Consider the following 143,011-nt stretch of genomic DNA (forward strand, 5'->3'; position numbering starts at 1 on the left):
CAAGTCCCACACATGCAAGGTTTCCGAACACCGCATTAAATGTACAGACTAGTTTGCAAAAAGCAAACTAATATTGATAATTCTAGATTGTACTTACGAGGACTGTCTTTATAATACAGCAGTGAAGACAGTGTCTAATGATTGTGGTGGTTATATAATAAAACAGAACAGTTCCAGAAAGTTCTTCCCTTTTCGCTTTTAAAAAACTACTTTAAAGTCATTATGGCAGTTAGTTTTTCATGTTTTAGGTAAAATGATGTGTGAAAATACACATTTATCACTGAAAATAAGAGTTGTAAATCCTAAAAAACACGCTCTCGATGCTCTTGGAAACATTAATTAGACTTTAACAATTGTTTACTGATGTCAGACGAGCTATTTTTACATTCTAAATCAATCTATGATTCAAAATGACTTATTATGATTGGCCTGGGTCACAACTCACCTGAACTAGATTCATGAACAAATATGAACAGTATACAAAGGTTAATGGCATTATAAAATTGATCTGTAAATGGTTCTAGATGCAGTCTAGTAAGATTTATGTCCCCAACCTAAAAGCAACCATAATGTTAACATGTTCAGATGCTGCCAGATAACGCAGTCGAGCACTACCTGTTTGAAAGCCAAACAATCTCCAACAGCCATCACGCCTAAAGCTTTTTAGCCCTGTTGAATCACTTCCTCACTTTTTCTGAGACAACAAGCAGCCTTAAGTAAGAAAAATAAAAAAACACAATAACAAACACAAAATTCCCAGTTTGCGACACACAGTTGTATCCGTGTCTGTCTGCTCGTGCGGTACTGTAACTCTGCTGGTTTGTGTGACTGATTGACTATATTCTAATCACAGCTGAGAGCTTTCACATCTGTCTGTCAATACATCTGGCAGTGAAAAGGACACTCTTCATTAGAAAGTGGTGTGTGTGTGTGTGTGTGTGTGTGTGTGTGTGTGTGTGTGTGTGTGTGTGTGTGTGTGTGTGTGAGAGTGAGAGAGAGAGAGTGTGTCTGTGCTCTGCACTAAATTAAATGTGTCACGTCCTCACTATGACTGCATGTCTGTAATGAATCACATGCGTGGAAATATTGCTAACCAGGAGCTCGTTGTCTTCTTTTTCTGAAAAAAAAGAAAAAAAGAATTGATCTCCTTAGTCCAGCAACCTCTAATCACACACACATATCAATCACATAAACTGTCCAGTGGGTTGATACTATAAAGAACAATACAATATAGCACACAGACTATTTATATACTGGTTCCGTTGTTAAATTGTAAATGAAAACTGTTCATGTTATTCAGGAAATATGTTAAATTATCTACTGAGGACTTTATGTTTTAAAGAATTGAATTGACATTTCAGAACTTGTTGTTCTGTAAAGGATATTCCTAAAAAAAACTTCAATAAAGTTTAAAGCCTGATTATTGGCTAAAAAGAGAAGAATATACAATGAAAAAGTCCAAATTTTAAGATAAAATAGGATTTTGGAACTCAAACTAAGTTCTAAATATAAAAGAAATGTCAGATTCAGGTGACTAAAATATCAGGTTAAAAATGTCTGCACACCTGAATGAACGACAAGTCTTTAGGATGAAGGAAAAAACAGAAACTGATAAATTATACACTGTAATAAAGAGTTCAGTAGAAAAAATTTTATTTTGTTTTTTTGTGGCAGTTGACAGACTTTTCCATAAATGATAAAATGGAAAATTCTGTAGATTTACAGTATACTCTCTGTACTATTTATGGACATTTCCTTCAGCTAAAAAAAACAGAAAACTAAATTTTCTGTATCACTAACTGATATTTTCCTTTAATAGAAAAATTGAAAGTTCTGTTTATATACCATTCTCAGGCACTTCTTTTCACTGTAACTCATTAAATGTACTTCTTTATATCCTATATTTCTATACAATTACAACCTAATACACCACTTGCGCAAAATTTTGTAAATTAAAACCTTTTACATTAATCTGTGCTTAGTACACAATAACATTGGTACAATTAATGTTAACTATTCTTCACTCTCCTCAACTCAAAAACTATACTAAAATATAATGACAGCACCCAACTTGTCATTAAATGACTCACAAACTTTCAAATTTGAGCATTTTTATTTCCTTGAAATCAGTTTGCCCAAATGTAAACGTGTTTATATACATTCATTCAAGTGGCTCCAAAGTGTTTTATTCAAACAGAACACCTGACAAACAAAAAATGTAATATTTAACGATATGTTTACATTTAATAATATCCAGAGTACCTTTAAGTTAGAATCACTGCTTTGTGGTTATTTTGCCTCAGCCAAACAGTTATGGTGTGGTTTTCATCCATGTCTGTCCACTCATGATATAGTATACACATGTAGTCAGTTATAGCCACTCACTTTTGATTACTGAATTGCATTTACTTCATCAACAAAGTGAATTTTTGTGAACATTTGTCCTGGATCAACTCTGTGGGGTCTTTACCTTACAATATAACAAACTTTGAGTCAAGATTTGTTGACTGTTGACGCCACACCAGAGTCTATTTAAAGAAGTTTAAAGTTTACAGTGGAACACCTATATCAATGATCGGATTTTCAAACACTATCTTTAACAAAGAGAGAGTAAATGATCAGGAAACAAATACAGATTAAAACACAATGGGAAATAAAACATCTAAGAGTAATCCTGAAAATGTCAGGAGTGAAGTCACAGCAAATGATATGAGGCTATTCCTAGACGAATTGCAGTGTTACACAGGAGCAGTGGCAGCAGTTTCTATCAGGTCACGCAGATTAAGCCACCACAGAAACGATTTGTAATTTTGTTGAGAACATCATCAATGTGCTCGCAGTCGGCAGGTGTAGAACTGACGTTTTGCCAGGACATCCCCTTCACTAAGAGAAAAAAAAAGTGGTCCCAAAAGAGACAGAGACAGCCCCAGAACTTGACTCTAGGTGCAAGAAAAAAATGCAAAAAACTATATGCATGCTTGTGCATGTTCTGCATGCAGACTCCGAACACAGATGAAAGACAGTGAGGGGCAAAGTACAATAATAAGCGCTTGTCCGGATGAAGACAAACTGTAAACAGCGGCTAAGTGAAAAAAGATCATCTGTGTCCACAAATCCTCAGCAGTGACAACACTTAAACAGCATAGTTCAAAATCCTCAATGCACACCTTTTTTTGTTTTTTGTTTGTTTTCAAATTGTCTTAGCTGTTTAACTTTAAGTAGAGGAAAAAGTACATATTTGCACAACCACTAAATGTTAGAGAAGCCTCTGAAAACGAGGTCACAGTTACTTCCCAAGCAAAAACCTCTGCTTATGTGCACAGACCCTAAACTGCAACAAATAAGACCATAATAAGACAAGTGATTACAAAGTGACACCAGAGGGTAGAGGAAGAGCAAGCACAAAGTGACACGTTGTGTGTGCACACTTTCTCTTGGTACGACTTCATATGCCAGTGTGAGAAAGTCCTGAATGCAGCCTGCATCTTAGTCCATCAAGTTCCATCTGAGCTTTAAATAAAATACACAAATAAGCTTTTTCTTAGATTTTCTGAGTTGTTCAGTTCATACAGGAACTTATTCAGAGGAAAAAAAGAGAAACAAAAAGACATTTTAAAAAGTTGTTTTTTGTTGCTGTTGTTTATGTTTAAGCTAAAAAATGAATAAAAATACAAAGGATTATAATACACGTAGAGTTGCATACAAATAACATGCTGTTGCAACATAAGCAGTTTATAAATAAATTAAGATACATACCTTGAAAAACTAAACAACCACAACATTAAACTCACCTTGTATTTGTAGAGAAGGTGATCAGGCTTTTTCTTCATTTCCTGAGACCAGCTCGATCATCACCAGATTTTCTTGGCCATTTCTCTGACCTGGAAAACCAAAGTGTGTGTTCACAGACTAAATAAGGAACATTTTTCCACTGCAGGTTTTAGAGTGGTTCAATTAGTGATAGGTGTTGATCCACTTCTCAAATAATCTCTAAGGACTTGAATTTTTAAGAAAGACACATATATCTCTGCATATATTAGCCTAAAAGCTTGATACAGACATTACAGTTTATAATATGACAGCATCCCCCACAAGGCATATAACACCCCTGCACACCAGCACTGTGCTTATATTATACTTCAATCAAGATATAGTTATTATTTATTTATTTAGTTATAATTATTATTATTTAATCATATTAGCACAATCACATTAGCACAAGTACAAAAATATTCAACATACTTGAAATGCTGCTCAGCGTTACATAAATTACATTTTCAACAAATCTTGGAGTAAAGATACAGTTACAAGGAAAATGTGTCTATTTGCAAATATTAATTAAACATTTCTATGTGCTACAGAATGGACATAATGATAAATGTGCTGAGGTGAAAATAAACTTTCAATAATATTACCACTCTAGTCTGTTAATCGCCAAATTAATCTATGCTGGTCAGCTAGCTAAAAGCCTTTACTTTAGCAGCCCAAATAAGAGGCTAACATTAGCTTTTGTTAGCGTCAACCAGGAAGGTCTGAGGCTTAAACTAGGGTTAGTATAAGTTTTCCTGAAACCATTTAAAGTTTAAAGTAGAGGCAACCATAAAGCATATGTATTATTATAGTATTTGTTAGAGTCCTAAAATAATTTCTTCCTCTCTATACATTAGTAGAACCATGAAGTTTTCACTTTTCCTAGTTATCTACATAGACCCCGAGATACTTGAACTCCTCCACTTGGGGCAGGAACTCATCCCCGACTCGGAGTGGGCACTCCACCCTTTTCCGGCTGAGAACCATGGCCTCAGATTTGGAGGTGCTAATCCTCATTCCCGCTGCTTCACACTCAGCTGCAAACCGTTCCAGTGCGAGCTGGAGGCCTTCACCCGATGAAGCCAACAGAACCACATCATCCGTGAAAAGCAGAGACGAGATTCTGAGGCCACCGAAGTGAAAGCCCTCCGCCACTTGGCTGCGCCTAGAAATCCTGTCCATAAAAATTATGAACAGAATCGGTGACAAAGGGCAGCCCTGGCGGAGCCCATCACCCACCGGGAACGAGTCAGACTTATTGCCGGTGTCGTGGCAAACTAGGTATCCCCGACAGAATTTGTTTCCCCTTGCGTCGTGAGCATACGCTGGACTGTCCAAATCACGGACAAACAGTATCCCACATTGTTGATTTTTAGTTTACAAACACTTCTTATAATGACTAACTACTCCTGACATTTTTGAGATGTTAGCTCTTTATACAACAAAGTTATAGTGGGATACAAATAATATCAGGCTGATCCTGCCACAATTTGTTCCCCCTGTGTAAATCACGGACAAACAGTATCCCACATTGCTGATTTTTCGTTCACAAACACTTCTTATTATGACGCATTACTCCTGAAACTTTGGAGGATTTAGCTCTTTATATAGTAAAGTTACAGGAGAATAAAAATAGTTATTAGCCAAAATGTTTATGGTTTATTAAAATAATCCCATCTGATACCTCCTGGGGAATAAATATATAATTTTCTGTTGTAACCCTCTAACTGAATGGTAATGTAATGATACTAATTTTTCACTTTTTCACAAAATGAAAACATCAGTACTTCCTGCGTGCTCCCAGCACAGGGGAAACAAATTCTACCTACTTTGGCACGACAAAAGTCTCCGTTTCCCCTTCTGTCTGTCTGTGGGCGTGGCTCCTTCAGCTCGTTTTAGGCTCTGAACTGCACACCTGTCCCCATTCGAGTACTCATCAGCTGCAGTGTATATATACAGCAATCCTGTCATTCACTGATTACTCTGTCACACAATGCAGTTAAAAGTCAAGGCCAATAGTTTTAGCGTTTGTTCTCAAGTTCAGTTTACTCGAGCTACTAACGCAGCTTTCCAGTGCCTCAGATTTTCCATGTGTGCCAAGTAAAACCTCTTATTCCATGTCAAGAAGCCTTCCTTTCCTCTCTCCATCTGTTCCTCGAATGACTTCTGACGCTCACTTTTTCCATGAGATCGTTTTCAATAAGCTCTTTAGGTGAGCCTCCGGTCATGTTCTTGTCTCAGAATTTGAAGAATGCCAGTTGTTAAAGGTGCGGATATCTTTACTTTGAATGTTTTTGAAAAGAAATCTAAGTAGTGGTGGGCGTGAAACAGTATCAAAGTGATGCAACAGTGCGCTTTCATGTCCTCTTACCCAATTAAATACGTTTTTTATCAGGTTTCATTAAATCTTATCTTATCTTAAACTGTGAATCAAATAAACAAGACTGATTTAAATATATTTTGGACTACAATATTTATGTATACATTGTGTTAAATGTAAATAAAGCTGCTTTTAAGTGAAACTGGATGTGTACAAGTAGCAGCTGCAGCTTTTTTTGACGTTTTTAAAGGAATTTCAACATTTCTATCACAGGAGGTAATAAAATGGAGCTCATCTGGACAAATCCAGCATTGACATCATTGAACAAACCCTGAACATTTGCAGCTAATTGAAAAGACCGCATTTAGACCATATTTAGAGGAGTATTTGTGTCGTTCTAAAATTTAGTTGTAAAACTTAAGATATTTTAACAGCCAAACATAAATTTTAACTACTAATGTTTAAGCATCAGTTGGTTTTTCCTTCATTTGATTATGTACGCTGTTAATTTCTTTTTGACCCAGGATGATCAACACTACAGGATTTATTTAAATTAGCGCATTTATGAACAGTCATCTGTGAAGCAGTGAAAAAAGGTGATCCTTCTATGATCCCTCTGAATCAACTATGGGCCTAGAAATGAACTCTGAGCAACACCATATGCAAGAACTGTGACGGGGTTTGGGTTTTTAAAAGGTTGACAGGTTTAAATCAGACCAGAGATTCTAAGATTCAGAGATGACTGAATATCACACTCACACTTTAGTGCAGAGCTATGTAGGCTGTAAACTAAATTCAATCTGATACAGCAGAACAAACCTGTTAGCAACTAATTTAGCAGTGAGATTGACAATATAATAACATTAGTTCTAGACTTTCTGGGAACTCTAAGTAGGTCTTTGTATTAAACCAGTGGTATTATTCCACATTTTGATTTTGGATGCATGTCATCCCCTTTAGTCCTTCATCTATGATAATTTGTCAAATGAACCAAAAACAAACTCTTTACTCATAAAGCATCCCAAGAAGAATGAATAACCAGTTTTCATGTTTCTGGGTTTGTCAGCACATACCAACAAAAGTTAAGTGTTCAAGAGAAAACTTTAACCTCACGAAGTAGTAGTTATCAAACATAACTCTGGTTCTATGCTTACATTTCAACATGTTTTGTTGTTATTTGCTGTATTTAGACTTTATTATTATTATTATTTGTTATGTTATATTAGCTTTGCAACATTTAATTTAAAGATCGGAAAATAAAAGATACTGCTCTAAAACAGTATCAGTGAGTAATAGCTTACGTTTTGTGGATCCAAGCCTTAATGTGGCACTGTGCTTACATGGAACCACAGTTATGTATGATTTGCTGGTGGATCGTGTGCCCCATGTCATTCATAGAGTACATCACCTAATGTCCTGCATCATCCTGTATCCACAGTTTCAGACACAGTACACTATGTTTTCTCCTGAAGGATGAAAGAGGAGCCTTTACGGGGTGAGGCCAAGGGTCGAGGCAGGAGCAGCCCCCGAGTCCTTTTTCATTACAGCTGGCAGAGGATTTTACTGCCTTGAAGTACACCGGAATGTCCATGGCTTGGTTTCCTGAAGGACATAATATTTTATTGCACCACGGACGCCATTTTTCCCATTCCTTCTTTGGCAGCTATGCCATGTGGCAACAAGTGGTTGTGTTGCTTTGGTGGGGCGTGGAATAGTGGCCCAAGGAAGCTAAAGAAGAGGACGATAAGTTGCTTGAACAGACCTGCAAGAGCCCAAAAAGCAGATAGAAGAGAAGCAGAAGACTCCACAGCTTCAATTCCAAATACAGGTAAGCAGATAGATCACTATCACTAAACACTGCAAAATCTGTTGTAACCAGTTAACTGTTTTGCAAATTGTTACAAATGTTGCTTTTTAAAGTAGTTTATTATTGACTTCAAACAATAATGTATGGTTCTTATTATATGATATATATTATTATATTTTATTTCGATTTGATTTTTTTTCTTAAATTGTTACTTCTATAGCTAAATGAGTTTGTACAGTCGAGGAATTTTTCTTATTGCTTCAGTGACAAACATCCAATGGGGGCGTGGGGTGAAAAAAAAAAGCAAAAATTTTTTAAAATACCAACTTTTAAAATATAAAAATAATCTATAAAAGATTTTCTGTTTATAAACTGATGGAGATATGCAGTAGGCTGCAATGCAAGTAAAAAATATGAACCGTGCACCAAATGTTTAAAATGAAAATTATAAGAACTATGTCCACTACTGTGAAAAGGATAAATGCACAGAAAAAAAAACATCAATATAACTTACAGAGTTGGATGCAGTGGTTTTATTTTTAACTTGGAATAAGTGAAGCAGTACATTGGTACTTAGCACCCAGGTAAGATGTGGTTCTTCACAGTTACACTGGAATTTGAACTTGTTTACATGTAGTTATTCCTGAACTCTGCTGAAGTAACTCGGCATGAGTTGCAGTTAATAATAATCCTTTTGTATCTTATACTGGGCATTGGAATGGTTTATCCTTTTACCCCCTTTAAGATAAGCCAGCTTCATTCTGATTGGATGCTCTTTGTAAACAACAGATTTGAAGGGGGGGTGGGTTTCCTGTGCTTACAGAGCCAATAATGATAATAATAATAATGATAATGATAATAATAATCAGTCTGGAAGGAGCATTTAGAGCCAATGTAAGTCTGAGCTTTTTTCATTATTTGAAGCTTAGTTCACATTTAATATAAACATCCAGCATTTTAGCAATACTCTATATGACGCACAATAATAAGCTAACCAGCCAACCAGAATTTTTATTTATTTTTTTCATAGCCATGGTGTTGTGACATTTCACTTTGCTGCTTTATTTAACCTGTGGTGTGAAAAGACAGAATCTCATTCTGTCCTGCAGTATTCTTAGTGTGTCGCATGCATGGACTGTACACAGCAGCAGTGTGTTAGCAGACACAGTGCTGATTGTTGGAGCTCTGTGGTCTGGACAGCTTTCAGAGCACAGTTAGAGCTGTTGTTAGATTTCATCTAAGTGTATTTTCAGCTGTATCAGATGACCTGTTAAACTACAACTGAACTGAACTAAATAATCCCCTCCAATTAAAGCAGTCACTCACCTATCTCAACCATCCAGATTGAAATTTATCCTATTACGTAATATAGAAAAAGGGTACAAAGGAATAGAACTTAAAGGAACACAGTAAAAGTCAACTTTAGCAACTTTGGCTGTTTCAGCAGTTGTCCAGAGAGCATTTTATGGTAATTTTCAAATGACAAAGACTCTTGAGGTTATGAAATTGTTATTAGAAGTAAAGAAGAAAGCAGGCTGATGTCACAAAGCAGCCCTCTGCAGAGATCTTAAATCTTCAGACTGCTGACTGCCTCCTGATTTATATCCAGTCAACAGCTGTTTCTTTTAATCATTCCTGAAGGAAGTAGCTTCCCTTTTACTTACAGTAACAAGGTACCATAACTCTGACCTGATTTTAATCCAAACAGCATTTCCTTTCCCCAGTTTGTATTTGCACAAGAACACTTCAAGATAATAACTCAAAAACAAAAAAGCTTTTAAAAAAATATTTTGCCATTGTGTTTTGTTAGGAAGTTATTGTGTTTCAAGAAGTGTTATTTGCACCTCATAACCCAACGGTGTTGTCAGTCTGAGGCCTCCATGGTTGACCTCCTAACATCAGTCCGGTGTTAACCATATTCGGTCAGGGTTAAGTTATTGTCCAAATTTTTTAACATCAAAATGTGCGCAATATAATTTGAAATCCTTTCCTAGCTTGTAAAAATGTGGCATATGGCTAAAACAAGACCCACACTGTCAGCACATCCGATCAGGAACACCTTGTACTTTGTTCTAGATTTAAAATTTAGGCAGTGAATTTTGTTTGGAGCAGTAAGAGAAGATCTTCTAAGAAGAAGATTTTGTTTTTCATGTCCAAAAATAGAGTTAAATTAGTTTTGTTAGAGAAAATAAGCAATTGGGTAATAATAAAATCACTGCCTAGCCAAAAATAATCAATCCCTATACAGATGACTACAGGCACAAATGACTGGCATTGCCTTTATGTAAACCAGCATGTTTTAAATAGATCATGTCTTGGTGGCTGCACTTTTACTGGGCCCTATCCTTCAGCTGTATTGGTTTCTTATTCTGCCTATCAGTAATTAGGAGTGGCGTACTCTGTGCTCCTGGCAGTGGCTGGTGAGTGAGTGTTGGATATTCTTAAGTGAGTGACAACGGTCCTACATGTTGTCAGTGAGAGTGAGCCATCCTTACTGCTGATTTACAGTCGATCAGAGACAGCCGACCCAGACGGGCACAGAGAGACAGATCTATGTCTCAGGAGGGAGGAAGAGAACCCTGCAAAGGAACACCTAAAAGCCCCTCAAGAGCAAAACTCCTCAACGTCTCATATGCGAAACCAAAATGCAGTTATTTCATGACGCAGTTCAAAAACACACTGCAGTAGTTTTGACTATTAGAAGTTTCACTTATTCTGAGTGACTGAATAAGCTTGGGGCTTCTACTACTCTTAGTTGACTAAGAAACTGCATATTTTGACAAGCATGAAGGATTTGTCTTTCAGTTTATATGTTTAAACAGCTGGTCACAATCTCCCATGGACCATTATGCTATCATGCTACCTACACATCCCTAACTTCACCTTCTGCACAGAACATCCTAATATAGGGTTTTCTAAAAGGTCAGTGATAAAGAACCAAAACCCTTGAGACTGTGTGCTATACCTCATGTTCTTAAAGTTAAGAATATGAGGTATAGCACGGAGAGCAACTATATTATTCCAAAAAACAGAGAAGAGTTTCTCCACTTCACTCTTAAGAGTGAAATTTCTCATTCAGGTGCAGCAACAGTAAATTATAATGCTCCTGACTATTTTTAGAAGCACTTTATGTTTACCAGCACAGAAAAGCATGTTGTCTGTGTTATATTCTACTCATGGAAAGCATTTTTAATGTTGTTCGCTACTTTGGTGATATAAATGTTAATCTATATTCACGAACAAAGTAGTCTATTCAAAGTACCAGAGATTTTTGGTTTTTTAATAAAAGCTACATCACTCAAGTTTCCACTGCTGCCGTTAACCATTTTACATAAATAAAAACAGTTCATAAAATCATGAATATAGATATGCATAAATAACATATATATTACATGAGTGCAAGATTACATTCCCACTGCCTCGTGGGAATTTGTACTGGCCTCATGTAAGAGTAAAAGATCCTAAGCTTAAAATGCTGATAATGTGCCAGTAAAGAATTTCTATATTTGTATCGATAATGTTTGTACCGGTTTGTTTGGCACCTGTCATTCCTAAATTCTAGTACGATAACGCTGCCTCACACGTGTGTGTAAAGTTTAATGCTAAAGTGTGCGATTCACTCCTTAGTCTGTGAAGCTAAATGCGAAATGTCCTTTTTGCTTTTTAAAGCTTTCACAAAGCCTTTTTTGAAAATAAGTTCTCCTTACATTTGCAGACACTACCAGAGTGTGGAGAAGAGGCCTGAGTCAGGTAGAGTGTTGATAACACTGCAATGGGCAGAAAGGATGACAACTCCGAGTACTGGAGAGGTAACGCTATTTCCTCTTAGGTTTTGGCCTTTAATAATATCTGTTACTGTGATCCTCATACAGGTTAATTATTGTCTGTGTTTCCTGGAACTGTTTTGAAGTCTTTCTCTCTCTGTCCTTTGGTAGATGGCGATGACTCCAAACCTGATCTACAAACGGATACAAAGACTGGAAGTTTCAACCAGTGCATCCACCGCACCACCTCAGAAACTCATAACTTGGTTGGATAATCTTCTTTCTGCTCAGTCCCCCTAAGTTTGCCTGAGGCTTTTTTTCCTTATTGTTAAGTACATTAACATTAGTTAATTAATTACATTATATACAGTGCATTACATTATATTATTTGTTGCTAATTCAGATGAAAAATAACAGGTGTGAATGAGTAACCCATCAAAACTAGGAGCATCATCTAATATAGCAACAGCAGGGTCTTGTGTAATATGATTACCCCAAATAATCCACTGTGATTCAGTCGATGAAATAGGATCTGTATATAAAATATATTTTTGTAGTTGAACTTTCGTCTTATTTTGAATGGGAACACATCCCAGAACATCGGCAATTAAATTGCTGTTTGGAAAACTTTAGCTTGCTAGACATTTCTTATATAATCTAATGGCTTCTCAACACTTCTATGATTTTATCTTAATATATAAAAAAGGACAGAACTGAGTTTTTTATGATTTCAAACTATCCCATTATTGGAATTAAATTCTATGAAAAAATGGACATTTTTCAAATTGACACTCTGTTTTTCTCTTTTGCTTCTTATCCATATATCTGACTGAAACACAACCAACGCTCAGGCTGATGACAACGCTGGCAGCGCCAATGATGATGAAGTGGAGGAGGGTCAGAGGGGAAAGAGCTGTGAGGATGATGAAGAGGGCCACCTGGCCTATCACATCGGCCTCGTGATGAAAGAAAGATGTACTTATCACATTCCCCCCCCCCCCCTTTCCCCTTATGCTTTTTTTCTTCTAAAAGGGCAACTGACACCAGAATAGCAACTCTAGAAATAGTTTCCTGTTACCGTGATCACCTGACTACTTTCACTGGTACAGAGGAACTGGCTTATTATTTAATTCAATTCCTCTTTTGTACAATAAATGTACTCTCAGGCACTTAGTCCAGGATGCTAAACCTTTCACTTTTTAATTTGCTGGAATGCATTACTGAAAATTAACCAAATGGTTTGTGATTAAACTTGAACTGAACCTTATGCCATAATTTGGAAGCATCACACAATCGTCTGGCTGTGGAAGAAGAATGAAAGGAAAGCGACTAGTTGACTTTTCAAATGTGTTTGTGACAAGTCAGAAGCTGCAGGAAGTGTGTTTTAGAGTGTTTTAAAAGTGCTCTGCTCTGGACTGCACTGGTGATCCAAATAAATATCTGTCTGTCCTTTCCAGATGAAGTTGTCTCTGCACTTGGAGAAGGAGCATTTGGAAAAGTAGTGAAGTGTATAGACAGAGAGAAGTAAGCACGCATGCTGAAAAATCCTTGGAATTGATGGGTATTTCTAGTGCTTCGAGATTATATGTTTTTTTTGTTTTCAACATTCAGAGGTCCATATCAGCTTTAAACCTCATATACACCTCTGCATGTCGTGTGTCTGTTCAACAGAGATGAGCACGTAGCTGTGAAGATAGTGAGGAACATTGAGTGTTTCTGTGAAGTAGCGAGGTCTGAGATCGCTGTGCTGGAGGAAATCAACCGCCTGGATGATGATAACAGATTGTAAGTGTAGCTTACATGAAATCCAGGGGGTTACATTTTTCCTTGACAGCATTCAGTTAAATCTTTTTTCTTCTTGTTTAACTGATGGGCTGCAGGAAAGAATAGCTGTGTTATTGCTGTTTGCATTCATTTCTCATTCTAATCTCCAGCGATTGCGTTATTAAAGTGATTTATCGTGTCTTCTGACAGCGCCTGCGTGAGGATGCTGGACTGGTTCGAGCATGAAGGCCACGTCTGCATCGTGTTCGAGCTGCTCGGCCTCAGTATCTTTGAGTTTCTCCGACAGAATGAGTTCCTGCCGTTCAGCGTGGAGCAGATTAGACGCATGGCCTTCCAGATCTTCAAAGCTGTGTGCTGTGAGTCGGGTGTTTACTTCTGTGAGACTGGGCGTTGTAGGTGACTGTTTACGTTGGCAATCTTGGGACTGAAACATCTCTTAGTTTCTAAAGACTTTTTTATTGTTTGTGGGTTTTTACATCATTTTAGGAGAGAAATCAAAACTAATGTAGTGTAACAAAGCGTAACCCTGTTAGCTTGTCTGCCACTATTTTGATCAACAGTAGCTGACAAACAGGCAAAATTACTGATTCATTTAAAAAAAAGGGTTTTTTTGCCTTCTACAGGGACAGTCGAACACTGTGTTGCTCAGTTTAAAAAATTGTTGATTTCATGCACAATTGTATTGTGTATTTTTGTGTGTTTTGCAGTTCTGCACCGTAACAAACTGACCCACACAGACCTGAAGCCAGAGAACATCCTGTTTGTGTGCTCTGACTATGACCTGGAGTATAATGAGGACTTGGTAAGAGTGCAATATCACGTCATGGTTTTATTTTAAGGTTTGCTATGTGATGAAGGATGTTTACTAGAGAGTGTGTGTGTGTGTTCCTGTTTGTGTGTATGCGTCCATTTTTATGTCAGGAGTGTAAGGAGAAGAGGCTGAGGAGTCTTGATGTGAAGGTTGTGGACTTTGGCAATGCCACATTTGACCACGAACCCCATGAATCCCTGGTTTCAACGCGTTACTACCGAGCTCCAGAAGTCATACTTGGTACACAAACAACTGACACATGCACACACACTCCTACATGAACACTCAGAGAATTAAGCTCAGTTATCTACATTTCAGGTCTGGGCTGGAACCAGTCATGTGACGTTTGGAGTCTGGGCTGTGTCATGATGGAGTTTTACCTAGGACGCGCACTCTTCCTGGTACACACACACACACAGACACACACACGTGCACGCACACAGACACACACACGTGCACGCACACACAGTAGTATAACTGCTGGTTTTGTTTCAGACCCATGACAGTAAAGAACATCTGGCCATGATGGAGAAAGTCCTCGGACCGGTCCCTCCACATCTGCTCAAACAGACCAGGTAGCTACACAAATAGCTACACACACACACACACACACACACACACACACACACACACACACACACACACACACACACACACACACACACACACACACGTGTGAATCAATTGTTCTTGTATTTTGATGTCAAAGACAAATGAAATCAAGAAGCTGGAGGACTGTGGTTGTTGAAAAGTCATACTTACAACTTACAAGAGAAAACACAGAACTAATAATAGGAGAGCGAATAAAGAAGAGCAACAAATGATAACTAAGGACATTTGAGAACATGGCATGAAACCATGACTAGACAAAAGGGCTCATAGAGCAGTCTAATTATGCATTGCCCCTACGAAGATCCTTCCCAAAGGGTTTTCTGCACCATTCTCAGGGTCTCATAGGTCGTTCGTACCCATGGAGGCTGCATAAAAGCATCCCTAATTGAGTCCCAGTTAAGTGCAGGAGTGCCTTAACTGGCACTCCTGCACTCAGCCTGCACTGCATACTGAAAGAGCACTTCATTACATACATCTGAACACTGAGGTGAATACTCTGAATGTAACTTTTCATATAGCACAAAGTTCAGCTGAATTTCCCCATAGTCTGCAAATGAATGCATATTTGCACCCACAGATGCAGATGATGACAGAGACACTTTCAGTGAAATCCAAAAGAAATCATATTAAACATGGCAGAAATGCTGCATTTCATTTGTGCAAACAGACACTGTGCATGTGCCAATAAACAACTCTTATATGCAGCATTTTTCTAAAGAACTGTCCGAGGAACTGTGCACAAAGAACAAAAAATATATAAAATAACACTTTGATTAAAAAGATTGTGCATCTGCAGGAAAATGAAATTTAGCAGCAAGGGTCTCCAAATGGTGATATAGAGCTTATCCATGATCTCTTTTGTGAATATGCTCTCCTCAGCTCCAGGTGTAATTTGAAGTAGTGTGTTGTGTGTGTTGACAGAGTGTTTTTGTCTGCAACTGAATATAAACACTGTGCATGTAATCTGTGTAGGAAGAAGCATTATGTGCACAGCGAGTGTCTGAACTGGGACGATGAATACATCAGGAAACACTGTCGACCTCTCAAGGTACCCGGCACTCACATCAACCAGTCAGCTTCAGCTGTGAGCTGGGACTGGTAGCTGTAGGAAATCTGATTATTTCTGTCTCTCAGCTGTACATGCAGACGCAGAACGAGGAGGAGAGGCAGTTGTTCGATCTGCTCAGCTGCATGTTGGAATATGATGTGTCCAGACGGATCACCCTGGAGGAGGCACTGTGGCACCCGTTCTTCAGCCCACTGAGGACGTAGAGGCAGCAGCAGTGCAGCTAGCTAATGCATGCATACACACACACGCACATACACACACATGCACACATGTTTTCATATGTTAGTGAGGACCAGTGTCACGTCAGTGGGAGGATCCGGGGGTTTCTCTGTGAATTTCACGTTCCCGTGGCAGCGTGCTCGGTGCTTGCTCAGATTTGAAGTTCAAGTTTTTGCTGTGGAAAGTAGCTTTCTTCCCACACAGACTGTACAGCAGACGCTAATGTTTTTGTCACTTTTTACGGAATAAAACTTAAAGTAATGTAAGTACGTCCATGCTTTAAATGCTGCATGGTCAAACTCTCTCCTGCACTCCATATTATCCATTGTTGATCTACACACGTCTGTTGCTGCCACGGATGTCGCTCGTAAATCATTGTCATGTGACACTCTAACAAACAAAATCACGACAGTTTAGTAATGCAGTAATGCAGCGTGCTTACGGGAAAGTAACAGTAATCTCATTACTTTTTTGCAATAGTAATCCCTTACTTTACCCGTTACTTTAAAAAAGTAATCGGATTACTTTGGAGGACTTTAGAGGTCCTCACTCTCATTGGCATAATGCTTTCCCTAGCCTTACCATCAAAAATGAATACCATACTATAACCCGTAGCCTAAACCTAACCATGACCTAATAGTAACCCTGACACTTTAACCACACTTTGAGCCTCAAAAATACCTTCAAACCTGTGTGAACAGGCATTTTGTCTCCATAAGTGACTGTTCGTCCTCACAAGTACAGTGGCATGCCAATTTTCTGTCCTCACAAAGATCTTTTAACATGTACACACACACACACACACACACACACACACACACACACAAAGAGGCACTAAACATCTACCTCAGGCTCTAACTAAAGAGTGCAGATTATTTGATTGCTTGGTTTTTAATTCTGAATTGAATTTTCAGCTGTATTTATAGATTCAAAGAGCATTCCTGTTTGAAATAATCCCACCATGATGTTATAATCCACACAGTATTTAATTCCATGTTTTTGATTTATTTTTTTTGTCAGTTGTTTGTAATAAAGATTTCAGATTTGATGTGTCCGAAATTTATTCTGTCCCTGATTGCTGATCCCATTCAGGGTTGCAGGAATGGGCGGAGAATATCTGTGTAAACCCCGGAGAGGTCCCCAGTATAGAATTGCTGTTTTATATGATTAATTAATATTCTTTTTGTAAAAGTACTTTCTGCTCATGTGAAATCATGTTAATGTCTAAAGAAAAAAACAACACAAAATGTTGTTTTTTCAGAGTTTTTCAGATGCAAACTTGCATACTAGTGTGTATACACACTGAAAGGATTGCATTTTTTTGCAGCAACTTCATCCTCAAAAGACAAAAAATAAAGTCATCGAGCTATATTAATATAAATAATATAATAATAATATAGAAAGAGTATTTTTACTCAGTTGTATATAGAATTTGTATTCTATTTTTATCCTATTGTATATTCTATTCTATTTTATTCTACTGTATATAGTATTTTATTTTATTCCATTCTATTCTGTACAGTTGTGTACAGTATATTATTTGTATTGTATTCTAATTTTTGCTATATAACTTTTGCACTGTCCACTTTCTGCTGTGTCAAAACAAATTTCCCACGTGTGGGACTAATAAAGGTTATCTTATCTTATCTTATCTTATAAGTTGGTCATAATGTCTAAACAAAAAAAGGAAGAATGTGGAGATTCCTATTTCATCAAGAAGTTCATGTTTGGGTGTGTAAGTACGTAACACGATAAATTCGCATTTGAAAAACACACTCGGTATGTAAAGAACAAAAACTTAAAAAAGTGGGAATTTTATGTGTTTTGAACAGAAGGAGGGTGAACTAAAGTTTGTGGTAGTTGAGATTTGGGCCTTAGAGCTACTAAAAAAGGACGTTGACAGAGTCTCTCAGAGTCAGCCACCAATGACCATTTTTAACATTCACTGTAACTATAATGAGTGATGTCTACGGCAAAAGTAATCTGAGTGACCATGCTGGCACAGAGCAGCATGATGTAATGACAAATATTTGTTCCGATTTTTAGCTGAGCTTATTATGCTTAATGTAGATGCTGCAGCCTATCAGTCTAAAGTAAATGTCAGCTATCTAAGCTCATGCTGAAATCTCTGACATTTGCTGGTGTAACTGCCTTGTTGATACAGACTGCTGACATGTAAAGTGGACGGTAATTTCAAGATTTAAGTAGACGAGGAAGTCTCCATGACTGAACAGTTATCCAGGTATGAAATGTTACATGTGCAATAGCTGCTACTCCGAAAAACAGCCGGCTCATCGGCTATCTGAGAGTCATCAGCTGAAATTACATGGATGTAATAAAAGAGGATGAAAACAAAATGTGTCCGAGAGAATTGATAACGTTATCAGTTCCGCCTGTTTCCAGACATGCAGCTGCATGTTGTTTATGATCCGTATGACTTCAGTTTACTTTTCACCAAAGAGACGCTGCATATCTAAAGCCATAGGCTGTAATTTTAAATGCAAGATAAGGTTGTCAATTTTGTTTTTTCCTGTGATAAATCTGGAAATTTCCATCTTTATCCAGTTGAAGATTTTGTCAGTAAAATTATCAAAATGATGGTTAAAAGGATTTTATAGCAACTAAGAGTATTTAGGTCCTAAAAAGATGAGAATTCTTCAGACTCTTGTGAATGTTGCCAGTTTAATAATCACTTAAGAGCTAACTGCACTACTTGTGTAATAACAGTGGCAGCACTTCAGCTCATTAACTGACTGTGTGGTCACTGTAACTGAAGACTGCTACATGTTCTGGTTGTAAATGGACCTGTTCTTATATAGCGCTTTTGTGCTGTACATTCAACTTGTACATTCACCCAAGAACTTTTTTCTACGCTGTTTCTAAGTGCTTCCTATCTAACATTCACACATATTCATACTCCGATGGATGCATCGGAGAGCAACGTGTGGTTAGTATCTTGCCCGAGACATACAGACTGGGATCGATCACCTGAGCCCCACTACACAACACTGTTGTGTTATCCCAAGTTCTGTAGTGAAGTTTTGATGTAAAAAGCTAATGTCCTTTTGGTACAGCTGCTTTGTGTGAAAGGTAAAGTGTAAACACTGTATCACTGGTCGACCTCTTGACCTTGGTTGTATCACAGGGCCAACTAACAGAGACATACAACCATTCATAATCACATTTACATCAAGGGCCAGTTGATGGAAGGAAGCCTGAGTACACCACAAGAACCCACACCGATATAGGGAGAACAGGACCTTCTTGCTGTGAGGTGGTAGTGCTAGCTACTGCACACATGTCCCTCCTGCCAGGACCTACCTGTGGGACAACTGTTTGTGTAATACTAAGGTCTGCTCTGTAGTTTTCTGTGCTGCAGTTTCATCCATCCACCTTCTTTTGCCCATCCAATTCAAGAAGCTTATTAAGGCACAGGAAAGCATGCAAACTCGAAACAGAAGGGCCCCAGCTACATGGTGGATTTGAACCCAGGACCTAACCAGACCACTGTGATGTGCTCCAGAGTTTGTGAGTGAAATTCCAGTATTTTATCAGCATTTTGACAAATTATCAGTTAGTCTGATAACTTAGCACTCCACCCCGTCATCTAAATATGAACACTTCTGGCTAAAGAAACTGACATGGATGTTGGCAGAAATTATCAAAGTAAAAACATGGCTCCACAAACCACGGTGTGACATCAAAGTCATTTATAGAGAGCCAGGAGATTCCAGAGACTTCTATACTGACTTTCTAACAGGCTTCTCATCCCACGTCCTTGTGGGATTTCTCCAGGCTGTACACAGACAATGTCCTCTGTGAGTCTCTGTGGAATATCAGGCTTGCAGTAAGTGGGCATAAAGGGCGTAAATATTTGGTAATTATAGTCATTCTAATCTTGGGACTGGTCTGAACCCCTCCAGACTTATCAGGAGTGCACGTCAAAGTCTGTGAACTGAAGCACTGAACTTCCTGCCCCCTGCTATCACTGACCTCTGACCCCTCGTTTCACATGGAGCAACGGAATAAATATCCAAGTTATACATAAATGTTGTTGTGCTCACATTTCTCCCTCCTACAGTCATTCAGCACAGGGAGTACCAAAGAGAAGTACTGGCCTCACTCCTAAATATTTCAGGAATTACCCTGGTTTTCCATAATTTATCATAACTAATAAATATATGGTTAAAACCGATGACATAATAAACCTGATTTCCCCTTTACTGTCAGATGATATTTGTGATTTTTTTCCCTGCCAAAATATTATACAGATTAAGCAGATCAAATATGCATCAGAACTATAGCATAATTCAAATAATTAAATTAGACAAACAAAGAAAGCAAAAGTTTTGACTTGAACTTTATTAGCTCCGTGGCCTGTTCGTAGTCAGGCTTGAAGGAATTGGGTGAAATCACATTGAAGCCTGAGGTGCAAATATGGTACTTAAAAAAAGCATCATATTTAGTGATAATAATAATAATAATAATAATGTACTTCAGGGGTTACAAAGCCTATTAATCAATGCTTTATCCCTCAGAGAATCATTCACATGTGTTTTTGTAGCATATCTCGAGTTTCCCAGTTTATTTCACAGACTTGTTGTGGCCGTTTGTGGTCCTGCATGAGCTTCATCATTGGTGATTGGTTGCAAGAGTGCAGGGTTTAGTGTGTCTCTTCTAGAAGCAGAGGCTTGAGTCTGCACATTTGGTTGTGGGTCGCCTCTCTCTGTGACAGTTGCTCTGGCTGCCAATGAGCTGCCTGTAATGCAGGAAAACATGGCTACCAACTGCAGCCGCACTTCCCTTTGCCAAATGGCATACACTATAGGGTTGATTAGTGAGTTGGAGAGTCCCAGCAGCCATATATGATTCTCAATCACAGCTTTGAGAGCACAGCTTTTACAAAGAATGTGCACTATGGACACCACAAAGAAGGGGCACCAGAGGACTAAGAAGCAGCCCACGAGCACCGCCACCGTCCTCAGGGCCTTGACGTGACTCCAGTAACTGATCCTCAGATATGAATGGTGAGGCTGATGCTGGCTATGTTGCCTGTGGTGGTCACCGTTCCAGGAGCTTGCTTGCCTGACACGGCAGATCTGCTTCTGGTGGTTGCTGGCGATCTTCAGGATATCCAGGTAGATGTAGATGAAGATGGCGAGCACTGGGAAAAAGACGACGCTGAGGAAAATGACGATGGCCACATTGTGAATCACAGAGAAGAAGGCACAGAAGCCATCATAGCTTGATTCCACCTGCAGCTGCCGCACCATAACTGAGGACAAGAGGACATGAGGTGTTTTTTTAATATATTCTTTATATATTGATATGCTCAGATTACAAATCAAACAATGCAAAAACTTCATACATTTTAGAAATAACAAGGTGACTGTAATAACTCATTTCCTTTCTTTTTATAGTATTGCAGCGTATCTTGACCCTGGAGACAACACTACACTGGCTCCAAGAAAATAGTGACTGTTTTGAAGGGAAAAATATATGTGCAGTACAATGAGTCTGCACTTTTTCTATGAAAAAGTATCCTCTATAAAAATACTTCAACCCTGCATTGCCTACATTTGTTGAGTCTTTTTTTTTCTCCCTTTAACAGCACATAATTGCATTTCTTGGTGCATTACCTCCAAACGTAGGCCGGCTGAATGTAATGCAATAGAATGTAAAAGCCTTTGGCAGGGTTTTGCATCACATTAACTTTGTGTATTTGCATCAGGTTGATTGATCTGGCCAGTACAAACCCTTACATGCAGGTCCGCACCAGCCAGGGCCTTAATTAGGCATTCATCTAATTGGTATTCCTTAAGCTATCTGTTCAAAACAACACTAGCAGTGTTAAAAGATGGGTAGAAAAACAGTATTTAAGGGCTCATACTAAAAAATTAGGTACTTAGCACCGCACCAGGAGTACAAACAACCAGGTCACAAGCCAGTGTAATCCCAGTGCCGATCCCATGCCAGGGTAAATGTGGAGGGTTGTGTCAGGAAGAGCATCGGGCTGTTACACCCCGGCCTAGGCAACCGGGGTGCAACGTAGAAAAACAAAGATAAAGAAAATAAAACCACGAAGGCCCTCCACCAAAATCCCAAAACGAAGGTGTCTCAAACGAAAATATTAACAAACCCATTCACAACTATTTACAACAGACTATTTATTTACACCAAAACACCAAACTATTTACAACACGGGGGAGATCGCGACCATGACATACTGAAACACAAGGCTTAAATACATAGAAGGAGCAATCAGGGAATGGACCACAGGAGGGAAACACAGCTGGGGCAAATTAGAACTGACGAGACAGGGAAAATGTAAACTGAACACACTAAGATAACACAGACTTTCAAAGTAAAGCAGGAAATACATAACAGTCACGCAAAAACAAAACACTGACACACCGAAACGTAACATTTCCCCCTACCCAAAAATCAAACATGTAACCCCAAGTGAAATGTTTGATCAAAACCGGATGAAGGCTGGTGGAGGCTGGAGCGGTCCCACGGACCCTCCAGCGAAGACGGATGAAGTCTGGAGCGGTCCCACGGACCCTCCAGCGAAGGCAGACGAAGGCTGGAGCGGTGCCTCGGACCCTCCAGCGAAGACAAACGAAGACTGAAGCGGTGCCTCGGACCCTCCAGCGAAGACGGACGAAGCTGATGAAGGCTGGAGCGGTCCCACCGACCCTCCAGCAGACGACGAAGGCTGGAGCGGTCCCACGGACCCTCCAGCGAAGACAAACGAAGACTGAAGCGGTGCCTCGGACCCTCCAGCGAAGACGGACGAAGACTGAAGCGGTGCCTCGGACCCTCCAGCGAAGACAAACGAAGACTGAAGCGGTGCCTCGGACCCTCCAGCGAAGACGGACGAAGCTGATGAAGGCTGGAGCGGTCCCACCGACCCTCCAGCAGACGACGAAGGCTGGAGCGGTCCCACGGACCCTCCAGCGAAGGCGGATGAAGGCTGGAGCGGTCCCTCGGACTCTCCAGCGAAGGCAGATGAAGGCTGGAGCGGTCCCACGGACCCTCCAGCGAAGGCGGATGAAGTGTGGAGCGGTCCCACGGACTCTCCAGCGAAGGCAGATGAAGGCTGGAGCGGTCCCACGGACCCTCCAGCGAACGACGAAGGCTGGAGCGGTCCCACGGACTCTCCAGCGAAGGCAGATGAAGGCTGGAGCGGTCCCACGGACCCTCCAGCGAACGACGAAGGCTGGAGCGGTCCCACGGACCATCCAGCGAAGGCGGATGAGCAGCCCACCAGCTGCACACACGGACACGCAGCCCACCAGCTGCAGAAGGCTGGAGCGGTCCCTCGGATCCTCCAGCGAAGGCAGATGAAGGCTGGAGCGGTCCCACGGACCCTCCAGCGAAGGCGGATGAAGTGTGGAGCGGTCCCACGGACCCTCCAGCGAAGACGGATGAAGGCTGGACCGGCCCTCGGACCCTCCAGCGAAGACAGACGGCTGAAGCGGTCCCTCCCTCGGACCCTCCAGCGACGGCGGACGGCCGAAGCGGACCCCGGGCCCTCCAGCGAAGACAGACGGAGGCCGAAGCGGCCCTCGGACCCTCCAGCGATTGGACGAGCCCCCATATGTTACACCCCGGCCTAGGCAACCGGGGTGCAACGTAGAAAAACAAAGATAAAGAAAATAAAACCACGAAGGCCCTCCACCAAAATCCCAAAACGAAGGTGTCTCAAACGAAAATATTAACAAACCCATTCACAACTATTTACAACAGACTATTTATTTACACCAAAACACCAAACTATTTACAACACAGGGGAGATCGCGACCATGACATACTGAAACACAAGGCTTAAATACATAGAAGGAGCAATCAGGGAATGGACCACAGGAGGGAAACACAGCTGGGGCAAATTAGAACTGACGAGACAGGGAAAATGTAAACTGAACACACTAAGATAACACAGACTTTCAAAGTAAAGCAGGAAATACATAACAGTCACGCAAAAACAAAACACTGACACACCGAAACGTAACAGGGCATAAGATCTTGGTCAAATCAAGCATGCAAATCATTCAGAATGAGATTTCCACAAATCGGTCAGGACTTGGATTAATAACTGCCTGTTGTGTGTGCAGGAGACCAGGTGAATTAGAAGCAAAGAGAGTGGTGGAAAAAAGAAAGTAAAAGGCTTAAATGAGTTGAGACTTGACCTCAAGGAAGGAAAAAAATGGCTTCCATTGATTCTCTGGAGAGATTCATCAAGCTGCAAAGGACGTGTAACAGGTTAGTGTGGTTAAGAATAGAGATAAACTTGCTAACAAGTAAAGAGAGTGTGTTGAGAAAATAGAAGGCTCGTTTCTGATGAATGAAAGAGTGGATGATGGATGGAGGAGTTAATGAATCAGGAAGTGCGAAGGACTGCTAAGGAGAAATTCTGGGAAGAGAAGGTGGTAAGGAAAGGTCAGTGGTGCAGGAGGAAAGGAGGAGGAGGCTTCAGAGGAGGCTCATGGATGTAGTGATGGAGGACATTCAGAGAGATGATCCACTGTGGCGACCATAAAGGCCCCAAGAAGAAGAAGACACGAGGAGAACATGCAGAAACAAAAGCTTGGACTGAGAGTTTCATATTAAGCAGTGACATCAGTTTTTGTTGCTTTTGCAGTTTAGATGAATGGAACACTTGCAAGAGGCCACTTATTAGATTTGCCATTGGAGAGGAATGAAACAATGGAGTTACATGATCTGTCTCACTGGACTGCAGCTGTTCAAATTTTTACCGTGCATGCTTGTAGGCCTCTCATTACGGGAGTAAAACACCCTGAATACTCATATGATAGAAACGTATCGGTCAAAAGGAAGCCACACTCAAAAGTGTACACAGGCAATCTCAATGTGATCTGCAACATCCTGAAAAAGCCTTCCTCGAGGACTCTCGAGGTGAATACAAAGTAAATTTGTGATTTGTGTTTCTCATCCGTAAAGTCCAGTGGTATATAATTTGAACTTACAGTTTTGGAGCAGTGACTAAATCTGGGCCTTTTCTTTTCCAGGTAGAAATTTCAAAGAGGAGCATTTGAACTCTTAGGTCAAATCCAGAGTCTAAACCTTGTATAGCCCCTTCTTACATATGCCTTTAGATTACATAAAAGCACAGTCCTCTGCATATTTCAACACACTGATTGATCATTTCTGTTTCTCACCTGGCATGAATCCCATGGTGAGTGAAATGATCCACAGAACCAGCAAGGCTCCAGCTGCCGTCCCCTTCCCAGACAGCAGCGAGTATCGCAGGGGTATCTTGATGGCAGCATAGCGGTCCAGTGAGATGAGAAACATGGACATGATGGATGCTATGCAGGGTGATATCACAAATGCCATTCGCAGCAGGCAGCGGGTCTTGTCCTGGCCAGTGGAAGGCGTAGTGTTTGAGGGACGATCAGCAAGACTGACATTCCTGCTGAGGTCTTCTGTGGCCAGGCCAGTGATGGCTACGCCAACCAGACTGTCAGCGAGTGCCAAGTTGAGGACAAAGCACCAGCTCTGGCTACACTTCTTGAGGAGTAGCTTAAGTAAAGCAGCTGCCACGAGCAGGTTTGTGGAGATGATGAGGGAAGAGGCGACGCTGAGCATCATACCCATCACCCAAGGGGAGTGGTCAAAGGAGGTCACTGTGGGTTGGTTGGAGCCTATGTTGTCAGGAGTCATCCTAAAAGGCGCTAAGACGTATGCTTGTCCGGTTAAATTCACAAAGCCAGTGTATAGCTGCAATGGGCCAATATTGTTGTGATCACAATCAGAGATTTAACTCTTACAGTCATTGTACGTCAAAACACAAAACGTGAATCTAGCAAAAAAAAAAAAAAATTCGCAAAGATCCTTAAAAACAAGTTTTGAACTTTTTTTAGGCTGTTTAACGTACCAAATGAAACATCAGATATCACAGTACTCAGTCCAGTGGCTAAAAATGTGACTAAACTGAAGAAGCGTGCGTTCAATCACCGCAAGCAGAAGAATCTTCTCAACAATTCCCCATTAAATGAATCTAGCTTGCAGTAAAGAACTTTAAGAGAGTTAGCTTGTTCTGAAAAGCATCCATTGGATCTCGGCAAACTCGGCTGTATCCTTAAAATCCTTTCAACTAATGGAAGGAGGACAGAAATGCAACAATATCAGCAGGTCTCTCTTATCCCCTCCCCTCTCACACACAGTCTGCAGACACACACACACACCATCGTAGAGAGCACATATATCCCCTTCACTGCTCATCCGCTGCTGCTGTTGCCTCTTTGTGGTTGAACCTTGTCCCAGCTTTCCCCTCTTCTCTCATTCTCTCTCTTCCATGCCGGAAGATTCCTACTTTCATAATCACTTTATTGTATTTATCATCTTTAATCGAGAGGGTTGTTTTTTTTAACTAGGGCAGGTTAGCACTAAAGCTTCCTTTTAGGGAAGACATAAATCATTTACAGTGGGTGAGTAACTAATAATAGTAAACCACCAAATAAGATTTAGCTTTTTAGTTCGACTGTGAGAAACATGTAAGAAGAGGCTGTGTAATACAGTCTTTTAACTCAACTTTAAACTATATATATCACTATTTATAGCAAAAAACAACTAAAGGAAAAACACACATCCTAGTAACTGTGCTTTCCCACCTTATCGCTACTTGTGAAGCACATTTGTCAAAGCTAAGCTAAGGTTTAAAACTTCTGTACTTCTGTAAATTTGTTGGCTCGGGTATTAGTACTATTGCTCACTATTACTTGTGGTTATTGGAGGAGTGGAGCCAGACTTGGTGCCAACCTAAATAACTAATACAATGGAATTAAATTAAATGCTCAATCACTTGCCAAAAGCAGAGAGTTTCTAAGACTTGGTTTCATACAGATGTTCTCTGCCTATGACTTCCAAACATGAACAAGAGGAACACACATTACTGGTTGTTGCACATATTTTTGGCACTGCCCTCTGGTGACAGCAAACAGCTACATTTTGTAGCACACTGGAGTTACATCAAATAACTATTATTTTGCTACAGCGCTTTTTCAGAAACAAAATCTTAAAGTATGGAAACTTTTCATGGGTGGAAAAGAAAACATTTATTGGGGCATCTACCAGACAAATTTTGGGCTTAACATCTGTAAATCAGTGTAGATAATTTTGACAATATTGAGGGAAAAATGAGGTGCAAAAAACAAAAACAAGGTTGGGGTTTTTTTTGGCAGAGGAAACGAGCTTCCACCTAAAACAGACCCTTAAAAGTTCCCATAAATTTGAACAATTTAACTGTAACTATAGATATCATAGGTATGTAAAAATGCTAATATTCCTAACATATTTATAATGAAACTTTCTACCACATAAAATGGTAAATATCTTTCCTATTTTAATAAATGAATGTGTTGTTTTGCTGAGCACCTGGGGTGTTTTTCCCTTTTGGTGATAGTGTTACAGAGAGTAAAAGGATGCACATGTGGAAATTAACTGTGAGCAACATTAATAAAACAAAACAAACCACATAAAGTAGATATTTACTTTTCAGTTAAAATGTAAGCAAAACAATGGTTTGGATTATGTTGATTCATCCAGTTTGCTCCTCCATAAAAAAGCCAGCAGCATACATTATATTACATTTCAGAGTACTGTGATAGCATATTATCACCACATGTATCCAAGCAAATTTTGCCCTGTGGACTGCAGGTTTATTGTTTGAGTGTCCAGAAGTGCAATAACACGGGGACGTGTGACAGCGGAGCTGAAAAGAGACACATTTTCAGACTTTTGTGTTAAGAATTAAGCTGTTGTTTTTTTCTGTTGATCATTACCTGTGACGCGGTAACATTAAAAGCAGAAGCAGCTAATGTGCAGTGCTGAATGGGCTTAGTTGAACTCCAACCCTGCTGGCTAGCATCCTATTTTGGCTCCAGAGTCCCCAGGAGAGACATCTGGCTTGATGGGACAATTTTCCACTAGGATTCACACACAAATAGATCAGACTAATGATGCTTTCTCTCTGCACACACTTCAAACAGTACCTGGCATCACACCAGCTTCTAAAACCTGCAAATGGCAGCTATATCCAGCTGAAGAAAAATATCACTATAATGCGATCAAATCTTATCAAAATATGGTAATGATTAGCTTCATAGTCTGTTTACCTGTTACCCATGCTTAATGTGTAACAGGCTTCATGTTTTTAATAAAGTACTGCCAAAAAGGCACATTTCCTTAATGATTATTATTATTTTTAAATATATTAACGTTAGATTTTATATATTTCAGCTGTGTTTAATCAAAGTTATTGCTGCATGTTTATTGAGGGTGCAGAATCATATTTTTGAGTGTAGAAGTGTAGAAGTTATCACTTTTAAGTTTGCAGCTGAGTTCAGTGTGACTCACATATATATACATATATATATAAAAGTCTACATTTTCAGATGTGCTGATGAGAGTTTTCATTAAATAATGCTTCATTTTTCACAATGCAGTGATTTTGAAAGCAGGCACTGTACGCATTAAAAGTTCTGGAGACGAGAGGTGTAAGTGACTCAGCTGCAGACTTGCAGTTAGCGTCAGAATTTGCAGGAGCTTTTAGATATATAGAAAGACTGGATAGAAAGGTTCAGTGTACAATGATATGTCCAAATCACATTCATTAGTCATTTTGTTTATTGAAAATTTATTAGTGCAACTTAAATGTTAAGTTAGGCAAATTTATTTTCACATTCATTCAGTCCAATCTCCTCCTTATGGGGTGATCTTATGGTACTTTTGTTCCCAAGATTCAAAGAGTCATAGATTTATACATATAAACAAATAATGTTTAATGAAAAACAAGTCAGTGTCATGATGATAAACTAGCACAGCCTGTTCCATGATACGTTCAGGTTTTACTTCTTCTTCTTCTCCCCTATCTGTCTCCATAAATGCCTTACTAAGCTGCATTCACTCACTTTTGTTCATACATTGCTTGTGCTTTGCGTTTCGCTCTGTCTCAGCGAATATGCAGAACATATTATTACCTAATAGAAGAGAATAAATTTGAAAGGTTCTTGAAAAACAAAAAGAAGATGGGCATCAGTGTTTTCTTGATTGGAATGAAGTGGATAATCTATGTCGCCAATGTGCCTCTGCATCTCCGTGTGTGTCAGGGGCTCATGTGTCATTTTTGGTCATGCGTCAGGTTCATGTGTTTGTTGGTGTGATATGCTCCTGGTCCCTCGTTTCCCTGTGTAAATGTTTGTGTGTGTGTGTTGTGGTGTGTTAGTTTAGCTGCAACGCCAGGCCTGTAGAGTCTCCTGCCTTTGAGCCAGCCACACCTGGGATTAATCACTCACCTGTTGACGATCTGCCTAATCAAGGAGGCCTACTTAAGAGAACAGTGGAGTGGCAGTTGGGATTGTTATGCAGTTAGTTCTCAAACTCATATCACTGTGTTTTCATCTCCTGTTGGAATGGTTAGAGTGTTTTTTGTCAGCCGGTGGATGGGACTGTACTCACTGCGGCATCTCTTGTTTCTAGGTAGATTGCGGAAATGTGTGGTGGGAGCAGCACACTGTTGTACATAGGCACCAAGGAGGACAAAGCATCACCACGTATCAACGAGAAGAATCATGGCATCCAGATTAGGAACGCATGCACTGTGGATTATTGGCACTGTTTCATAGTTTCTTTTCATGGTAAACACGGTTTTTCCATTCAGAAAGTCATGCATTTGAGTCCTCCTTCAACCAACCCTGACAGTGCCAGAATATATGGATGGAATAAATCTTGTCTCCTTACGCAAAAAAAACAAAACAAAACAAAAAAACAATTACTGACATATTATCAGTCACCAGAAACAGCACCCCACTTGAGCTTTCACCTTACTCAACAGAGTTTTTAGAGAGGGAAAACATCAAAATAAAAAAAGTGACTCCATAGTTTATTTTTCACAACTGTGCAGTATTTGCTAGTATGCAAGTATTTGCTTCTTTGTTTGTCCACCAAGGGCCATGCATGTTTTTGGGGTGTGGGATGAAGGGGGGGTACCGTGCATGCAATGAAATATTTACATCAGCTGATCCATCCACCCCTTCGGTCTAGACTACAACAAGGTGACTGTTGGATAGATTGCAATGAAATTTTTAGTACAGAGTTTTACATTCAGCCTGTCTTGTAACACTTCAAACTATTTTTATTACTTTTTCTTGCAATTTTTTACAACTTTAGCACCAAAGACTTTTCAAGTCAGATTTTGTTTATGGTTTTTGCAAAACTAATCAAATTCCTTTTATACTGATGAGTACCCTGTGTTTTCTGCTAACAGGAAAATGTTGCTGTGACTTGGGAAAACTGGGAACTGGACAGGAGGCAACAGCCAATCAGATAAGAGGCACAAACTGAGAAGTAGGTTGATTGCCAGCAGGTGTGAAGACTGCTGCTGGGCTTCATTCTGCAGATTATTGGTTTGGTTTATTGGAGTTCTGGCTGGAAAACAAAGGACTTTGATAACTCTTAAGAAATAAGAAAGTTAAGTGTTTAATATACATTTTATTAATTATAATCAGTTAACCTACAATCTGTTGTGGCCTCTTTATTGAAGCTCCTGTTTTATCTATTGCATGTTACATTTGCATGCTGACATTCATATCCAGGAAGATGAAAATTAATGTTTGGTTAAGCTTCAGGGATAAAGGGATCTGTCCAGCTAGGGAGCATAAACCAGTATGAATCCACTTCACCTGCTTTTAATGTAAATGAAATTAATGACAGGTGTGCCACAGAAGCAACAAGAAGCCAACCCCCAAAAGGGGGAATGGTTTCACAAGCAGTGACCAAAGACCATTGCTCTTTTCTTATTCCTAGTGATTTTTTTTTCTTTCTAATTTTGCTTTTTGCTTGTGGCCTCGTCATTGTATAGCAGGCAATGAGTTTCAGACAGTTTTAATGAAAAAAAGCACGTTATTGATGACAAAAGAGAAAATAAACAAAGTCTAAGAAAAAGATGGGAATGGGGCAAGAAAGAATTAAATTGTGGGATCAAGGAAGACAGAACAAGGGCATACACAGTAAAAACAAAGAGAAAGGGGAGACTCAAACAATAAATACACAAGGCAACAAGGCTAGGCCTAGACCCATATCTGCTCTTATGTGCAAGGAAGAACATAGGCACACTGTCAGAGGCCTACAAAATGACCGGCAGTGGGCTACTCATGGGAATGTTTCTAACCAAACTGTAGGAAACTAACTGCATAAGCTTGGCTTGTGGTCCCAGCATCCTTTAGCGGGACCTTTGCATCATACTGGTCTGTGAGCAGCTTGTCTGGCATCAACCAGAGAACACCAGAACTGGCAGGTGTGCCACTGGCACCTTGTTCTCTTCACAGATGAGCGCATATTTACACTAAGTACATGTGACAGACATAAGAGCCCGTAGACACAGTTGCAAACCTCCTGCAGGATCAGAACAGAGAACCAATAGCAGTGCAGAGTTCCTAATGTGACACAATCACTGGGTCTATACTGTTTTGTTATCCTCAAAAGCCTCTGTTGATACTTCCAAGGCCGACAAATCAGTGATTCTAAAATCATCATCTTACAACTTCCATATGTCCAGTGTGAACAGTCTCCTGTTATACATGACAAATGAAGCTAACAGAGAGATCAGGACAGGAGTCCTGTAAAACTATTTATATGTACTCTGCAAAACCTGATTTGAATATGTCAGTCCAGCCTGATTGCTGTCACACCTCGTCTGTGAGCCCACACCAGCAGGACACAGGTTCAACTAGCTTAGTCCACAGCAACCTGAGGGGAAAGAATCTCTCTTTTATCACATGCAACCCTCCCTCTCAACACACTAAAATAGCTCCAACACACACACAATGTGAGAATGTTATTCACTCCTGCTAGACCTTTCAGGACCGTTCAAAAACAAAGCGTGGGTCAGCAGTAATTGTGCCCAGTGCCCAGCAGCCCTCCCGCCCAGGGAGCTCTGATTGTGTTTATACTCCTACAGTCACAGCGAGGGATTTTCTCCATCTGGGGTTTGATTTGAAGGAGTTTCAGAGTTTTTTTTGTTTTCAACCAAAGCAAGGATTTTCTAAATTTTGGAATATCAGTCTGTCAGTAAAGATTTCTTCTGAGAACAACTCTTAAGGTTAGGATGGTGTTGTGTGAGTGATGCTGTCAGGATGATGGAGGACAGGGGATTTTGGGCTAATACACAACAGTGTGACCTTCAGTAGACTTTGAATTCCTGCATTAAGCTCATGATATAACATTTGTCACATATATTTTTTCACACTCCCTCCATCATTTAATATTTATTTATTTATTTTTATTTATTTATTTATTTATTTATTTATTTATTTATTGTCATTGTCAGAGAACAATGAAATTGCATTTGGGGCTTCCGTACAACCCGTAATACGTGAATGAATTATAGAATGTAGCATTGAAGATTAGATATTTGAACAGGTTTTACAAGCTTAGAGTCTCTAAAGAAGAAACACTTTATAATGTAATAATAATAATAATGTTACTTTTTTTGTTGCAATTTTTAACCCCGTGTGTAAACAGCATATTGGAGGTGAATGCCAAGTTTTCAAGTGTTACCTGTTGCTTCTGTGTTTTGCCAGACTGAAGATGTCTTTAAAGAGGCGCCTGCTGTCCATGTTGTTGTGCTGTGTTTACTGCGTGGCCTCGCTCTTCTGCCTCCATCCAAACCGCAACAACTGCTTCTCTGCCGGAGCTCGGTAAGTCTGCGTTTTCATATAGATCAGGGGTCGGCAACCTGTGGCTCCGGAGCCGCATGCGGCTCTTTAGTCCTTTTAGTGCGGCTCTGCGTGGTTTGGGAAAATTTTTTTTTTTTTTTTAAGTAAGTAGCTGAAGTGTATTTTATTTCTGTTAGTACTTTTTTAACTTGTAGTTCTAAACTGGAAGATTATTGTGATATTGAAATATAAATATAAAATTATATTCTATTATTTTTTTTGATCGCTCAAAATAAGCGTCACACTTGCGGAAGCCGATATACCCACCGAAACGCCGTGCATTTATCGAGACTTTCAACCCCAGGTAAGACAATTCTGGATGTTCGGATCCACATTATGTCAGCAGCTGTTCTCCACCGTGAACTATGTTAAAAACAAACACCGCTCACGCCTCACAGACGACAGCTTACAGTTCTGCGTAAAGATGAAAGTGACTTCGTACAGCCCCGATTTGCAGACGCTGTGCGCAGAGGTTCAGGAGCAGAAGTCCCGTTGTAAACATATCACGGCAGACCCGACGATGTTTCCATGAACATGCTTTTCAGCATCTCTTTATTGACTACTTTTCACACACGGTTGCTGTATGTATATTCAATTCAATTCAATTCAATTTTATTTAGATAGCTCCAAATCACAACAAAAGTCGCCTCAAGGCGCTTCATAGATACAGAGAAAAACCCAACAATCATATGACCCCCGATGAGCAAGCACTTTGGCGACAGTGGGAAGGAAAAACTCCCTTTTAACAGGAAGAAACCTCCAGCAGAACCAGGCTCAGGGAGGGGCGGGGCCATCTGCTGCGACTGCTTGGGGTGAGAGAAGGAAGACAGGATAAAGACATGCTGTGGAAGAGAGACAGAGGTTAATAACAGATATGATTCAATGCAGAGAGGTCTGTTAATACATAGTGAGTGAGAAAGGTGACTGGAAAGGAAAAACTCAATGCATCATGGGAATCCCCGGCAGCCTACGTCTATTGCAGCATAACTAAGGGAGGATTCAGGGTCACCTGGTCCAGCCCTAACTATATGCTTTAGCAAAAAGGACATTTTTAAGCCTAATCTTAAAAGTAGAGATAGTGTCTGTCTCCCGAATCCAAACTGGAAGCTGGTTCCACAGAAGAGGGGCCTGAAAACTGAAGGCTCTGCCTCCCATTCTACTTTTAAATACTCTAGGAACAACAAGTAGGCCTGCAGAGCGAGAGCGAAGTGCTCTAATAGGGTGATATGGTACTACAAGGTCATTACAATAAGATGGGGCCTGATTATTTAAGACCTTGTATGTGAGGAGCAGGATTTTGAATTCAATTCTGGATTTAACAGGAAACCAGTGAAGGGAAGCCAAAACAGGAGAAATATGCTCTCTCTATACAGAGAGAGCATATTTACAGCCGGTATATATACAGCCGGTGTTAAAGCGCACAGCCCAATACATACCAACACAACAGCATAGATAACACAGACGTTAAGGCGACAAGGCGCCTTAATGTCTGTGCTAATTATTCCCAATCATTTTTTTAAAAGTCAAGTCAAGGCTCCAAAAGCCCAAAGGCGATATAAGGGTGGCGGCTCACAACAGTTTTTGTTTCCTACATGGATTATTTTAGTTCAGCTGGGTGTCTTTCCTTTTGTTATATTTCTTTAAGAGTTCAAAATGTGTTAATTACATAAATAAAATGTAATTTTCTCTGTACTTCATGGATTTAAGCAACACACCTTAATTGTTTACACAAAGCATAAAGGTAAAAAAACAATATATACAGTGTTATCTTCATTTTAGATGTCAAAAAGTATTTGCGGCTCCCAGTGTTTTCTTTTGCGTGGAAATCGCGTCCAAATGGCTCTTTGGGTGTTAAAGGTTGCTGACCCCTGATATAGATGAAAAACAGCGGAGTAACCTCATGCATATTTTTTTAAATAATGTTTTTAATCATGTTTATGGCTTTACAACAACCAGACAGTAGCTAAATGACAGGAAATGAGGGAGAGGAATGCAATTAAAAGTTCAAGCTTTACATATTAATCATTATGTCAAAGGATTTTGCTTAATCTTTGATTCACCCCTTATAGCCTGTGCTAGAAGCAGCTAAGCTGTAGGCTCAGTTTCTAATCCAGACTAATCTCTAAAGAAACACACAAAAAAGTAAATAAGTAATCTTCACTCCACTGTGGGTCTGAATAAAATAGTTGCTTAAGCTATAAACTGCCTTCATGCTGGACTGCTAAAGGAAGGGGGGGAATAAGGCAAAGGAAAGACAAAGACGCTTGGTGGTCCGCAGGATTGCATCAGTGAGTATCCATAAAACATACACTCACTGTTTACTCACTGCTCATCACTGCAAATATTTGATCGCCCAATCACATAGTAGCAGCATTCTGCGCACAGTAAAATGGAGACAAAAGGTGATTTAAGTCACTCTGAAGGTGAATGATATGGTTGCTGCTGTCAGACTATTTCAGAAACTACTGATCCACTGGGATTTTAACTCAAAACCGTGTCTAGACTTTACAGAGAATGGTCTGAAAAAGCAGGGGTAAATGCCTTGTTGATATCAGACAGAGGAAAAGGCCAGACTGCTACAAGCTGATTGGGAGGCAACAGTAACGTGACTAACTACTCATCACAACAAAGGTTTGCAAAGCATCCCGAAAGGCACAACACTTTGAATCTTGAAGCAGCAGAAGATGAAAAATGTTGCCTGGTCTGATGAGTCTAAATATCTGTGACATTCAGATGGTATCGTTAGAATTTTGTTAACAACTATGCTCAATCATCCAGGTAAGGAAATCACAAAAGGTTGATTCTGTTGATCTGGACGTAGCGGTTTCAGTAGGAAAACGTTTCGTCACTCATCCATGTGACTTCTTCAGTCTCTGCTGACTGCAGGTTTCCAACCTTATAAACTACATTTGCATAATGACTGAAACCAGCCCACTGACTAGCAATGCACTGTGAGGTCAGTGTCATGATAATTAATATGCAAATTGTAAACCGTGTTTTATACATCGAGGAAACCAAACTACCTCTGGCTAAGCGGATAGCAGAACACAGAAGAGCTACCTCGTCAGGCCAGGACTCTGCAGTCTATTTACATCTACAGGGCAGTGGACACTCTTTCAGTGGTGAGGATGTGCACATCCTGGACAGGGAGGAACGCTGGTTTGAGCGGACAGTCAAGGAGGCCATTTACGTGAAAAGGGAAAGACCATCTCTGAATCGAGGAGGGGGCCAAAGGGTACATCTTTCACCATCCTACAATGGTGTGATTGCAGCCAACTCTCTGTGAATGGTACTCGTGACTACTGATCAGTGGTCACTGGTCATGACAATTTGTATATCTATTTAAAAATCACACAGATGTTCAGATGGTAGATCTGAAAGAGCAGCACAGGTCACCAGTATGTACGACGTAGTGTTAAAGAAGTGAATCTACACTAAATTTTGGAGCGATTCTCTCTCCATCCTGGTTTTTTTTTTTCAAACTCAGTCTTTTCTCCTTTAGGAATCTGGTGTCAGTTGTCCAACAGCTTTACCAGCGAGCCATTCGGCTGCTGCGCACCACTCTGTGATTCCACACCACTTCCTGTGCCTGAACAAGTAAGGCTGGATTTCATCAAGAATGCCCTCTAGAAGAAGAAACAGAGGAAATGCATCCCTAAACTTTCGGACTGCAGAGTTTCCATTCACTCAGTTTCCCTTGAATTTGGCTCCAACTGCCCGTTTTTGTTTATTATTGATATTTTCCAACTATATTTTAAATGTAGAGGAGAAGAATACCTAGCCAATGTATATTTTTCTACTGATGAAGTTTAGCATTGTGGATATTTGCTGTTTGACATGTGAGTGATGTGGAAAGGACATCAGCAGTCCTCTTTTAAAAGCATTTAAGGGGTTTACTGCAGTTTTTTTAATTTACATAAAAGAATCTGGGTAGCCGAAAATTTGCTGATTTAAATTCCGGGAGGCTCTGTGAGTTGTAATGTTTGAAATGCAAGCGCAAACTTTCTTCCCTCTGCTAATAACTACCAAAGAGCTGTTTTTGTGTTCTGTTTCTACTGTATCCTGTGATGTAAGTGCTGTCTTCACAGGTTCAAAATGCAGGAAAATCCACAAGAAACAGAGGAGCATGATGCTCCTGAAAAGGAAAGAGAATGATAAAAACAAGACAGTAGATCATAATCAAAACCCAGTGAATGCAACCTGGACTAACTACTAAAGCTTAAACACTGCAGTAACACTTGGCTCATTCATTGCAAATATGTGCCACGGTTGTACAAGAAACATAAGCCTTAGACATGTTAGCTGAACCATGTTGCCCTTATGCCCTTTACTCCTATTACGTAAGTGAAACTGTAGATCAACATTTCATCATATGAAAAATTTCAGGTGTCATATTTTGAAAGGTAATGTCATTTGTGCACAGCATTTTTATTTGTGTCCCTAATGGAAGTATGTTTTCATGCTGTGCAGCTACCTGATGAGCAACTCTCAGGTGCTTAAAGCACCAAACAGATGCAGTTTGAGGGGGGTGGGTACTTTTTTTTAATGCTAAAGTAATGGGAGTGAATTTATTTTGTAACACTTGCAGGTAGTGAAGGTAGTTAGGTTGCATGGGTAAGTTTAAATACAACGGGTCAACCATGCAAACCAACAGCCATTAGACAATGCACAAGAGAGGTGAGGAAGAGAGCACAGGCAGAGTCGAGGAGGTGGGCGTAGATGACTGTCAGGGGTGATTTTTGGCTAAAGGATAGCAAAAAGAGTGAAAGGGAAGGTTTACAAGATGGTAGTGAGGCCTACTCTGATGTACAGTTTTGAAATGGTAGCACTGCCGGGAGGCAGAGCTGAAGATTTACATCAGGAATGAAAGGATTAGAAATGAGTAAATCAGAGTGACAGCTCAGACAAAGTTACAAAGAGAAGGCTGAGATGGTTTGGACATGTACAGAGGAGGGATAGTGCAAGTACTGGACAAAGGATGTTGAATATGGAGCTGCCAGGCAGGAGGGAAATAAGACTGCAGAGGAGGTAGTGAAGGCGGACGTGTAGAGGGTTGGCGTCAAAGACGAGGATATGGATTAGGTGAGATGGGGGCAGATGATCTGATATGTCAACCTCAAGCTGCTTCTTCTGGAGCAGCCAGAAGAAGAAGAAAACAAACACTTTAGCATTAGAGCAGTTAGGTGTGAAAGAATCCAACAGGAAATCATAATAAAATAAGAAAGAAAACTTTGCATCGTATGTAAAATCAATTTCATTAAGAAATCGGAAAAAAATAAAAACTTGGGTTGTTTCAAGTTGCCGATTTTATGTTTTATTGAGAATGGAGTCTCTCATCTGTTGCAAACACGCAAGAAAAAAAAAATGCCGAATATGTGTTGCCATACAACTGAGAGCACAAAGATAAAGGAGTAAGGGTTCATTAAAGAAATATGATGATGAAAACGCTAGGGTGTGATTAAATATATCACAGTTTGAATGCTGTGGATGGATTTTAATTTAATGTGCTACCTGAAAAGATATTAGAAAACTATGTACTTTTCTTACTTTTGTATGACTGCGTGTTTCACACTGTTCAGGGGAAGACCTGTTCCACAGTACAACTCCAATAAAACAAATTCAGCTTTCCTGAAGATCTATCAGCTGTGGTGGTTAATTATATATTTGTATAGATGAACACCCAATAAACATTTAGAAATAAGTGCAACAACAGTAAACCATCAGTAGCCTAGCTAAATCACTAGTTTAAAATTGTTTATTCCATGAAACTTTATTTTAAGATCACTGTTTTCATTTTTAGCCACCTGAAATTACATTTAGCATTACTTTGTTTATTTATGTTTTATTTGTGTAAACACTGCTTTAACCGTAACGACATAAATTACACTGCTTGATTACTTTAGTTAGACAAAAGGCGTTTTATTTTGAAAGTGTTAACGGAAATCCTGTTTTTACAAATTCTGCCACAGTTGGCGCTAGCGTAAATGGGAAGCTAACGAAAGGTGAGAAGTTTTCCGCTGGCATTTTATTAAAGTCAATGCATAGTTATTCTCTGACACATGGGAAACCAAGCTGCATAGAAGGTCGCGGACTTTATCTACAGCACAGGTACGTTCAGTTTGACAGTAACTGGTTGCCAGTTGGTAAATTTGCTAACAGACCGGCTAGTAATTTTTTAGAAGTAGCATTTAGCCTAGCAGCAGCCATCTGTTTCGAGGCGGAACGCTGGAAGCAGGTGGGCGATCATCTCTGTAAAAAAAAAGAAAAAAGAAAAAAAAAAGACCATTTTATAAAATGATTAAAACTGTATATATCATCATATGATTTAGATTTCATTAATAAAATAGCTTCTTTGTCATTCTATGACTAGTAGTAATAATAAATAACTTCATTTATTTCTCTTGGCACTGTTGCTATCGGTAACGCATTCCGTGCCCGCCTCTTGCACCCCAGCCAATCAAGACGCCGAAAATGTTATTGACTTTATTATAAGCCAATAGTAGGGTCACAACAAATATGACGGCTCTCCTCACCGCGTTCGATACTGCGGGGCGTCTCTTTCCGGCGCAGTATGCTGGGATGCTGATGCTGAGGCACTTCGTTGATCTGTAGCATCCTCTTTTACCTCAATGTTTGTCGACATGTTGTATTGTCTGAGGTGGCAGCACTGCGTTGACCTCTGTCTGGGTGGTCTTCTTCTATTTTTAGCGGGGCTGCAGCAGGTGGAAGCAGCAGCCGCCGCCACGGAGATGGCCAACTTGAACTGGAAGCCGTTTATCTACGGAGGGATGGCCTCGATTGTCGCAGAATTCGGTACGTGGTGCGCCGCAATATCCACACATTGACCATCAGGTGTATTTTTGGGGTTTTTTTGTATATATTTTTTTGGGAGTCGGGGGTATATGCTTTAATGTAACACGAGTAGAGCGCGTTGTATGCAAATGGTTAACCGCCAGTATTGTAGGAAAATGCATCACTACAGATAACACTGGCTCCAAAAAGGGAAATGGTGCATGTAGCAGAGAAAATGTCAAAGTCATTTGGTGATAATTGTGTTCCCCATTCTGCAATCGCAGGTGTGTGGCATTCACAAAGTTCAGTCCAGATTGTTGAGTGCTGACAAAAGTCTGGTGTTTAGCCTCAGTTTGTGTCTCTCACACAATCATCACATTCAAAATCATATTTAGATTTTTTGCTCCATGCAAAAGCCCATTTAAATCACTCTTCATCAGCTACTCTTTGCTATTTAATCCTATTGTCTACTATTTATATATTTTGTTCCGGTACAGTTGGTGTGGAGCACCTCCAATTTCATTGTACATGTACAGTGACAATAAAGGGCTATTCTATTTTTTTTCCCCCAGAGAACATGAGACAAAATTAAAACATTTCATCTGTTGCTCTATTTAGAGTCTTAAAGAATGAAGAAAAATACATTTCCTGTGTTTAAATACATGTTGCTTAGAATTGGGTTGTAAAACTAATAACACAATGACATTCTAAGAGCAAGTAACCAGTAGCAAGAGCCATGGAGGCATTCAAACTTAAATTTTAACAACACTTTGGCTTTCAGCCCATCATATTCTTTCACTCAAGTGTCTCCATAAAAGTTCAGATTTACTCTCTGCTCGGTTCTGGCAGGGTTAGTCCATTTTACATGGACCTGTTTGTTTATTTTTTTGCAACTGAATGAGAAGTTCTGCAACTAAAAAATACATGCTTCTTTTTAATATAAACAATAAGTAAATGTTTAATTCTGTTGAATAATCTGTGGTTTGAGTGCTGATTAAAGTAACTGTTAATAATAGTTTTGTCATAATCAATATGTAATTTTGAGGCGTTCATTTCAGACTAATCGTTTTTTGTTTGTTTGTTTTTGTTTGTTTTTTTAAACGCCAAAAATAAACTTTCTGGAAGTTATGCTTCTACCACTATCTTTCCTCTTGTAGAACTCATCTATTGACTTCAGTAGAAGATTTCTCTTTTAACATGATTGATGTTTACTGTATATGATATGAACATAGAGCTACATGATATACATTTGTTTCTGTATTCTGAGTCTTTTTAAAATAATAAAATAAATAAAATAAAATAATAAACCACATAAAATGTGTTTTTAATCCCTATTTATCATTATTTTTCATTCTCAGGCACATTTCCCATTGACCTTACTAAGACCAGACTACAGGTCCAAGGTCAGTCTCAGTACACAGAGGTGCGCTACAGAGGCATGTTCCATGCTCTGTTCAGGATCGGGAAGGAGGAGGGCATTCGGGCGCTCTACTCTGGGTATGGAATATTATCTTTTAGGCCACTCATTTGATCTGCATAACATGTCATAGTTCCACTGTAGAAAGGTTTTCCGTGATGCATCTCTCTAGTTTCCATGAATGCTATTGCTTGATCAAGATTAAAAATTCCTGTCTTTGCTTAATACGTTTTTGTTTTCTGACTCAGCTGAGCCTTTGTAGGCTGACTGTGCACATAAGCAGTGTTGGCAAAGAGCCTGTGTTGCTTTACCTAACGGATGTCTTAGCATTTCCTGTATTTTCTGGGCCATTTGATGTACAGAAAAGTCTTAATAAATTTAACTCTGTAGCAACAATGTTAAAAAATCTGGTTTATATCTCTTTGGTGGAATGCCAAAACCTCATTGATTGGCTCCATCATTTCTTATATGTAGGAAAGTCCATTTGTATTTAATATTTTCTCTAATGTTATAAATAATTCTGCTATCTCCCTGTCTACATTGCTTGTGCTGCAGAGAAGCGACTGCCCCCCTCGCCAGTGTTTTTCATTTGAGCTTTACTGAGAGCTAATACACTTTGAAATAAGACTCCGCTGTAAGTTTAAGTGGGGGTTATTTGAATAAAGATTTCCTTAGAATTTCAGTTCTACCAGCTCTTATTTCCAGGGAGTGTGCATACAGTCCCAGGTAAATTATTGTTCCTAGAAGACAGGGAGATCTCATTTTCTTTTCTCTCATTGTGCAGTCAAATAGTCTTACTTGCTACTCACTTCTGATATCATATATGGGTGACGCAGGCTGCTGCTGGCTGCTCTGTTAAAGCAGTTTAGTATTCTATTTTAGCTTCATGATATTTTGTGGAAGGGGGGTAGAAGGGAGTCGGGTCACGTATGGTTAGAGTGGTCAGCAGCTTAGGTTGGTCGGGATATGAACCTCAGTAAATATGAATGCACTCCACTGGTTAAAAATAAACTCACCACTGTCAGTGTTTCTCACATTGAAGTTTCAAAGTGTTATTGTCATATGCACAAAATATCTGCATATAACAAAATATTTCCCAACATGTTTCCCTGTACAACTAAATTTTTCCTTTGCTGTCCACAACAGATGCAAATAATGCTCATATAAAATGGAGAAATAGAATAAGTGATCATTTAAAGGAATAATAAATGTATAAAGACAGCATATGAGAAATATAGTAAAAATATATGATATGCAAAAAAATATAACTATATGAGCTGCAAGGGGTCTGTACACAGGGCTATGCAATAAATGAATTTGAATTTCAGCCTAAACAATATTTGTGCTGCTTCTACTTTGAAATAATTTTCTCTTTTGGCCTTCAACACATCTCTTTCCTTGATTTTTACCCCTTAATAAAAATCCCTGCCATGCTGCTGTATGTTTGGTTTAGTTTATTTAGCTTTTGTTAGGTAAGGTATAATAAAAGTTTAAGAAAGATGAAGATAAAATATTTTATTTGCCACTTGTACACATGCACGAGGTCCGGGTTCATAGGAAATCTAGTTAAACAACTCTTTTCTTATTCAATAAATCCCTTCCTTTTGAGTGATCGTGATGAATATCTATAGTCTTACTGACCAAAAAAACCCATAATTAAGCAACCCTGTGTTCACATTTGTGACTCCTTTCTTTGCACACATTTTCTTAAATGAGTTATTGAATAACACAGTTAATAAATTCTCCAGTGGAAATATTTGTGAAGTACTTTGTGGCCATAAATACCTGAACAATGTAGTCAGCTGTCTCTCACCCTGTGGATGAACTCCAACTCCACTATCTTGGATTGGAGCTGGTGGAAGGTCAGTAATATCATGGATTGCCAGAGTAGCTAGCTGGCGAGCTGTTAGGGAAACCACAAGGCGGGAAGAATTAATAATATACTTGGGTTGGCTGCCCAAGTAAAGCCTAAAGTCCTCTGAGTTCTCTAAATTATGCCTCCTTGTCTCTTCTGTCCTCTATCCTCCTGCCAGTGACCAGGAAATCGGTCTTTTTCCACCATACTGAAAAATGTTTGAATTCTTAAAATTCGTGTGGAGAGCATAGAGAACAGGCATACAGGGGAAGCTGCTAATCAGACTTTTTGCTCTTGTGTGTATGATTTCACATTTGGTCATGTTGCACCCTTCTCAATTTAACTAAGTCCTAAATGGTACCATGTCATGAGCGCTGTTACATCTGAGATCGTAGCATACATCAGTAGGTGGGCAGTAACAAACCAATTTATGATGAAGCTGCACCACATGCCCTCTTTAACTGAGGCGCAGAGGCAAATATGTTCTCATTCTGTTAAATTCATATTGCCTCCACTCCTCTGCTCACATTTCTCGTGGGTGGAATAAGACACAAGTTGAGGATGTTGCAGTCTGAGAAAAGCAAAAAGTGTGGGAAAGTGTGGGACTCATTCGCTTCTCATTTATCAGCCACACTCATCTTCAGCCCTTTGGTACTCACCTTCTGAAGGAGAAAAGCTGGATGGTTGTTCACCATGTGGTTTTTCTTAACTGTTTGCAATCATCAGAACAAATAGTTTAGAATGTGCCACAGCAACAACTTCATGACAAGTAAAGGCTGATTATTTGAACATGATAAGACACTGTGAATACTCTTTTACGTTTACTGATGTGGGGAGGGAAAAAAATTGAACATTAGTCTGGAGCCTTGATGTGCTCTACAATATGCAGTAATAAAGACTGAACGCAGAGCTGCTACACTTTGTGGGCGGCTGAGCTGAATTCAGCTGACAGCCCCGTGGGGAAAGTAATGCAATCCATTCTGAAAAAGATTTAAAAACAAGCTTCTCTTTGTTTTTAGAGCATTCAGGTGTTTTCAGAGCACTTTCTGTGTAACAGACAATAGCTAGAATTTCACAATCCTTAATAAGGCCGAAATGGTATTGACTTGCATTCATAGCCATGCAAGTAAGTTCTTGATATATATACTCGCTTTAGGAACTGACTTGAATCAAACTTTTTTTTTTTAATCTTCTCCTCACAGAATTTCCCCGGCTCTTTTGAGACAGGCTTCTTATGGGACAATCAAGATAGGAACCTACAATTCTCTGAAGAGGCTATTTGTCAGTCAGCCAGAAGGTTGGTACCACTATTTCTAACTCTAATATTCTTTTTTTTTTTTTTTTTTTTTTGTGTCCCTTTACTAAGTTCTCCTTAAAAGGCAAATTTTAGACTGTCTTTAATTCACAGGGTTTCATTAGTTAGTTACACAGAACCCAGCTGAAAACTTGATAGTATTCTCACATTTACTCTAATCAGCTAAACCAAACAACTGGCCAACCATGTAGGTGTTTTAATACGGCATAAAATTTAGAATAACAATTATTCTGTCCTCACAGTAAACTGATACAATGTCCTTTAACATGCATTTGATTTGTAAGATTTTAGTTTGGGCTCAGCCAAAACCAGAGATTACAGTAAGCAAATGCTTTTTAAGCTATCTTGGATCTTCCATAATAAAAACAGAACGGACAGAGAGTCATTTTCTTACATTTGCATTTTAGCTGGTTAACTGATGCTGCTATTCAGAGTCATATCTTTGACCCCTTTAACATATGAAATGGAAAAACTATGTAAAGCATTTTAGTTAATGTGTTAATATAAAGACACTGGGCTGTGCAATAAATAGAACTTTGACTTTTTGGGAGGGGAATAAAAAAGAAAACCCAAGCAGTTATGTGGCACTTTGGTCATCTCTTTACAGCACTGATAGGCAACTCCAGTCCTTGAGGGCCGGTGTCCTGCAGGTTTTAGATGTGTCCTTGATCCAACACAGCTGATTCAAATGGCTAAATTAACTCCTCACCATGTCTTGTAGTTCTCCAGAGGCCTGGTAAGAACTAATCATGTGATTCAGGTGTGTTGACCCAGGGTGATATCTAAAACCTGCAGGACACTGGCCCTCGAGGCCTGGAGTTGCCTACCCCTGCTTTACACAGAGGTGCATTTGTATTGTGACGTCTGTTGTGATTTTTTTTTTTTCTTTTTCTAAATTTCTCCAAATATCTAAACACCCTCCAAACTGTACTAATGAGAAAGTCTAAAACTACCACTGAAACAATAGAAAACTAAAACTAAACATTTTCAAATAATTAAAAGCTGAACACAGACAAGTAAACTAACTGAAAATAAAGTGAAATAAAAACAAAAAGTCTAAATCTGGGATTGTTGTGGAGGCTAAAAAGCTGAACTGGGTTCTGTTTATGGTGCAGCCCTCCCCTTCTTATGTTACCCACCCCTGCTGTAAAGGGTTTTCTTTTTTGTTGTTGTTGTTGTTTTTTTTATTTTGTTTTTTAAAGGACCATCTTCCATTCAGCATACCCAGTAATGATGACTAAATGGATATTTCGGCTGCTCCTTTTCTACAAGGATTCACCATAACAAGTAGCTCATGGTTTGATCTGGCAGAGTTTTGAGCCCGATGCCCTTTCTGACACCCCTCCAAAGGGGATTTGTGTTTCCAACTGGAATCAAATCACCGTTGGAATACTTGAAGTAATATTGCATTGCATCTTGAGGATCAGTAAGCTTACAAAATGAACTCCAAATGGTTTAAACATACTATGTTATTGGCTTATATAGTACAGGAGAGGAACGGGATCTGTCACAAAGGTAAAGGCCAAACATAGATGAGGTTGAAATAGAGATGCTCCAGAAAAACTGTTTTTAAACAGACTCCCTTTGCTTATTTTCTGCTCACGCAGGTTCTGTGCTGGACTTTATCAGCACAGTTAAAATGTAGGCAGCTCTGCATATGCACAGCAACAGGGAACCAAGTAAGGCAAAGATAATGTGTTACAACTACACTCATTAAGATGTTTGATCATTTTTTTCCCAGCAACGGCATCATTATTATTGACGATCCTTCTTTGTCGTCGTCTTCTTCGCTAGTATTCACTGTCTGACAATATCTAATTTAGTGGTGCGGGCACGGATGTAACAGAGGTTTGTGGTGTTAGCACTAGAAGCATGATGGAATTAGACAGGAGAAAGGGGAAAAGATTAATATTGCTGTTTATTTATTTATTTTTTAAATGGTAAAAACTCTGCTACACAAAGCGAGCTCTTTACAAGCCTGCCATGATCTTTAAGGCGAACTTTGAAGCTCAGTTAAACAGTCCAGAGTGAATATCAATAAATGTCCTTCTCTAACGGCTCCCTGAGACACAACAGCCATTTCTTCTTTCTTGCCAAGTGTTGAGTTGATCATTAAGATATACTGACATTGAAAAGGAATAGAGCATAACCAAAGCTGCAGTGCAGTGATTTACCTCAATTTGACTTAAAGCCAGTATTTTTTTATTTTTTTATTTTTTTTATTACTATGCAAGTCATATTTCTAGGACAGCAAACCAAACAGCAGAATATCAGAGTCATTTAACATTGTAGTGTGGAATAATTAACACAAAATTCGGCTTCTAAAATGCTCTTGGCCTTCGATAAATCTGGGGCTGGTGCAGTTTCATAACTATAAAAGTCTCCATGGCAGGTGAACCAAAAATTGATTGTGCATGACCGTGCTTCTCTTGCTTTTCATTTTTTCATGCTCATTCTTTTTCTTTGTTTGCAATCAATGCTAGTTTTGTGCATCAAACATGAAAAAACCCCTTGCAAATCTTTTCTTCCTTGTTTGGATTGCAAAATATTGGATGTTGTGTTGTCACTTGTTTGAGATTAAGTGGATGAAAAGAGGTTAATGATGTTTGTATGTTTGTTGGAAATGGTTGAAAGTAAAGCAGTTATATGATAATTTGCCCCTGGTAATGAATAAAATACATTCACCTTAGCTGAGCGGATGTCCTTTATTTGTTAAAAATCAAAATCAGCCTTGATAAACACACACTGAGGTCCCAACATTTTACCCAGGTTAAGTTGGACATTTCTTTTTTCCAACATATTTCCTCTGAATAGAGCGACAGTACAACACCTGTGTTGACCCATCTGGAAGTGAGTGAGTTAACATCCCGGCAGTAATTTGCAAGCTAAACAACAGGCAAAGTGCGTCCAGTAAGGAAGGAAGGAAGGGACAGAAAGATGAGTGGGGATGGAAAAGGCAGGAAACTATGAAAGAGGCTGTTTTGATACTGATACTCTGATAAGCTTTTATCCATTTGTCAAACATATATTTGATATTAAGTGTGCACAGCACAAAATTGCATAATTTTTTTTTTTGCCTGAAAAGGAAAGGGATGTTGTTTGAGACTGAAATTGGCTTCCTTTTTATATACTGTGGTATGCAAAAGTTTGGGCACCCCTGATAATTTTCACGTTTTTCCTTCATAAATCATTGGTTGTTTGGATCAGCAATTTCATTTAAATATATCTTATAGCAGACAAACACAATGATATTTGAGAAGTGAAATGAAGTTTATAGGATTTACAGAAAGTGTGCAATAGTTACTTAAACTAAATTAGGCAGGTGCATAAATTTGGGCACCCTTGTTGTTTTATTGATTTGAATACCTTTAGCACTAATTATTGAAACATAAAATTTGTTTGGTAAGCTCATTGACCCTTGACCTACATACACAGGTAAATCCAGTCACGAGAAAGGGTATTTAGGGTGGCCAATTGCAAGTTTTTCTCCTCTTTGCATCTTCTCTTGAGAGTGGCTACATGGGAGCCTCAAAACAACTCTCAAAGAGATTGTTCAACATCATGGTTTAGGGGAAGTATACAAAAAACTATCTCGGAGATTTCAGCTGTCAGTTTCCACTGTGAGGAACATAGTGAGGAAATGGAAGACCACAATTGTAATTGAGGCTGGAAGTGACAGGTCAAGGAAAATCTTAGATAAGCAGAGGGAAAGGATGGTGAGAACGGTCATAGTCAACCCACACACCAGCTCCAAAGACCTACAACATCATCTTCCTGCAGATGGTGTCACTGTCCATCGTTCAACTATTCAGCGCACTTTGCACAAGGAGATGCTGTATGGGAGACGAATGCAGGAGGAACAAGTACAGTGTTCTGGAATGGCCATCTCAGTCCCCAGACCTGAATATTATTGAAAATCTATGGTGTGACTTAAAGCGGGCTGTCCATGCTCTGAAACCATCAAACCCGACTGAACTGGAGATGTTTTGTAAAGACAAAAGGTCCAAAATACCTTCAACCAGAATCCAGACTCTCATTGGAAGCTATAAGAAGTGTTTGGAGGTGTTATTTCTGTAAAAGGAGGATCTACTAAATATTGATGTAATTTTTCTGTTGGGGTGTCCAAATTTATGCACCTGCCTAATTTAGTTTAAGTAACTGTCATCCAAAGACATAAGTGGGAGGGGGGGGAGGCACCATCCCAGCCACCTTGGCAATAGTTGTTGTGGTTTGATGCTAAATAACAAAAGTCAGTATAAAATATAATAAAATTGAATTTAGATGGCATTTGTCAGCACACTTGCCAGCTTGTACTTGCACTGACCTTATTTGAGACCACAAATCACAGGGAAATGTGTACATTTCTGTCCTTAATAAGCAACACTGTGATTACACTGTTGTACTGCTAATGTCAGATTTCTATTCCTTGATCCAGTGTAGACACCACATTTGGTTACTACAAATGAGATCAACCATCTGAATGTTTTTAAGGCAGTATGCACAATGTAGATTATAGAAAATATGAGAAAATTAGATAAGCCAAACAATGGTTACGCCTTTGATTTTCTCCTTCTCTCTTCTCTTAAAACTGACTGTGAAGTACTGTGTGCTTGATAAGAGCTCTGAATAGGAATCTGTAATTTCAACTTGGTGCCTTTTAGCATATTTTTAACCTTTCCACCTTCCAGAAATAGCTATCCTAATTTTGTAGCTTTTACTCAAAATTAAGAGAACTTCATTTCAGACAGGCTCTAGTTAAGAGACAGGCTAACGGCTAATGTTTCTTTTTGAGGCTAATAATGATTTCTGTGGAGTTCAAATAATTCCAGTGTATCATTTGCTACTGTTGATACACAATATTCTGTAGTATGCATTTAAAGAGAAAAATAGTCAGAGGTTGGGTAGGTTCTCACCTACTAGCAAAAGATCTTACAAGTTAGTTAGCAACTTGCCATTAAGGTGTCACTTGACTATGCATTGTCTGCTTAGCCGTGTTGCCTACTCCATTCTGCTTTATGTTGTTGTTTTCAGGCCATTTCCTTTTTTTAATTTAAATTTATTTTTGGCAACTTTGGGTTTCGTTTTTTTTTTAGCGCATGCTCAGACTTTAATGGCTAGTACTGTTGGACTGCAAGAAAACTCTCATATCTGTCTAGAAACAGCTGTAAACACTGAACTGTGATAATACCATTTATACATTTTCATGAGGATTATTTTCAGCATTATAAGAAATGTAAAAAAGTGTGAACAACAACATCAACATTTACACTAATGCTGAAATGAGAGAGACTGATATATCAGTTGAGCTCTACTCTTGATTTGTCATTTTTTAAGGATGTAAGATATTTAAAAGGGTTGATTCTTTGATATGTCGATTTTTCTCATTGTGATCAGACGTTGATGTGAGATGTTGAAAGTACAAGGTGCAAAAACAATTGAACTTTTCTTCCTCAACAGATGTTTCAAAACAGGCCCTAAAATAATGCCAATATGTGGGTTTTTTTTTTTTTTTTTGTTAATGTCACAAAAAGTCAACACTTTAAGTTAGTTTGCATTAAAGAAATTGTATTTATATTTTAAACTGTATACACTATACAGTAACTGGATCCTTGCAAAATTAACACTTTGTTCTGTAATCTACAGACATTAAGAAGAATAATAATAATTGTACTGAGTTGTCTCGGTTGCTGTTCTAAATAATTACACTGATGTTTAGACCCAGAGAAGATGCAATAATGTACCAAAACTGATACACAAAGCAAGAATTAAGTGTTCATAAAATTTACGTTATCTCTAGAAATAACCCTTTAGACATCAATTCATAGTTAATTATAGGATGATCTAGTATTTGCTAGTTTGCTGGTTGGTTTTGGCTCTGCCTTGACTCAATTTGTGTAATTTTGTGACAGATGAGACGATGGTCATCAACGTCTTCTGCGGTGTCGTGTCTGGAGTCCTGTCGTCCTCTTTGGCCAACCCTACAGATGTTCTCAAGGTGACTACTAATGTTGGCAGTAAGCCCTAGGATATTGGAATGTGTGTGCTGTCAATATCAAAGCACTGCTTTATTATTTATTAAACAGCAGTTGTGACACTGATATGCTGAGAAATACTCACTCATGAAACATAATACTAGTAACTTTATAGTTGAACCTTTTTCTGTTTTTAAACCTAATCCATGAGCCAAAAGTTTAGCAACTGTTTTGTGTTTCCATTTGTTTTAGATCAGAATGCAGGCACAGGGCAGCCTGCTCCAAGGCAGCATGATGTCCAACTTCATCAACATCTACCAGACAGAGGGCACCAGAGGGCTGTGGAGAGTGAGTGCTGCATTTCGCTGTATAGCTAGGTCAAGGTGTTTTTGACCATAAAAGTTACAGTAAGGTCTGGTCTAGCTCTTCACGTGATTTCTTTACAAATTAATCTGGTCCAATCTATCCACAGTTTAGCACAAAGCCTAAAAGCAACTTTTCTATGCCCCCAAGGAAAATAGGCACCCATCTTGTTGCACACTGTAAGTGTGTTACGGTCTGATTCATTTTCTCCATCCTTCACGTCTTCAGGGTGTCATCCCCACAGCACAGCGAGCAGCTATTGTTGTCGGAGTGGAACTTCCTGTCTATGACATAACAAAGAAGCACCTCCTTCGTTCCGGCCTCATGGGAGACACTATTTTAGCACATTTCATGTAAGTTTAAACTATTCTTAAAGTCTGTCTTTAGCTGTGCAGTGGCAACAGCTGTAGTTAATCTGCATTCTGTGTTTTTCTGCAGTTCAAGTTTTGCATGTGGCTTGGCGGGGGCACTGGCCTCCAATCCTGTAGATGTGGTCAGAACTCGAATGATGAACCAGCGAGTTTTGTCTGGAAACCCCATTTACAAAGGAACATTGGATGGACTGATGCAGACGTGGAGGAATGAAGGCTTCTTTGCTCTCTACAAGGGATTTTGGCCTAACTGGCTACGACTGGGACCTTGGAACATCATTGTATCCTTTAAAGTAAACAAAACTTGAACTTGGATCATTTCTAGTTCTTAGAAAAATAATTAATTCCATAAAAGACCTGGAATAGGATCAGAAATAGTAAATCTAGATATATAATATGGAAAAAAACTGCTAGTACTTTAAAATTTAGCATTTGGCCATCCCTATTAGACTCGGGCTATATCATGGTGTTATGGTATACCAGGGTAGTTATAAATCCCAGTGGACATGACTTCCAGTTTTTAGGCCTGCCACTTCTTATTTTGTCCATCCATCCATTTTCTTCCACTTATCCGGGGCTGGGTCGCGAGGGCAGCAGCCCAAGCAGAGAAGCCCAGACCTCCCTCTCCATAGTCACCTCCTCCAGCTTATCTGGGGGAACACCCAGGCGTTCCCAGGCCAGCCGAGAGATATAATCTCTCCAGCATGATCTGGGTCTGCCCCGGGGCCTCTTCCCAGTGGGACATGCCTGGAAAACCTCGCCCAGGAGGCATCCTTTTCAGATACCCGAACCACCTCAACTGTCTCCTTTTGATGTGGAGGAGCAGTGGCTCTACTCTGAGCCCCTCCCAAATGGCCGAACTTATCACCCTATCTCTAAGGGAGAGGCCAGCCACCCTTCGGAGGAAGCCCATTTCCGCAGCTTGTGTTCACGATCTCGTTCTTTCGGTCACTACCCACAGCTCATGACCATAGGTGAGGGGAGGGACGTGGATCGACCGGTAAATTGAGAGCTTCGCTTTTACACTCAGCTCTCTCTTCACCACAACAGACCGGTACAGCGTCCGCATCATTGCAACCGCTACACCAATCCGTCTGTCGATCTCCGGCTCCCTTCTCCCGTCACTCATGAACAAGACCCCTCCAGGTCAGGGACGAGACCCTGACCCGGAGTGGGCACTCCACCCTTTTCCGGCTGAGGATCATGGCCTCAGATTTGGAGGTGCTGATTCTCATTCCCACAACTTCACACTTGGCTGCAAACCGTTCCAAGGCGAGCTGGATGCCATCACCTGATGAAGCCAACAGAACCACATCCTCTGCAAAAAGCAGAGATGAGATCCTGAGACCACTGAAGTGAAAGCCTTCCGCCACTTGCTACACCTAGAAATTCTGTCCATAAAAATTATGAACAGAACCGGAGACAAAGGGCAGCCCTGGCGGAGCCCATCACCCACCAGGAACGAGTCAGACTTATTGCCGGCTATGCGGACCAAGCTCTTGCAACGGTCGTATAAGGACTGAATGGCCCATAGCAATGGGCCAGACACCCCATACTGCCAGAGCACCCTCCACAGGACCCCCCGAGGGACACGGTCGAATGCCTTCTCCAAGTCCACAAAACACATGTAGACCGGTTGGGCAAACTCCCATGCGCCCTCGAGTATCCTCGAGAGGATAAAGAGCTGGTCCAGTGTTCCACGACCAGGACGAAAACTGCATCGCTCCTCCTGTATTCAAGGTTCAAATGTATAGAAAGCTTATTTTATCCTCAACTTAATTAATTTCACTGCCTCCATGTCACATAAATGCCTATGAGTTCTCCTCTCCTCGACCTTTGCATTCCATTACTCCATTAAGCAGAAGGATGATGTCCATCTCAGCCACTGTTCAAAACCAGTGCCCACTCCTATGTATTTTTATTGGATTCATTTTATGCATTTATGAGAATGCATCAGTTTCTTAGAGAACATAATTACACACTAATCAGTTTATATTTATGAGTGAAGTATGTTTCTTTTTGTTTGTTTTGTATTGCTAAATAACTTTTTTTTTTTTTTTTTGTAACGGCTGGCCACTGGCTGTACTTTTAAAGAAAGTCTGGCTCCTTGAACGAAAAATATAAAGAAATTAAAGGAGGCTTGAGACTTTTGCACAGTACAAATTAAATTGACTTGTATGGCAATCAAGTAATGGACTTGGTGAGTTTGTTCAGCCTACCCCATGAACCATCGTAGTGCTGGCAATGATGCTCTCTGTCAGTGTTTTCATTGGTGCAATTTGAATACCAACTTTTTTTGCAAGGTAAATGCATTGAAGTATTTGTATCTGCCAATCCACTGTCTGTTTCCTTAACATACTTCTCAGTTCTTCATCACCTTTGAGCAGCTGAAGAAGCTCCCATTTTAACAAGAGCCGGTAGTGCGACTGTGTGGGTCGGTTGGACTGTGTCAGAGATAAGTGGGGCATGAGCATGGCACCAGGCGATTTGGCAAATCTATATTCACACTCCCTTTGAACGAAAACCAGTTTCATTTCAAGGTTGTTTTTTTTGTTTGTTTGTGGGTTTTTTTTTTTGTTTGTTTGTTTGTTTTTTATTGTTACTGATTCTGTTTTAAAGACTGCTGTGGTTAATGATTTCGCTCACCATTTCACACTCCTCAGGCAGCTAAATGCGTAGTTCTAGCAAAAGAGGGAAAGCTTAGAGGACAATGTGTTTTGTTTTGTTTTTCTCAGCTGATGAGAAATAGATTAGTGTGGATTGCATGACTGGATTTTTAAACTTGGGCTTTCCGAGGACAGAGTGAAAATTTCTAATTATTTGCTCAGGATTCTTAGACACAGCTGATGCACGTACGGAGGAAAAAGGGTGTTAGATTTTAAAAAGAATGTGTAGAAAGCTTTGTTTTAGGGGAAAGATGGTGCATGAAATTTGCTCAGAAAATCTCATTTTAACTGCTGAACAGAGGAATGGCGCGAATGAGTGGTACACGTGACAAAGTGACTGTTACTGGTAGTCACAGTAATAAGAGAGATGAAGGTACAACAGAGTTGACACTGTTACAGAGAGATGATGGCTCTTCCAGTGAGCTTTGTGTTCATCTAAAGGTTTTTGTTATTCATTTGTTCTGTTGTTTTACAGTCAGAAATCTGAACCATCTGAGCCTGTGAAGAGTAAATAGCACATCAGCTCTTATTAAGAAGTACTTGATTCAAAGCAGCAGCCAATCCTTAACAAAAAGGTTGTTTTGTTTATTTTTTTCAGTTCTGTTCACATCCATCTGAATCAGTATTAGGATGTAGTCGGTGGTGGGCAGAGAGCTTGCTGCCACACAAACAAGAGAACAATCAGTACATAGTGTAAATGTATGTACAGACACATTCACACTCAGAGGTGGATGTATTTTACCTGAGGCATGTTCCTGTACATACAAGGCCTTATCGTTCCTCTTTTAACCTCAGTTCCTGTGCCAAATTGCGTCCCGTCCCGAACTTGCACTTGGTCTTTGTAATAAGTCACTGTAGTTGATGTAGATTACTCGGTGACATGTGCACATTTGTAAATCACATTCTCTGAACTCCACCCATGTAAAACAGACCAGACATATTTACATTTATTTTTAACTGCTTGTTTAAATTTTATTTAAAATAAACATTTTTTTCTTCCTCATTTTGTGTCTGGGTGCTGGTCAAATTCAGTTTATTTATTTATTTATTTATTTTTTGCTTAATTTATCAAAATCCTTTAACAGCACTGTTATAGGCAGCCGTGCTCTTTAGGTTATATTTGACTAATATTTCATAAACCAGCACCACGTTGGTCATACTCATCCACATAGCTGTGCCATCTTTCTCTCAAATGCTAAAAAAAAAACCTGATTGGATTTTGTGAATCTGTTTCTTCTTCTAATTGCATCACCCAGTCTCCTCTAGTTTTGATTAAAAGACGCACACGGTGTCCACTGGTACTGAATCATTGCGGCTGCAGAAATGTCTGGGTTTTGTTTTTTGTTTGTTTGTTTTTTTAGGCTGCATTTGCACTACGTACAGTAGTCCTCCTTTCCTGCCCTTTAATTACATGTGCTTAATAATCTGCCCCTGAGAGCGCTTTACTTTGTCTCAGCATCTCAACTCTTCTCTATCATGCTTGCTTGTCTCTTTCAAACACCTTTGGGCAGCACTCTTCCATAGGAGCATTAGGATCATAATTTTATGCATCTTGTAGTTTAATTGGAACAATTTGTTAACTGCGTAACACAATTTTCATAAAGGCAGCTGTTTAAGTGCCCTGCTTAAGCCTGGGTCTCTGTGTACTCTAATGATGCTAATCAAACAAACGGGGCACATGGTACCCACTGAGTTCTCCTTAATTGAGCCTGACTTTAAAATCCTAAGTAAAACAGACAGTCTTCCAGTGTAAATGCTGTCGTCCTGTGCACAGTTTTTAAAGTGACTAATGGTGAATAAAGTTTTCTGAGGAGGAGTTGGTAGGTTTTACCTGTCCTCAAACTGCTGTAGCGTTTAATTTCTTTTCCAGTTTGTGCTCCAGAGTTTGTAGTGAGCCGTTTCACTTTGCGTCTTTGTACGTCTAAGTGTGACATGCTGCTTTCAGAGGTCACTTTAAAATAGGTTTTCCTGGAGTCCTGGGAGCGTTGTGCTGTTACAGCCTTACACTGTACATCAATCACCTGTTAGAGATGATATTCTGTAATTATATTCTTCCAGTCCTGTTCTGACAGCTCATCACTGCACTGAGTGTACGGAGTACTGATTTTTGCACTTCAGTTTTATTTTTTGTCTGCACACTGGTAATCTGAGTACAAGGTTTAATCCACGGAGTGGGTTAAAGACTCAGGTGGAGATGCAGCTACACAGGGATGTTTTTCATAACATGGGTACATCTGAAAACAAAGATGTGTCTTCAGTTTTGGCTTCAGTCCACACTTAAGTAACAATGCTGCAGTTCTAAGTCTGTTTAATAATTTCTTTTATTAAAAAATATCAGCAGGGAATTCTAGGCAGAAGGAAAAAGTGCAGACCTGCCTGATTTCAAACTTGGGTTTTTGTTTTGTTTGTTAAATTAAATTGTTTTGTTTCCTCCTCAATAACTTCCATTAATATACTGAAGTACTATAAACATATGCTGCAGTATATGTTTATAATGCTTTTCTTGGATGGAAACCTTTGATGTGCAAACAGCATTTTCAGATGTATCCATGTAAATGTGGATAATATTGAACATTTAGTTAATATACAATTGTCTTCGATTCATTCAACATGATACATGTAAACTAATATTTTTTTTAAAATGATGAAATTACTGGAAAACCAAATTGTCATTTGGACTGAAGAACTTTAACTTTAATTCTCTTTGGACAAACCTTTTCAAGCTGTTAACTTGGGTAAAGGATGGTACACAAAAACATAATTATTTATTAAATCTGAGTGTAACGGCTACTTTTTGCACATTGTTGTGAATGTAAATGTGATTGTGATACTCGGACAGGTAAATGATGAGGCTTTCTGTCGTGTACTTGTTCAGTTCAGCTCTGTTCATAAATAACAGTTGAAGGTCAGCTCATTTAAATTTACAGAACACGTTTTCATCTCACTCCTTCTAATGTTCTGTAAAACCAGGAGTGCTGACTGACATTCGCTCTCATATTTCATGTTTCCACAAATGTATGTCACAGTGGGGTAATTCACTTACTGCTCAACCTGTTTTTCTGCTTTCCAGTTTCCCCTGTGATATGTCTACAGTTCAGATGATGAATGCTCATAATAAACATCAGCAACATAGAAATAATCCCTGTAATTCAAAACCCCAGGCTTCAGATTGCTCTAAACAGCAAGTTTCAAGTCTTTTTTTTTTTTTTTTTTTTTTTTTTTTTTTTGGGGGGGGGGGTGTTCTCCTCAAATTTAAATGAATGATGTTAATCAGGGTGGATACCCCAAATATGGTCATCTTAGGTACAGGGCTCTGGCTGTGACCACAGAGGCCCCACCCACATGCTGCGTGTGTGTCAGGGACAGCCAATTTAGAGGGTTTGATTCAGACACAGGATGAATTGAGGGGCTGAGCAAGTGTCCAGTCTAAGATAAATGGGATCATTTGAAATTGAGAACTGTGTAAATCCACTCTAGTACAGTCCAACGGTAAAACCACGGAGCTGGAAATTCACTGTAATGTTCTGTGAACTGTTCAGCTTTTAAATGTCCAAAGGTTTCTCTTCTTTTCTGATTGTCAAATATTTAGAATCATGATTGTACAGGGTCATTTTATGTTTGAAGATGACATTTCAATTTTTTTATTTTTTTTTATTTTTTATTTTGGCTGATCTTATGTGACAATCTGTAGATTTGTCTATTTATTCGACTGTCTTCAGTTAACCTGAAGTCAAGACATGTTTATTTTATTTGTTTGGGTGATTTTATTTAGACTGTTCAGGTGCTATGTGTCAACCACATTATTTCACATTTTCGGGCCTAGTAATTTTTCCCACCGGTGTGTGCCATGTTGTTATTTATTTTTACTCTTATTAACAAAACTAAAACACTGTTACACTGACTTAACGGCCAATAATTTAGTGTTAAATTTTGAGCATTTGGCATCAATGATCTTTGTGATGCAGGGGAAATGGGTTTTTCTGGACACGTAGTGTATTGTTTTTATTGTTTAGTCATACTTCATGAAAACATGTAATTGAAGGCTGGATTTCATCTATTAAAGGCAATGTTTCTTGTCCTGATGGGTCCGGACACACTTAAATTTCATCATTTTACTGTTTAAAGTAACTTAATTATGAAACTTTGTAACTGCCAAATTTTCGTCTTCTTTTAAAGTCTGAAAGCAGAAGAAAATCTTTATTTTGTAAGTGTTCTCTTCACTCCCACTGATCATTTGCACATTTATTTGTGATTAGCTTGTATCATTGCTGTATAAAGACATCTTTCTTTCTTCTTTCCTTTCTTTCTTTTTTTTGACAGAATATAAACTCACTGTTCACTTATTATTAAAATATAAGCTGTGATTATTAATTTTGTGTGTTTGTCAGTTGATAAAATCTATTTCATGGATTTTTAAAAAACTTTATGATGAATAAAAATGTATGTAAAAGTAGATGATATAAGTAAATAACAGTAACTTTTTATTAGTATTGGTAAATATCATTTGTTCTCTTGGGGGAGAAAAGTTATGTGCTGTCACATTAATACCACATCTAAGAGTTAAAAAATTATATAGAGAGATTTTTTTAGATATTTAAAGTTTTAGGCAGGTGAGGGAAAAATGCTGTAAACAAAGAATGCTTTCAAAAATGGAAGTGTTAATCATTTATTTTCATTAATCAACAAAATGCAGTGAAGGAACAAAAGAGAAATCTACATCAAATCTATATTTGGTGTGACCACCCTTTGCATTCTTCTAGGTACACTTGCACACAGTTTTTGAAGAAACTTGTTTGGTAGATTGTTACAAACATCTTGGAGAACTAAACACAGATCTTCTGTGGATGTAGGCTTCCTTGCATCCTTCTGTCTCTTCATGTAATCCCAGACACACTCGATGATGAGATCAGGGCTCTGTGGGGGCCGTACCATCACTTCCAGTACTTCTTGTTCTTCTTTATGCTGAAGATAGTTCTTAATGGCTTTGGGTGTTAGTTTGGAGTTGTCATCCTACTGCAGAATACATTTGGGGCCAATAAACAATCATTTATATTTCTTAAAGCATTCTTTGTTCACAGCATTTTTTCACACCTTCCTAAAACTTTTGCACATATGAGAAGAGATATTTATATAGCGAGCAAGAGAGCAATATCAAAGGATCAGCAACATGGAAAAGACTAAACCCCAATGGTGATGCACACAACTGTGAAGCTTACTTAGGTCCCCAGTGATACATCTTCAAGGTTCAAGGACTGGATGAGGGATGGGGTAAGTGAAGCAGAAAAAAACTAACAAGGAGACAATCCCTGTTTTATTAGTGAGGTTAAAAGGAAAAGCAAAAATGTGTGTTTGAAGTAGATTGCATGACTATTTGTCATGTTGAAACCTGAAAAAAAACCAAACAGATTTCCTTGTTAATAGGATAGCTGACCGATTAATCAGTTTATCAAGAGAATAATTTCCAGGCCTACTTAGAGGAAGGTTTCACTTGCGTGTACAAAAAAAGGATCTGTTTGTTTCACTCATTTTCCCAAAATTGAGGCAACAACCTTGGACCTGTCTGATAAACTGTTTGGAAAACTTACATTGGTATCTCACAGCTGTGTTCCCCGCCTCTGGCTTTCTGTGCACTGTAATGGTTTTTGCCAGGCCTGTGGCACAATTGCTTCGCTCATGTATGAAAAGACATGACGTGGCAGACGTGTTAATTTATCACGTTATTCCTTTCATCTTCATCATATCACCGTATATAGTCAGGTGACAAAATAGGCTGTTCGTGAACGCCAAACAAATGAATAACAAAAATATATGTATTGTTCTTTTTCCTTGCAAGCTACATATTTATTGTATAAAAGTAAATAATCAATTACAAGCATGATTAGAGTCACATTTAAAATACAAAATAGGCTCGATGTAATCACTGACTAACAACTCCAGAGGTAAATATCTTGCTAGGATTATGATGAGCTGCTAGTCTATCATGCATATTTCTAGAATCACTCTAGAAACATGTATGTCTCTGGACTGTGGGAGGAACCACGGAGAACACGTGCAGGTATAGAACATCCAAGCTCCACAGAGAACGGCCCCAGAACCGTCTTGCACAACAGTATCACCATAAATAAGTGAAAGTGATTTTAAATGAAACTGGCTCAACAAAATAAATATAAGTTGTAAAAACAACTTTTTCAGTCTTGCACCATCATCAGAAATGCCTCTCTTCTTATGTGCTGATGAGCTGAGAAATGTAAATATTCTCTCTGCTTGGGCTTTATGGACAGATTTAATGTAGAAGTCTGTTCCTGCTGCACAGAACTGTTCACACATTTCATTGAATTTGGGGCATTTTAACATTGAAGAAGTGCAGACAGGGCGTTGTTTACATTTTAACCCTGAGAGGAGTCATTAAGTAAATCAGCATCAGCTGTGGCAGCTGGTCGCACAGCTGAACGGTGGTTTTATTAAAAACTCTTTTAGAATTTGATTTGAGTGAGGTTTCACTGCTGAGAAGGGTGCTGCTGCGTTTGCACATTTAGATGCATGTGGATATATTTGTGTTTTGGTGTCTTTGATGAAGCTGCCTTACAATTCAAGCTGAGTTCTCTGTTGAGCTTCAGCAGCAAATATGTTTGCTTGAATTGTTTGGTTTGGTTTCCAGTTTGCTCTGGATGTTTTTATTTTCTGTGGTACTAGGATCCCTACATGCGTTTTATCTGAAGAGATAATTTTTTTAAAATTACGGTTTCAGTTTGCTGTGCTCGGTAAGTGTGTCGCCATGAAGGAGGAAATTGCTGCCGCTGTGTTCTTTTTGGCTCGGCTGGTGAAGAGATACGGATGTCTGGACAATGACAGCAGAGAGCGCTTTGCTGCTTCCCTCACCTCCCTTCTGTTTGAGAACTACAAGAACCACTGGCACCCAAGTGCACCCGCCAGGGGTCAGGCCTACAGGTCAGTAATCCAAAAGCAATTTTTTTTTTTTTAAATTTATTTTTGGTTGTTTCAAAATGGCTGAAGGTCCTGCTTCCCCTTTTAAAAATGAAAAGTTAACCAAACATAATATTAAAAATTAAAACTCAATTAAATTTAAGAGGAAAAACTTTGTTTCAAAGCTTGAATGTGTATCCATTTGGCACTCTCCTTTTAAGTTGTATGGATTTACTATAAGACAAGTTGGTTGGGGACCCACAGGAAATCAGATTATTTGATCAGAAATAAATGGTTAAAAATAAAATGATTTAAGTATTTTTCAGACTGGTGGCTTATGTACATGTACTGCATCCAGAGTGTTATTGCAGGCATGTTAACTTTGAACATAAACTGCCTTGAGGTGACTGTTGTGATTTGGTGCTGTATAGATAAAAATGAAGTGGCTGAGTTGGAGCCTGAGAACCTTTTTGTAGTGAACAGCTGTTTTGTAAAGTATCTATCCTTAGGTAAAGGTCTCGCTGCTGAAATAATGTTAAATGTTTCTCAGTCAAAATTCTTAATGAATATGTTTGCTTTAGTAACTTTATGTTATTTTGTATATTTTGATACAATTACTGATTTTATTTTTAATGAATGTCACTTTAATGTTGCAGCTGCTGATTGTATTAAATGTACTTGGCTATAAAGTATCCAAATCTTTAAAATTGTAAGGTTATGAAACTCTTTCTGCCTTCAGAAATGCAACAAATATTATGAACCCACTTTGTAATTGAAAGTATTGATTCTTTACTTAAAATACCAACTGTTATACTTGAGTTATTTAACCTTGTAAATGATCAAAACACCTGGAAAAACACTTGTAATGCTCCACTCTACTGGCCTCAGTAAGAAGCAGGACTGCAGCTCTCAGGTTTATTCACAGGAATATAATGGATATCAATCTAAATGTTGGCGGGTTAATTTTAAGCTTTGCTCAGCTGCTCAGAAAAATGCTTGACTTAGAATCTGCTCACTTTATCTGAGCAACCAAAGGAGAGGTCTGAAGACTCAAAGTACAAGACTCCTTACAGTGGTGCAGGGAGTAGAAACCAGCACAATAGAAATACATTTGCATTGCAGCTGTGCTTAAGTAAAGTACTGGAGTAAATGCACAAAGTTGCGTTCCACTGCTCACTTTGAGTGGTGCTAGACCCTGTAATATTAGGTGTTGTCGTGGGAAATACCCCCCCCCCCCCTCTTTTTGTGCTCTAATTAAAATAAATGGGGCTTGCATTGCACACTACAGGCGACTCTGTAGTTCAATATTCTGCATTTTCTCATTTGATTCGGGACATAAAGAAATCGTACAATTTTAGGATTCATGAAAGAGATCTTCAGTTTGTTTTTGTACCATTTAAAGAACTAATGTGCTGATGCTATTCCTAATTGTCTGGCTTTAAGCCACCTTTAACTGGCACCAACTACTACTCTTCCATCTATATTTTAATTGGATTTTTACTGGACTTGACATCTTGGTGACATGTGAAATTGCAACACTATTTAAAAAAAAAAAAAAAAACTTTCTTTGAGCTGCCCGGTGTTTTTCAGGTGTCTGCGTATGAACAGTGTTCGGCTACAGGACCCGGTGCTGGAGCAGGTCTGCGAGCGGAGCGGGGTGAGGTACGAGGACCTGGGCCTGCCCCAGGAGCTGACAGTGTGGGTCGACCCTGGAGAGGTGTCCTGCAGGTTTGCTTTAATCATTAGTCACCTTGCATTTGTGCGACGCTGCAGGTTACATTGTTTCAAAGTCCTCAGTCCTTTTTGGTTTCACATCTAACTTACTAACCAGATGGTAATATCATTAAGACATGAATAACCATTTATTTTAATGTCAGTTTAAAAGCAGAGTTTGAAGTAAATGCTTAATTATAATCTAATTATTGATCATCCACACAGTGACAAGACTTGAGGAAAAGTGCAAATAAATTGGTCTAATCAACTTTTTTTTTTTTTTATATGGCTCAAACAGGTGGTGATATGATTAGTTAGCAGTGTCTTCATGCCAAAGCTAGAGCTAACAAGTGGTTCAGCGAGTTACAAACCTAATGTTGAATCAATAAAACGAGTGTCTTTCTATAATACACAAAATCTTTATCTCAACTTCTCCTAGACCACCAGGAGTTAACAGCCAAACTGAAGGTTCTTAGCTATATCAATATACCATTGCATTGGCTGACAACCATTTAGCACGAAGATAAAATGACCTGTTTTTTGTTAACTATTTTACCTTGTGCATCTACCACACCTATAGTTGTAATTTCATTTTTACAAATAAGCATCGGATTACTTGTAATTAAGTTTGTCATGGGCATGTACTAATATATTCATAGTTGTGTACTTGATCATTGCTGCTAAGGGAAGGAATGGATTGTGACTGAAAAGGGCTGATTTGGCTTCCTTACTGGAGCTTTTTTTGTCCTGATTTCCTGCCACTAAACTAAAGATATGTGAAGCACATGAGTCGGGCTGATGTTGTCACAGCTCTGGCAGGTTTCTAGAACATTAGGACAAGGAGTGGTGGGGGAACAAATGTTTAGAGCAGTGTTAAGGTGGAACTTCTGGCCTCATAATGGAAAAGCCCTTTATTGTCATTGTACATGTACAAAGAAATCGTGAAACCTGAATTTGCCGTCAGTTTCTAATTTTCTTTTGAATCCCTGCAGGTATGGTGAACACAGCAGTCCATTCTGCGTCTCAGTGGTGGACAACTGTCGGCGCGGTAATGGGGAATTATCCCGCCGCATCCATGAAGCTGTGGAACGGGCGAGTCTCGAGGTCCCATCAGGAAGCTCATCAGATGAGGATGAAGATGGAGGTGGAGACAACAGCATGAGCACGACTACCAGCAGCAGCAGCCTTTCAACCCTCTGCCCTCAAATCCCACCCATGAACAGTGAACCCAAAACCATTCCGACTGTTAGCAACCCCAACAGTGTTTACAGGGTGAGTTCAATATATGAAATGCAGGACAATTTAAAGCCTCCCAAGCTTGTTTTATGACGATGATGATGGTAGTGTTTTATATCTTAACATATTCTCTGTAAGCTCATTAACATGAGACTTGGAAAAAGTAGGCTTCCTGAAAGTGCAAGTTGATTGACCATCTTCAGGAGCAGGTTTTTAGCCAAAAAAAAAAAAATGTAATTCTGCTGAATAACATTTTTAAAGCTAGAGCTTTGCAAAGTATTTTTAGTAACTTCTCTAAGAGATCTCAGGTTTTCTAAATGACTTTGTTGTACCTGTCTTCAGTTCAGCGAGTTCTCTCCAGGTGCCCCTCAGAGCTGGCTGAGGGAGAAGCGGAAAGGCTTTCCAGGAGACATGTTCCCACCTCATGGCGCTCCTGCTGGAGCCCACTTCTCAAGCCAGAAAGGCTTCAGATCCTATCGAGCCACGTTCACCTTCACTGGGCCTCGTGTTGACAAGTACCACTGGGTCAGCAAATCGCGATCCTAGCCTTAAAGCTACAAACCAGAATCTGGTTCCTGCTGATGTCGGATTTAGGCCACACACTTTGTACATCTTTTAAAGGATAAGCTTATTTGTACCTGATTTAAAGTAATGCTGTTTAAGTATGTTTTTAAGATGTGAAAATTGATATTTTAAATAATTCTTCACTCTAATTGTCTTTTTTAAATTAAAGTGTGAATAAAGTAACATTGACCTGTCATTGAAAAGAAATAAATAGATTCATGCCAGCTCTACTGGCCATAACATGTCTTGTTTTGGTTTTTTTCTCCCTCTCTTAAACAGTTTTAGTTAACCTAACATTTAGGACTTTTAGATAAAACATCCAAAAGTTCTTTGAAAAACACTGAATCTATATTTACCTGTAAAGCGGGTCAGTCTGGAAGGAAATACAGCTGCGCTGGTGTGTGTGGTGGTTGTACTGGTAGTGTAGTTAGTGATTAGCGTGTAAGAACAATCAGCTAACGACACTGCCTATACAGCCACCCCAATCACACTGACCATCAGAAACTTGTAATCTTGCAGTAAATGCTTGTTGTAATAAAATGTATATTTTTGTCCCCTTTAGCTTGCCTTTTGTCAGTTTCATTTTTACTCTTCATTGAAGGCCCTTGTGCAGTGTCTGGTCCTGGTGTCACACCTGCAATATTTTTAGCAGAAGTGCAGGAGACCCTTTTCTTGCATAAACCTTGTTTCTGATACCTTACGAGATTGCCCATCTGCATCACTGAACGGCACAGGAAATCATTCCTGAATTCGGCCATCTCTCTCTGTAACCCATCCAACTAAGCAGAGCGTGCAATAGATGCACAACCTTAACATTTGCACATCCTCTACAGTGAAAATAGTTATATAGTTACAATTCCAATGTCAATCATATATATATATATATATATATATATATATATATATAAAATCTGCGTAATATTCTGAGATTTTTATAATTTTTGTTATATTTTGTAACTTTGTATTTAATTTAGTTCAGTCAGTTAAATGGAACCACATGTGATTTTCCCACTTCTTAAAAAACAAACAAAACCCCCCACTCACACCTTCCTTCAGGTAACATCAATAAAGCACATCGTGGGATGGGGCAAAGTCTCACAGTGGTTTCACCTTTAACCCCCAGTGACGGTAATGACTCGTTTTTGTTTTGTTGATTTTGTTTTTTCCCCCCCAGACCTTGGCTCATGTGATGACTCGCATGATGAATAGCAGGTCAACGAGCTGCCAATACCTGGGACTGTCTGCCTTTTATTTTTAGAACAGAAGTGTTTTGGATACAAAGGGAAATGTCTTCACAATCTCAAGCAGCCAGCTGCCCACTTTTTTCAAGCTCTTATAATAACCAATGCTTCCTCTGACAGGATTTTTTTTCTTAAATCCTCCAATGGTGTGCAGTGGTTATCCCAGAAAGCAGATTATGTTTATCTGGAAGTTGTTCTGGTGGTTAACATGTTTTACAATTAAACTGTTGCTGGTTCAATTCCGGCCAAAGACAAAAATGTCTTCATTATTCATTATGAAGCGTATCTGGCATAAAACTATTTGAATCAAACTTGCAGAGCTCCTGTAGTGAACCTTTGGGCAAAGGAGCAGCCAGAAGTAGCTTAAATATGTTGTTTAGGGCAAATGAGTACATGCAAATTACAACACAGTTTTACAATGTAATAGTGTGTGTCAAAAATAGCTTGAAGCATTAGCAAATGCCATTTTCATGTTTAGTAAATGTAAGGGTACAGGGAGCAGATTACTCAGACTGGAAAAACAGGGAATCTGTAACCCTGTTCTGACCAGAAGGTGCCGGATCTGTTTATCAAAACATCCAAAATCCACCACTTAATCCATACGCACTTTATAAATCCCGACAAGCAGAAGTGCAAAAAGCCTTTTTTTCATGTGATTAGCTCTGAGCAGTTACCAGGCAACCTTCAGACACTCCAGGAGGGAGCTCAATAAACTAGTCCTATACTTCTGTAAAAGAGTGAAGTCACCACTTTGCAAAGCCACGTCTATGCCTTCTAATGCATTTTTGCCGTGGAAAAAAAAGTTTGAATGAGTCACATGCAGTAAGAGATCATTATTAGAACAACAAAAGCAGTCACACTGTCTAAGACAACTTTTCTCACTCTTATACTTGGTCTTTGGTAACAACGTATGGGCCTTAGCACCACAACCATACTTTTTGTGTGTGCGTATGTGCAAGAAACAGGTTGTGTCATGTTTTAATCTGTTTCTATAAAGCAATGACTTCTTAAAAAGTTAATATTTGATGTAAAGACAAAGTCTAATACGTAATTTTAGTTAAAATTAAATAACAATACCCACTCCAGTTAAGGATTTTTAACTTTTTTATTTATCCACATCTACAAATCTGGAAAATCCACATTGCAGGGAAAAGGAAGACAGGGACATAAAGCTCTAATTAGATTATTATTGCTGAGTGAAGATCCAAAAAGGGTTGAGGTTTGAGCCTGATGGCCTTTCCATCCTCCATTTCCAAAACAAACTCTTCAACTGGCATGTCAGTCATGTTACACATTTAGTATAGTGCATAATCATTACTTTGACACAACTGGATGGATTAAGTAAACTTGGAAAATATTTTTACTGAAAAAAAGTAGAAAAAGAAAGAATTTAGTCATGTTTAAAATGTGCTGCGTTCTTACCTGTCGTTGCTGCAGTTCTCATTCTGTTTACAAGTGACCACTGCTGAAACACAACTGTCTCCACAGATACCCTTTACTGTGTGTGTGTATGAGTGTGTGTGTGTGTGTGCCCATGTTGTACGTGCCTCAACTTGCCCGATAAAGCAGTAAACAGTCGTCCTGACCACCAGGACTGGCACGTTTTGCCCTATTTACAAATCCCCAGCACTCTTGTGTTTTAAGTACATTTGTTTCTACCCCACATTATTTGGCTCTGGTGTAAATGAAGAATCACTCTCTGGCCTGTAACTATAGTTTAAACCTACTTTCCCTCAATTTCCTACAGATTACAACTCCTGAATGGAAAGATTTTCTTTAACACAGGGGTGGTGTTGCATGAGAACCTGGGGCTGTTGTGGAGGTTCTGCAAGAATAAGTTGACCTGAGTCCTGTTCACTATTATTTTTCTCTGTATGTGAGCTTTTTTGTGTGGGATGTGTCAAATGCTGAAAAGTGTGCTTTGTTGTATTAATGAATTATTGTGGGGGAAATTGACAGTGATACAGTAGTCATTAAAATTTGTTCAGAATTTGCTAATTTAATCAAATCAAATCACTTTTATTGTCACATCACATGTGCAGGTACACTGGTACAGGACATGCGAGTGAAATTCTTGTGTGCGAGCTTCACAAGCAACAGAGGTGTGCAAAAATACAATACCATAAGAACAAGCAAAATATAAGAATGGCTAAATCTGAGAGTTATATGAATAAATATATGTACAATATAAGAGTGTATGCATTACTGAATGTGTATACTAAATATGTTTTTCTACGTGTGTGTATATATAATAATAGTGTATACTTTATTGATCCCCGTGGGGAAATTATTTGTTTTTCTCTGCATTTGACCCAACCCCCAACCACTCTACCTACTGAGCTATCCCTGCCCTCCTCAATTGGGCACCGTTCCCGGAGGCGCCGGTGGGTCAGTGCGCTGATCTCCTCCCTGTAAGCCGTCTCATCACCGTTGGTGATAAGACCCACCACTGTAGTGTCGTCCGCAAACTTCACAATGATGTTGGAATTGTTAGTGGCCGTGCAGTCATAGGTGTAGAGTGAGTACAGGAGAGGGCTCAGTACACACCCCTGTGGAGCACCAGTATTCAGTGTGATGGGGGATGAGGTGATGCTGCCCAGTCTGACCACTTGGCGTCTGTCAGACAGGAAGTTAAGGATCCAGCTGCAGAGGGAGGTGCTCAGTCCTAGATCCTGCAGTTTCCTGTCCAGCTTCGAGGGAACGATGGTATTGAATACTGAGCTGTAATCTACAAACAGCATTCTCACATACGTGTCTAATTAATGATGATTCATCTCATAAATCATGACACACTGCTCTCCTCTACATATGCTGCCTTTATAGGGTAAAAGTATTGGCATCAGCAATATTAGACCTATATTTGTATACGGATCAATGCTAAAATTTGCATTAGTGTAACACATCAATAAGTAACAGCCATGATCCACAAATGAAAAAACCTTCCCAGGAAGTGGCTGGACAGTCCACCAAAATTATTGCAAGAGAGCATCAACGAGTCATCGAGGAGGTCACAAAAGAACCAAGAATAACCTCTAAAGAACTGAAGGCCTCACTTCCCCCAGTTAAGGTCAGGTCGTCATTCACCAATAAGAAAGAGACTGGGGGCAAAAATGCTATCCATGGCAGAGTTCCAAGATGAAACCACTGCAAAAGAACACAAAGGCTCGTCTCACATTTGCCAAAAACATCTTGATGATCCCCAAAACGTTTGGGAAAACATTCTGTGGATTGAGGAGACAGAAGATGAACTTTTTGGAAGGTTTAAGACCTGTTACATCTGGTGTAAAATTAACAGATTTCAGAAAAAGAATATCATACCAATAATCCAACATCGTGGTGGTAGTGTGATTGTTTAGGGTCACTTTGCTGCTTCAGCACCTGGAAGACTTGCCATAAAAAACCTATAGTTTGTATATATACTGCATGTACTGTCTATTTGTGTGTGTGTGTGTGTGTGTGTGTGTGTGTGTGTGTGTGTGTGTGTGTGTGTGTGTGTGTGTGTGTGTGTGTGTGTGTGCACAAACTTGGCCAAAGACAGATGATTCTGATTCTCAGCAAGTCCACCTCTAAAAGGCTAAAAAAGAAGGAGAAGAAGAAGAAGAAGGCAAAGAGTGTGTAGTCAAAGTTCAGACTTAAACCAGATTCAGGTGCTTTGGCATGACCGTAAACAGGACATTCAGGTTCAAAAACCCTCCAATCTGACTACATTAAAACAATTCTGTAAACCAGCGGTCCCCAACCTTTTTTGCGCCAAGGACCGATTTACGCCCGACAATATTTTCACGGACCGGCCTTTAAGGTGTCGCGGATAAATACAACAAAATAAAACTAGTACCGTACCGAAAAAAAGAAAATTTATTCATAACACACGTGAAAAGACCCAGGAAAACCGAGTAAACGATAAAAACGATAACAAAATAACGCTGAAAACCGATAAAAACCCTGAAAACTATACATTTCACACCTGAGCCTCAACTCTCGCGGCCCGGTACCGAACGACTCACGGACCGGTACCGGTCCAAGGCCCGGGGGTTGGGGACCGCTGCTGTAAACTGCTTGCTTTTATGTTGCTTTTATTCTACTGTGTACAGCAGGGGCGTCAAACTCAAATACACAGTGGGCCAAAATTCAAAACTGGAACAGGGCTAACGTTAATATTTATTGAAATATATTTATTCCTCCAGATATAAGAATGAATCTTTTCTTATGGACTCAAACACGTTTTGCTGAAAAACTGAATATGGAACATGCAAAGCTTAATACTAAACAATATATATATTAGCTGTATAATACCAGTAGGCAAGCTCTAATAGTAATTTGGTATGGCTTCGCGGGCCAAATGTAATTAGGTTGCGGGCCAAATTTGGCCCACGGGCCAGAGTTTGACACCTATGGTGTACGTGACCTTGAGTGTTTTTGAAAGGCGCTTTCAAATAAAATGTATTATTATTATTAATTCTACAAATAATAATTGGCAAAAAAAAACCTCCACAGCAATGTGAAAGACTTATTAGTTCTCGCTACCATGGGTTGTACAACCAGTTATTAGGTTTAGGGGGCGATTACTAATTCTCATAGGGGCATTTTTCCCATTAATAAATAAAATCACCATTTAAAAACGGTATTTTTATTTTTTCGTAGGTTATCTTTGTCTAATATTAAAATATTATTGATGATCTGAAACATGTTCGTGTGACAAATATGAACAGTACAAAATGTCTTCTTTAATCCCTGATGTCGCAGAGGATCGTAACAATGTAGCGAAGCTACAGTACAAACATCGGTTTCACTTTTAAAGCTATTTGTAGCCGACTAAAATGAAGCTACGGAAACACACATTAGTATTATTCACGCTTTTAAGCCTAGCATGTTTAAAACGTTTCTTTTGAGACGCCACTCTAAAAAGAAAGCAGAACACAGGAAGCAGGAAGGACGTTTGGCTACTGAATGTGGCTTTTGTCACAGCGGGCGAACAGTCAACCAATGATCCAACGCCTTTAACTTCAAAAGGGTCGCTTTCGTCCAATCACGCATGTCGACATTACGACGTGGTTGTTTCTTGGTCACATCCGGTCATATATATGTTGCCACGAGTTAGCGGCGAATTTGGAGCGTGTCCATTTTGAACAGCCACTCGGCGTCCCCGGTATTTTCAGTCAAAGTAAGAACACGTTTTTATTGTTATTTTGGGTAATAGCAAATATAAGAGTAGTAAATAGAAACTGTAGGAGTTCCGGTTTATATCGTGCTTATTTCCATCGTGATTCTTCTGCGGCGACCATTTTGTTCGTGTGCGGTGTTTTCTTGTTAGCCTGTAAGCATGGCTAGTTCGTTAGCTGCAGCGTGCTAATGTGCGTTAGCGCGGCTTTTGCACGCTATGAGTCTCTTGGTCTCTTGATGATTCTCATCCGTTGTGCATAATGGCAGTTTTTAAGTGCACTTTATATCATCTAAACGGTTTTTGTGTTTGGTTGGTTGCCCATCTGATAGCCGGGCCTGCTGTCTTCCCCGAGCGGTAACGGAGCAAAGCGCGGTCCGCTTAAACGTTTGGACAACATGGAAGACTCACGCTCTTTCTTTCCTTTCAACCGCGGCTGTGGGGTCACTGGTGCACGCACAACTGCGTGTAACTGTCTTATTACTGATGATGGTCGGTGGTGTGTAAATAATAAATAACCTGCCGATATATGGCGCCATTGCAATGATCGGACTAACGCTTTAACTTAAAATTAGCATTCAGTTAGCATTATGTATGCGGCTCTTTATTAGCATTCCGATTTATGCTCAATATTCTCTGAAAATAGGGACGAATAGAAATATCTTTAGGCCGTGTTTCGGCTCTCCTTATACAGTAATTTCCAAACTCTGGGAAAAAATAGTTTCTATTGCTACTTGAATTTAAATGAGTACACTCTTTGTGTGTATCTGTTTAGAGTTAATTAGTTTTTATCCCGGGTGTTTTTAAAGCCATGTGCCTATTCTGTTGTTTTGTTATGATGCTATTGGTTATGTTTAACTATTTTAACAAAGGACCTTTAAAACTATACATTTTAAAATGTAGGATCCTAAAAATCACTAGAAATTAAGATGTAAAGTAACAAATGTTTAAAATACTACACACTATTAGTTGATCACAGAAGATCAACTAATAATATAGGACTAAAACCATACATTTATTATACGCTAGTAAAAGCCATTCTGTAGTTTAAACGTCAGTATTTTCAGATGGGAAGTGCTGCCTCGTTTTTTGTTTTGGTTAAACTTTGCAGAGAGGATCCTTTTGGTAAATAAATCAACAGCATTTTAGAAGTTCTGCCTGTTGCAGAACCAATGTGAGAGCGACTTAAAGTCAGCATAAGTGTATGTAATGTACATTTAAGTATGAGTGAGTTTAAAACCAATGTGAGAGCGACTTAAAGTCAGCATAAGTGTGGCTGAATTTTAATCAGTCTTATTTGAACAAATTAGCAAGTGAGAGCAAAGATGGGATCAGGTAGTGATATGAACAAAATGTTTCTTGTCCTTGTTGAAGAGTATTTATAAAGCATCAAAAACGTAAAGAAAACAATACCGCTTCCAGTTAGTGTTGTGCGTGAATTGATAAATGTTGGTTTAATGTAGTCTGCTACCTACTTCTCCAATCTCTCAAACTTTGTCCTGTCCCATCTCAGTCATTTGAAGATCCCACCGTCAGAATGGCAGACGCTGACAACCTGCTCATGGAGACATCAGAGCAGAACGGCAACGAGGGAGAGGAGGAGCAGAATGGAGCTGAGCTGGAGCAGATGGCCGGGGACGAGGAGCAGGACAACAACACAGATGGCGGAAAGATCGACGCTAGCAAAGGAGAGGAGGATGCTGGGTGAGTGTCTGGTTGGACTGTGGTTGGCCACATGTGATGTGTGCGAGGATCTCGTGCTGGCATGATGAGCCTTGGGAAAATAAACTGTGAAACCTTGTAAATGAAGAAATGTTAGCAATGTCTACATGTAATTTTACAGGAAAATGTTCGTGGGCGGCCTCAGCTGGGATACGAGTAAAAAGGACCTGAAGGATTACTTCAGTAAGTTCGGTGAGGTGTCAGACTGCACCATCAAGATGGACTCAAACACTGGCCGATCCCGAGGCTTTGGTTTCGTTCTCTTCAAAGACTCTGCCAGCGTGGATAAGGTGACTCCCCTCGTAACTGAGCATAATTTCATCCCGAACGGGCTCCAGAAGCTTTTATGGGAGAACGGTTCTTAGTAATATAAATGAATCATATGCTAATCAGCCACACTGCCTTGTCTGCATTATTAGTCATCTCTGTGATGATGACTCTAATCTCTGTGCTGTTATTGTCTGTTAATGGTAATATATCTGTATCCACAGGTACTCGAGCAGAAGGAACACAGACTGGATGGACGCAATATCGACCCTAAGAGGGCGATGGCTATGAAGAAGGATCCTGTCAAGAAGATCTTTGTTGGGGGTTTGAACCCAGAAGCAACTGAGGAAACCATCAGGGAATACTTCGGCGCCTTTGGAGAGGTTGGTTTCAAATAAAATGTATTTTAAATATCTGCGGTTAGAATGCAGCAACCACTGCATCTCTCTTGTATGTTGAGTCTTCTTGGTTAAGTGTTTCCAGAGTTAAACTTGGGTAGATGGCAGTATCATTTTTATTCTCCTGTACAAACTCCGTGGATATGTTTGAGAGCCACTGACTTGCCCAACTTTGTACACTCATGCAATTCAACACATTATTTACAGTTTTAATCCTGTTCTTACCAGCTAAACTGGTCCAAGCCATAAATTAACCACATGTACATCACCACTGGCCAGTAAACAACAAAGTTGTAGATTAATTTGAGGAAGTCATCCTGTTAAGGATAAATAATAACTGAGATATTCTGGCACTTGTTTGTGTGTTTGAAGTTTGACTAAATGATGTGGCCGACATTTTTAAAGCAGAGATAATTTACTCCTGAGACTGTCATACTACATGCACCGTATTTGTTGTTTCTGATCAAAATCTTTTCTCCAATCCTCCCTTTTTTTCAGATCGAAACCATTGAGCTCCCAATTGACCCCAAATCAAAGAAAAGGAGGGGATTCATCTTCATCACATACAAAGAGGAAACCAGCGTAAAGAAGTGTCTGGAGAAGAAATACCACAACATCCAGGGTGGCCGGGTAAGCAGTTATTCCAGAAGTGCTGATGTACAGCTGGAAATCAGCTTAAATTCTTCTAATCAGCTACCTGGTGGACAGTGCAGCCTCACCTGTGATCTGTTTTGGTGAAGAGTGACAAAGATTAAGCCACTACAGATTAACTTGTTGCAAACTGATGTTTGACCAAGTCAGTAGTTAAACCCTGAGTTAATGCTTGAGATGTTTTTGAAATTTACAACTTTGAGTTTTCTCTGTATACACATGGGAAGTGGGTCACTCTTTAATTGCAAATGTTTTTTATAAATATCGCAAGGCGGTTTTAACGTTAGTTTTGTTTTAAAGGCCACATAAAGGAGAGAATGGATTTTTCAGTATGTATATCTCTTTTAGTGTGAGCTGAAAATTGCTCAGCCAAAGGAGGTGTACCAGCAGCAGCAGTACGGAACAGTGCGTGGAGGTGGCTATGGAGGAGGCCGAGGAGGCAGGGGCCGTGGAGGTAAATGACGATGATCACCCTCTTCCTTTCTGGATTTTCTTGTTTGTTTTGAATCTGTATGATCGGGTAAATGCTAAGAGGCTAGGTCACTGTTGACAGCACGTTTTAGTGGTAATGGGTATTAATATGTAATTTGGAACTTCTCGTGTACTTCTCGAGTTGGATGATATTGAAGTTTAGACCAAACTCATGTGCACTTTGTGTTTCAGGTCAGAGCCAGGGCTGGAACCAGGGCTATGGAAACTACTGGAACCAAGGATATGGCAACCAAGGCTATGGCTATGGTGGATATGGCAACTACAGCAACTATGACTACTCTTCTGGTTACTACGGATATGGTCCTGGATACGATTACAGTAAGTGCAAACATGCAGACGAGTTGTAACTTGGAGTAACAGTTAACACATCGAAGCCCAAACCTGAGGTGTACGCGTCAGTACTGATTGTGATTGTTTCCCCTTACCCCGCCCCCACTACAGCCACAGTACAAGAGTAAACTGCTTGATGTAGCCATGCCAGTACTTCTAGACCTTTGAGCTGTTCCACTTGCTCTGATAAACTTGCTAACATAACGTTTAAGATGTTCATTTTTCCCTCAGTTATATTCCTATAGATGCATAAAGTTGGTGCTGCATTAACCCTTTAAGACCTACCATAGAACCAAGTCCGCCAGAGCTTATATTATATTTTTACATGCAGTGGAGCCATTTTTGGGAGCATTTCAAGTTGCTATACATCAATACAACAATTATAGCCCAGATTTTAATAATATGTCTGCATTAAGTGCATAGTAATTACATAAATTGCAAAAAAGTGCAATAAACTACAAAAAAATTGAAAATCGTTTTTGCTTTTTTAACATATTTCTAGTTAGAGAAATTTAAGAGGTTTATCCCTCAAAACTGTAAATACAAAAAAGTTGCACAAAATAGTTTCCCACCACAGGAAATTTATTTTGAGTGTCTTCATAGTTTTATTTTTGAAATACACCAATTTTTATACACTGCAGGAAAAACGAAAATAAATATTATACTGCAAATTTGCAAAAAAGCAGCATATGCATCAAAATAAACTATTTCCAGCAGTGCAATTTGAGTCCTAAGCATCCCAGAAACGACACAGAAAGTCATAAAGTCAAAGATAACTTTTAAAAACAGTATAGGCCCTGTGGCCCTGATGGTAAAAAAAAAAAAACCCACGAAAATGACGTCGCTTCCGGTTTCGGGCAATGGCGGACATGCAAAAGTTCGTGCTGACGTATATTCCAACATAGGAAGTGTTATGAACAGCTGATCGGCAAAGCGTGTTTCTGGAATATTATGTTTTTGTTGCTGCAAGTGCTTTTTATGCAGTTTTTGTAAAGCTATATGTGGGAGGAAACTGTGACCGAGGACAAGATGATGGCATAAGATGTAAGTACAACTCCTCCGGTTTCATATGCAAAACAAATTATTGCGCTAGCTTAAGTGGTTGCAGAGCTACCGGGATTTAAAAATAGTTACGCAAAACAGAGCGTGCCCGCTCCGACCGGCTCTAAAGGGTTAACAACCTAAAATTTGCCAAAACACATCTGGCTCGCGTTTCCTGGTTTGACTCTTGGAGTTTGCCTCGTTCCTGCCACCCATCTTTAGTGTTTAAGACATCATTGAGTGCCATGTTTTCTTCTCAAGCCTCTAGAGTGTAGTTTGGGGAGCCGGAGAACTGGGTTCCTGTCCTGCTCTTTACTTAACACTCAAACATCATCTGTCAGATGTTGAGCTCTTGCTTTAATACTGCGTCTCCTTCACAGACCAGGGCAATGCCAGCTATGGAAAAACCCCAAGGCGGGGGGGACACCAGGCCAACTACAAGCCATACTGATGGTCACTTGGCAGTGCAAGGTATGACATTGCTACAACGCAACATGTGCGACTGTGTCCTAGTGCTACGTATTCCAGTTTAAACAGTGGATAGACTTATTAGACCCCCACTCACACCTTGCTGTTGTAATTTCAAGTTCGCATGAGTTCCCCTTTGATTTGACCTGTCATTGTCCCAAACATAGCTGTGGGGTCAGTCCTGGCTTTCACCAAATGGGAAAACATTCCTTTCCAATCGTCACCAGAAATGCCAGGCAGTTGGATTAAATATTGTGTTTTAATAATAGAACACAGGTCCCCAAAATGTTAGCTGTTAGGCAGCCACCTGCTGCTGACTGACTGCAGTTAGCATAAATATCATTGTTCAGGATTGTTTTACTGCTGGACACAGATGCCTGCAGACATAACTGATGACTAGTTGCTCTTTTGTTTTTATTTTTGGTTTCTTTTTAATGCAACTCCATTTGAACACCTGGAGGACACATTTACAGTTGGCGCTGTGTCTCAGCTGAGTATTTGATCATAGTAAACTGGCGAACATGTGGACGTCCTCCTGTAGCCTCATGCTCGTGTTAGTTCCTGCATCTGTTTGGGTCAGAATCTAACTTGAGTAAATTGGCTGCCAGGAGCATCTCTGCTGTTGAAAGTGAAATAGAGAGCACTTAGATGTTTCACTTGGCACTGAGCTACTAATAGCTGCTGTAAGTGGAGAACAGATTGAAGTTTTCAAGTTAAAATACTCATAGAAAGCTGTCTTTTTAAAAGTTTAATTTCCCTTTGAAAAGATTAGACTTTGAATGGTTTGTTCCAGCTGTGTCATTAATGTGTTTCACCCCTCAGGACTCCAGTGATCCAGTGAGACCGACGGCTGGACGGACACACACTGGGCCAGACTCGACCTCTTTTATGACAGAAGACCATTTGTACAGAAAACACCAGAAATGTAACTTTTTTCTTTTCTTTTTTTGTTTTTGTTTTTTAAACCCTATCAGTTTTAGTTTTTATTTTTCCCTCGTGTTTTTGTTTTTGTTTTGTTTCCTCGTCCCCTTCCACATTTCCACCGGAAGTGTAATTTTTACTGTACTTTTTGGTACCTGTTTTGATTCTATTGTATTGTAAGGGTTGTATTTTACATGTTTGATGGCTTTACAGGTTGAAAATCTTGGCGCTGTAAAGGAGCTTTTTTGACAAATAAATACAGTTTTCAGTAAATTTTGTTCTGATGCTTCCAGGTTTTGGGGAGGAATATGAAACATTGAGTGGGTTTAGGATTAAAGTTCAAATGTCAAGGATAATGTTGATTATGGAATTCTTTTTTCCCCCCTCCCCCCCTTTCTTTCCTCTTTGTCCCTCCTTACATGGATTCCAGTGTACCTAAGAAGGATTTTTAACTTGCCAGATTTCATCAGTTGTAAAACACAGGTTAAAAGACTGTTCCAGGCTGTTTGAACCCAACATCTGGAAGCCTGCGGGGTGTGTGGGATGTGCTGGGAGGGGAAATGTTTTGTCACTTTAGATCGTGTTCTTCATACGCCGTTGGTTTTAGAAATGACCGTTTCTGAAGTTAAATGTCTTTTTTTCTTTTTCTTCTTTTCTTGACGGACTTGAGGGCCAGTGTCGTCGTCTCAGCCAGTGTCTCTGGCATTTATTAGTAATAAACATTCTGGTTTGTAATGATCTTTGTATTTTTAATTCTTAATGTTACTGTTAATGGTCCAAGTCATTAGATAAAACTGTTTCAATAGAAACTGTCCAAAAAGGAAAAGGAAGTTTCCTACTGAACTACAATTGAGCCCCTGCGGTTTTTATTTTTCAGTCATTTGTGATTGATCCCAGTTTGACCTCAGCATGCCAATTCCAGGGAATCCCAAATCCAAACGTCTGTGTTCCCTGGATGTCACCTGGACCTCTGTCCGCACCATTATGTGCACGTAGATGCTTCATGCGTTACTTTTTTTTTTTTTAAATTAATTCATCACTATTGATGCTTGGTGCATTAGGTGGCATTCTGTGATGATGATGAAGGATGCACCTTGCGTTTCTGCAGTTGTCTCTGTAGTTTGGTGTTGGGGCTTTGAACTGAAATGTGGCTGTGCGCAAACAAAATAAATGCGTTTTTAAAAAAAAAAAAAAATCAGGCCTGTCCCAATGATCGCTCAGATGTGGCTGAAGTTGAAGGAAAAACTGCCATGTTTTGTGGACTCCAGGTAAGAAAAGTAATACCTGACGTTCTCTTTGAAGCCTGAATGAAGAGACTAGAGTGCAAGTACACTACGGTAAAATGACGTCTTCCTTGAGCTACAACTAAACAACGATGGCAAAGGCAGGGTGGTGCTTTTTGCACTTCAGCTGATAACTCCCTTCCCCCCCAAAGCTGGTATATTTTGTCTGTTTGTTTTTCCCGTGTTCATTCTTTGTTATACCTGGAAAAAAAATGAGCCATAATGAGCGTCTTGCAGGTAATAATTGTAGTTAGAATAATAACCACATTTTTATTGGAGACAGCTGGGCAACACCCAGAGCTATCGACTTTATTTTTCTCATCTTTGCTTAAATACCTAAAATGAAACAGTAAAATAAGCACAGTTTACTAAAATCAAATCCTATCCTTTTGGGAAGTGTTGTTAATGAAGTTGCTGTTTCCACTAAAAGCCACTAGATGGCGCTGCTGTTAAACTCAGCTCACACCATAGCGTGTTTCTCAGTCACAGGCGAGTTTAGACCCTTTCATCAGAGCACCCTTAAAAACAACTAATTAATAGTGTTAATAACACCGTATCTTAGTTTATTTTCTGGAATTATCTTTGTTCTCTAAATGGCGTTCAAAACATTAGCTAATGTAGCTTAAATCACCAGAGATTATTAGCTAACCTTCTGTTTCACTAGTCTGCTGGTATATCGGGAGTTGCCAGTTAGGGAGCTGATGTACTTATGAATTATTATAGTTTATTTTAAAGAAAAATCCTTTTCTGGTCGATTTTGTCTTCAGTGTTCAGATTTTGCGAGATGTATAGTCGTGTAACTTTTGCAGACACTGTCAACAGTGGAAAGTCCATTTTAGAATTACTCTGGTGTTTTAAGAGCATCTTGATTGTGGATAATTCCAGTTGAATGAAGAACAAAAACAAAGGTTTTCATCTGTAAGACTCCTGAACTGATGGCAAATGAAATTACTTATATGAAGCGAAAACAAACTCACAGGTACTTTAGCACTTTTTAATTCAAGTTTACAATCACCATTAACCCTGTACTTCATACACCTGTAGATTCAATTACAGGTCTTCTTTTAAACTTCGACTTCAGCAATGGCTGGTAGCACCGGGGCCTTGAATCTTCTGGTCTGTCTGCATGTGATGCGACAACTAGACTTCCAAACATAGACTACACCTGTCTGTCTTTCTTCTGGTCTGTTTGGTGAGGCTGCACCTTCCGATGTCTCTTTGGCTTTATCATCTTTTTCAAAGCCTGTCTTTCCATCCAGGGATGTCTCCCCACTGCTCATATCAAGAGTCCAACTTCTCATGGGGTCCTTACGGCAAATCCTAACCCTGACTAGAGTCTTATGCCCCTCTGAACTGGTGAAAATGGGTTGACGTGCTGAACCATCAGATTGTGAAAGCTGCCTGTTTGTTTTGGTCCCTTCATTGGGCCATCCTCTGCGGATGAGTCGGGCTGCCATGAGGAAGGAGTCAGCCTGGCTGTGCAGCATCTCGGAGCAGTACGACAGCGGCGGCCCGGGCACGGCCGACTTAGTGTCCCGGTCAGAAGGTGCTGGCTTACTGCTGCCTACCATCCTTCTGTTGTTACAAGTCGCCACCTCTGTTGCTGTAATACAGAAGGTATAGATGCACCAAAACATTATGAGTAGCCTCTTCCACAAAGACATAAACACTGACTCTCAGCCAAGAGTGACTTCAGCATTCTTTCAGTTTATTCGTAACTTTCTTTGAATTATGTTCACACTGCATGATAAATTATGGAGTGAACACATGGGAGACTGAAAAAGACAAAAAAAAAACCCCACATTAAACAACAAAAGTCATATTTATCACCTCTATTTACGTCCAATATAGATATGTCCAAATATTAGCAATAGTGTCAGAAATCTGACACTCCACAATTCACAAGCTATTTTATAACACTGTCATTAAGTGTCCAGTAAGGTTTTTGTAATTAACTAAAAGTAAACTAAAACTAGATGTGAAAAAACATTTCAGTAAACTTAAATAAAAATAAAAACTGGACTTGAAAAACATTAAAAACAAACTGAAGCAATTTTGTGAACTTGGAAAACTAAACTAATAAAAACTAAACTAAAGCTGTGATTAGACAAATATTTTCAAAGTGATTGGCTGAAAGAATCTTTGTTGGTGCTGAAGGAAACTGCAGATACTTTTTACTCCGTCTCACTTTAACATCACAAAAGGGATGTAGGTATTAATCTGGAGGTAAAAAAAAAGGGTGCTGGTGGTAGCACAACTTTTCTACTTGTGCAGCATTCAGATGAATCTTAGCTGAAATTTCTCTTCAATCAAAAAGAACATTTGTAGTTAGAAACATGTCAAATGCATTGTGGTGCTCGAACTTAAAAGCCATATGGTTCCCTTTCCCCCTGTTGAGCAGATATTATGTGGGGTAAAAGCTCTGGTTTGCTGCTGAACTCGGTCACCTTGGACAATACAGTTTTGTATTGCTGATAAAGAAAAGCCAGTGTTACATTGACAGTGGCTGGTCTGTAACCTGGATTGTGTCCAGGGCTTCTTCCTTCCTTGCTGTTTGCACTGATTGCACTGATATTTGGTCCCTGGTCTTTACTTTTGGAGTTCAGCAGGTTTATCTGCTGTGAACACGATTTCATGTTAGTGTCTGCTGAGCAAGCACATTTTAAAAAACGGTTCTTGTACCAAACTAGCATGGCTCAGAGCATCTCTGTCTGCCAACTCGACCCAGTTAAACATGTTTTTATCTGAACTTGTCTGGCTCTTATCTAGGGTGCATCTTATAGCTTTAATGCAGCTGCTGCTGAAGCAGTTTGTTTTCATTAATTCTCCAAGAGGTGGAGGCAGACGTCTGTAAGAGCAGCTGCAAGTGAGACCATGACAATAACAATGGCACATTGAAGCAGCCTTTCCTAGAATGTGGGGAACTTTACTTGAAGTTGTGAAGCTCACCTTACTGGAGGCTACTGAAGCTGGATGGATCTGCCCTGGAGATGCTGACAGCAGCCACACCGCCCAGGCGGAGGAGGGTACAGGGTGTGCAAGCTAAAAGATGGACCCCCAGGACCTCTGGTGGAAAAAGTCTTGGAAGAAAAAAAAACAAAATAATAGAACTTAAAGATTAACTGAAAACAAGATTTAAGGCTTGATGCCAGCAAAGAACCACTTTTTAAGCACGACTGATACAAATTCCTGTACCTTCAGTAGATATTTAATGTCATAATCAAATATAATATTAAATGATATATGGTATAATGATCAACAAGCACATGCTGTCACTTTGGGAGCATCACCACAGTTCTGTCAATATTGGCAATAATAGCTAACTCCACACTGACAGTGTCACCTCCGGACTCTCTGCTAAGCGACCTATGGACACTGGCTGGATCTGCACTGTCACTGAAAGCAGAGGTTCTCTGTACTTTGCAGTTTTTACTTTGCAGTTAATTCAGGGGTTATTTTTCTTCTGCTTTACGCTTTTTAGTCAATATAATCCTTAAAATTCATTCACAGTGGTCGCAAAGAAAAAACACTTTAAAAGTTTTGGACTCAAATGTTCCCTTCAGACCAACTAACCTGCAACATTGGTCTGTGTTTGCAATCCTGTAAGCCTCGGTATATTTGTTTATTATTCAATACATGTATGCAACTCAATCAAAGTTGAGTTGATATCAAACATTGGATAAGACATTGGAATTTTTCAGTAAGACTGAATTATGCAGCCAAAAGTAATAAATTACTTCAGAGGTTTTCAGTATTTGACTCACCGTAGACAACAAATATATTTAGGTACATTTATGTAAAGACACTTGATTTTTCCAGCCGTAAAGAAACTTAAAATAAAAACATGCTGTTAAGTAGACTGTTTCAGTCCAGACTGTGCCATTTTTTTCAGCCTCACTTTTGACGTAAACACAGTGTGAAAATCATACAGCAAGGTTATTATTAATCATGAGAAAAATATAAAATTTCAATAGAAAATCTGGGAAATTAATATTAATAATGCAAAAGTCAAATTCAACTTTAACGCTGAGTATTTTTTTTTAACCACATTAATGAAACTCAGACTACAAGAAATGCATGATGATGATCAGCTCTAGCCAGACCTGTACAAAAGCATGCTGCTTTAAAGGTGATAATTCATCTTTAAATATTTAGATTATCGACAGTTATGTAGTTATCATAGAAGCACACTAATGCAAACTATGACGTGGGTGTGGGTTCAAGTTATACCAGATTTCAGTCGAAGATCCTCATTTTTCTCTGTGCTCTTCTTCGTCTTCTCAGGACTGACTGATCCACTTCTGCGTAATCTCGATCTGAACGCTTTTTCACCTCTCTCTCTCTCTCTCTCTCTCTCTCTCTCTCTCTCGCTGACTCCCACTCGTTCTCTCCTCCTCTCTGCAGCTCAACTACCACTAACAGAATTTAAATAAGAGGAAATGTGGCACTATAAACAGTTTCGTGAGGTGTTTACATACATACATATTGACTGTGCAAAAGAACAGCCCTGAAAAAACAAAAACTAATAAACACACAGTTTGCATTCTACATTAAAACCTGAAAGTTGCAGAAAATGATCTGAAAACCAGGACTCAAGGTTACGTCGTGTCCTTGCTCAGGTGCTAAACCTGCACGTATCTGTATTTTTAGCACAGCAATGCACAAAACCACGTAGCCCTGTCACACTGCAGCTCAGTGTTGCAAATAGTAAAAGTGAAAGTAGGTCTGTTGGCAACTCGTAAAAACAAAAACAAATGCTCTTTAGGCTATGTCCCAAAAAACAGATGTCATAAGCATATAACCACTTAATAGGATGTGTAAGCACATTAAATACTTGGAGTGCTTTCTTATTTTCACCAGTCAGATTAGTCCACTCAGCACCATAACTTAGTTCAGATTATGTAAAATTAATATTTCTCACCTTATTTACATTCAATATAGCATTAGCGTCAGAATTCAAAATCCATAATTCACAAGCTGTTTGCTAAAACTTTCTGTCTGCTGGGAAGGAGGACACAGTTTGAAAAGAGCTGCCTGCTGTGACTGGAAATAAGGTTTTCAGAGTAGCACAACATGTGATTGGCAGAAAGAATCTAAAAACCTAAGATGGAGTTGAGAAAAGTGCAGATATTCTTTTACTCTGTACCACTGGAAGTGCAGACGGCTTTAGTAACTGGGAACATCTTATATGCTTTGCGGTTTTTAAACATAGAAGTTTTTATTTCTCCTCGTTGAGCAGAGGCTGTTTACACTGGTTGCCAGTGAAAGCCATAAAGAACCGTTCACAGAGAGCATCTTTAGAGGCATGTTACATTTCTTTCACAACAGATTGCCTGTTTGAAAATTATAACCAAAGATGCTTGAGGATTTGACTTCTGCTTAACTCAGCAACCTTGGAAAGACTGTTTGGCATTGCTGATTAAAAAGAAAAAGAAAAGTCAGCATTATGTGACGGTGGCTGAACTTTAATCTCAGTGTGCAGGACTTCTGTCTTCTTCTCTGTTTGCACTAATGCAACATAACAACATGCCAGAGTGAACACGGTAGCAGGACGGCTGGAAATCAGGATGTTGGTTTCTGTTGAGCAACGGCATTTTGTAAAACCCGTTCTTGCGCCAGTCTGGCTTGGCCCAGAGCATCTGTGCCCGCATGAGACATGCTTTTCGATTGCCTCTTGTCTCTTATCTTGATTTTGAGTGAGTTGTGCCAGTTTTGCTAACATCCCAGACAGCAGTGTTTCTCAGAGAGTCGGATTTGATCTCAGACATTTTTTTTTTTTTTTTGCGTTTGTTTTGAAAAAACTAAATAATACTATATGTTTTGTGACTTGAATCCATCATGTTGGACTGCAGCTGATAGTGGTCCTTGTTCTGCTCTGCTGCTTTGATGAGCTCAGCAAACTGGCAACACCTGCTGCAGGTTCAGATTAGATTAGAACTGCAGATCAAGGACAAGATAGACTGCAGAATAAAGGACTCGTGACAGTTGACTGACATCAAGAATTGACAAAATGGTAATCTGGGCAGGCTGTCACCAGGACAGCAGGAAAACCACCAGACTTTAAGGACTTGAGGAATCTGATTAGCTACAACCAAACCTTCAAAGTGAAAGCTTTGCCAAAACTACACCGACTGCATTATCAAATCTGATGATGAAAACAAAATCGTTAAATATTGTTAAGTACATGTCCATGTAAAGTCTGGTGGAAGAAGATGGACGTTTTGATGTTTCATTTGCTTTGCAGCCATCATGTAGCTTGTAGCTCTATCATGGATTGGCTGCTTAGACTAGTCTATTGTTTCTGAGTCGTACCACATAGTTTAAAGGACCAGCCTGTCTTCCAAGTCCCACCAAATCAGTTATGGCCTAACAAGTAAAACCTGTGGATGTTTTACAAGGGTGCACAAGAAATGCATTTCTGCAAAGGACAATCTGATCTACAGAGAGAATCACCGGCACTGGTCTTCCATCCATCCAGAACCTGTACTTTTCAGGGTTAGGAAACAGACATCTCTGCAGAGCCCTTACATCCCAGACATAAACTATTTAACCCTGCTGCCCTCAGGCAGGCGCTACAGAGCACTGTTTACTAAAACCAGCCATCACAGAGATGGTTTCCTCCCTCAGGGTGTCTCTCTGATGAACACTGTGAAATAACCCACTGCTCTATCATTCAGGTCATATGTACAGTGCACTTCTTAGTTTTGCACATATAGTTTCTTAAGACTTTCTGCAATTTGTCTTTTCTTAATAAAACCTTTCTTTTTTTGAACTGGAACTGAAATTAGATTTTTTGTTTGTGTGCACAAACTTGTCCAAATAAAGACAATTCTGATTATCTTTAATGTCTGGTTGCTACAGAGGCTGTATTTATTTCTTGTCACACAATAGCTGCTTTGGCAGATTTGGATTTGAACGCTTCTTTGCTTTAGCAATCTTACTCTCACTATTCCCTTACGTTGTGAACCCCATTTTAGACAGTGTTTGTAGGTTTACCACAAATTTGAAGTTGTATTGTTTCAGTCTCATCATTTAGTATGTTGTGACTGTAAGTACACATGATCAGCTGGGTAACTCTCATGTGCTAGTGTGAAGGTGGAATTCAGAAACTTGAAAGCAGCAAGGCTGACAAGTCTGTACAGTTCAGAAAAGGCTACTAAAACAAAGAAGAAACATCTTGTTTATGTTGGGCATTAAACATACAGCCCATAGCTTTTTATTCTTTTCCCTCTGCTGCATGCACTTGGCCTGTTTCCAGGTGTTGAACAAGTCGAGAACAAAGAGGGTGTTGAAACTGCTCCGAACTACTTAGTGAAGTGATTGCTGGCATCTGAAATCTGCATTTGCACACTCTGAAACCTTGTACCCCACTCATTATATTCGCAGAATCAAAGTTCAGAGTGGGATGGAAGAGACCCATGATTGAAGTCCATCAGGGTCAGTTTGCTGGGTTTGCACTGGCTCAGAGCGGCCATCAGTCTAGGCGAAAGGTAATGACAATGCTGCAAAACAGTCATTGAACAGCAAAGTAGTTGCTCTGCAGACCTTACTGTGTCTATTGTTCATCTACATCTACCTTGGTATTATCTTTGACTTTGTACAATTTTATTCAATTGTACAGAGATTTATGTCACATTCATTTTCTGCGTGTGGGGGAAAAAAGAAAGTAGACCACCATCAACACATCTATTTCAGGATCTCTCAGTCTGTGGAGAAAGAGAAAGGAGAAAAGGGCTTTTGTGTGTTGCAGGTGTGTAAAATCTAACGTTCGTTGACGTTAACATGATTAGTAGCTACTGTCATACAAATATGTGACCAAAATGAAACTGGGGCATCTGATGACGTTTGTTTTTGATGGACCAGGCGGCTATGAACCGGCTCTAAATTCCTATCAAGCATTCCTTCTTTTTGTTGGACATGTTTATTGTGACAAAGTCACGCATACGTTACTTTCTGCAGGAAGCACCCACAAGAACACCAGATGTACACCAGCTATTTAATAAATGCAAATGTAAAATTTGACACCTCTTGTTGTGTTTGTAATACATTTTTTCTGATAAATAAATAGTTTAGATCAGGGGTGGGCAACTCCAGGTCTCGAGGGCCAGTGTCCTGCAGGTTTTAGATGTGTCCTTGATCCAACACAGCTGATTTAAATGGCTGAACGACCTCTTCAACATGTCTTGAAGGTCTCCAGAGGCCTGGTAATGAACTAATCGTTTGATTTCGGTGTGTTGACCCAGGGTGAGATCTAAAACCTGCAGGACACCGGCCCTCGAGGCCTGGAGTTGCCCATCCCTGGTTTAGATGATGCAGAACAAAATTCAGCAAACTCTAAATAGGTTAAAAAAATATTTAGAAATTCTAGTAGAAGTTTAAAAGCATAACTTTTCAACTTTTCAAATTCTCACTCAATAATGTAAAATGTAATAGTAATAATGTAATGCCTTATCAAAAAGTTAACTAGCTGATAGTTATACTGAAGAAAGACGGAAGTACTGATGCTGATTGTCGACCTTAAGCAAACAACATCTATGCAGACATCTATGTAGACAGTGATGTACAAAACTCTGACTAAACCTGTCATTGTGTTTGAGAAAACAGCGACAGTGGTATTCAAGTGCAACAGGAATGCAGGGCTATGCAGGAAGGGTAGAAGGACAGATGATTGTCAAAACCTTTTCCATTCCTTTGTTTGTTGTTTTGGATTTCTCAAGCTATTTAGGTTGATCTGCATTTACAGGCAGGCATTTGTATGTTGGCAAAGAGCAAAGTCATAAAGCACCAATCATTTCTTTAGTGTCTGTCTTGCTAAAATTTTATTTAAAATTTTTCGCAACAGTGTTTTGGTCTGGACACCATTCCCTAACATTCACGGTACATTCTTTAGTGCTCCTTTAATGTGGTTTGTTGTTTAAAGATGATGATGTGTATCATTAAATGGAAAGTTAATGGTGATTGTTATACTGAATAGAGTCTGGGAGAGGTTTATGTACTTATGTTCCTTGGAAGGAACAAAGAGGTGACCTTTTGATGCCAAAGCCAACTTTTTGTGTCATGTTTGTTTGTCTAGTTATTGAAGATGAACATTCATGGTCTTGTGCCCTGACATACACAGGAAACAAAGTGAAGGAAACTTCTTCTAGAAACTTTTAATTAAATTAGACTTTTGCAATCCAGCTAATCCAGCTGTTGAAAGACAAACTTTTCTTTATAATCAAAATGCAACGAAACCTTAATCACAGGTTAATCCAAGGTTTCAATTTTCTTCCAGGTCTAATGAAAATACTGTTTTGGTTTGTGGTCATTTTCACCAATTGTTCCTTTAACTAAGTCTACCTTCTGTTGGAACAAGAAAGTTGAATTGTTTAAAAAATAACCTACATTACATCTGTATCAGTTTTTAAAATGTTCTTGTAGGAATTGGTCTCTACCTACAAACAGCGTAAATATTCTTGCAGGAAAATGAGAAATATGTCATCCTGTTATTATTATTATTATAAAGTCCACTAACGTTTATACTTTTCTTTTCAGTAAAATTAAAGAACTAAAGCAGTGTTACATATTCTTTTCCGTGGTTTTCTTTTAATCCACTGCGCGTTCCAGTGGAAAATACAACTATATCAAAAAAATTTTTTTTTAAATGGTGAACCGGTGTGTCCGGATTGTCCTGTCAGGTGATCGCTTGTGTAAAAGGGCTTAAAAGAGCTGCGGAAAGCAAACATCACCTGTGCCTGCACAACATTGAACTCAGAGCTTTCTTATCTTCAAACACAAAAGGTAAGGCATTTTATTTTATTTTGCTTATATCCTCATAAGGTCATTTTCATGCATTAATGATGCAATTAATGACGTGAAAAGTGTATGATTTTAATTTGAAAAAGTATTGTGTGTCATCAGTCTGTTAGAGTTTTGGGTTGGCATGTGGTTTCTAAATTGTGTAAAAGTTTCCAGTGCAGTGATGTGTGCTGTCATAGCTGTAGCAGTGTGCAGTTAGATAACTGAGCACTGAAACTTTTATTCCTTTGCAGCCATATTAAATATGTGTACAGTTATTCACTGGCCACTTCATTAAGTACATCTGCCTAGTACTGGATTTGACCCACCTTTATTTTTACAACTGCCTACAGTCTTTATGGCATCGATTCAACAAGGTGTTGGCAACATTTCTCAGATATTTTGGTTCATATTGACATGATAGCATCACCGAGCTGCTGCAGATTTGTCAGCTGCACATTCATGATAGGACTCTTCTGTTCTACCAGATCCTAAAGATGCTATGTTGCATTGAGATCTGGTTGCTGTGGATAGCATTTGGGTGGAGGGAACTCATTGAGAAGTTCTAGAAACGAGTTTGAGATGATTAGAAATTCGTGACATGGTGCGTTATCTTGCTAGAAATAGCCATCAGAGGACGGGCGCACTGTGGTCATAAAGGGATGGACATGGTCAGCACTCAGCTAGGCTGTAGTGGTTAACCCTTTCATACATGAACTATTACAACTGCAATTAGGAATTTTTTCTTAAGTATTCTTATTCATCTTTAGGCATTAAAAACAATTTTTGAGGTTCACTTTTTTAAACACGTACTTAAGTACACTTTGACAACACTGACTGACCAGTGGATGGCAGGGTATGGAGTGACAAATCAGTGTCCAATTTAGTGGTTTATGTGCCATTTATGTATACCATCAACACTGACACAAATACAAGAAAACAGCCTTTGAATAGCTGTCCACTGCAGTGACCACTATGCATGAAAGGGTTAAATGATGCCCAGTTGGTATTAAGGGATGCAAAAGGTGCCAAGAAAATATCCCCCAGACCATCACAGCACCAGCAGCCTGAACCATTAGTACAATGGTTTTCTTTCACTTTCTTTATGCCAGATTCTGATCATACCATCTGAATGCCTCAGCAAAAATTAGGACTCATCAGACCAGGCAACATTTTTCCAATCTTCTATCGTCCTGTTTCGGTATGCCGCCTCTTTGCTGATACGGGTGGCAACTAGTGTGGTCTCCTTGCTGTTGTAGTCCATCTGCTTATAGGTTCGACATTTTGTGTATTCAGAGATCCTCTTACATAGTTTTAGTTGTAATAAGTGGTTATTTGACTTACTGTTGCTTTTTAAATCAACTCAAAGCAGTCTGGCCTTTCTCCTCTGAACTCTGATATCAACAAGGCATTTTCACCCAGATAACTGCTGCTCACTAGATATTTTCTCTCGTTTTTTGCAATCCAGCAGATCAGCAGTTTCTGAAACACTCAGGCTGTGTCGCACTGCTGGCACGGTCTCTGCACAGAAAAAATCTGCGTTGCGCACAAAAAAAATCTAACCTGAATTGAAATTAAAGTAAATATGTTAACAATTCTGTTTTCCAGTGTTAGTCAGTTATTGACTGGCTGCTCCAGTATGGGATTAGAACGATGCCACCTTATCCCATAGTCCAGCCACTGATGCGATTCACATTCGTATATACGCAGCTAATCAACGTCGTTGACAGGCTATGACAATGTGCCGACACCAGTGTTTTAGCGAACAAAGCAGCCTGGCTGATGTGGAGTGAAGCCACGTTAATGACAAAGTGTACAACCATTGGAGATGTGAGCAGGACAGACGGAACAACTGACGGAAAAAGTGTGGACTTTCTACCAGTTTTTAAATTGTGTTGATCGGCCACATAAAACCAGAGTTACGATAAAAATATCTGCAATGTTTGGTTTTCTTCCTGAATACTATCGTTGTTTATATTTACTGCTGGAAGAAAACGCTGGAAAGCCTGTGAGCAAAACCAAAACACCCCTCACCCTTTCCCATTGGTCGAAAAATGTACTATGTTGACCAATCAAAAAATGATATGGCAACATGGCATTTAGCTGTTTAGGAAGGGGGAGGTTTTAGGAGTGACGGAGGTGTTTTGAGATGTGAGAGATTTGCCACGTTTATCGCAAATCTTGTGTAGTTAGTGTGTAGTGTAGTCAATAGTTTTGTTGTGTGTGTCAGAACAATGAGGCGACTGCTGAATGTTACAGGTGTTACAGGAGTGATACATCTCCTGTTGTCAGGCCTGCAGGTATCAGGCTGTTGTTCTCCTTTATCTCATACTGGACAGAAATGATTATTTGGAGTGCCACAAATAATTTGTGTGGCATCAGATTTGATGCAGAACAGCTGATTGTTCTGTAAATAGTTTGAAATGTTTATTTAAAAAAACACCTTGGCTGCATTTTTAGGTAAACAGCTGCAAAAAACTTTGTTGTTTGCAAAACTCAGTTACTTTTTTTTGAAGAACTATATAATTAATTGCCCAACATTGGTCATTATTTACTGTATTTTGCAGAGAGAGAGAGAGAGAGTTACAGGACCCAGACCACAGACTCATAATACAAGTCAGAGCTTTATATTTGTTTAAAAAATAAAGTTGTGTTTTCAAAATTGGAGTTCAAGTTATTTTTACTTCCAATAGTGTTAACATACTGCACAGGTCATGAACAAGATTTTTTTATTTTTTTCATTGTAAATGGGCTAAAGCAGTTAATTAAAAGTAGTCTAACATAAATGTAAACGCTGTAATTTGATTATTTTAATAAACCATGTAACTTGGATGGATTCGATGCTGGCGTGACCACAGTGCTCACGTCTGCTGTCGCTCACAGTGGTCCAAGGGTGTGTTTGCTCAGACACATGAAAAATTAAAGGGAACATTGGTGCAAAGCCTCACAGATGATGTGCAGCAGTGGGTCCCTCAGTCTGTCCTCACTCTGGACACTTGCAGTTGTCACACATGGTAATCAAATGTATGATAAGCTGCAGGATTCAAACACAAGCGTAACTTATAAATACATGTTTATACTTTTATTACACAGTCAGAGAGAAAGACAAAGAGAGAGAGTGCAGGACAGACAGGTGACAGTCTCAGGTGTACACACTGCTACAAAACAGCACAAGAGAAGGAGGATTTAGTGTTTGTGTTATTACGAAACAAGAAGAGTTCCCAGATGGTACAGTGGACACATGTGACTCCTGTGATTAAAGCATCTTTCTTTCAGCTTAACGAGTGAACCGTCAGCTCGTTCAAACACACGTTAAAGTCCGTTTGGCTCGACACCACCGAACAGAGGCAGCAATATAACATAGCTGACTTTAATTATCCATGAAATCATCACATTCTCTGTAGGATTAATGTCAACTACTGAACGGTGTATATTTTTAAAGGCTTTAAAACCAAGTTAGTACAAACGTCACTAATGTCACATAACTTTACCGATATGTGGCCAACAGTAATGTTTTAATGTTCTTCATTATTAAACATTTGCACATAAATAAGTGACATAATATTCAGTACTTACTTTTGAAAGTTTATTTTTCGGCCGTTCCGCTTCAGCCGTCTGCCATATTTTTCGGCAAAATTATCCACACCATTCGCCGCGCTATGAATATTTCATTTGAGCAAACAAAATTTCTGTTTTTAAATTTGCCATTGTGATTATCTGTATAAGTGAAATATCTGATTATATTGTCAAGTTTTGAATGCACTGGTTAGGTGTGGTTAATAAAGGGTTGTGGCTGCTCTCTTCCACAACAGCCTTTTGTAGTGCTTAACCTTGTGATCTTATGAACTTTCAACCTGGTTCCTCCTTTAGACTCCATCATGACTGATACGATGGTCGTCACGCAGCCTCAGCCTGTGATATATGTTCAAGGGTCGGATGAATGGTCATCTGGGTTATTTGACTTCTGTGAAAATGTGCCAGAGTGTAAGTGTCTCTGATTTATATCTATACCACAGCAAGTACTAATTCACTGCCAATGCACTGTGCTTATCATTTCTCCTTTTTAAGGCCTTTTTGCTTACTTTTGCTTACCCTGCTTCGCCTGTAAAACTTCGAGAGACTACGGGGAAAATCTCTGTCTCCCTCTGGCCGACTGGGTGAGCGGCATGATCCCGCCGGCCACCATGTCCATGAGGGTCTCCATGCGACACCGCTATGGCATCACCGTAAGGCCAAAATTTGATTTTCTTTTTAATGTATCTATATTTCACTCACTTAGCCTTCAGCCACTCTGTTGCACTAATACTTTTGAGAGGAGTTTGTTTCAACTTTTTAAAAGTTGCTTTTATTTGTGTTAACTATTTCTTTGCCTACTGCGCGTTTGCCTACTGCGCATTTTAAGGTTGTCAGTAGGCTACTGACAACCTTAAAACGCGCAGCCTTGTAAAACAACCTTTATAACATGACCAAATTATAACAAAAGAAAGATTGTATATCACCATATTTCGGATTTTTAAAGGAAGAAACTGTATTTTCTTAAATCATTCTGTGTCTGAATAATTTTTATAGATCAACATGTATTCTGTCAACATTATGCAATCTGCTCTTTATCTATAAAACTGTGCTTAAGACTATTTCTTACCTAAGCCATTGGGGTCTTTCAGCTCTTACATATTAACATAAAAAACTGGCCTGGTTAGCCACTTGCTGACCAAACGTCACTGTGTTTTGTTTTTAGGGCACCATGTGTAACGACTGTGTGCTTTCGACATTCTGTATGTCCTGTGTCTGGTGTCAGATGTCCAGAGAGATGAAGAAACGAGCACTCCCAGTCGTTATGGTTGCTACTAAAAACGTGTAACCTCTTCCTTCTTCATCATGTCTGGGGCCACCATCCTCATGGAGTCTTAGCAGCACAATACACTTTAAACAGAAATCCAACTGTAGCCATCCAAGCTTATTGAAGTTAGGAAACTGAAATGAAGTAAAAGGAAACTGTTTTTAATGTAATTAAACTATCATTAACTATCTAAAATAGTGCCTTTTAAATTTTATTTTACATTTTTCCCTTTGAGAACAAAAATTCTTCACCGAGGGGTTTATAATGACCACTTATTAACCAAAGAATACTTTAACTTGAGTTTAAAGGGGGTGTTAAAAGTGTGTTTTTGTGTAATCTCACATACTTTAGTCAGGTTTGTATTTTATTTTTATCTGGCATAATGAAAATTTTAAACAGATAAACTTAAATGACATAAAAATCCAAACACTGTTCTTTCATTTTTTGTCAATAAAATTAAGTGAAAGGCACATGACTCTTATTTTTCTGTGTTCATACAGCACGCTGTTAACAGATGGTAAACATACAAGTGTATGAAAGTGAATTTCAAAAATACATAAAAGAAAAAGGGTTTGGTTACCTTTAATAAGTGCTTTAAAAGTGTAACACCTCAGAACACAACACTGGATGCCACTTCTTTTATTGTTTTCTTCTTTTTTTAATAATTAATTTTGATAGTAGTAGTAGCAAAAGTAGTAATGGCAGAAATTAGTTGGGTGCCAGTCCTTCAAACTAGCATGTGCTAGTTTACTGATATTGATATTTTTGGTAAATTCAGCTGTTTTCTGTTTGAAGGAAGCTGACATTTTATCAGTGATGTATGATCCTGACAGAAGGTTCTTCCACAGTGCGATGTTTTTTTTTTTTTAAATCCTGTCCCTTCTGGCAGGTTTCAATCAGAATTATAACAAAAGGATAAAGCACAGATGGAAAAGCACAATGTATCACAAACTGATGCACCTGTAAGAAAAAACAAAGGGAAAAAAAACTGTTCATTCAGTATATGAGGACATGCATTGATGTATATAAGATGCAGAGAGTATTGTAGTCTCTTATGTTATGTAGCGCAGTTTCTGATACTATAATCAATTTTAACTGTAAGTTCTTAAGAAACTATGAGCTGTCAATGTCACACATCGGGAGTCAATTCTGAAAATTGATAAAGTGTTTAAAATGTAAAGTGTGTGTGTGTGTGTGTGTTTCTATTAAGGATTTCACTCACTCTTTGAACGAATATCAAAGTCTTGGCCCTTTAACAGAGATGTGATAAAGCGCCATCTGGTGGTTGACTTTCATTGGAGATTTTTTCCCTTTAATTTAGCTTGAGGCAGGTGCATGGTTGCTGATTGTTCTTGAGAGGATTTGTGTCTCTGATATATCTGGGGAAGTTAAAAGATGATGAGTTTTCTTGATCGCCTCCATCTATAGCAAAGAGCAAAGTACATACTGTAATCTTGCATGTAGTGTTTTGAATTTTCAGTGCCAGGACTATCCATTATGGGGTCCAGCAGAGCATTAAAGTCACCTATTGTCATTTTTGAGCTATAAATATACTTGCGAGTGATTCTTTGGCATGATTTATTTCGTCTTCTGGTTATTATCTTTTATTCATTTTCATTCCTTGTGCTGTTTTATATGTGAATGGTTGTCTGTCTCTCTGTGGTAGACAGACTGATGGCCTGTCCAGGGTGTACCCTGGTTCTCACTCCATGGCAGCTGAGATAGGCACCAGCACCCCCGCGACGCTGAATTGGAAAAGTAGGTTATTTGGAGTGCGGCATCATGTCTAGTATTTCTGACCCTAAAAGTCTTATTGATGATTTCAGGATACATGCAACAGCTGTTTGTATTGTAAGTTAGAAGGGGAGAATATCAGAAAATGCTATCTTATGCTAACTAAGACCCAGTGGAACCCCATTTCCACTTAACAGAAACCGTACTCATACGTCAGGATTGTTAGATGTTCAGTTTAATGTATGGACTTGAAATTCACTTTAAAGTGAGTTTGTTTTACTTCATGCCATCCAGATTTCATAAAATTTCATTTTCAGGTTTAAAATGAAATGCAGTGTGGTCATATTTTTATGGAAGGAACTGGAGTTTTGGTAAAGCCACAAATCCAGTCAACACTGTCTAAGGAGCTTGGGCACAAAGCAACTAGACTTCTTCAGAATATGTTTCACGTCTCATCTAAGAAGGTTCTTCAGTTCTAAAAGCAAATAGTCCCAGGTATTTTAAACCTAGTGCTAGGGGGGTGTCCCCCTACTAGAGGATTGTTGACCCATTATTAATAATATGCCTAATCAAATGAACCAAGATTATCATCAGAGGTTTCATGTGAAACCACTGTGAAACTTTGACTCACCCTATCATTTGACCTATTGAGGTCCCCTGAGGCAAGATGTGAGTGGGGGTTGAGGCACCTGGGAAGAGACATCAAGATTGCATTGTAGGTAGCAGACAGTTGGTGTCGTAAGCCAGTCTGACTGCCGTTCACAGTGCACGTAGACGGCTTCTTTCACTACTCTTTCAAACCACCTGTCTTCTCATTCCAAAATGTGAACACTGGCTTCCTCGAAAGAGTGACCTTTATCTGGTACTGTACACAGACATCCAGTCATCACAAAAACGCACTTATGTGAGTGGAGAGTTCTGTAAATAACCTACTAACAATGCACTGATCTACAAAGAAAGATGCAGTCAGTTCATTCCAGTAACAATCATTCCAGCAAGAGCAGCACAAATATTAGGTCATAACAAACGGCTTCAATGCAGGTATCCCACCAATCTACTTACCAAATAGCACAAGTTTTATGTTCCTAACCGAATCGATATGTTTTTTTTAAAACGTTTTTGCAGCTGTTCTCTGGACAAAACTGATAGGGACTCATCCTCCCTTAATACAAATTGTGCCAAGGTGTGATGTCGCAATCTGAAAACAGCGGATCTATCTGGCATAAGGAAGAAAAAACACAGCTTACCATCAGATCTTGACGCAAACATGTTTGATTAAAGTTACCGTTCTATCGTGTGCCACGTGAGTACCTCGGAGGTTGTAGTTACTTATTAAAGTAAATATTACTCAGACACACTTCAGATCGAAGCCTGAGTATTTGCTGCATTTTGAGAGACATCGCTACTTGGTTTGAAACAGATGGATGAGAAAACCAGTCTGTCGTGTTTTAATTCTTTACCAATCTTTGTGTGGAAATGGGGTTAAAACCCGAAATGCCAGATTTCAGTCAACTTCCTGGAAAACACAAGATGTCTGCCTGCACAGGTTTAACAACTCTGTGACAGGCCCAGGGGCAGATGTTTCGCTGTCTTTTTTTCACCTACCACCAAAGTAAACAAGAGTACATAGCTAAGTCTCTCTTTCTCTCTCACACATACATGCACACAGTTCATGCTAAGATGATAGTGAATAGTAATAATCAACTATATTAATAACATGATTCCAGCTTTTGATCAACACCAGTGGTGGATCTGCCAATTCTGGTATTCTATGGCAAATGCCAACTGGGCTCCATGGTGCTAGGCAGTGAGCACAGGGCCAAGTAGAAGATGTTCGGCCCTCAAGCCACCCTCACAAAGTCTGCGTTTTACTGTTTGGTCAGAGACATTTACACCAGTGGTCATTTAGTAACTCTGGTAATGTTCCTGTTCCTACTTGGACAAAGGAGCAGATACCAGTCCTGCTGATGGGTTAAGGGCCTTCTACGGCCCAGTCTAGCTCTCCTACTGTATTTGTCTGTGCTGGGAGGCACAGACAAACCTTCTGGCAATGGCATGTATTTATGTGCCATCCTGGAGGAGTTGGATTCCCTGTGCAACCTCTGTCGTATCTAAGTATCATCTCATGTTACAAGTAGTGACACTGACCCTAGCCAAATGCAAAATTAGTGAAAAAACAATCAGTAAAGATGAAAAACAGTTCCTGTTTTGGGGGTTGTATCCTCTAGTGCACCTGCTATTAACTTCATCAGCACCAGAGCAGCTGGAACTGATTAATGACCCCCTCTGCTACTTAGCCGACCAAATCAATATCCCAGAAGTTTAGAAGTGTCTCTTGAATTTTTTTGAGCAGTGTATTTCCTCTGACATCAAACCTTTTCATAAATTTTTAATCCACTCTTTTAATCATTTGAGTGTAAAATGACTGAGAAAATACAGAACAAGTTTATTTGACCACCACCAAATATAAGGTTTATGTCACAGCTGGCCTACATTAACAGTATTGATCATTACCAAAATATTTCTCATATTTCATTGAAGGTTAATTTACCAGTATGGACAATTATATTTGTAATGCTAAAATGTAATCATTATTGTTATCGATGACTTTTCATAGCTACTTTTCTACAAAAAAGCAGACAAAAAGAAAAAGCACATTATTATTGTAAGGTGCCAAATTACAGTTGAAATCCTAACAGAAAAAATTGTTTTAGTTTTTGACTTCCCAGATAAGTCCAATGTTCCGGCTCACCCAGTCCAGCCGCCCAGTCAGATGTTACGCCCTTGGCGCCTGTCATAACCCATATAAGGCGTATCTTTGCATCTTATATTAAGATCCTCTTCCCGCCTCCTTCACAGCGATGCTCATCGCTGTTTCATCAGAATGTCAGTGTTACTGAAAATCAGAAAGATGTGGAGCTCTGATTCCAAAGGTTTTGGTGAGGACAGAGCCAACGCTTTGGCGTCACGCCCGCAACGTTGACTCATCCACGCACGCCAGTTCCTCACTTCATCTCACAATAGCACATTCCAAATGCATGACCACTCCTAATGGAAATCATAACAATCACATAAAGGAACATAAAACCTCTATTGTTACTGTTGTTGTTTTTTCGGTGTTAATTACAGTGAATTGCCTGGCGCGAACTTTGGGTTAGGGCAACTTGACCTGTCGTTTTTCTGCCCACAGCTTTTTAGTTCAGAGGGCACGAGGTCACTGGAGAAATCAAACAACAACAACAACAACAACAACAACAACAACAACAACAACAAAACAAACAAACAAACAAACAAAAAACCCCAACACGCTCACTTTAAAGAAAAAACACACACACTTGAGACATGTATATGAATATGAAATACATGCATATGAATAGAGAAAGCTTCCGTTCCGTCAGTAATGGGAGTCCTCAGTATGCAGCAATACCACATATATTTCCCCGGTGAAGTGAAAGCAGTGTGGGATCATTTTTTTCCGCATTAGACAATGACCTTTCCAGTTGCCGCACCTTCGCTTCAATATTAACACAAAGTTGCGGAGTGAACCGGTGCGTCCGGATTCTTCTGTCAGGTGATCTCATGTTTTCTAAAAGGATTTAAGACATGAGAGCTTCTCGGAGCTTTCAGAGATCAGCTGTGACCGAACATCCACCTCAGAGCTTTCTAATTGTCAAACACAAAAGGTAAGACATTTTATTTATTCGTTTAGTTTCGTTCCCATCCACATGAGCTCAGACTTTATATATTAACCACAGTAAAATTATAAATATAACGAGCAGCAGTTTACTGTTTTAATTTAAGAAAGTAATGATATTATAGGCCTATTAATAACCAACATGTTGACAAGTAACAATTTAAAAGCAGAGGAGCTCTTTAATGGTTATTGAGAAAGGCTGGGAGTATAGTGAACATTTACCAGCTTTCCTGAAATACACACCTGATTGTAAGAGGACTTGCAGTTGGAATTTTTCACCTTGCTCTTTCTTTTAGGCGCCATCATGACTTCTAAAATGGTTGTTCGGCAACCTCAGCCTATGATGTATACCCAAGAGTCTGATGAGTGGTCAAGTGGGATCTGTGACTGCTGTCAAGATGTGCCAGGGTGTAAGAGTCTCTTAATTATCTTCAAAGTTTATAGAGGACTTTTGCTCTGCAGTGATCGTCACACATGTGACAAAGGAACTTATTTTGCTCACTCGAAGGGAAAATATTTATTCCTAATAATCAAATTTTTAAAACAGTAGGAAACAAAATCAAAACAAACAACAAACAAACAAAAATGCTGTTTTCGTATTTCATTATCTATAAATAACATAAAAATGAATCAAAGAGTGTTTTTTGTTTTCTGGACCTGAACCTCCTGATGAAATCCAGGAAGCCACACCTACATAAGAATTAAGGCCGTAGTATGTTTTTTTTTAATGTGGTGAGAAAGGCATTGGTCCAAGAAAGAAAAAAAGGATTTATTAACATCCTCATATTTTCATTTGTATTTTCAAACACGTGGTGTGCGTCATGTGATTGGTTGTTTTAATCAGACAAAAAAAGGACAAAAGATAATTGTACTTCCGTCATACTTAGGTGTTATTTTCAAATTTAACTCATAACTTGTACATACCCACATGCACAACTATAGCACTCACACTTATTTTTTCCAAAGACATAATAACCCCGTTTACACTATTTTCAAAGATCTGATTTGTTTGGCATTCATTTTCATTTCATTCTCTACAAAAGGGAATTTCTATTCTAATAACGATTAGCGTCTTTTAAGAGCACATGCTCGCCTTTTTTTCTTTTCTACATTAACTCACTGTGTCCTTGTATAATTTCAGCATCATAATGATGTTAGATCTTATTTCTTCTGAGTTATTACTTAAATGGCCAAACCGAAATGATGATAGGACAACTATAAGACATTTTATTTTCAGTTTAAATCAATAATAATGCTACTTCCTTAAATAGATTTAAATCAGACGTCTTTCTAACACATTCTACATAAATAGCGCGGCTTATTGTCCTGTTTTCTTTATTAAGCATTTCAGGGTTTTACGTGAGTGTGTGTAGTTGAGTGTTTTCCTGGTTTCGCAGTCCATATCATTTGCTTTTCTCTGTATCTTTGCCTCTTTCAGGCTGTTGTGCTTTCTGGTGCTTGCCCTGCTTTGCCTGCATAACTTCGAGAGATTATGGTGAGCCTCTCTGCCTCCCCCTGCTGGAGATTTTCAGTGGTTTTATCCCGGGAATCACCATGTCCATGAGGGTCAACATGCGACAGCGCTATCGCATCAGGGTAAGGCCAATGTTTTCAGCTTTATACAGTTAGTTCCCGAGATGTTTGGACCAATATAATTAAATACATCAGACCCTGAGCTTTCATTTGAGAGATTTTTTTTCTTTAAGCAGGTAACAGCAGGTGACCTATTAATAGTCATTAAGTCAATGGTAATGGTCTTATAGCTAGAACTGAGCCAAATAAGCAGAGTTTTAGAAACTAGAATATATTTGCTTTCAAATCAAGTCTGAAACCTGCATTTGTCCTTCTAGTATCAGATTTCGGTTTGGGTATGATCTTGAAAAGGTCAGTGCTGACCTAGTGGATGTTAATAGGTAAAGCTACAAAAACAAAACAAATCCATCTGACAGATAGCAAGAACATTAGAAGGAAAGATGATCCTGAGCAGAATGACTAGAAAATAAAAAGCATGAAATAGTCTCGGAAGAGCTCATGATCCCATTAAACAGCTGGATGTTGAAATGTGCAGAGTTACAAAGTAGATTGGATGGTGCTCAACCCTAAAGATGGGTGTAGCCGGTCTGGCCTTAAACTCTTATTGCCGTTAGTTCTCTGCGTTGTGTTGTGCGAATGACCAGAGGAGTCAGCTCTCACTTTGCCAGCTGGGTGGATTTATTCTCCCAGAACTGTTTAAAATAAAAACAAAACAGTACAGCAACTTCACTTTACTGGACTTCTGCATGAACACCTCTCCTCAGCGGGGCCTCTAGGCGACTGAGGTGCAACATTACAACAAATCCAATTACCAAATAATACTGCTAAAATGTATTTATATTCATATATAACAAACAAAAATGCACTGCATCGTGAACATATAGTGACAATTACCTCATCAACAAAATTATACTTTAGGGAGACTTCATTTACCAGTGGCAATTTTACATATTTACAGTAAGTTGAAACAGTGAACATGAATCACAAACAAACAGAAGATATAACCAGTTCACATGACACAAAAATAAAAGAGGGAGCTCACATACCTGTTTAAAATAAAAACAAAACAGTACAGCAACTTCACTTTACTGGACTTCTGCATGAACACCTTCAAGGGAGAGAGAAGGATAGCGGACCACATGAGAAGCCACGTGCATGCTCCTATGCTCTCATCTGAGACATGCTAACTAGCATGTTACAATAAAGTGCTGTACTCGACAGAGAAACAATAATTCACACTAAAACATCTAACAGAACTATGAGACAAAATGCACAAAGGGAACGAGCAGTGTTTGAATTACTTTTAGTTACTTTAACTGTGTTTATTTGCTCTGTAACTGAGAACACTAGCGTACGCTCACCTCTCCTCAGCGGGGCCTCTAGGCGACTGAGGAAAATAGCGCGCAGCTACAGGAAGTGACTTCGTGGGAAGTCAAAGGTCACACAAACAAAATAAAAGCTCCCAAAATATAAATACAGAAAATAAACATATATAAATAAACACATATACATAACCAATACTGACAAAGCGAGATAACACTGCAGGATGGATCTTTGGTGAAATATAAATTATTTTTTAATACACCCGTTACATCGGCACTGTTTTTCTTTTTTTTTTTTAGGTCAGAAAGTGGAATATTGTACAATTGCTGGCCAATTCAATGAAACTTTTTGAGTTTTGATGACTTTTGTTGGTCAGTCTGGTAAAGGTAAACAGTGTATTGCAGCATAATAATCAGGAACTGTAGAAAACTCACCTTAAGGAACAATAACTCCAAAACCAATTCAACAGAGTGAAAAGCAAAAGGTTAAAAATGCAAGACTTTTCAGTCCAAACTGCTAAAACACAACCAAACTGTAACCGCACATCAAAAAACCTGATTCATCTCTTTTCACAGGAAAAATCATTTCCATATTAATGTAAAAACTGATCAGATTGACTGTTTATTACCAAACGTGTCTGTATTTTATCTGCAGGGCACCATGTGTCGGGATTGTGTGCTTTCGACTTTCTGTTGCGCCTGCAGCTGGTGTCAGATGTCCAGAGAAATGAAGAGTAGGAATGTTTCAGTTGTTATGGTTGGTGCCAAAAACACATAACCTCTTCGCTCTTCATCATCACCACCTGGGCTGCTGGTTACTTAATACAACACCATCTGCGTGGAATGTCAGTAACATTTTACACCGATGACTTCTTTGAGGAAGAGTAGTGTTCACGTCACTGACAGAAACGTGTCTGTAAATATGACTTTATTAAAGGGAGACGGGATCATGGCTTGCTGACTAAAACATTATAGAAATCTCTTAATAAATGTTAAAAATATATAATGACCTTTGTCTTGAATTTTAATCTTTTTTTTTCTTGTGAGTTTGCTTACATACACAACACTAATGGTTGCATTTAACAAGTCACAATCTACGTTCACAATAAGCACTGGGATTCAAAAATTTGTATAAAAAACTGAAGAATGTATTTTTTTTATCCTGCTTGCAATTAAATAAACAAATAGCACAGAAATAAAAAGAGAGCATGGAGGTTTTATTTATTTATTTATTTATTTGCGTTTATCACCAATAAAAAATAACCACAGTATGTTCAGAAAGCAGTTAATTCTGTGAATGTCCTCTGCGCCTGGGTAAGACTCCACCTCAGGCTAAAGACACACTGCACAGGAAGGTGACGCGGGCTCCTTTAAACACTTGTAAAAAAGTGACACGGCCACTAGAGGGAGTCAAACTCTTTACAATGAGTCCAACAGCTCGTTAAGGCTGAGGTCAAAGTGGGTCACACAGGATCAGACTGACTACAGCATCGCCACTCATGTTTCACCTTACAAGCTGTGCCACCTGTGTGTTCAGGAGGAGAAACACGTCATAAAAACACCACACAATGTAAGATATTTCAGTGTAGTTGATAAATCTTTGTTTTACCTCTGCAAAGTTGTGGAAGTCAGAAATGAAGCTGCAAGCAATTTCATCACTGTCAGTAAGTCAATGTAGAATAAAGATAAAGTTTAGAATAGAATAATTTTGCTTGTCTACAGGAAAAGATGCAATATTACAAGTTTAAACTAAACTGTTACTTTCCTTGAAAATGATCCTTGCCTCAAGATTTCTTCAGGTAACAGAAAAATAACACAAATACAAGTTTTTAGTGATTTTTTTTCACTCCTGTATGTTACAGATATGATAGAATTTTAATTTACTTGATCAAAAATTTTATTTATAAATGATCTCATACCCACGACTTTGAGTTGGATAAGCGGATTAAAATGGATGGTTGGAATTATCTCGGAATTTTGTCTTCCCAAAGTCTCAGTGTAATTTTTCCCTTCTGAAGCCTGATAATGGGTTTCTGCATTGTCATAGTTAACACCATTAACAAGTTAGCATTTTGTTTTAAATGTTAAATGTAGGCTTTCTCTGCCTTGAGCTGAGCATGAACAGGTGTTTCATGGATCCAGAAAACCTTTTAGTCTCTTTAATCCTGTTATTTTGGCTTTAAAAGCACCATTTTTGTTGTTGTGTTATCCATTTAAAGGCCTTATGGATAAACCACCTGACTTTAGCAGGTCATAGATCTGTGCTACTACTTTCTGTACATGGAAAAGAAAAAATTTAGCTGCTTTGTATTTTTCTTTAGTCTTTATTTATGGCTCCTGGAATCATTAGCGAGTGTTTTAGTCTCCTTTAGATTGTTGTTTGGTTTTAATTTCACAGGACAAGCCGGACAATTTAGCAGCCAAAGAGACAGATGATTTTTCTCAAAGGTCGATAAACACAGCTGAACAATGACAGCAGTAAAACAGAGAGGATGCTGGACCTAAAATGCATCACAAGGGCATTTTAGCTTGTATTTAGCAGCTTGTTTTGGTCTTTTTCTGCTCTAAACGTGTCCAAATTGATTGATTCAGCTTTAAACTTGTGACATCTGCACTGCATGGTCACCTCGGTGTTTGCCAAGACCAATTACATTCAAAGGAGGATGAAGAAATAGCGCTTTAGCCCCTTTTGCTTCAGTTGTGGAGTCTATCATGTCATATTTTGTCAAATTACTCCCAATAAACTTTCCCACTTGTTTAGTCCCATTTGTGTTCCAGCAGGGACAATCCTTCCCCACTCCTGGCAAACGTGGCCCTGGTGTTCACTGTAAATTGCTCAGTGGTTTGTTTTTAATGGGATTATAATGACAGTTATGGTTTGCAAGAATTGATGTTTGTGACTTTTATGAGGTGTGAGTGAAGGGGCGGGTCCAGGCGGCTCATAAAGGCTGCAGGAATGTTAATTGGTCGAGGGCAGTGCTGCCCTCTTTGTTCTGCTCTCTCATACTGGGCTTCTGTTGCGCCCGTTAAAGGCCAAAGAACTGATTTAAAATCTGTGACTTTAACCCCACACACCCTATACTTCCCCCTACACACACACACACACACACACATGTAGACAACTTATCCCACTTACAACTCCCCTCTGTTCATCCCCTCCCATTCTTTCTTCCAAGTTTTCCCCTCCCACTCCTGAAGAGAATGGACCTCTTTGCTTCTCTCATTTCCTCGGTGTTCCCTAATCAGGTGGCTGGTGCTCCCCTTTCTGCAGGGTTTGATCCAGTGTTGGGGAAGTAATTTTATCACAGTTTTTTCCCCTTCTTCTCTTAAGGCCACACGGATGGTTGCACATCCAGTTGTGACGAGCCAGATGACTTGGCGCTGTAGCGAGGGAGAGGTTTCTGAGCCCCAGAAGGGGATTTATGTCAGAGAGTCATTGTTTATGTTACGAAATATTGAATAAATGAGCAAAACTAAAGAAAATTACTTTTATTTTAGCATGCACTGGTTTCTATTTTAACCAAATGCCTTCGGGCCCTCACATGCTGATGATTATCTTTTGCTTTGCAAAGTTTTTTTTGGATTTGGTCTTTTCTTATATTATACAAAATTCCTGGAACTGCTGGTTTTTTAAATTTTTATTGGGAACAGACTGAAATATTTTTGTTGCACCGGCACTTGGGCCGGACGAGTGAAAATCCTCTGAGAAGTTTAACTACACATTTATTCCCTCACATATCTTCTTCATCTCATAAGATGAAGAAGTGCAATTTGAACAGCTTACACTATAAAGAAGTCATGCTGTAGTAAATGAAAGAAATGGGACTCTTTTGGACTTACACTGTAAGAAATAAAGGTGTGAAATTACAGGAGAAAAGGTCCTGGTAGCTCATTGCTCAGATGGTCATGTAAGGTTTTTTTTAGGTCACAGAAACTTTTATTGTGAGCTCATTAAACAAACAAACATTTCACTAGCAAATCAAGAAAAAAACAGGAATTTTTACTGTCATTTAATTTTTATCTATTAATTAATTTATTCTAATTGTTTACTTAATTACTTTGGTGCAGTATGACTGTAATTTTGTGGCTTGACAAATTGGTCTCACGTCCTCCTTTTCTGGTCACTGTGGAAAATAGAGGGTGCTGTCACAATGAAATCCAAGTATGGGCTGTAATAATCTGTCTGCCCGAGCAACCAGCAGGGCTGGACAGGCTACTTGTTAGGTTATCTATAAAAACCCGAGGCTACAGATAATCTCCAGTTATGCTCAATCAGTGACTCCTTGGAGGGCAGAACCTGAGATGACAATCAGAGGTCATGAGACGGATTTGAACCTGGACAAACTGGAATCAGCCCGAAGCTGCCGAGTGTCATCCAGTTTGTCCCGGGGTTTCCACCATAAGAGATAGAGACCTAGTCTATCTGCCCGGGTCTCTCTATAATTTCCTGGGGAAGTGTTCCTTTTAAAAGACAAGGTTGGAGTTGCCCGGGGAGTCGGCTGATAACAGCTAAGGTTAAGATGAGGCAGGAGGGGGAGGCGTAGTCCGACGTGCTATCAGACGATGGGCCTCCGAGCAAACAAACAGCTCTGACCTCTCAAAACAACGGCAGCAGGGAGCAGCTGATAGGGAGAGACGGATAGGTAGAGGCTGGTGATGATGCGGCGGGAGTGTGTGTCTCGGAGTGTGTGTAGGGGAGGTAACAGGGGGCAAAGGGGCTTGCAGGGCAAGAATTATCTCAATGTCTCAGTGTCCATTAAAATCAGAGGGCTGTGTATGTGTGTGTGGTGGTTTTCACGGTGTCTTAAATGTCCCAAGATAATTTCAACTCGGGTTTTGGTGGAGACTCGATGCTCCAGCAGTTCCCCTGATAGCTACACAGGAAGCCACATCTTTTATACTTTTATACTACTTTCTTATTTTAAAATAGCTTTTGTATCTTCAGAGCATGTGCCATCTGTCGTGAAATGTGAGTTTACATCCTTTTCAAAGTAAAAGAGTACACCAGCAAAATGTCACCTGTTTATGACCAAAAAGCAAAAAAGATGAGTGTTTTCTCCTGATACTAATGTCTGAACACGGCATCAGTTACATTTTACATAAATCTACAAAAAAACAAAAAACACAATTTTGTTGTACATGTACATATAGGGCTATTCTATGCTATTAAATAATACAGCACATCATTATATTTGCTGTTTGTACTGGAGTCTGTAGACACACACAGACAGATGAAAAAAATTGAACTATTAATTGTGGAGTAATGATTAACACAAGGAACAGAAACTGTGAAACAATATAAATAAAAAAATATAAAATAAAAAAAATATAAACAAAAAAAGCAGACTTTTTTTGTGTGAAACCAGATCACCTGTGTAATCAGGATACAGATTTTTTTAAATTGTATTGAATTACATTTTGTATTATAACATCATAGGATTTAAATTTTGGATCAGTGTCTTTCACCAACATCATCTCTTACAGAAAATCAATAAATTTGAAAGAGGTTTTAGTCACACCGATCCCTCGAGCTCATTATCTGTGCACATCTTTTGGTTTGTTTGTATAATCATAATTTAAGTAAGTTCATCTACACGACTCAAAGTAACATGAAACTCGACAACTGTCTCCAGTGTTTAAGTAACTCGTTGCACCTGATCGGCCACCCTGACCTCCTCCCTTAACCATTCAGAGTGAAAACAGCAGTGTGTTAAATCAACGGTCGGGGCTACATTGGTGGGGTGGGCTGGCTTTGGGTATTGTTCATATTACGATTCATAGAATAGCAGCTAAGTAAGAGATATATGTGTTTTAAATAAATCTAATCATGCAACAGGTGATTGTACTAGCAGATAAAAATGACAAATGATTAAGTAAAGAAAGAAGAAGCCATAAAATATTCAATATTAACCTTCTGCCTGCTATATCAATCTTCCAGATTTTCTCATCTAATGCAAAGTTGTTTGAATTCATTTTAGAAGTGTGGCGGTGCTGTGCACGTACATGTAGATGCACGCGTTTGCCTGTGACACAGAGATAAATGAGAGAAGGCAGAGGTGGGAGGTGTAGCAGCAGAGGAGAGTTCAATGAAAGGGAGGTAAGGTTAACTAATTCTTTGATTACTGAACCTTGTCATTCAGATTGGGCGAGGGCTTTAACACTCAGTGAACACAGAAAGGTAATGCTGAGGGCTGAAGACTACAGGATAGGTCTACTGAATGGTAACAGAATCTGTTTTCAATTAAAACATTTTTATTTTCTAACTGTTTTGTTACCAAATAAACAAAATACATTATTCCAAAAAAAAAAAAAGAGTTTTTAATTCCAGATTTATTAATGTTTTTGTCATTAAACAGTAGCACTAAATTTACTGAAGCAAACTTTGGCCTTCTTTTTCATTTATACCGAATCTGTCGTCCACTAGTGGGCAGCAGTGGGAGTCAAGCTCATGCACTGAAGAGGATCTACTGTTGTTAGCCTTGATATATAGCCGCTGCAAACAACCTCTAAGTGCATCTCAAGGTTCATTGAAGAAGTGAATAAGATCTATAACTCTTGTGTAGATGTCTGTCTCTCTCTCTTTTGGTGCGTCTGACAGCATTTCTTAAAGTCTTGTTTCATCCCAGGGATGGTTAATTAATTAATTTAGTTTAAAAAGACAATAAACACATTTTAATATTAGCTTGAGCTGCACTCTTTTTGAATGTCACAGGCTCATAAAATTGTAATTAAAATGTTTGATATTCACTGGATTTCTCTTGATTGTAATATGGTTTTATTTGGTTTGGTTTAAATTTTTGTTTAAAAGTAAATTTATATTCAAATAGCTTAAATCAACTCATGTTATTATTCATTGATTTGATAGCTACTCAACCTACAAACCTAGAAAATTATTAACATTTATCTATAATTTCTCCATTTACATTTCTTTTTCTATTTGATTCTCAGAAGACTGATCAGCATTTATATATACATAAATGTCTCTGGCCTCAAGTTTTGTATATCGAGTGCACCAATCAGACTTGATGAAGGTCATGTTCAATGCATTACAGTGTAACGACTGATTATTATGCAGATTTCTAGTAAGTTTTCAAAGTTTGAGCTTCAATCAGTCAATCAATACTTTATTTATATAGCACATTTAAAGACCAGAGGTACACCAAAGTGCTTGAAATATGAAATAAAATTAATTACATATGAGTACGATAGTAGAGTACAAATATATTTCCAGACAAAACAAAGCACTAATTAACCCGGGAGTAAAAGAAATATTTCACTCCTAGTGTAAAAGTTAGGCAGTCTCAAATCCCTCTGAAGCTGTGAGATTCCATATTTGCCATTATTCTCTTTGACAATAAGTGTCTATATTCAGGTTAATATAATACAAATCAAAAGTAGTAATTCAAACCAAATCCAGGCTTTGGTTACATGTGTATTACATCCAATACATCTCTAATGTTTCCAGAGATCTGAGAGTTAATGTCCGTTACCGTGAGAGTGCAGGCTCACCAGAATTACCTTTCTGAGTCTGCAGGAGTTAAAACTGTCCAGAGCAGCTCTGCGGGTGCTAATGTGTGTGTGCGTGTGTGTGTGTGCATTTATAGAGGGCTTTCGTTGGAGTCGCACAGTCCACATTGTCCTCGGTGAAGTGATATTTTGTACATAACATAACCGAGCCCATTGTTGTGTTTTCTGAAGTTTCCTGAACTCCACATCAGTTTTAAAGACTCCATGTTGCATTGCTGGTTTGTTAGAGGATATTCATGTCTTAATCGTGTTTTAACATCTTAAAAACAAATTTCAAAAACACCCTCTCAGCCTTAACAATTTAATCAGCTGTTAAAAAACAGCTAAAGTAGCTTGAAAATTTTGCACAAACATCTATCGTGTTTGTATTTCTTATACCTTGATATAGGATGAAAGGATACACTGAATAAGCCTATTTCTAAGTCCTTTGGTTCATAAACAGGTCTTTATGCCGTCATCATTAAATTTAATGTAATGTCACTTACTGTGGACGGAGAAGTGAAAAAGCAAACTTACAACGTCGCAATTGGAGGACAACTTCTCTCTGCTGCTGCATATTGGGTGTATTTTTATATATGTGAGTACGCTTCCTGAACCACAACACCACTTACCACCCCCACCTACCAGCCCCCACCTTCAGTCACCTCCACCTCCAACCCCCAAACCTAGACTCTTTGTCACCGTGGTGATTGGTAGACTAAACAGCGTGCAATGTTCACCAGATCCACATCCCACTGGATCATTACAAACATTAAGACGATACAAAAGGAAACAAAACTCGTGACCCCGCCCCACCCATGTGTCCCCCTGGCCTCCTCACGCTCTTTATTTTAAGTGCACGGCCACATGGACATGCTTTTGCACACTCACATGCATACAAGGCTGAAGCCTATATTCTTAACATTCTTTGGCCAGTAAACAAACGGGCCGGACAGATGCATCACCCCCAGCAGACAGACAGATTTTGAGGGCTGGGAATGTTTACATTGGTCCTGTCGCCCTCTGAGGCCTCAACCAGATTCAGGACGAACTTAAATAGAGAGGAGCAAAAGAACACCAAGAGCCAATGTTTATCAGGTCACACACTGGAAATGATACTGCTTCTGATCGCATAGATTCTCATATTTTATTCATAACTTGAGTGATATGAGTTTGAATTGGGCCAAATGAAGGTCTTATATCTGCGGACGGTCACTGAAAAACCCTTTTATCTCATAACAGAAGAGATTTGCACTGTGATTTTAAGTTGATGCAAATTCAAAAAAGATCCTATTCACAGGACGTTTTATCCTTTGGCTCGAGGCAGGTTAGAATATGATATAGGGAAGATGAAACTAGGAATATTATCATGCACAGGGATTAAAAGAGAATAAACACACTAGAGTATATTACTGCAAGTATTTCCAAAGTAATGCATGATGTTTTAAAGTCTGAACTAAAGATTACGGGTTTGTCTGTTCTTAATTTTCAGCCAGACACATAAGTGGACACGCTGAGTCACTGGCATTTTCAAAATGAACATGGCGACTAACCTGAATATGGAATATCTTTCCTTAAATAATCACCAAAGTCTGAGGTAAGTATGACAGAAAATGATTGGTTTGGTTGAGAGTAACATTTTACTATTTGAGTCCCACATAATGCCCATAAAGCGGAACTAAATCAGGCTCTCTGTGGACACAGGCTTTCTTAGAGTTTGGCGGTGGATCCTGAACTGGTCTCAACCTTGCACCTCTGTTTCTTGTACAGATTCTGAGAAAAAGAACTATGAATGAAAACAATGAAATACCTTTCCCTGAAATATACATTTTATTTCTCAGATGGCCTAAAAACTATCAAGATTTACCAGGCTGGATGTTGTTTTTTAACAAAACAAAAAAACCTTCTAAAACTCCTGTTTCTCAGAATTTTCTTAAGTATTTTAGGATCCGTATTTTTCTCCCATTTTACCAGATTGTTTACAAAATCAAGTGCACATACACAAATCCACACAATTCCAAAAATGTTAACCAATCAGTCTGATTTAAGGGACGTAAACAGCTAATCACTGTGCAGGAAGATCCGTTAGATACCAAATTAATTGGCTTGCTAGGTTAGCTTGCTTCAATTCTCCTCACGTTCGCCCATAGTTGTTTTTTATCCTTCTTTCCCCTCACCCCCAGTCAGTTTAGACACGTTTGCCCCTCCCTGAAACTGGTTGTGTTGGAGTTTTCTTCCTGTTAATAGGAGGTTCTTCTTTCCCACTTTCGCTTAGTGCTCATATACAGGATTGATCATCTGATTATTGGGTTTTCTCTCTAATACTGTTGGATGTTTACCTTACAGTATAAAGCACTACAGTGCTATTACATTATATGAATAAAACTGAACTGAACTGTGAAGATAGTTAAAAAGAGATGATAAAGCATACCAAAATACATCCTGGTGAGTTCAGTAAACTATGCGACTGATGTGTAACTGGTATTTGTTGACTTCAGTAAAGATGGAAAACTAGTCAGGGATATGAGCTTCAAAGCTTTGTTTTAAAAACCAAAACTATACCTTTTTCTAATCATATTAAATTAGACAAGCTATATACTCGGGTGTTTTACAGTAAGTGAGAAATGGAGATTTTCACAGTGCAGTTTCACCAGTTTACACATAACGTCCCCATCGCTGATGTTTGTATCATATAACATCTGTAGTATAAAGTAAATCTAAAACAAATACAACAGCATTAACTTGACTGTTTGAAACTAGGGGGCTCCCGTGATGAAGTAACAGCTGTTGTTTCCTACACACACAGACGGTAGTTGGTATGACATCGTTAAACCATCATTTAATCTTCTAGGGAGGGTGTTGAACTGGATGGCTGGGCATAAACGATGTAAAAGTATTTTTATTTGTCCAAACCCAACCAAAATTTACATGAAATGTTTTTTACGAAGGTAATGAGAAATGATCTTGTCTGCCGTGGACCTATCTGGACACCTTGCTTTAGAATGAATAGTTTTGCTCCCCCACTCTGAATGAGATAAGATAAAATAACACTTAACTGATTGTCATGGAGAAATTCAATAAGAGGACTCTTACAGCCTTAAAGTGGGCATTTGCATCTATTATGAACTTCCTTTTTCTTTTCTAAATATTCTTTTAAATAAACAAAACAAAGCCTGTGACCCTGAGCAAAATATAAAGTTTTTTTGTGATCAGCACTAAAGTCATGACCGAATGAGAACCAGCCAGCAGACATGTTGGAGTCCCTGCGGTCCCAGATACGAATGAGCTGACCACATTTTACCTAGGCTCCACATCAGTCAAAAAGATATACGCCATTTCCTCCACACAGACATGCTCAGAAAAAGCCTCCATCCCAGTCTCCATCAGTCAAGCCCTGCGGCCGATGAACTTCCATCGTCTCCAAAGTTGATAACAAGCCTCTTAAGCTTGGCGGCTAATCAAGCTCAAAGGAGGGAAAGAAGAAGAGATAGTGGAGGAGAACAAGAGGTCTGCCTGTGGATACAGAGATGTCTCCCTCTCTTTCCTCTTCATTTTCAATTTTCTCTTATCACCCTCTCTCCACAGGGGGAGGTGGAGGGAGGCCTAATAGCTTGTGAGGGGGGCTCCCGTTACTCTCCGGGGTCTTTCTACATACCAGTCATTCACTTTAACTGGAGGGGGAAAAAAAGAGAAATGTCTTGATAAATCATTCAGGGTCACCCAGCTTCCATGTTCCTCTGAGTTAAAGAGATAGGCAAGGAAGAAAAAAATGAAAGAAAGAAAGAAAAATGAAAGAAAAACAACAACGCTCTGTCTCAGACGCTGGTTCCCTCTTTGATGTCCGGCCCATCAGACAAACAACATGAAGCTGAAATAAATGGAAACAAGTGGCTGCTGCTGCTCTCTGTGGTTTGCACTCGAGTTCAACTCTTTCTGCTAACAGCCTTCCTTGACCTGCTCTGGCGACATCTGCTTGGCATGAAAAAATGTTTTCACATTTAATTTAGCTACTGTATTTTTACGTACAATCTTTTTTTTTGTCTTTTTTAAAAAGCTACCTGTCTTTTAACGTGTTTGCAGTCATTTCAAGTCATCTTCTGAGAAATTTTCTTTTTCTTTGCAATTTTAAACTTGAAGATTAATAAACTCTTTGGTGTACATGCTTGGCTACTCATTTTCCACCTGACTAATGCCTCAGCTCCATGACTGCAGTCTTGTTAAGGACATAACTTATTTCTCTGGAATGTCCTATTATTTCACAACTATTTTCAGACAGATTATTTATTCATTCATATGAGTGTACAATATTATTACATGAAAGTGATGTAATGGGGAAAATCCAGGAGCTCAGCAGTAGTAATAAGTAGAATATGAGTGAATCAAACAGTGAAGAAAATGAAAGCCTCTGCAGTGATCGTCAGGTCAGCCTGTGTAGATGCTTAAAATTAATTCAGTTTTATTCATATAACACCAAATCACAACAGTTACCTTAAAGTGATTTAGATTGTCAGGTAAACAACTTAACAATAAGAGGGAGAAAACTCCAACTATCAAATGACCTTCTATCAGTAAGCACTTGGCAACAGTGGGAAGGAAAAACTCGCTTTTAACAGGAAGAAAACTCGGGCAGGACCAAGCTCAGGGACGGGCAAACATCTGCCGTGACTGGTTGGGAGGGAGGGGAGGAACAAATGAGAAAATTAGTTTTAGTGTTCACTGTCTTAATTTAGCGTGGTAGCATGCAATCTGTGATGGTCCCAGTTTTGTTGGGTTACCATTTTGGTTCCAGGTTTGATTTTATTTTTACTTTTTCTGTTTCTGGATCATCAGTGTTTCCTTATCCTGCCTCCCCTCCCTTCCTTCTGCATGGTCAATGGGCTAGTCCCATCTGTGTTCCCCTGTCTAAATTCAGTTATATTTAATTTTTAGCGCCTTCTTTTACCAGTATGTTTTGGTTACTTCCTGTTTTACTTTGATGGATTAGTTTTCTCTTGGTTTTACTTCCTGTTTTTGGTTCTCACCTGAATGATTGCCTGTTCTGCCTTTGCTGTTTTCACCAGCGGTTGACTGTGTCTGCCTTTGTCTTGTGCTGTAATGAGTCCTTTACTCTGGTCTTGCCTCTTGCCATTTGGTGTTGAGCTTTCCTGTTTGCAGTCTTATCATTTTTATGGTTTTGGGTTCTTGTTTTTTTCCCCTGCCCAAAGGGAGTTGTGCTTCTTTGTTATTTGTGTCAGCCAAATAACTGGTTGCCTTGTTCTGTGTTGGCTGCCCCCCATGTCTTGCACTGCTCTCAATGATGTCATTTGCACAAGAAGTCTAGCTGGGGCTGAGGAGTGTGTGACTGGTTTTGTAGTGATATGACCAAAAACCAAAGTACTTGACAAATATAACCTGATTAACCTTTGCTTAATGAAAAGAAATTCTGTATATAGCAGATGATTCTGAACTTTTTAATGTTTTTTTTTAATGCCACTTTTTTTCCATTGGCGTGATGGATAACAAAAATGTTGAAGTCAGAGTGGTGGTCAGGCTTGTACTGTGTAGCATGTGTGACTTACACTGATGAAATTTTCAGCTCATTACTTGCTGTTTATTTTTTAACTTTTCACTTATTGTTATTTCTACTAAGTTATCTAACCTTTACCATAAATCTGAAAAATGTTACTTGGGACTGAATCAGAACCCACATTAAATCCAGGCTGTGGCCCCTTTTTTAAATTCTTATTTCTGATTTGATCATAAAATTAAAAAATAACAAAAGGGTAAGTGTTGTGCAGTGACACAGAGGATGCTTTTCAGATATGAATTAAGCCTAATCTTAAAAGAAAAATCAAAACACTTTACAGTAACACTTTACAATACAATAATAATACAATAACTAAGGGACTAAGGGCACAATTCCCCTGTAATTAAATTGAATTTCAATGTATTTATACAATGTGTTTAATTTATACAATTTATATTACATTATTATTTGTATGTATATTATAGTTATATTTGAACAAATACTTAAGGGTACTTTCAGTAGAATGAGGGGGTAACAAGTCAGGTTTTTACCAGAGGCGTTGTTTTGGTACATTCACCTGCTGCCCTGTTGAGGCGCACTGATATGCATATATACACATCCAAAGATTCCTACACTCAGTCTCATGACTCATTCTCAGCCATTTGCTCTCATCTTATTCCCACAACTCTCTTACTTCATCTCCTCTCCCTGTGGTGCCCCTCCTCATTCCTCCTGCCCTTGTCATCTCTCCGTCCTACATCACCTCCACTAACCCTCATATCATTCAGCCTCTCCACAACCTCTGCTCTCTCCTTGTTTGCTCCACAGCTATTTTTCCTATATTGTGAATGGCTGGTATTATACATACAACCATGCAGCAGGTACAATAATAAGGCCCTCTTATGTTTGAATACTTGCCGTCTTTTCCACATAGACAGAACTTACATTTGAATTTTTTTTTTCCTCTCAGAACATTAAACATCGCCAAAGCTAGAGCTGAAAGGATACAAACTTCAGACTTTCTTATATCTTAATGACGGAGTTGTGATATTGATAAATCTTTTAACTTAGACAGTCATCAGTTTTACTGGCTTTGTCTTCAGGCTTCAAACAGACTAAACTTTGTTAACATTGTAGCTCTTTTCCAGTCTTATCGACCAAAATGCTTTCTTCTCATACGCTTCTTTGTGTGCCACAGCTTTGTTACTTCTTGTCTGTATTAATGTCTTTAACCTCTTCGTATTTTTCTAATGTTATGGTTTTCTCTTTCTTTGTAAATCAGACCCTCTGTTGCCAGTACACTTGCCCATAATTGTGATTGGTCACATGCTGCCAGTGCCACACCTTTCATGTGAAGGTGCAAGGGAAACCCTGGGTTAACTTATCGAGTTGATAACCAGCTTCACGTGATTGCTTATCCACTTAGAGTTAGTGAATCCAGATAACAGGAAGATACCCGGGGTATGTGGAATTCACTTTGTAGTACAGATCCCAAGCTAATGCAGAAGTGTCAACAGCTTGATCAGTTCCTCTGATGGTTGCTTGAGGTTGGCCCCAAAAGTGAGACAATACCTTCTGATGTCCAAGTAAACTTTACAGCCTGGTATAAAGAATGGTTTTTCACCTTTAAGGATAGTTCTCCCTTCAACACCTGGCCTATACATCGCATGAGTCTCTTTGCTAGCTCTTACCTCTGCTAATGTCATGGCACTAAACTCTCAACCGCATGTGTGTTGTCAGTGCCCTTTCGGGTGTTTTAATGGAGTTGTGTGATTATTTCTATGGCTTTCTGTGCAGACAATCCAGCATTTAGCAATATGCTACTTAGTACTGCTACTAAGTACTGCTACTACAGTTTGTGAATGCAGCTTAGTAACCAAGTTAGCATCAGCTGAATACTTAGCAAAACATCCTCTCATTTGTTTGATCACGCCTGGGCCAAAATCAAATATTTAGGGGGGGTTTTTGTGGTCCCACAGGCTGTGCCCATCTTTCATATACAGTTTATGTTTAGGACACATTAACAGACACCTCATTCACTCCAGGAGGAAACCACTTGATTTTGTCATTTCAGTTTTTAGGCTACTTAATAAAATGCTTCTTCTAAAATTACTGTGATTGCCGCTTCCCAGAGTTGGCTTTAATCTCTAAGTCTCTTGGCTTCTGACTACATTCTTGTTTGTGTTGGGAAGAAAAATTCCAAGAAATATTTTGTGAATAAATGTGCTCTTATCTTTTTAGGTGCTTCACACTTTATTTTATGGCAGCTCAACTGAGCGTTTTCCCCAGTATTGTAGTAATGTTGGTTTAAAAACAGCGAAGATTTGAAGGGGTCACAGTGTCAGAAAGAGGCCGGGCCTCATAAGAGGAGAAATAAAAGTGAAGTACGCTGTTAAGAGTGTGCGTTGAAAAGAGAAACACACACACCTCTACAGTGCCTCTCTATCTGGCCCCTGTTCCCCTCCCTTCTACCCCCCTCTTGGTTCTCTAATGTCACTCCTGCAGAGCAGATAAGGCCGAGCTGGGCTGTCAGCGGACGCCATGTCTGTCACTGTTCTCCCACACACACCCATACAGAGAGAAAACCTGGGCCTGACAGTGGAGGAGTAATGCTTGGGTTAATATATTAGTCCATCAATTATGGGTCAAATATTGTCCTTTTGATTGGAACGTAATCAGATAGCTCTTACCAGCATGGTTGGAAATGCCCTCAAGATGCACTTAGGCAGGACTGTAGTTTGATTGTCCGAACCACCAACGACTACTTCAGCTATGGACAGTAAATGTAATGCATCTTCACTTGAGTCATCAGGGAGGCAAAGCAAAACCAAATCAGGCAGCTCAGACAGTAACACACAGCCACATTTTACACTAAAGTCAGATTAAAAGCAGCATTGTCTCATAAAAAATCTGATAGTTTGTTTTCTAAAATTTGAGGCAGATGTAAATTTATGTCTTTTTGCAATGAAGGTGTGCATGAAGGCGCTTAACTGTGAGACCAGAGTTCACATTATGAATCTCTGGTTAGGTTTATTCTACAGAATCTCTTTGGTTAAAGTAAGGCACCATGTTTAACGATTCTTGGTTTAAATATAATAGGAGTAGTCTGTTTTTGCTGTTTTCTCCACATCTCACTTCTGCTTCCCACTCAAGAGCGATGCAAGTTACATGTTTGGAAATTTTGGAAAGCATGGTGAATGGAGGCGTACTGTAGTTGCACAGCACAGAAAGAACAAGACCAGAAGAGCAGAGGGTGATTAAATGGATGGTACGTGTGGTCACATGTGGTAAGGAGTATTATGCTAACCAGAGAAACACAGACAGAAACAAGTAGCTCTGAAAGGATCCTGAACTGAAGCTGGATGTTAATTTATTATTCATCATTTAACTGGTGATTCTATACATGCAAGTTTTATGCCCAGTGGCCTTCTTCTTCTTTCATTTGCTCCCTTTAGGGGTCACCACAGTGGATCATCTACACCTTACCCTGTGTCTAGCATCCTGTCTTATGAATCTTCTCCGTGCTTTCCCTCTTTTCCTGATATAATGAACGCAACTCATCATATCAGCTTTTACCATATCAACCTTATAATTCTGTCTTTATTGGTCATAGTTCCTACATTCCTACTTCCTTCTCTCTTGCTCCCCCCCTCTTCCTTTGACTTTGGCCAATAGTGGCACAGTTTCCACTTTGAGCTTGTTGGATAACATCATGTCAAATTTGGCCAAGATTTTACGCCAGATACTAATCCTGACTCAATTTCCCAGGGTTGGGACCGGCACTAGGAGTACACTGGCGTATGCCACCCACCAAAGCTGGGTTTTATGTCCCAGTTATCACTGAAAGTTATGGATAATGTGGATAATGCTTCATAATAACCGCCTAAATAAGTATCTAGAGACATTTGAAAACACAAGGTTATCCTGCCAGATGTTGTGGGGTGTTTTATACATCACGGAAGGCCTTGTGGTAATGCTAATTTATGTGAGTAGAGATTTAAGCTGTATCTACATTAAAGCCCTAAATGTTACTCAGCTTTTGCTGTAGCACCATCCACAGGCTATGTCAGTCACTAAAAAACTTAAATACACTTCACCTTGATTATTACTAATTAAAACCTAAATTCTATGGAGTTTACTATTTATCTAATAACTTATATCCAGTTTCACAGCGCTACTAAAGCTGCTACTTTTAAAAAATATATAATGTAATGTAAACTAATGTAAAAATCTTAACCGTAACTCCTAAAAAGGTTTACCAATGGGAAACTGAGGCAAATATTTTTTTTACAAGGTACCAATCAGTATGAATTAGATGTAAGCTCTCACTCTCTTCCACTCTGTCTCTCTCGGAAGACTGAAAATAGGCACATTATACCATTAAGGCAGCCACTAATCACGCTTTACCCTTTTCCTCCGTGTCTTAATGTGTCTCAGCTCAACCCCCATTAGTGGAACCTCCACACACACACCCACATTATCTTACCCATCACTTGTATTCTGTATATAGCAAACATATCACTGTCAAGAGCTTTTGCCAAATCTAGTTAATTTTTTTGACCACATCTCCTCCACCAAACCCCGTGTTTGAACCCAAGCAGAGTCGAGGAAAGCCATGTGTCCCCTCACTTACAAACACACCTCAGCACTTAATATCCTGCAGTGACTCTGGAGTAGTTTCTTTGAAATTGCTGGTCCTTAAGAAGCTCAAGGTGTTGCATATTATCAAGGCTTAACAGTGGAGGTAGAGTGGAGTAAAAAAAAAAAAAAAGCCAAAAAGGGGGGAAGTGAACAGAGACAAATGAGGGGGAGCGAAGCAAGAATGTTTAAAAAAGGAGACGAAAGAAGCAATAAAATGGCCAAGAAGGAGTGAAGAATCTCAGAAGGAGGACATAAAAGGGTGAAGGTTCAGGACGAGTGGGGAGATGTTCATTTATTTACTTACTGTCCTAAAGCATAAACTGATAATAAGTCACCCAGCGGGGGCTTTTGGATCTCCTTCCAGCCATTTTACAGTAAAGGATTATGGGTCATTAAAAAGAGGAACTGGATCAAAACAATGTGTTGCGATGAAAAATTGAGACAGACAGAGTAGCAGTGGAACTGAACGCAATGCACTTCCGTGAATTAACTTCCAAAAATACTAAAACGCCTTCAGATACACTGACAGTCAACCAAAGCCTCGTCTCCCATGATTCCTCGGGTGCCATCACAACTTGCTTGCCTTGTAAACGTCAGTGAGGGGGGGGGGGGGGGTTACGGGAGGGGGGGGGGGGGGGGTAGATGGTGCTAAGTCCTGCAGAGATTGAAACCTGCAGAGAGACATTTTTCTTCTCAGCTTCACCTTGTGCTGAAAAGTAAATGTTTAAGCTAGCAGCGATAAACAGCCCTAAATCATCATTGCGAGCCATGAGTGCACACCTTATGGGGAAATGAAGGAATTCTGGAAAATGAAACTTGTCCCTTGGCTGTATCGCAGGGTCTATCACAAGTGTGACAGAGCGTAGTTGCGTGTGTCGAAAGGAAAAGCACGAGGACACAATTTTACTTTGTTTTCCCAAAATATATTTGGTTTAAGATCGGGGTTGCCAACCTCCTGGCTGTCATCCCTGTCATTGTTTCTGATCCTGTCAAGATATGACGGAGGGTCAGCTCATCCCTAATCCCAGCGACATAGATAGAGTTGCGGAAAAAATTCCTCGGGCTTCATTTTATAAAAGCACGCTTAAGGGAAACACTATCTTGTTTGATTCATAATGGAAACAAATGCCTGTCTTTACTTCAGATATAAACAGGGTTTGGAGTTTTTATGTAACAGTATATTTGCTTCACTTTCTCCCTCTGTCTTCCTGAAACCCAAACAAATCATTAATGTAATCACAATTTTCCAGTAGGACGGTGGTGTGTGGCCGAGAGGTTACATGCCACAGTTACAGTAGAAGATAGAGCACTGCTGTAGAGGTTGAAGTCTTATTTTGGTCAATTAAGTTTCCACAAACAAAAGATCTGACCTGGTGGTTATAGTAAACAAGCCATGATATGGACTTTACTCAGTAATTTAGCAGGAAGGCAGAAAACCTATAAACAAATAACCGGCTGGTGGGAAGCTGCAGCTCGTATAGTTACAAATAAGCAGCTATAGAGAATATTAGAGATACTGTTTCTTCCATCCCTGTCTTTATGGCAAAAGCCACCGTTTAAAATTCTGTATTTAAATATTTGCTTTCTGTGTGGTTATTGTGGGTAAAAAAACCCAGGATAGTCACACCATGAGGGCACGTCATTCTCCCAAATTATGTTGCTGTTAGTCAGATTGGAGGGCAACAACCACTTGCAAGTAAAACCTTGTAGGACTTCATATTTATTTACTTATGTATAATCGATGGTAAAGGCAGAATTGTGCATTATGGTACTGTGAGGGAATAATGTGAAAGTTTAAGGGTCTACGGGTGTGAAAGGTTCCAGGCCCTACAGTTCTGTGCAAACATCTTCAGTCAGCCCTCATTTCTTTATATTTTGCTTCCAAGGAGTGAGACTTTCTTGCAATTTTTTAAGTGGTCTCAATGAAAACAGCCTGACGGACATCAAATAATATTTTTTTACACTAATGACATGCTTATCAAAGACCTGTTAGTTGAAAACTTGGCATATCCCAGCATGGCATGGACCATCTTCTTAAACAATTTGAGGAAATTAAAATCAAATCAAATCAAATCAAGCTGCCATTCTTAAAAAAAGAGAAACAGGGAGAAAAGGCAGCACAAGAACTGGACTTCTGGAGTTTTCTGGAGTGATGTGGCTCAAATAATTCTCAGTATGTACGGAGGAGGTCAGGACAGAAGTGATTAACACAAACTGACAGTTTGGTGCTTTATTTCAGTCTGTGTTTTTGGAGATTTGGTTAAAACTGATGGAATTATGAATGCAGAAATGTACTGTCCGATTTTGATCCTCCATGTAATACCACGTGGAAAGCAAAAAGTTATAAAAAATATGATGTAGTAAAAGTTAACCCATCATTTTAGAAGAAACTTTCCCCAACAGAGTATATTTTATTGCTTCATAAGCAGACAAGAGGAGCCATGTTAAATGATTACGAGGAGGAGTCTTATTAAAAAATGTACACAAGTATCACTTATCAGTATAAATGTGGTGCAGAGTCCCAGGTGGTCCACTCGCCCCTTTTCAAGCTCTTAAGACTACCATGACCTGGATGACTGAGAACTTCCACAGTCTCTAGCTTTGTGTTGGGATGCTGTTTATGCAGATGCCTGGAAGGAGCTGAAGTTGTGTTGGCAATACAGTATGTTTGTCTCCTGGCTGCAGTCTGCACTTTACCATCATGTTATAATTTATATCTCCTTTCCTGAAAACTGAAACCGAACTGAAATCAGCTGATTTACGCAGGAAGGAAAATAAATACTTTTTTCCCCCTTTCTTTGCATCCATCATGCAAATAATTGAAGACCCAGTTACCTAGGTAACTGTAATGTAATAAATGAATCTAGTACAGAAAGTCATCACATTACTGCATTATATACAAATAGAATACGATTACAGTTATGCATTATTTTGAAATGTGTTACACTAACACATAAGTTGATGCCCTTATGCTGAGCGAACTGACACTTTCTTGAATTGCTTCCATTCTTAAAATATCAATTTATTCAAAAAGTCTTTTGTGTCCCCAGCGGCATGTTTACATTGCTGGTGAAGAAGCAACAGACGAACGAAGCTGATGAAGCTACAAACCGACACCCGATCAGTTCAGCCTGCCTCATCATGATCAGCCAGTTATATGCTTCCGTGTTTACAGACACATAATATACGAGTGTAGATATGATATCTACAATTCTACAACAGTGGGGGTGGTCACATTCTTCTTCTTCCACACAATAGGAAGTTCACTTCATTCACATGCATATTTAAAACTAACTGTAAAAAGGGAGTTTCCCATTTTTTTAGCCCCCTCAGAAAATTTTTGATGAATGATTTTTAAGATAAAAAATGAGAACCTTTGAATGGTATTACTGAAGAAATTCTGGTGTCTGGGAGCATGGAGAGGTGCTCCAAGACACCTTTTGAGCCCCAAAAGTGAGCAGAAAACACAAAATTGCACAAATGTCAGAAGTATTTTTCATTAAGTATGCAGCACTTATTTGCTTCTATTGTTTTTTGTTTTTTACTAGAGATCACCACACTCTGGTTCAGAATCAGGCGGTGAGGTAGAGGTAATAAGGCTGATCCTCCTGGCCGCTTTAACCTCGTCGATAGCCACTAATCTGAAAACAAGCGAAAGACACACCCTGTATGGTATTATTTCATTTGGGAGTATTACCATATGGACAGCACAGGGCACAGCCAAGCAACTCACTCCCCCCCCCACCTTCGCTGCTCCCCGACTCCCTGCCCAACACAGTCCCCTCCACCTCCCACTCAGTATCTCTCAGCTCCCAGGAAGCTGCTGGGCTTGGCTGGAGCCAGAGTTCTGCCCCATCCATCATCCTTATCAGGGAGAGTCTGGCTGTACTGAGGAGCAGAGAGGAGAAAAAGAAAAGAAGAGGAAAAGATCAGTTTTGGCTTCAAACAAAATTCAGTATTTTTAATGGATGAAACAACATGCAAAAAAAGAAGTGCTTCAGCCTTTCACAACCTTCGTGATGCACGCAAGGTGGCGGTGGCGGTGGTGGGGTGTCCAGTGGTGATAAGCCCTGATACAAACAATAACAACAGGCACCATCCAGCCACATCAAAGCCCCCATTTAGATTTGGGCTTTTGGCTTTTTCAGAGAGTCCATAGCTGGGGATTGGGGGCTGTATAAGGGCGGTCTGCAGTTACAGTTGCTCATCAAAGCCTCTGCAGCAGTCTGACCCGCACCAGGTCGGTTTGGAACATCTTTTACAACTCTGTTTCAAATAAACAAAACACAGCTAGTCGGAGCAGAGGAATGTCCAAGCCCGCCGCTTTGGTCTTGATAAAGAGTTTATGGTCCACGCAGACGGACCTGTTGCTTACTGCTGTGGATAAAGAACTGAATGCCATAACTGTCAGCGTGTCCTCAGATGTCCGAGGGAGCGTTAAACAGACTGGAAACACTTTCACTATCAAAGCAGGGACTGAGGAAGAGGATGTGTTGTCTTTGTCATAGTTAGTCAGGGCTACTATGAGTAATCAGAGACTCCCAGGTTAGAAATTATAGAAGAGGACTTTTTTTTTTTCATTCAATCATTGCACCAATGACATCATTAGTAGTTATGTACAGATTGTTTATATGTATAGGAGTTAATCATTATCAGTTCATTCATTTTCTTATTAAGCAAAGATGATTTTGAAAAAAGCAAACACCACTGTGCAGGTGTAGATTTTTATATTTACATTTTTTTGATCTACTCAGTGGGACTGTGCAGAAGTCTGTTTTTATTTCATATTTCCTGCTATGCTTTTGCTCTTGCTGAGAACATAACTATATAATTCAATATCGTAAGAATAGGTTCAAAACACATCTTTAATTGAACATGATCTCAATTTGTATAAAGTCACCTCATATGCTACAGAACACTGCAGAATCAGAAGGAACAAAGCCTTTATTCTCACTGTATATGGCAAAACAATCAAATTAGGAGTTCTACTTCAATGTGCTGCTTTAAAATAAATGAACACAAGATTAAAAACTCTTTAATGTAACACAGATTCATATACATAAAAGCATGAGGTAGCATCAAGTGCAAGATAAAGTTGTCAGATATACTGACACATGGATTCAAAGTCGTATTCTTCCAAAATCTATAAAAAAAAAAAAAAGAGGCTGAGATTAGGAAAGATTTGCATCAAATCTGAGATGGGCAAAAGATGTTCCTCGAGGTAAATGCAGTAAAAGTCTTTTATTGCAATTTCTTTGACAAATATATGAAAGATAATCTGTGTTTTATGCTTTTCTGATTCTGCAGAGACGCTCAGCAGGCCCCATCAACGCCAAGGGGAAACAAAAACACATTCATCTTGATGATCACAAAAAACAAGAGCAATCCATCTCGCTGGAGATGAATGGGCTTCTCCAGAGCTGGAAACGTAATAAAAGTGGCTCTCTAATGGTGTATAGTTGTATTAGGGCCCGCTTTATAAAAGCCATAAGGCCATTGTCAGCCAGGCAGGGAAATACAGCATCATTACAGCGCTGTACAGACGTGGATCAGTCTCTGATAACATTAAAGCAAAGCTTCCTTTGTGTGGCAGAGGTCTGCTCTCCACCACTGTAACTGGTTTTGGCGTGCGCCAGACGAGCAGCAGCTTTGAAGCTGCAGCACGTCACAGCGGCCCGAGGCTCTGCTGATGTCGCAGAGCTGTGCAGCTGACAGGATGAGCGTGCGCCGTTTGAACTGGAGGTGCTGCTCGTTGCACAATGTGGATAAAGCTAAATCCTTAAGTTTTGCATGTTTTACAGATTCACTAGGAGAGGTATATGGTGATATGGGTGGGGTAGCTGTAGCTAAGGAGGTAAAAACGGTCATCTACTAATCAGAAGGTTGGTTTCATGCCTGTCTGCATACCAAGTATCCTCAGGCAAGATACTAACCCCAAGCTGCTCTTGGATGCATCCACTGGAGTTTGAAAGTGTTTGAATGTTAGATAGAAAGCGCTAAAACATGGAAAAAAGTGCTGGTGTGAATGAGGTATGTTGTATAAAGCGCTATGTAAGAACCAGCCCGATTACACTGCCAGATATTACACTGCAAAACAAGAATGTCGGGTATGTTAAAGACAGAGAACCTCACTAGTCCTTTCCTTATGAAAGAAAGTATCTAGTTTACACTAAGTTGGACGTATGCTAATGTTTAGCTTGCTTCCACCTGGAGACCATCGTTGTCTATGAGCCAGTTGTATCCTGACTGGGAAAGGGAAGAAGGAACTTTTGGACAATTAAGACTTCAGGAAGATACATAAGTAAGTACATTTAAGTAAACTATGTAAATGCCATTTTATTCAACATTGCTTGAGTTTACTAACTTAGTTTTTAAAGAAAAGTGGAAACATTGTACCCCAAAAAAGATTTTATCCATTCCTGACAGAAAGTTAAACCATCTGCATGACTTTGTAAAGAGTGTTTTTATGCTGAACCAGCCATAAGGCTTTGGTAATACCCTGTCACAGTCTGGGTGAGCAGCTGGAAATTTCCACTGAGCTGCAGATTCACCTGTATCCACCCCTGAACAGAGCTTTCATTTCCTCACCTGTGCAACTCACCTGGAGCTGGTCTGAAGCAATGAGCCTCAGACATTTAAGACCCGCGTCTTCACACCTCAAATACACCGGCCTGCGTGGCTGTGACATACCCTGCTTTAAGATCATTCACCACTAATGACATACTGACACTTAGTAAGGACCCCTTCTTATAATTTCATTGCACTCCCCCCCCCCCTTAGATTGCTTTTCCAACACAAAGGGTACAATAGCGTATTTTTTCCACATGTTCCTCACTTGCAACAAACATCACAGCTGGAATTAGTCTGGTCTAAAAGATACCTCGCAAAAATGCTTCCAATAAAAACACTTTGGAGCATCTGCACATCCCACCACCCCTGCTCCGCCCCGCCCCAACTAGTCCAATTTAAATCAATGACACTGTTCACCCCAATGGTAAACACTACTTTTAATTATGAAACCTTTCGAAGAACTGGGACGCAAGCCATGTGGCCTCCTCTTATCTCTCCCATGTTTCCTGTCTCTGTACTGTAATCGCATTCCCTCTTTAAAAAAAATCCCACAATTCTAATCTTGAGCCAATTAATATCATTGCCAAAATCATGAGAACAGAACGATAACATCGGTAAATCAACTTGCTGCACTGCTAAGAAAAGAAGTTTTAAAATGTCATAAAGATCCAGCCTGTAGCTATGAATAAAACAACAAGCTTTAGAGTCAATGCAACTTTATTAAACAATTGAAGCATTAATACAAAAGATCCTTGAGGTCAGTTTTGTGCCTTTTATTGTGTACAGAGACTAGAATAAAGGAATAAAGAGCATACTGACATGAAATGAAACACAGCGACTGAAACAGAGTTAAATCAATCCAGCAAAGGAAATAATCAAAGTTGTGGATGACCTCGACAAAGGTCACAGACATCAGTTTAAGATGTTTGGTGCTTTTAAGTAAGAGTACAAATGTGTTTTTTGTAGGATATAAATCACAGGTAGCCCTGTGATAGACTGGCAGCTGGGATAGGCTCTGGCCCCTCAGGAACCTAAGCTGGATAAGCAGTCAGGAAAATGGGTGGATGAGTGGATAAATCACAGGCAATTGCACTCCGCTGAAACATAAAGACAACTATAGGATTTAAATTTTTAATATATTTACTATGATGCAATTCTAAATTTGCATTTATTTTTCAAGAACACATTTTCTCAATTTCATCATTGCAACATTGGGTTTAAATCATTTAAATAATGAAAATGTTCTATTTTATTGGCATTATACACAGTATAATCCTGTTTCTAAGTTATATTTTTGATGAACTCTACAATGATCAGGAAATGTAGTAAGAAAAGATTTACCTCTGAAATGAAAAATGTTCACAACTGAAAGAACTTTACGCGGCTCTAAAAACACAGGTCAGGGCGTCACTTATTCATATTGGAACGAATTAATGTTTACTAAGCTGGGAAGCTTTTTTACCTAATTTTTGTTTCTTAATGCTGACTGTGCTTGAATCTGTAACTTGTAAAGAAGCCTGCAATAAATCCAGAAATCCAAATTCCCCAAATAGCTTTCCTCTACCTCAATATCTGACAAGTCAGCATCTCACTATTCAGGATATTCCTAATATAACACACAGTGGAAAACCATCAGTCATGGATTGGCCTCAACATTATTTGAGCTGCGTGGGATCGTCTCGAGAAAAGGAAGAAAGGACAGCCAACATCGAAAGAAGAGCTTTGAATGTCCTCCAAGAAACTGTTGAAAAATAAAAGTAGTCCCAACAGATATTGACTTTTATAATTTCATAAGAATTGTACACATTCAGTTTTTTGCTTTAACTACTTTAATTCAATGTGTGTTTGCACGTTTCAATAAACTGCTGCACGTGTAACCCATTCTCCAGCAAAATATGACGAGGTGAACTTTTTCACAGTACTGTAATTTCATATATTCTGTGTATTTAAGTTTTAAATCTCGTTCAGTCAATGCTAAAATATTGTTTCAAAGTCTTTTCCATTACCCATTAAGGTATAAAGTAAAAATAAAAACTGTTTTTATTCTAATCAGGTTTTTAGGGGTCGAGCAGAGAAAAGTTCATTCTCAGGTCATAAAAAAACTCAAAATACCAGGAGTCAGTTCTGAGGACATGACCTCAGTGTCCTTAGTGGTTGCTGTGGTCTTAAGTACTCAATCTTTTAACCTGACACCAAAATTGCAGTTATAAATTAATTTATTTCACTGCCATCCTGTGCAAGTTTGGACTGCAGTAACACACCAGGCTAGAGAAACCAATACAAAATGCTTGCATCTCGTTCATATTAATTAATGGTTAGTGCCTATATCCTGAGATTAATATTTTGAAAATGGAAGTTGAGACAAAATGAGCTGTTGGACACTCAAAAAAAGGTGCTGTGGGCTGTAAACAGACGTATGTATGTCTGCCATCCAGGCCACAGCGTGCTCATAAAGGGCAAAGCTCGGAGGCTCCCTGACAGATACGGAGATGTAATTGGAAGCGTCTGGCGTTGCGTGTTAGCCTGCGGCCTCAGTGCTTCTGTCTACACGTACAGAGAGATTCCGACCTGTACGCACACTTAAAGTTGAGTCACAGTATATCATGACCCGATGTCACAGGTTTGCTTTTACACTGATCTATTGGCTGTGAGAGACCGTGGGAGAAGGGAGTGGATGCCTGTCTGCCCAGAAGGCTAATCTTCATTCGGTTATGAAGTAGTGAAAGAGGAAAAGGGTAAAAAGCCACACAAATACAGAACAAAACCAGGAGAAATACACACACTGTGGTTTGTGTGAGTTTTTAAACGTGTTAAAATTGTAAAAGCTGATTTGATAGTTTTTTTTAGCCCTAATTAGCAAATTGTAATTATGTACTTACAAAATATTTTACACGATAGAAAATCAAGTGGCGTATCCTTTGTGCCAACCAGAAGCAAACAAAGAGGTGTTTTGTCATGCGTTGACCTTAACAGCAGGACATTGTTTGTCTATACCTTCCAAAACTTGTACTTATTTCTCTTGGAAAACTGATGACAGCTGCGTTATTAAGGCTTAAGCACAGGTATGACTCAGGTTTGAGTTAAGCATTTTGGGTTAAGATTTAGGAGATCTTTTCACTGTGCTCACTTCTTACATGTTATCTGTGTGGCGTGTGGGTTTCCGTTGTGTATTTTCGTAGATGAGTCAAATGACGGTCAGTTGGACCTGGGAATCAGCTGGTAATCAGTGATAGTGAAGACAGGTTTGCATGATTAGTAGAGCAGTGAGTAACTGGGGCACAGGAGAAGTTTTTTCTCTAAACAGATGTACAGCTACTTTCAGCTGCCCCCTTATTCACAAACGGTCACCACAGTGGATAGCTCCAAGTTTGATTTCCTGGAGATTTTTGTCTCCTCCCAGGATCTTTCACATGTTAGGTAAAAGTGTAAACTATGGAGCCACAGATGTACAGAATATATACCCAGGTTTTGGTTGCCCAAGTAAAAGAACACGACTCTATAGCTACTTAATTTTGTAGACTTTGGTTCTCTATTGCAGCGTAACTCCTTCCTGCTACTAGAATGACTAAAAAAATGAAGAGCTTGCTATTGGTTCTTTCTCTTTTACACATCTTGAAGGCATTTTCAAAGTTGCTTGATAAGACACCTGAAGGGACTGTTTCATATCCTGCCCGCACACTCCTCCATAAAAGTGTGATTGACTTCATCTAGTCAGGCCATCTTTAATGCTACCAAGGAGGTAAAATTATTGAAAGTTATACGACCTTTCTTGCACAATTAAAACCTCAGCTAGTTTGAGATGAGCAGCTTCAAAGATGTCTGTCTGGTGACAGTGTAGAACCATGCAGGTTTCTTCAGACTTCAGAGAGTAAAACCTTAGTAGTACTGTGGTGGATCCTCTTTTTTCCCCTCCAGAGCTGCCTGAATTCTTAATGGCGTCGCTTGAAAAAGGTGCTGGAAGCATTCCTCAGAAATTTTGGTCCATAGTTATTTGATAGCATCACAAAGTTGCTACAGATTTGACAGCTGCAACTATATGATGTGAATCTGCTGCTCCACCAAAGGTGCTCTATTTGACTTAGATCTGGTGACTGTGTTGGTATAATGCACTCAGAAAGGGATACCAAGAAAAGACCCCCTACACTATTACACCACCACATCATTATAAAATAATTTGTTTAAACTGAGTCATTAAGATCTGAGGTGTGTGTGACAATGTAACTGTAAAAACTGTCATTGGATATGCTGATCTTCATCATCATCATCAAATGGTTTTTCCCCTTCATGAATAACCTTAGCTGAAATAAATTAAAACAGCAAGTAACATATTCAGATATATCTTGCATATATATATATTTTTTCAAAATAAAAGTGTAGCCACGAATCTAGAATCAAACGACCTTATTTTCCCAGTTAACGTGCATTCATGTAGGTTGATTCCTGGTTATCTCAGGAGGAAATCATCCTGGACAGAAGCAGTTAGCACATTCAGCTACACAGCCACTTTACGCACTTTCACGTAGGCAGACTTAGTCTTTCTTGATGCAAAGAGCATTACACTTTGGCAAAAATCCCAAACATTACAAGGGATGGTACTAACATGAGATTGCTGATAGGGAAGCTGGACTAAACAACATGTGACAAAAGCAGAATGAACCATAAATCCCATCCGGGGCTCAGCGAGAATGAGAAACCATGAGTGGCTGAAGCGAATGGCCAGATGTGGATCGGTGCTGCTGAGGAGCGAGACAGATTTATGGCCTCTTCTTTAATGAGGTAACATCCTTTTCACTCATAAGACTTTGAAGAACTATTTTCTGGCTCCCACATACAAGAAAAGGCAATTTTGTTAGAAGTGAATTGAATATGTAGAAGGGACAGTGGCGGATACTGGAAACAAAAGTAAAATTCAACAACTTTTCCTCCATAGTCACTGAAGCAGCTTGAGCAGAAAGAAATTCTGGGAGTAAAAGGGAGGGTGGTGGAAAAAAAATGAAGTTACAGCAAACATAAACAGTGCAAAATGATTTACAATCCTTTTCTTGTGTGAATGGAATTTGCAGTTATGATGTCTGTGAGTGGTGGGAAAAAACTAAATTACACTAAGGGATCAGCATTCTTGAGAAACTTATACATCAGCTGTAGAGATAAAGATTTATTAAGACACAAGCACTTTAATGTTTTCTAACCAAACCTTTTCATACTTAAACATCAATTAGCAAAATTAAGATGCCAGAAGTGGATTTTAATTCAGCTATTACTAAAAAAGCATCCATTATTGTGCTTTGGTTTATTATATTTAGTTATTTAATTTTTTTTTGTTGCATCATAAGTGATGCTGAAGAAATCTGACCTCATTATATTTTCGAAAAATTCAAATTTGAACACAATTTAAGGCAAGAAAATCTCCAGTTACTCTGCTTTGGAAGCATTCACTTCCAAAGACAGCTATCCATTAGTCTTAAAGCCACACCAGGAAAATTAAAAAGTTTCTCATCTCTTCTGAGCATAACTTCCAAGCAGCGACCTTTAGGGCTAAAAGGTGAAGCCAGTGGTACCAGAAACTGCAGTTCCTCTAATGACCATTTGGCTCCAATCAATCTCCGTAGACTCCCATGTTCAAAGGCCTAACTATGTTTACAGCCTTGTACAAAAAACCCATTTGTACACATTTTTAAACTGCCCTATGTCCTTTTCCTGGACCTCCCAGCTGTGTTTGTCCTGTCCAATAACGTGAGGTTAATTTTATTCACCGACCTTCCAACAAGAGTTTGCTTCAGTTTTGATAAGTGCAATTACATATTTAGATTATTTTTAGTGGTTTGCTAGAATAACAAATGGATAACTAATCTTAAAATAGTTTTAAAAAACCCAAAACATTCCATGATTACAAGAATTAATGAGGAATATGCTCATCCACAATGTCATAATTTGCAACGTGTATATCTGTGAAATAGAGCTGAAATTAAAGACTAATGTAAACATAGCATAGCTTTTTTATATATGTTGCTTCTATGTCTTTATGTGAAACAATCTCAGATTAAATCACAAGTAATTAATATTTTTACCTTGATTTTGATTAATGAACAATTAACATTAAAACACACACAAGGTTTGCACTGTAAATGTGCTCAACTGATAAATTTTGGATCATTTTTAATGATATGATGGTGCTCCAAGTTTGACGACATCTTTACCATGAAAAAAAAAACGTCGCCAAACAACAGACACGGCATTTGTGTCTGCTACAAACTGTTCGACTCCATCATGTTTCCATGTTGCAGACGGGACAGGGCGGCGTCATGTGACAGCACACTGTAGTGTTTTTTAAAGGGGACAGTAGATAACAGGGAAGCATTTGCAGAATTTTAAAACAAACAAACAAAAATCACATTACTGACATGGATTTACATGACGATTACATCGATTTGAAGTTGGGAATGTTGGTTTTGATTCATTGATTCATTGCGCAGCCCAATGATAACAAAAGAAAGCAGAACCAGGATAGCAACATAGCTTCCAAATGCTAAATCCAATCACATGTCTTTTCCAGACTTTGGGAACAAAAAATCAGCAGGTGTTTAAAAAAAAAAAACAAAATAAAAAAATAAAAACCTGTTTAATTCTGTCTTCATTGGCAAACCAAAACATTCCTGGATTTTTAACTGACATCTCACTAAATATTGATATCTTCAAATGTAATTCACCTTAAGTCCTAATTCTCGTAAGTTTACACAGACTGTCACTCTGCTGAATATTTTGAGAATGTTTAAAATCTTTCAGTTACTGACACATATCACTGAGTCTTTGCTTTCTGCAGACTGAAATACTAATAATAGCCACTTCACCCAGACTCTGGACTGTGGGGCCCTTTGACACTGTTGGGCCCCAGGGCCTATGGCCATTAGACTCTATTTTAATGACGCATGTTTATACTGGCCTAACAAGAAGGATGCTTTCACTTACCATAACAGGAAAACACATCTCTTCATGTCAGTTTTTTACCAATTATGTTCTAAAAGTTGCATACAGCTGTTTTTTTGCCCAATATAGGAACACATTCCTGCCCTCTGTATTACCTCTTATCAAACCTAAGCCTCCTCTATTAAAAATACAGGGAGGTGATTAAGGCCCCACAGCAGATTGCGTCGTATAAAAGTGAAGGGCCTCGGCTTGTTTTTGCTGAGGCTGTGGGCGGCCATTTATGAGCTGCTAACATGAATGAAACAAGGTTTTAAAACAGAGTGGGGAACAGAGGATTTGTGTGGCTGCACTCGAGGGCCTTGGCCTGAAACACTAGTGCAGATTGTGCTCGGGTCCTGAATGGCAGAGTCATCACCCTCTAACTCCTCTGCTCATTATACATCCTCTCCGCCTTCACTCAGCAGTGTTTGAACTGCACTGAAGGACCCTGCGAGAATGAGAAAACACCCCGCCAATTTCATGAATGGGCACAGGACGGGTCGGCTCTCAAAATAAATCAAGGGAAAAAACAAGGTGGGTAAATACTGCTGGTTTCGATGGCGACTGAGAGCGACAAGAGTTGACATTGAATTTCCGTGAAAGTGATGTAATCCGCTGGCCTGGGTCAGACCAAGATGTTATTATCTTAATTTGGGGTTCATTAATCGCCGGTGGAGCGGGCTGATGACAAGGTTTCCACCTTGTCCCAGCTGCACGGAGCTGCCAGCTGATTTAGGACGGCTCCCTGCCTCGGTATGTAAACCATTTTCAGCAGGAATGTATAAGCAAGCCATAAAAATAGGATTTGGCCTGAGACGTACAAGACAGATCGTGCCGTAAAACAACGCTCCCCATCTCCACCGCAGCCTGGCGGGGGAAGTCGAGTTGTTTTGGGGGTGGGGTTGTTGGTCAGTTCTCACAAGCGAACCAAAGCCCACAGGTTCAAAGTTCGGGCGTTTGGACAAAGAGGGGGCATGTTTTAAACTGAGAATGGATTATAAGATCCAGGACACTGTAATCCTCCTTACAAATAAACTATATATAATGTATAACTCTCACGAGAGGGCTCGTGGGGAGGAGACGCTTTCACATCCAGGCAGGAAAACGCACGCCTGCCTTCATGTCTGCACACATATGCACATACCTCAGAACATGATAATAAAGAGACGGCAAGAAAGATACTTGGTTTGAAAGAGGCTCTGCAACCCTGAAAAATATTGATAGCATGATGCGAGGTAGCAGCGCAGCTTAAAGCTTTCACATCCGTCATCTTTCTGGAATCAAAGTCAGTTACGTTTAAAAGCACGAGAGAGAAACCAAACGAGGGTTAATTTCAAGATTTGTCAGTCCTGAAGAGAGAGGCTCAACACAGCAGGAGTCTTTGCCAATGATCTGCCTCTTTAATTTCCAAGCATTAGTCATGACTGAAAAACACATGACTGGGATTGTAATTTATTTCCAATTTAGAGAATACTCATCCTGAACAAGTCACAGTTATGTCTGCAAAATGTTTTAGAAACATGGATTTACGTTTAATCCTAACCCAAGCAACCCAAAGCAAACTGGCCCTTTTCTGCATTTACAGATTAAAAAGCTGTTTGTCATCGTTTTTTCTTTAGCGTGTTTAACCATCAGAAATAATGCAGATAGCTTTTGGTGAATCTGAGCAGGGCTGGAGATAAGAGAAGATAAGATATTCCTTATTATCTCAAAATTGGGGAAGTTCGTGTTACAACAGTCAAAAGCTTGAAGTGCAGTAGCTCAGTAAAATAGAGTTTGACAAAATCAAATAGCTTAATAATTTCCTGAAAAATGAGCATTTAAACGAGGAAAAGGTAAAGTGGATCAGTGAGTAAAAATCTAAACCTAATGAAATGCAGTCGCTATGTTCAATTTAGATGCAGTTGTTATGTCTGACTAATTTTCTGCCCTCTTTGCAGGAATATGTGATGTAACGGAGTCCACAGTTCGAGAACTAAGTTAATTCTGCGCGTGATTCACTACCACAGACTATGCTGTCATGTGCTGTGTGTTTAGGTGTACTATCATGTGAGCACAAACATGTGCTTTGCACATGTGAAACATGAGTGGTGTTACAATTTTTTTAAAACTTAAAGATCAAATAAGAAATTAAACTTGTCAAACTGTTTTCCCATTAACCTCAAATAAACAAGGAAGCAGTAAAGCCTTAAAATCTAAGAAGCCTTTAGATCATCCATCTAATGGCTTCTTCTATTTGGGTGAATGCATTTTTTTTTAAATTTCTAATGCAAATATTTACCTTTTACTGCTTAGAGACATACATACCCTTTTTTGTTGCCCTCAAAGGTACACATAGTTACCCGATAAATGAGCCAAGAGCCTACATTTGTGTAAATTTCTGTTTTTCTGGGCGTATGTATCTGAGAAATGAGCCACTAGTGCAGTCAAGTCAGTGTTAAATTACCGTAAATGTCATGCATCTATTTATATACCTCTATACAGGTGTATCTGTGTATATATATTCCAGATTACTTTCAATATGCCTGATTTCTTTACCAGGTATATGACTTATTTAGATTTTTCTTTATACAAAGAAACAACCCAAAAAACTAAGATATTAAGTCTATTGTGAAGTTTTGCAACTTTAATAGCTGAATCCAGTCTTCTGTTTTTAGTTGTATTTATGTACTGCAGAATGAAAACAATAGTCATCTCACAGCAAGTTAAATTGCACAGTAAAAGTCGTACAACATTATAGAAACCCCACCAACCCATTAATTCCCAATGGGCAAGCCCTTGGTAACAGTAGGAAGAAAAAAAAACCAACAGCAGAGCCAAGGTCGAGGATGGTGGCCATCTGCTGTGGTGAAAGAAAAAAGGAGGACAGAAATACAATAAACAGGATGAAACACAAGGAGACAGCATATGTGCAAGACTGTAACTGACTTTTTTATTGTGCTGGTTCAGAGCAATACAGTACGCCAAAGTCCTTTAAACATCTTACGTCTGGATTTATTTTGCTTCTTATAGTATTTCTGTTGTAGAGCGCAAGAAAGTGAAAGCGGCTCATGTGAGGAATGGTTCAAGAAAAATTGCTGAACTAGACAAACTGACAGGGTCAGAGTTTAGTTTAGATTTGAAAGTGTAGCAGGCACATGCACATACATGCCAAGCATTTATCATATTGCTGTGTTTGGTGCGTGCCCCATGGCAGACAAAATTATTCAAGATCTATATTCAAGATTTTAAACTGACGTGGGAGGTCTAAAGGGTGTCTAACCGAACCCAAAATATATGAGGTCAAACAAAAATCAACTGAAACACCGTCTTCGTGTTTTTAGTCATAAGGTTTTATATTTATGCAGCTGGCTCACAGCCTCAGTTGAAAATTCGGTTAGTGAGTGAAGGTGCTTTTATTTAGTTCAATGAAAACTACCTTGTCATATGTTGTGTGTTTAGGTGTAGTAATGTGTCACCGTAAAGGAAGGGATTTCATGTCTAGAGGTAATGCTGCACGTGGTCCTCTGTTTGTTAGGCTCACGGAGGTCTGGAGAAATTCATGAGCAAAATTCAGTTAGGAAAGGGCTGGAGACACAGCGGGTTGTTGTTAAAATTCAAAATTATAAACTTGTCCTGCACAGACATTGTTTATATGCAATGAAAGAAGTTTCCTGTTTTTGGTCCTTCTTCTGTTTGAACTAAATTTTTGCCAGATTTCTGATCTTTCATCCACATTTTAGATTTGCTATTGTCTTTCCTACTGTCTGCATCTCTACACATACAGGAGTCTGCAGGTTTGTTATTTATGCACTGGAAACCTTGTGAAGGTGGTTGGGGAAAGAAGGCAATCATACTGTCTTTACTTTCTCCAATCCAGTTTCCTCTGATATGAAACAAACATTATGTTTTCAGATTCTTACAATGGCAGTTTTTAATGAACACAGTGTTCTGTTGGAGGTTAGTATGTTACCAACATACTAAATTTTGATTGGTATTTTTAAATTAGCCTGCTCCTTTTTTCCCATTATATTTATTTTTTGTGTTGGTTGTTTTATGGGTATTGAACGTCTCAAAGTTGGACATTTTGTAAAAAACTGAAACTTTTCATATAAAGTTAGTTTTAAAAATATATTACCAAACCCATCAGTGGTCTTTTTTTTTTTTATGATCTTATGTACTGGTTAAGTCCAAGCAATGGGTAAAAGTTAGTAATATGTATAAGAGGCTTTGAACCAGCAATTTGTTCAGAGGGTAATTTTTTGAGTCCTTTGGTGATCTTTGAGACTTGAACATGAAGAAGGATTTAAAAACCTTTCTTTGGTTTGAATAACGACTCATAATGGCAGCATCAGTTAAACAGTGATGTCATTCACCTGGAAGTCATGGAGAAAGAGCCACTGGACACCAACTTAGCATAAAGCTGCTCTGCCGTAATGAGCCACTCCTTCATTTCCCAGCAACGTTCATAATCTAGCCTCCGTTATTTATTCTGAGAATAACCGCCGCCGTAATTTGTTCATCTTGGTGGCAGGCAGCGCAAATGCTTCTCATGCAAATGAGGTAAACGTGTACACCAAATTACAGCTTGTCATTCCACATAACACAGCGGCAAGCCAGATGATTCACAGGGGCGATCGTCCAGACGAGCTAGCATGAGCCGAAGAAGAAAAGAGCTGAATGAAAATCTCCACGAGGCAAAGATGATTTCTTACTCTCTGAGGCTGCTGTTTGATTGGATTACAGTATGAGTGTGTTTGCAGGGGATAAATCAAAATTCAGTTTTTGCTGCTGAGAGCTGGTGAGGATTTGGGGAGGTGGTCTCACCTCATAGAAAAATTTGAGAATACAATACATACACACGAAATTTGTGTACCTTATCGCACACTGTTCTTTTTTATATTGTCGTGTTTGGATGCTTACATGCAGTCTAATGCATGGCAGGGGTCATATGTTAGAAGCCCTGCCATAAAAAAAGCCCAAGGGGCAAAGGGGGAAGGAGAAGAAAGCCGGTGGAAGAGGAGGAGGGGGAGGGTGGCGGCAGAGAGGGCGTCTGTTTTTCCTCAGGAGCGAAGCTGTAGAGCGAAGTCGACATGGAAAAGCCGGGGAATGGGAAAATGGTGCAGAGAGCGGCGGGATCGCGCCTTAGCCGAGCTCCCAAACTCACCCGTCTGTTCGACTAGACTGGGCTCAGTCGTGCTCACGTTAATTCAGCTGACCCATCATTCTTGTTTTATCATTTTATTTCATTTCATAACAGGATCATGACCTCACAATTAGGCTGGGTGAATTGATTGAAACAAGTCAATACCCTACAATCCTTTTCTCCTCTTTAATGTTTCTCTGTTTAAACTACGGATCCGAAACACAAACAGTCAGAATAAACGTGATGTGATGCACCCAACTGTTGAATCCCATCAAATATTTTAAGCTAATTGTAGCCCAGGCTATATAATTCCTTCTAATATTCTTACCCCACATAAAGTTCATGCATGATGCAAAATTGTAGTAAAAATAGTGAAAATGTAGGGAATTGCCTGTTTTCAGTGGCATGGTTATGGCAACAGTGTTCCTCAGCATGCATTATTATTATTATTTTTTTTTTTTTATAGAACTCTGTGTTTGTGCAGGAGTAGCTTTGCACGAGTGGCAACAGCAGTTGCTATCTGTATTTTTTTTAAAGATGAAAACATATTTACCTGTTAATTCAGACTTGCCATTAAAAAAATTGGGATAAGTAGCCAAAAAATGTAAAGGAACAAGATGTCAGGAATGCTTCTGTTCCACCATTATTGTGCCACCAGCTGAGTCTTCTAGTTCCTGGTCCCTGTGATCCAGCTGGAAGGCGACCTGGATCAGCTTTAATATTATTTTGCGCCTGGGCTTTGTTTTTGACTCGGTTAGGTTCAGGAGATGATTGTGGACAGAATGGCGGGAAAAATCCACCCTTTCCTAAATTTTTGCATACATTAAAAACCTCCAAAAACTGTTGTCATAAAAGAAAGTTCCAGATGAATTATGTGAGATTCAAATTTGTGCTAAGTGCTGCAAAACCAAGGCAAATTTGTGTTCATTTACACACAATTTGTGATCATTTCATAAAATATTTGATTATGCACTCCTGCTAAATTGCATAAGGTCACTTAATGTCCCTGGTTTTTTTTTGTTTTTTTTTTCAGAAACACGCATTATATTGAACATAAATCATTAATTATTTTGAATGGTTATGCTTATAAATGCCCAATTTAAGCAACAAAAAGCCACTAACTTTTGAGTAAATGCATGTTTGACACATTTAATACTTTAATTTTGAAGAAAAACAAGAAAATGATTTAATCACACGAGCTTTGGCTTTTTTCAGATGCCGAAACTCAGCAGCCTGGTTTCATAACTTTTTGTCAGATGCTTGCATGCATGCTATACTGTTGTCGAGATGATAGAGCTCTCATTACCTTTCCTGTTGCTGCAAACAGGTTGACAAATTTAATTCAATTTTATTTGTACAGCACCAAATCGCAGTAACAATCACCTCAAGATGCTTTAACATTGTAAAGATCCTATGATAACAGAGAAAACGCCAACAATCAGACGACCCCCCCCATGAGTAAAAAATGCAACAACATGCAACAAAAATGCAATCTTTTTCTTAAACAGTATTTGACCTTGGTTTGGTGAAATAGGGGGTTCACTGGCACCAGCAGGGCTTAGCCTAGATTGACCCCAAGTCTCTCATCTCCCTTTTCCCACAGGAGGACTGACCTGGGCGGCCACAAAGCATTCATGGTCAGATTTATGTCCCAGCCACAGAATTACACCCTACAATTCTCAGGTCATCTCTCTCTTATGTGTAATTTAAAGTAGTAACAGTTATCTCTAGTTTGAGTATTGCTTTAAAACTGTGAGTGTAGACTCAACACGAGCCATCCAGAGGGGCTTTTCTGGGAAAACAGTCTGTGCTCCATATCTGGCAGCAGCAAAAGCATTTTGATAGGAATAAATAGAAGGTAGTCTGGATCAGTGTTATCCACCATGTTCGGACAAAGAAACCAGTGCCACCCACACCTACATTCACATAACCATGTATGGTTGACCAGATTACTGAGGGCAAGGTTTCAAAATTCTCTAGAAACATTAAAACTACACCAAGGGCCATATAACTCAATTGTATTCAAACCAGTTTTATTAATATGCCGTCAAATCCAACAACAGTCATGTAAAGGCACTTACAGCTACATGATGATGTCGTTCCTCTACTGGCATATCGAAATATTTTGGCAAGACTGTTTCTGACGAGGGCTAGAGTGACTGTAATTTCATAAAGAAGCGTGTAAATCACCGTGGCCTAGGGCATACCCTGCTTTATCATCTGTTTTGCTCAAAACATAATAATAATAATTTACAAAATGAACATGATTTTGTATTAAATAATACTGAAAACTAGTAAATAAAACATACATCCAGCAGCCAAATGTGTTATCAGTTCACAGAGAAAGGTAGGTCAAGCTAAAGAAGGCTCATTTTCCCATAGACTTATATACAATGTGACTTCTTTTTATAACCAGAGGTATCGCCCTCTGCTGGCCAGTAGAAAGAATGCAGGTTTGAGGCACTCACCAATGGAGGTCTATATGCACATCTCATGCTTTCCTTTTCCCTTTGACCACTTCTTGGTTTAGTTATTATTGTCATTATTATTTATTACTATATAGAATAATGTGTAAGACTTGGCTGGGGATGTAAGCTATTTTTGTAAGATTTTTGATGCAGACTGAAGTTCTCATGTAACTTTGATCATTTTATGTGCAATGAAAGAGAATAGGTGCGATTGTTGGAACACATGTAGTTTTAGCAGCTCAGAAAGGTCTTTTTTTTCTTTGCTTAAGTGCTTTCTCTCTAACATTCACACTCTGATGGATGCATCGGAGAGCATCTGGGGCTTAGTATCTTGCCCGAGGATATTTGGCAAGCAGACTTGGGCGGCCTGATTGAACCACCAACTTTCCAATTAGTCGATGCTCTACATCCTGAGATATTGAACAGCTGTACTGTACAATACTCAATGGGGTAAGACCTAGAACTGCATAACCGTATTAGGCACGAACAAGTCTTTATCTCTTGGCAAAAGCTGTGTCTTGATGTGTTGCTCACTGGCAAGGTGAATCTTCACCAGCGGTATTTTTTCCATATCTAAACCAAAACAGTTGCTGAAAATAAACAGTTTTCAGCTGGCACAGCAATCTAATGTTTTCACACTTGTACAGTAACTATAGATTTGCATTAAGTTGAACTTTTTACAGCTGTATAAAAATCAGCAATAACCACAAGCTTAAAATGACTTTTACTCTTTTCTTTTACGTTCATGTTTGATTTTATAAAATCAGTTCAAAGCATAACCTCCACAATCATCTCTACAGAGACTCTGGAGTGTGCCACCCATTGTGAAAATCTACTTGAGGAATTACGTATTTGCCATGGCTATTAACACAAAATTTGCACTCATGAACCTTTTGTAAGTGCTGACTTGTATAGAGCAGGCCTGTTTCACCACCTTCAGCTCTCTGACACTCATGCATATTAGAGGTTCGAAGTCGACGCAGAGAAGATGATTCATTGCTCGCAGTGTGAGCTAACATTTTAAATTTAGCTTGCTTTGCCTCATTTTCCTAAAGTACCCTCTCATTTCTGAATAATGCTCTTTGCGGTTTACAGGTCTGATGAGGGAGGTGTGAAAAAATATCAGGGAAAGTCCCGCCGCTGCTGCCTCGCCTTTAGATGGCATCCAGTGGCTGATACTGTAAAGGTCATCCCATCAGCTGACAACGGGCTATGGTTATGATAAGCATCCAGTCAGAGCTCACGCTGCTCTGATAGGCATCCAATCTGAGTCTGAGAGCTTGTCGTTGCATTCCTCAGGCTGATCTGACACTATCATGAGGCCTAATGCCAGCTGGGACACAGAGCTGCTAAGCTATTTTAGGGTCTTTACAGATAAGAAAGAGGTTCAAACACAGCTGAGACAAACTGAAAGAAATCTGTCCACGCAGCACTCAAAACCACGAAGAGCTGCTTTACTTGTTATTTTCTGGTCACATCTGAGTGAGATAAACCCAATTAAACCCTGAACAGTGAGAGTTTTAGAGTCTGTAAATAAACTGACAGATGACATGTAGGCTTGGAGGTAAAAGTTAAAGTCTGACCTGGTCAATAGGCCAGTGTTGGCATGAAACAATTACTTTGTTTTGTCAAAGCTTCTTTAATCAATTATTGACCAGTGAAGGTGCAGAAAAACGAGAAAGCCAGCTTAGATACACACAAATGTCACAGTTTTGCATGTTTATAGGTCAGGAAACCGGTTAATGTGTGTAGCAATCAGTTGGATATTTACAGATCTACCAGACAGTGAACAACACTGTCATCCTAGTGAAGTTTAACCTGAAAATCTGCTCTTTTATTTGCTTCTTTATCTGGTACATTTGACTTACTTTCCTGACTGAGAGGGTCTGTCTTCGTTACGGTGCCTGGCAAGGACCGCACAGTATTTCTGCCATAGCTCCCCTCATGCTGCTCAGCTCAATGAGCCAAATGACTGTGAGCTTTATTTCAGCCCTCAGGGTGCTCTGGGTTTAAGGTAAAGTCAACGTTGAAGTGCCTTAAACTGATACTCTTTCTAATAGCCAACAGGGGGCCACTCGTCCTGTAGTGCGCGGCTGCTTTGTGTATGACAAGTCGCTGCTATACCCATGTACGCTATTCTCGTTAGGTCTGGCCTTGCTTGTCACATCTGGATTTAAAAACTCTGGATGGAAATAGATGTTAGGTCCATCTTTTTTTTTTTATAGATTCTCGAGTAAACCTACATACAGCAATTTATTTTGATATTTCCAGCCAGAGTGACCCTTTTCACATTACAGAGTCATTCAATTCCAGGTTAGGGTCAACATTTCTGACTAATGCAGGTTTTATTCTCATGTTGGCCTCAAATATGTCTAAAGTATGTGGAAATTTGACCAAAGTTTTGTGGAAACATTACAGCTGTATGTCAACACCAAGGACATTAATCTGGAGTATCTCAGATCTTCTGGTTTTCAGGCTTAAGTACTGCAGGGTGCATGTACTAATGCACATTCAGCTGGACCGTAAGACCTGGCTTGCAGTTGGGCTTTCAATTTATCCCTGTGGTGTTAGATGGGGTTAAGTCAAGTTTTTCCACACTAAGCTTGGAACTCCTTCATGGATATGTTTGAGAACTCTGTCATACTGTCTTGGAAAAGCACCTTCATTAAATGTCTACTTTTCTGTATTATTATATAATGCGCTTTTGTCATATGCCTCCAGTCTTTCCACATATGTTTGCACATATATTCTATGCACTGGGTGTAGCAGTACCTTTTACAGACCTCCTAAGATTGCATTAGACTATTGAGTTCTGTCGTTAACCTTAATGTTAGGTTAAGGTTAAAATGCGGCGTTCACAAGGTCAGTAGTAGCTCAGCTCATCGGCTTCGATGAAGCTGTGATAATTGATGCACTGCTTCGGGAGTTGTGGTACTGGGAGATGTCTTTGACGCAAAGTTTTGTTGTTAAGGTGTGTTTCCTGGAATATCACTGTGTGGTGGAGAAATATTTAGTTTCTGAAACTATTACTCTGTTCACTAAAAATAAAAGCTTCAAAGAAGGAAGAACGAAACCTACCAACCATATCGCTGTGCAGAAAAAAGCGTGTCAGCACTGCAGTTTGGCTGAAGGTTGATATCAGTCATGTTTACAAATGTTGTGCCGTCACAAACATGAGCCTCTCATCATGCAGACTTCCTGAATGGTGATACCGTTGATGGCTCAGTAAAAGAATA

The 143,011-nt window shown here is 39.2% G+C and overlaps 7 protein-coding genes and 5 long non-coding RNA genes across 17 annotated transcripts; 7 read left to right on the top strand and 5 right to left on the bottom strand.

Moving 5' to 3' along the window:
- Nucleotides 1-7,659: 7,659 nt before the first annotated feature.
- On the top strand, nt 7,660-17,843 carry LOC113031077 (dual specificity protein kinase CLK4-like). Its single transcript, XM_080306927.1, has 13 exons — nt 7,660-7,958; nt 11,653-11,746; nt 11,873-11,967; nt 12,553-12,676; nt 13,159-13,225; nt 13,373-13,486; nt 13,676-13,842; nt 14,194-14,288; nt 14,408-14,537; nt 14,616-14,698; nt 14,793-14,872; nt 15,882-15,957; nt 16,044-17,843. The coding sequence occupies exons 2-13, from the start codon at nt 11,710-11,712 to the stop codon at nt 16,179-16,181; spliced, it is 1,206 nt and encodes a 401-aa protein (XP_080163053.1). The 5' UTR covers nt 7,660-7,958; nt 11,653-11,709; the 3' UTR covers nt 16,182-17,843.
- A 2,695-nt stretch (nt 17,844-20,538) lies between these two features.
- On the bottom strand, nt 20,539-32,920 carry gpr119 (G protein-coupled receptor 119). 2 transcript variants are annotated; one of them, XM_026182708.2, is made up of 2 exons: nt 25,380-26,949; nt 20,539-21,472 (listed from the first exon to the last, which is right to left on the bottom strand). In XM_026182708.2, exons 1-2 carry the CDS (start codon nt 25,882-25,884, stop codon nt 20,787-20,789), a joined length of 1,191 nt encoding a protein of 396 aa, XP_026038493.2. In that variant the 5' UTR covers nt 25,885-26,949; the 3' UTR covers nt 20,539-20,786. The 2 variants fall into 2 exon arrangements, 1 of the variants encoding a protein (XP_026038493.2); XR_013911785.1 differs by lacking the exon at nt 25,380-26,949 and adding an exon at nt 32,779-32,920 and having other exon boundaries at nt 21,341-21,472.
- LOC113031273 (uncharacterized) lies at nt 32,124-38,569 on the top strand. The gene is made up of 3 exons (XR_013911786.1): nt 32,124-32,320; nt 32,802-32,918; nt 36,439-38,569. It is a non-coding gene; the product is annotated as an uncharacterized LOC113031273 (long non-coding RNA).
- Nucleotides 37,687-39,610, bottom strand: LOC145431472 (uncharacterized). Its single transcript, XR_013911787.1, has 2 exons — nt 39,470-39,610; nt 37,687-39,185 (listed from the first exon to the last, which is right to left on the bottom strand). It is a non-coding gene; the product is annotated as an uncharacterized LOC145431472 (long non-coding RNA).
- On the top strand, nt 38,889-58,058 carry slc25a14 (solute carrier family 25 member 14). Of its 3 annotated transcripts, none has more exons than XM_026182065.2 (9): nt 38,889-38,938; nt 39,645-39,749; nt 41,087-41,225; nt 44,203-44,297; nt 50,225-50,310; nt 50,540-50,635; nt 50,879-51,003; nt 51,089-51,302; nt 53,388-58,058. In XM_026182065.2, the coding sequence occupies exons 2-9, from the start codon at nt 39,686-39,688 to the stop codon at nt 53,427-53,429; spliced, it is 861 nt and encodes a 286-aa protein (XP_026037850.1). In that variant the 5' UTR covers nt 38,889-38,938; nt 39,645-39,685; the 3' UTR covers nt 53,430-58,058. The 3 variants fall into 3 exon arrangements, with proteins under 3 accessions (XP_026037850.1, XP_026037849.1, XP_026037848.1); XM_026182064.2 differs by having other exon boundaries at nt 38,906-39,044; XM_026182063.2 differs by lacking the exon at nt 38,889-38,938 and having other exon boundaries at nt 39,566-39,749.
- A 2,104-nt stretch (nt 58,059-60,162) lies between these two features.
- btg4 (B-cell translocation gene 4) lies at nt 60,163-64,366 on the top strand. Its single transcript, XM_026182639.2, has 4 exons — nt 60,163-60,635; nt 62,202-62,339; nt 63,317-63,596; nt 63,903-64,366. The coding sequence occupies exons 1-4, from the start codon at nt 60,463-60,465 to the stop codon at nt 64,104-64,106; spliced, it is 795 nt and encodes a 264-aa protein (XP_026038424.1). The 5' UTR covers nt 60,163-60,462; the 3' UTR covers nt 64,107-64,366.
- Nucleotides 64,367-70,388: 6,022 nt separating this feature from the next.
- On the top strand, nt 70,389-77,548 carry LOC113030626 (heterogeneous nuclear ribonucleoprotein A/B-like). The gene is made up of 9 exons (XM_026182236.2): nt 70,389-70,526; nt 72,037-72,227; nt 72,367-72,535; nt 72,737-72,895; nt 73,409-73,540; nt 73,910-74,015; nt 74,225-74,371; nt 75,805-75,895; nt 76,715-77,548. The coding sequence occupies exons 2-8, from the start codon at nt 72,061-72,063 to the stop codon at nt 75,873-75,875; spliced, it is 951 nt and encodes a 316-aa protein (XP_026038021.1). The 5' UTR covers nt 70,389-70,526; nt 72,037-72,060; the 3' UTR covers nt 75,876-75,895; nt 76,715-77,548.
- Nucleotides 77,549-79,076: 1,528 nt separating this feature from the next.
- Nucleotides 79,077-82,521, bottom strand: LOC113030627 (uncharacterized). The gene is made up of 3 exons (XR_003273615.2): nt 82,327-82,521; nt 81,046-81,176; nt 79,077-79,699 (listed from the first exon to the last, which is right to left on the bottom strand). It is a non-coding gene; the product is annotated as an uncharacterized LOC113030627 (long non-coding RNA).
- Nucleotides 82,522-87,764: 5,243 nt separating this feature from the next.
- LOC113030971 (cornifelin homolog B-like) lies at nt 87,765-93,183 on the top strand. The gene is made up of 4 exons (XM_026182783.2): nt 87,765-87,876; nt 91,744-91,857; nt 91,942-92,099; nt 92,612-93,183. The coding sequence occupies exons 2-4, from the start codon at nt 91,752-91,754 to the stop codon at nt 92,732-92,734; spliced, it is 387 nt and encodes a 128-aa protein (XP_026038568.2). The 5' UTR covers nt 87,765-87,876; nt 91,744-91,751; the 3' UTR covers nt 92,735-93,183.
- On the bottom strand, nt 90,553-91,830 carry LOC145431474 (uncharacterized). Its single transcript, XR_013911790.1, has 3 exons — nt 91,704-91,830; nt 91,450-91,530; nt 90,553-90,907 (listed from the first exon to the last, which is right to left on the bottom strand). It is a non-coding gene; the product is annotated as an uncharacterized LOC145431474 (long non-coding RNA).
- Nucleotides 93,184-93,270: 87 nt separating the features above from the next.
- Nucleotides 93,271-97,390, bottom strand: LOC113030766 (uncharacterized). 3 transcript variants are annotated; one of them, XR_013911788.1, is made up of 5 exons: nt 95,759-95,892; nt 95,510-95,664; nt 95,079-95,136; nt 93,936-94,092; nt 93,271-93,673 (listed from the first exon to the last, which is right to left on the bottom strand). It is a non-coding gene; the product is annotated as an uncharacterized LOC113030766 (long non-coding RNA). The 3 variants fall into 3 exon arrangements; XR_013911789.1 differs by lacking the exons at nt 95,510-95,664; nt 95,759-95,892 and adding an exon at nt 97,200-97,390; XR_003273648.2 differs by lacking the exon at nt 95,510-95,664 and having other exon boundaries at nt 95,695-95,860.
- A 525-nt stretch (nt 97,391-97,915) lies between these two features.
- Nucleotides 97,916-102,198, top strand: LOC113031113 (cornifelin-like). Its single transcript, XM_026183004.2, has 4 exons — nt 97,916-98,130; nt 98,438-98,551; nt 99,580-99,737; nt 101,652-102,198. The coding sequence occupies exons 2-4, from the start codon at nt 98,446-98,448 to the stop codon at nt 101,772-101,774; spliced, it is 387 nt and encodes a 128-aa protein (XP_026038789.1). The 5' UTR covers nt 97,916-98,130; nt 98,438-98,445; the 3' UTR covers nt 101,775-102,198.
- The last annotated feature ends 40,813 nt before the right edge of the window (nt 102,199-143,011 follow it).

This window comes from Astatotilapia calliptera, chromosome 10, assembly GCF_964374335.1.
Source record: "Astatotilapia calliptera chromosome 10, fAstCal68.1, whole genome shotgun sequence".
Taxonomy (NCBI): Eukaryota; Metazoa; Chordata; class Actinopteri; order Cichliformes; family Cichlidae; genus Astatotilapia; species Astatotilapia calliptera.

Excerpts from the sequence above, each read along its gene's own strand:
- LOC113031077 (XM_080306927.1), top strand. The coding sequence starts at position 11,710 with ATGGGCAGAAAGGATGACAACTCCGAGTACTGGAGAG. Across the intron at positions 12,677-13,158 it reads CCTCGTGATGAAAGAAAGAT|ATGAAGTTGTCTCTGCACTT; the intron begins GTACTTATCACA and ends TGTCCTTTCCAG. Across the intron at positions 13,487-13,675 it reads CTGGATGATGATAACAGATT|CGCCTGCGTGAGGATGCTGG; the intron begins GTAAGTGTAGCT and ends GTCTTCTGACAG.
- gpr119 (XM_026182708.2), bottom strand. The coding sequence starts at position 25,884 with ATGACTCCTGACAACATAGGCTCCAACCAACCCACAGTGACCTCCTTT. Across the intron at positions 21,473-25,379 it reads CACCATGGGATTCATGCCAG|TTATGGTGCGGCAGCTGCAG; the intron begins GTGAGAAACAGA and ends TCTTGTCCTCAG.
- slc25a14 (XM_026182063.2), top strand. The coding sequence starts at position 39,566 with ATGTTTGTCGACATGTTGTATTGTCTGAGGTGGCAGCACTGCGTTGAC. Across the intron at positions 50,311-50,539 it reads ACCCTACAGATGTTCTCAAG|ATCAGAATGCAGGCACAGGG; the intron begins GTGACTACTAAT and ends CATTTGTTTTAG. Across the intron at positions 50,636-50,878 it reads GCACCAGAGGGCTGTGGAGA|GGTGTCATCCCCACAGCACA; the intron begins GTGAGTGCTGCA and ends TCACGTCTTCAG.
- btg4 (XM_026182639.2), top strand. The coding sequence starts at position 60,463 with ATGAAGGAGGAAATTGCTGCCGCTGTGTTCTTTTTGGCTCGGCTGGTG. Across the intron at positions 60,636-62,201 it reads GCCAGGGGTCAGGCCTACAG|GTGTCTGCGTATGAACAGTG; the intron begins GTCAGTAATCCA and ends GGTGTTTTTCAG. Across the intron at positions 63,597-63,902 it reads ACCCCAACAGTGTTTACAGG|TTCAGCGAGTTCTCTCCAGG; the intron begins GTGAGTTCAATA and ends ACCTGTCTTCAG.
- LOC113030626 (XM_026182236.2), top strand. The coding sequence starts at position 72,061 with ATGGCAGACGCTGACAACCTGCTCATGGAGACATCAGAGCAGAACGGC. Across the intron at positions 72,228-72,366 it reads AAAGGAGAGGAGGATGCTGG|GAAAATGTTCGTGGGCGGCC; the intron begins GTGAGTGTCTGG and ends GTAATTTTACAG. Across the intron at positions 73,541-73,909 it reads ACAACATCCAGGGTGGCCGG|TGTGAGCTGAAAATTGCTCA; the intron begins GTAAGCAGTTAT and ends TATCTCTTTTAG.
- LOC113030971 (XM_026182783.2), top strand. The coding sequence starts at position 91,752 with ATGACTGATACGATGGTCGTCACGCAGCCTCAGCCTGTGATATATGTT. Across the intron at positions 91,858-91,941 it reads CTGTGAAAATGTGCCAGAGT|GCCTTTTTGCTTACTTTTGC; the intron begins GTAAGTGTCTCT and ends CTCCTTTTTAAG. Across the intron at positions 92,100-92,611 it reads GACACCGCTATGGCATCACC|GGCACCATGTGTAACGACTG; the intron begins GTAAGGCCAAAA and ends TTTTGTTTTTAG.
- LOC113031113 (XM_026183004.2), top strand. The coding sequence starts at position 98,446 with ATGACTTCTAAAATGGTTGTTCGGCAACCTCAGCCTATGATGTATACC. Across the intron at positions 98,552-99,579 it reads CTGTCAAGATGTGCCAGGGT|GCTGTTGTGCTTTCTGGTGC; the intron begins GTAAGAGTCTCT and ends TGCCTCTTTCAG. Across the intron at positions 99,738-101,651 it reads GACAGCGCTATCGCATCAGG|GGCACCATGTGTCGGGATTG; the intron begins GTAAGGCCAATG and ends TTTTATCTGCAG.